At 41.5% G+C, this 144179-nt stretch overlaps 1 protein-coding gene and 5 non-coding genes across 18 annotated transcripts; 3 read left to right on the forward strand and 3 right to left on the reverse strand.

Moving 5' to 3' along the window:
• Positions 1-4205: 4205 nt before the first annotated feature.
• Ralgapb (Ral GTPase activating protein non-catalytic subunit beta) lies at positions 4206-96792 on the reverse strand. Of its 13 annotated transcripts, none has more exons than XM_041670036.1 (32): positions 96540-96792; positions 84308-84523; positions 80494-80696; positions 75142-75305; positions 72904-73090; positions 70364-70495; positions 66792-66970; positions 65124-65272; positions 64796-65012; positions 62706-62741; positions 61293-61494; positions 58943-59110; positions 58383-58497; positions 57601-57748; positions 55892-55956; positions 54691-54820; positions 53653-53661; positions 52869-52990; positions 48794-48976; positions 46342-46493; positions 40726-40913; positions 38843-38949; positions 33370-33522; positions 32339-32548; positions 27181-27339; positions 23811-23976; positions 22375-22497; positions 16238-16374; positions 7465-7573; positions 6727-6805; positions 5580-5728; positions 4206-4952 (listed from the first exon to the last, which is right to left on the reverse strand). In XM_041670036.1, exons 2-32 carry the CDS (start codon positions 84491-84493, stop codon positions 4759-4761), a joined length of 4521 nt encoding a protein of 1506 aa, XP_041525970.1. In that variant the 5' UTR covers positions 84494-84523; positions 96540-96792; the 3' UTR covers positions 4206-4758. The 13 variants fall into 13 exon arrangements, with proteins under 13 accessions (XP_041525970.1, XP_041525966.1, XP_041525967.1 ...); XM_041670032.1 differs by having other exon boundaries at positions 38822-38949; XM_041670033.1 differs by having other exon boundaries at positions 52869-53002.
• A 17970-nt stretch (positions 96793-114762) lies between these two features.
• Positions 114763-114896, reverse strand: LOC121460583. Its single transcript, XR_005976075.1, has one exon. It is a non-coding gene; the product is annotated as a small nucleolar RNA SNORA71 (small nucleolar RNA).
• A 745-nt stretch (positions 114897-115641) lies between these two features.
• On the reverse strand, positions 115642-115774 carry LOC121460582. Its single transcript, XR_005976074.1, has one exon. It is a non-coding gene; the product is annotated as a small nucleolar RNA SNORA71 (small nucleolar RNA).
• Positions 115775-131140: 15366 nt separating this feature from the next.
• Positions 131141-131271, forward strand: LOC121460579. Its single transcript, XR_005976071.1, has one exon. It is a non-coding gene; the product is annotated as a small nucleolar RNA SNORA71 (small nucleolar RNA).
• Positions 131272-132831: 1560 nt separating this feature from the next.
• Positions 132832-132962, forward strand: LOC121460581. Its single transcript, XR_005976073.1, has one exon. It is a non-coding gene; the product is annotated as a small nucleolar RNA SNORA71 (small nucleolar RNA).
• A 4680-nt stretch (positions 132963-137642) lies between these two features.
• Positions 137643-137773, forward strand: LOC121460580. The gene has a single exon (XR_005976072.1). It is a non-coding gene; the product is annotated as a small nucleolar RNA SNORA71 (small nucleolar RNA).
• The last annotated feature ends 6406 nt before the right edge of the window (positions 137774-144179 follow it).

The following is a 144179-nucleotide window of genomic DNA, read 5'->3' on the forward strand; positions in this document are numbered from 1 at the left end:
ATTATTTTGAAGCTTCCTCTACTTACCTTTATTAGTTTTAGCAAGGGACTTCTAAAAACTTGCCCTCTTGTCTCGGTGGGGCAAGACAACACCTATCATCCTTCCCACCTGGCCTGGACTTACACTTGTGGCAGGAAGTGGGCATTGGGAGTCAGGGGTTGTCTGTAATAAACTGGCCTGTGCAGTCTCCAAAAGATGAGTGGGGCTGGGAGGTACGTTAAACGTGCCATTTCCTAGGCTCACCCTCCTTCATTGAGGCTGCACCCCTGTGGTTGAGTCATGACTGGGCGGGAGGCAGGCATGATGTGGGAGAACACAGCATCTCATAGTGGAAGAGCACAGGTTGAAGTCAGGGTCGTCCTAGACTGGGAAGCTGATACATCAAAATTGGGTTAGAGGGCAAGTCATGGAGGAGGATGCCAGTCTATAGAGAGGGGGAACCAGGCCAGGCTGAGTAGACCCACAGGAGTCTTGGTAAACAGGATTCAAATGTGTACCTAAGAACACGGCAGGCTGTGGACAAGGCAGGCCCAGAGGCCAGAAAAGGAGCAGTCGGGCTGGGCCGGGTCAGTGTGTCAGAGAGCTGAGCTACAGAGGTGGAAAAACTTGAATGCTTATATTTTTGGCTAGCTATGAAACTTTCGCAAAATGGGCCACTGAAGTCAGCTTCTTCTGCCAATTGGCCCAGTTGTAGGTCCTGTGCTGGCAGGTAGAGCTGGATAAGAAAAAGGGAGAAGGCGGCTCTGGGTCCCAGGCAGCTCACATGCAGCAGGACCTCCCAGCCCCACTCATGTGCTCTGTGGAGTTGGTGCCAGGCTGGAGGGGTGGCTCCGGGTGCAGGCAGGCATATTAACAGCTCTCACTTATGTGTCCAAGATTCGCCAGCCCATCACCTATGACCCAGGCTCATGGCCCCAACATGTTTCTTATAAAGTCCTCTGAGCCAACCAGTACAAAGGGGCAGTGAGGGCATAGGTGACCTCTGTGCCCTCCCCATCTGGGAATGTCCTTACTTTTCTCTACAGGCAGAAAACCCCAGGACTCACTCATCCCCCAACTTCCAGCCTTTGTATCTTAATTCTACACACTCCTGCCAGCATTAGAAGGGCATGTCCTTTTCTCTTAAAATTAGCCTAATTTTGAGTATTTCAGGAAAACTAAAAAACCTAGAGTGAAAACCTAGATTAGCTAAAACTGAGCAGACCCTCCTGGAGAGAGTGACGTAAGAATGACCAAGCAGGAGCCAGCCCCATGGCCTACAACCAAAAGGACACACCAAGTTATTAGATAAGAAGCTCCTTAAAATTTAATTGACTGCGTGTATTACATTCAATATCCCGTGGGTTTCTTGTGGACGGAGGACAGGCATAAATACGAACCTCTGCACCTTCTTCCCAGGCTAGCGCAGATCCAACACAGGCAGCGAGGGACACAGGCACACCTTCATATTTACATCTCCTTTACTTTACAGATCAGTGGCAGAAATATTTACAGAAAATACAATAGGAAAAAGATCCCATCTTGGCAATATACCGAAATTCATACAAACTGTAAATATGGTTTCGAGCAAATAATGATACTTAGATTTTAGCCACAACTGCCAAGCCCTTCAGAGGAAGATGCATTGGTCACTGTGGGGACAAAGAACTTGATTTGCTTCAACAAATAGGTATTGGGCGCCTACCATATGCAAGGCACTGTGGAATCCCAAATTACACATTTCCTCTCATCACTAAAAAACTTGTCTGAAGAACAAGGGTGGCTGTTCTGAGAAAACACTATGCAGTGCCTGGCTCTGCCAGCAGTGACACAAATGACTCCACTGCCAGGCGGACCCCTCAGGAAGAGGGGATGTCAGGGAGTGCTGAGAACAGACCAGCGGGTGCCAATGGTCACCGTTAACACCAAAGATCCGGCCTGAACAGCCTTTACATGCTAATGGACAACTGACGCCAGGAGAGTGTCAAATGTCCTCTAGGACAGTTGTCACCACCTGCCCAGCTCTGCCCAAGGCTGACTCTGTGGGGAAGTTCCACACCCTGGAAAACTCATCACTGGAGAGGTCACCCTGCAGAACCTGATTCTCCCCTAATGCAGACAGGGAGCCGTTCTTCCAGGCTGTCCTACTACCTGTGAGCCAGACACCGACAGGGCCAGCCAAAGTGTAGGTGTTTTTATGGGTGAGCCCCATGATGGAGCTACCCTAAGATCGGGGAGCTGAAGAGGGAGATGCTCATATACACATGTGCATGGCACATGCATCTGTATGGCTGGGAAGGCTGCCCTACCACTGGAGTTCTTTCTTTTCAAGGAGCCAAAGGCCAGGAGGTCTTAAGAGGAAACTCTAGACAAATGGGAAAGGTGGTAGCAAGGTTTGAAGAGGTTAAAAGCCCCGTCTCCTGTGCTCCCAGGCAAAGGAGCAATCCCCTACTCCCGCCCCCAGTTTCAGAAGTGAACAGGAGGGGGCTGCCAGCCTAAATACCCTTAGTAAATGTTCCTCTTTGAGAGTGCCTAGGCATCCAAGTACAGCAACCGAACAGTTTAAACCACAGTCCAGATTGGTTCCAGTGTTTCTTCAAAGTTTCTGAGCCTGTGTGGGCAAATTTATCAAGTGAACTTCTAAGATTATTGTAAGTACTAAGTATGTTCCTCTGACAAGATTCTGTTCAAAGTGATCTCAGCGCAGGCAGGAGGGTGAACTCAATGAGCAGGATTCCAAACCACACTCTGAGCCCCAAGGCTCTTATCACACCCTCTGGTAGGTAGATGGTGTGTGGAGCAGAAGGACCCAGTGAGGGGGCGCATCCCAAGTTCTGTTGGCTGTACACACTAGGGCTTCCCTCCCTTCTTGGGGAATCACCATGTACCCCAGATGTCAAACTACATCTGCCATTATTGTTCTCTCACCAAAGTTATCAAAATTATAAAGAGTTAGAAATTAGAGCCAACCGAAGGGGAAGGGCCAGAAAGCCCACCCCCCACATAAATCCCATACGTCACCCTTCTGGTATTATTTAAACAATCCCCAGAGTAGGAAAGAAGTACATCTTTATCAGTTATCTGTAGCCTCTGGAATGTTCTAAGTTGCACATGTATGTACACCTCACATAGAACATAAAATGAAGTGTCAGTCTGGAAGGATCTTAAAGGTTGTTCAATTTCACCTCTTCTTGCTGAATTACTAGAATACTTTTAGGGAAAACCTCACTACTAATTTTTAACATTCCTTACCCCATGGTATCACCTGAAGACATTAGATTATTGCCTGGCTTTAAAAAAAAAAAATCAAAGACAGAACACTATGCCTTGAATGGAAACTAGACTCACAGTGGGAAGGAAGAGGATGACACCAAGGACAAGGAAGATTGGAGGAGGGGGGGGGCCTGTACCTGAGTAGAGAAAAAAAAAGGGGGGGTTGTGGCAAACTTCAGCCTACGGGATGCTATACCCATGGTTCTTGCTCAGGGACCGCAGAAGACATACTTCTAGAATGGAGGCACCTGCACAGAGGAGCAGGTATAACACTGCCCCTAAACCAAACAGTAGACCCTGATCTGCAGATTTTAATGACAACGGGGGAACAGCCCTGTTAATCTCTGATTATTCCTCTTTGGACTATATATGTCACTTGTTTTCTAAGACAAATAACCTTACTGAAGGAGTAAGAACATAAAAATTGGAATATAGTGAACACTGTAACAGGAGTCCTAAAACAGTTTGGTTCTGGCCACCTCCTATGCTTAGTCCCTTGCAGAAAAACAACAGTCAAGTGACTGAAATATTCCAGAGTCCTGGCAGGGACTTGTACCTTCAGCTGGCTAAGACCAGGAAACATAACAGCAGCTGCCACCTATGGAGATGACACCGATTCTGCAGATGGTGAAGCAGCTGCTCTCTAAAGAGCTGAGAGTGGGACACTTCCTCCTGAACCACAAATAGAACCCTCCAAGAACTACTGCAGCTTGCTGCTTGGTCCTGAAATAATTTTCAGCCTGTTGTGAACTCCCATTATTGGTATTTAATCAAGAAACCATGTCTACCCTATCATCAGGCCATCGAACTGAACAGTAATGGAGAAAGGAGGCATCGTTGCTCACTCACAGCCATTAGAGTACACAGCTGTGCCTCCATGCCATCTGTCTGCTAAGAAGCTGAGGCCATATGACAGATCTCCACAGCAGAGAGAGGGACAACTTGCTTAAACATGGAGAAAAAAATAGGAAATATTTTAATGTCAGACTCATCTGAGTAAAACCCTTTATGTTTCACCTGTCAGTATGACAGGTAACAAATAGATCGAAACATGAGCACAAAGCTGCTACCTCCTCCTTCACGGTGTCAACTTGAGCCTTAAAAAGTTCTGGAAGGTTCTGAGACTGATTTTAATTTTGAATACACCCTCCTAAAAAGCGAGGTATAAACTATCTTCAGCTCCTACCTTGCAAGCCTGTTGACACTACCAATGCATGTATTTAACTGATGCATAAAAGCCTTTATCCTTAAAAGGCTTATATTTACTAAAATTGTCACTTTAAAAGAAAGTTTATGGCTAAAATGCTTGTTGTCCTTTTCAGCAGGAGTGTGACTGTGTGAGGTCCATCATCAGAAAGCAGGCAGTCCTCGAGCCAGAGGCTTCACATCGTGGTTCTGGTGATTCAACAGTGAGTTCTTGGGAGTGATTCGCTTGGGTTTTTCAGGACTGTCTTGCTCTGATGTCAGAGCCCATTCTGCAGTCCACTGCCCTGGGCAGACTGTGCTCTAAGAGCTGCAGTTCTGGAGCCCAACCTCCTGGAAAAGGGCAGTATAAAACTCTGGCTCCAACTGCTTATTCCGGTATCTGTTGACAATGTCAGTGATTTTCTGTTTCCGACGGACATGTGGTGGACTGTAGGAATCACTCTCCAGTCTCTTTCTTCTACAAATATTTATTACAGTCTGCCGCACCAGAAAGCCTTGAAGACAGGTGAGAATAACTGTCAGTAAGCTGTCAGGTGAGCTATGTTCAGGGGACCCATTTTCTCAACTCTGGAACTCTTTCACTGCAATCCCATGGTTTCCCACCTCAGAGACAAACACAGCACCAAGATGAAACTGCTGAGAGACATTTGCTCAGGACAGAGTCAAAGCCTGCTCTTCCACAGCCCATCTTCTCTGTTTTCCTCTTTAGTTAGGTAGTTAATTCATTCAGTTAGTGAAGGCCTTTTTATATTACCAGATTAAAGCTTAAACAGCAGCATTTTCTATATGCAGCGACTATTAAGACCATCTCCTTACTTGTGTTTATGAAAGTGTTAAAGAAGGCAAACAGCGATACAGTTGCTGGCATCCTATGGTACAATAACCTCCAACCCACAGCCATACATGGGGCCTATCTAAATTCAGTGGGACACACACCATAAAATGTTGACAGGGCCTCAGTAGAACAAAGAGGAATGAGGCAATGTACTGTGAAGTGAAAAGGAACTAAAATTCATTAAATACATCTATGAAATTATCAAAAAAAAATAAGAATAAAATTTAAAGGTGAAGGAAAACAAAGAAAGTCAGGACTGCTGTCCTTCAGGACACGCAGCACTTACCCAGGGCTCGCCGGCTGACTATCATCCCATCAACAAGGGGGATGACCATGTTAAATTTTCCAGTGGCTCCTTGGATTTTTATCCGGAACAATCCAGTGTTTAAAGGGTGGATGAAGATTACTGGGACTTCTTTTTCAAGAGTTGTAGATCTTAGAAAAGATAAGTCCTGTTAGTTCAGACACAAGAATCTTTTCTATGAGGTTTAAGAACACGTATCAGGGCCTGGGACCTGTTGTCAGCATGGCTGCGACAGTGTCAAGACAGAGCCCAGAGTACAAGCAGTAACAGCAAAAGCCCAATATGGGAATTATATATATACATACGTATAAGTTACGCATATAAAGATAAATTCTTCTACATAATAGAATTTATCTGAAGAACATAAAATAAAGTCAGAGATTAAATATGGAAACAGGAAGGTTTTTGGTGGAAAAATACAAAATTTCATTTATGCAGAACAAGTAAGTCCTAGAAGTTAAGTGTTCATTATACTGAGTAAGGCTGTAATACTGCATTACATTATTAAAAGTCTAAGAGGGCAAAGCAAATAGTAATAGTAATAATAATAATAATAACAAATGGTCTCAAAAAACAAAAAAATAATAAATTATAGGTACTGTGAGTGGTATGAGACTTCTAGAGGTGATAATGTATGTTTACAGGATATAGTGGTGATGGTTTCATATGTAAAATATACCTCCAAATTTAAGACTGAACACGCCAAATATGCACAACTTTTTGTATAACAATTGTATTTCAATAAGTTAAGTTTTTAATTTTGTTTTTTCCTGAGCATTTCACATGCTGGCTTTTTCCCTCTTCAGAGCTCCTGGGAAGACTGGGAAACCAAAGAACAGCTTACAGCTGTATCTCCTAGTCTATCACATATTTAAACATGGAAAAAGGGGCCACATAAATGCCATCTTGCCAGCCCTTTCTTTGATTCTTTAAAATTTTTATTTTTTTTAAATTTGTATCTTCTGCAAAAACAAATGTTCTTAACCACCAAGCCATCTCTCCAGGTCCTGATTCTTTCCTTATTTGCCTTTAACCACTGTTTGATTATAATTCTTTATTCTTTTATTAAGTGTAACCAACAGATACAAACAGACATGCTGATGAACTCAAGCAAAGAAGAGGACAATACCTCAGAGAAGTGCTACTGTTAGCGGTAGTTTCCACACCAGTGCTGATCTCTGTCATCAGATCTGACAGGGGAAAGTTTTCTAGAAAACAACAACATTACAGTTACCACCGCCTGATTTTCCCGAATTCATTTCCTAACCTCTTCACAGGCAGCAACAAGTACCATCTGTGCTGCACCACAGTGTGGAACCCTAATGACTCCCCACAGAAAAACAAGCTGTCTTTCACAATGTTTGGCCAAGTGCACCGAAAGCAGAGGGCTTTCAGAGAATGTGGCCTGTGGCTGTGAGGGCGTGCTCAGAAGTAGAATGACACTTTCCTATAAACCCTGAGCTGGACAGGGTGCTAAGCTAAGCATGCATTTCTGATGCTCTTGAGTCAAACGAAAATCCTAAGAAAGTTATCCATGGCAGAACTTTTAAAGACAAAGGAAGCAATTATATAAAAACGAGACCACCTGTGCACATGGAAAGATGGCCCAGAGCTCCTGGGAAGGCTGGGAACACTAACTAGGAAACAAATAAAACAGTTAATGACTTTGTATCTACTAATCTATCAAATATTCATAACTAGAAAAGAAGGGTCACAAGTATTCAAGGTTTCTTGAAATGGGTAGAGAAGCTGGAATACAAACCCAGGTTTATGAACTGCAAGTCTCTGTACCCGCCCTTTTCAGACATTTGGTAGGTCACTGGCAACTTAATCGTTCTTAGAGAAAACCTTTTTCCTCATACAGTACCTATATCATCGTAGCGTTCCACCCAGACTACAGACACTCTTGTCTCAGGTCCAAGGGGAGGCACAGGGCGACCCTGAGGCAGCTTCTTCATTCTGGAACTGGGACTAAGCTATATGACAGGAAAGGAGAAAGACGTTTTTTGTTTTGTTTTGTTTTCTGAGACAGGGTATCTGTGTGTAGCCCTAGCTGTCCTGGAACTAGCTCTTGTAGACCACGCCAGCCTAGAACTCACAGGGATCTGCCTGCCTCTGCCTCTCTAGTGCTGGGATTAAAGGTGTGTGTCACCACTGTCCAGCATGATACAACTTTTAAGTATCAAGCGAATACTTAACAATTACAATTTGCATAAAAAGTAATAAAATTTGCATGTCATGTTTTAACTGAATCTACCTCTGTTGTGACCAGAAAGCTGTATGCTTCCCAGGTAAAGAAATACAACTGTTTTGTCTGGTCTCTAAAATGCAACATCAGAAAGTTATTTCTAGTTCTGAGATGAAATGTTCCAGTAGCAATCTATACCTGATTTTCCTCATATTGTCTTTGAGGCAAGCTCATGCACATTTGCCTTTTCTGCCACTCAACTGGCTTATTTTTAGTGAACTACTTTTGGTTATGTGTCAATATATTAAGGTGCATTTATTATTAAGCATGATGTTCTAAAGTATATAATGTTTCTACTTTCTTTTTATATATCTGTACATAATTTTATGTAACTATACAAAATCTAACTCACAAAAAAGAACATCTATTTTTCTGAGGCTGTCTTAATTCTTAGATGCATCTGTTTTCTTTTTAAAGATTTATTAATGTATCTGTGTGTCTGTGTATGTGGGTGCCCAAGGACGACAGCAGAGGGCACTAGATTCCCTGGAGCTGTGGTGATAGCACCCAACATGGATGCTGAAAACCAGTCGGTCCTCTGCAAGAGCAGTAGTTGCTTTTAATCACTGAGCCATCTCTTCATAATGAAGGAGTTCAGATCTTGTCATAAGGCTTTTCTAAATCTATTGAGATGATCATCTGATTTCTACTCTTTAGAAAAGGTTTACATAGTGTATTATTACATTTATTGATTTTTGTATGTAGAACTATAGCTAAATCTCTAGAATAAAGATAACTTGATCAAAGCCAATGATCTTTTCAATGCGATCTTGATTTGGGAATGCAAATATTTTGTTGAGAATTTTTGCAGCTATGTAGCTTGTAGCTTGGTCTATCTTCCTTTTGTTGTGTCTGTATGTCTGTATCTTGTTCTGGTATCAGAATACTGGTTTCAGAAAAGAAACCAGTTCTGGAGTGTTCTGTGCTTCCTGTTGTTAACAGCCTGAGAAACACTGGTGTTAGTCCTTTACAAGTCAGCAGATTCAGCAGTGAAGCTAATCCAGGACGGCTCTCTTTTAGGAAAGATTTCTTTTTTAAGTCCTTTAACAACATTGCTTGTTATAAATCTGTTAAAATAACCTCACCTTGATTTAATTTTGGTATGCCCTATGTACCTAGAAAGTGTCCATGGTTTTTTTTTTTTTTTTTTTTGGTTTTCTGTGTAATACACGTTTTTAAGGCATGTCCTGATCATTTTCTGAATTTCACTGTTATCTGTAAGAACCAGTTACTTCACTTAGGTTTCTAGTTTTAGTCATTTATGATTTCTCTTCTTTCTTCTTTCTTTCTGTTTTTCCAGACAGGGTTTCTCTGTGTAACAGCCCTAGAAGTCCTGGAACTCGCTTTGCAGACCAGGCTGGCCTCAAACTCAAGAGACCCACTTGCAGACCCAGTGCTGGGATTAAAGGCATGCGCCACCACACCTGCCTTTTTCTCTTTCCATCAGCTAGGCTGAATGAAGGTTTGTCCATCTTGTGAAAGAACCAGCTCTTTGCTGCAGTGATTCTTTGTTTCTCTGATTCCATTTCACTAATTTTTGCCCTGATCTTAATTTTTTTTCTGTCTAGTGATTGTAGATTTGGTCTGTTCTTATTTTTCTAAGATCTTAAGGTGAACTGTTAGTTTATCTGAAATAGTTGTTTCTTATATGTGTGGGCACTTACAGCTATAATCTTCCTCTTAGGCTTGCTTTCATTGTACCCCACATTTTTGGTATTTGTGTTTCCATTTTTGTGATACTAGAGATTTTTGTATTTCCTAATTTCTTTAGTGACTTTCTCATTAGTCAGGCATTTTGTTTGCCATTAGTATTTATACTTGTTAAAGTATATCCTATTGGATGATTTGTTTATTTATTTTTTGTTAGGATAACCTGTCCAAATGATAAATATTGGATACTTTTACTATGATAGGGTTAATGTGTGAATTTACATTTAGTAGTATTTGCTTTATGAAACCGTGTATACGCCTTTTCAATGTATGTTTTAAAATTAGAACGTCCCATTAATGGACTGTTCCTTTGAAGAGTATGTAGGAACTCTTCTGACTAGTTTTGGTTTCAAGTATATTTTTACCAGATTCAGGAAAACAAAGGCTTGTTTGCTTGTTACATTTTAATGGACTACCTTTCTCCATCCTTTAATCCTAAGGAAGTTAGTTTTTTTTATGGTGTCTTTTGTGGTGTGTTTCTTGGTGGCAACAAATCCCTCTTTAAAATTCAAACTGTTGTCTGTGTTTTGATTGTGGAGAAATGAGACCATAATACTATTAAAAGTATTATTAAGAGGACAGTATTAATTCCTCTCATTTTGTTGGTCTTAGAATGCTGTTTTCCTATTTCTCTCTTGCTTAACTGGTCGCTCTGATACCCTTGTGGATGTATTTTCTAAACACGGACCAGTGATGTACTCAGCACTCTTGCCACCACTTTGTCCACGGAGCCACCTCCCCAGCCCAGTTTGTTTCGTCTGTTCTGTATATTTAGTGATGTAAACACACTGTGATGTGGGAGGTTCATTTTCTAGTCTACTCTCATATTCTACATGCTTCCTGTATCTGGGCTGGCATCTCTTTCCCTAGTTTTGGGAAACATTATGATTGTACTGAAATGGTTTCTATGTCTTTAGAACGAAATTCTCCTTCTGTGTACTGAAATGGTTTCTATGTCTTTAGAACGAAATTCTCCTTCTGTGTACTGAAATGGTTTCTATGTCTTTAGAATGAAATTCTCCTTCTCTCTGCCCATGATTCTTATTAAATCTGATCTTTTCAATCACATACATCTTCAAAGTACTGCATTTATTTTCTTACTAATTTAATCTTTGTCAATGTTCGGTGTCCCAATTTCTCCATCTTGTTTTCAAACTCTGATGTTCTCTTTGAATACTTCTGTTCATAATGCTTTTCATGAGCTTTCTATTCATCTTACTGTGGTTTTCATTTCCAGTATTTCAATGGTTTTCGTTTAATATTTCTCTTTATTGAATTCTCTTTCATAACCTGAATTGACTGTGTTAATTAAAAACATTTATTTTTTATGACCATGGTACAGCATGTATATTGAGGTCAGAGGACAGCTTGTGAATGTTAGTTCTCTTCCCACACTATGTAAGTCACAGAGATCAAACTCAGGTTGTCAGGTGTGATGACAAGTAGTCTTACCAGTGCCAGTCCATGGGCTCCTCTATCAGCTTTCTCATTCAGTCAGCTGGGTTTTTTTATTTTGTTTTGTTTTTCTTAGACTTCATTCAGGAATTTGTGTATTCTTTAATTTACCCCCCACCCCCACCCCTGAGACAGGGTCTCATTTTAGTCCTGGCAGGCTATAAACTACAGAGATCTGCCTTCTCTGCCTCCCAAGTGCTAAGATAAAGGGATGTACTGTCACACCTAGTCCATTTTTAAACATACTTAGTCATTCTTTGAGTTCTTTAGGATTTCATGTGATTCCCTTTTACTGTAGGCTATTACTGAGGGATCAGTAATTTTTTTTTCTTCTTTTCAAGACAAAAGTCTCACTGTACCCTAGTTGGCCTTGAACTCATAGAGATCTGCTTGCCAGTGCTGAGATTAAAAGTATGTGCCACCTTGACCAGCGTGGATTAGTGATTTTTCGTTTTCTCTTTTACCCTCAAGACAGGGTTTCTCTGTTTAGTCATAGCTCTCCTGGAATTCAATCTGGAGACCAGGCTGGCCTCAAATACACAGATCCACTGCCTCTGTCACCTGAATGCTTGGATTAAGGCCTGCACCACCACTGCCCAGTTTGGATTAGTGATATTTAGAAGTGATATTGTGTTGGTTTTCCACGTTACTTGTGTTTTTGTACTGGGACTTGCACAGTTTAAGCTACTAGTTGAATTTATTTTTAGTTTTATCTTTTAGAAAGCATTGCTATTCTTTCTGAGGAAGTGTTTTCAGGGGAGGCTAGAGACAGGAGATGTGGTTTTCCTTTGCTTGACTGGTGATCAAGCACAAGCCCAGCAATCTTTTGGAATTAGAATGCTACCTGTTGCTGGGGTTTTTGTTTGTTTGTTATTGCAAATACAACCAAGGGGCTACGTAGAGATGTTTGGCTCGTGGCACTTGAAGCTCTTGTAGAGGTTCTGGATTTGATTCCTACCACCTACATGGTATCTCACAACCATCTGTAATGCCAATTCCAGAGTCTGACACTTTCTTCAGGGCTCCATGGGCACCAGGCATGCACATGGTGCACATACATACACACAAGCAAAATACTCATATACAGAAAATAAGTCTTAAAAACAACAAAAAAGGAAATAAGTCTTAGAAACAACAACAAAAAAGGAATTCAATCAAAACATGTAGGACATTCCCAGAGACCCTGTGAAGATGGCTAGTCAATGTTCTTTGGGGGAAAAACATTAAAGAAAGAACAGAGTACAAAAAAGAGAAATATTGCCGGGCGGTGGTGGCGCATGCCTTTAATCCCAGCACTCGGGAGGCAGAGGCAGGCGGATCTCTGTGAGTTCGAGACCAGCCTGGTCTACAGAGCTAGTTCCAGGACAGGTTCCAAAGCCACAGAGAAACTCTGTCTCGAAAAACCAAAAAAAAAAAAAAAAAAAAAAAAAAGAGAAATATTTTATACAGAACAAGAAGAGAGCAGGATGGAGTTCGCCTGCTAAAATGACAGACAACACTGAAAGAGGAAAACCTGTACAGAGGAGACAGCTGGAGAGGGTACAGAGTATGAAAGTAACTGGCTTATCATTTTTATCTATTTTTGACACAAGGTCTCATGTAACCCACAATGGCCTTAGACTTACTATGTAGCTGAGGTTGGCCCTGAAATCGTGATCTTCTGCTTTTACCACTTGAATACAAGAATTACAGGTATGTTTAATGATGCCTGGCTCACCCAATCAGCTTGAAGTTTTTCTGCAAGGTTAGCAGACTATGTGAACACCCTTTAGCACACTGGCACTCTAAACCATACCACTTGCAGGACACACATAAAACTGTTTGTGCTAATAACCTCATCAGAGCTTTTATGTGCAGGAGAGAGAATTCCATAGTTAAATTTAATCTTAAAACTAAAACTGCTTTATTAGGATAGAAACAGGTATATCAAATATATTACCAAATGACCAGAGTCCATGACAAGCCCCCAGATTCTTCTTTTTTTTAAACATAAATGGTTTTAATTTTATTTATTATGTATACAATATTCTGTCTGTGTGTATGCCTGAAGGTCAGAAGAGGGCACCAGACCTCATTACAGATGGTTGTGAGCCACCAGGTGGTTGCTAGGAATTGAACTCAGGCCCTTCGGGCTACCTCTGAGCTGTAGCCCACACTGATATGTCTTCTGTGTTTAGGTCAGGTTTCTGTAGATCACCTACTTTTTGACTCCTTAAAGTAATCTTAATTACATCCCCAAACTCCCTTTGCCATAAATCATACACAATCATTGGGTATGTTAAGAAAAATCTTCTCTGCCAGCACACCGAAATCCAATCAGGCCAAATCAAACTGAATTAAAATGTCCATGTTTCAATAATACAGCTCTCTCGGGTGGACAAGCTCATGGCAGGGGAGACAGAATATGATGTTAAATTGGGAGCGTCACCCCAACCCCTGGCATCCATCCCAGCCTCCAGCCTGGGACTACAAATCCCAGCATGCCAAGTCCTGACCCCTCCCACAGGGTATTTAAGTGGGCGCCCAGAAGAGGAACATGTGGTCCCAAGTTTTGCATGTGTTCCCTGGTTTTCTGTCTTCCTGCCATGCTCTTGGCCACCCAAGAGTACTGCATTTATTAAAACATGGGCGTTTTAATTTAGTTTAATCTGTTTTGAATGGATTTCTGTGCGCCAGCGGAGAGGATTTTTCTTAACAGGGTACATATCATATCCACAGGTTTTTATCATAACAGATGAGAAAGACACAGAGCAAGGATCACCGGGTGTCATCTTCAAACCTTAGTCAACACAATGGCATTCTTTACTGCAGTCCTGCTAAACTCACTTAGATTCCAATGGAGAGTCCTTAAGGTTTCCTGTACATGGTCAAGCCATGGGCAAATAACAGTTTTATTCTTTGCTTTCTGCATTTTGTCTTAATTCTCTGTTAGATTTCTACTTCTCCACCTGCAGACAGGATGCTAGCTGTTGTTAAGTCAATGTGCTTTATTATGTTAAAGAGGCTCACTTCTGTTCAGGGTGCTGAGACTGTCTCCTCACTGGCAACTGTTAAACAGGTTTTTTGGTTTATTTTCTAATCTGAAAAGAATACATGATAAAAAGCAAGATGCTTTAAGAGGGTTAGGGCAAGCAGCCACTGAAGTCTGCATTCTCTATTTCTTTCAAACTGTTCTATGAGGCCTCTTAACCTCTTGAAGTTTAAAATCAGTCTATTATTAGGAGCCATATAACTTGATACTTTTACTAAATAATTTTAATAATGGAGACCTTTCTTAAGCATGTATCTATGCTAAAAATAGAAAAAGGGGAAATGATGGATAAGGATCATCTGTCTATCTGTTGCTTTCATTGGTTAATTCATAAAGAAAGCTGCTTGGCCTGATAGGGCAGAATTTAAATAGGTGGAGTAGACCGAACAGAATGCTGGAAAGAAGGGAAGTGAGCCAGTCATCATAGTTCTCCTCTCCAAGATGGATGCAGGTTAAGAATATTCCAGGTAAGACACCACCTTGTGGTGCTACACTCATGAGAAATGGGTTAATCAAGATGTGAGAGTTAGCCAGTAAGAGGCTAGAGCTCATGGGCCAAGCAATGTTTAAAAGAAGACAATTTGTATGTTGTTATTTCAGATATAAAGCTAGCCATGCTGGAGCCAGGGCCGCAGCCCACCACTCCCACCATCAACAGTTATACCTAGTGATGCAGCTGTGGCAGGAGAAGAAGTTTAAGGCTTGCCTAGGCTACAAAATGTGTTCCAGGTCATCTGGGGCAACTTAGTAGATCCTGTCTCAAAATAAAAATAAGAAGACTAGGGAATATCTGGCTGCATGTGTGAGTCTTAAGCTTAACCCCAGTACTGAGGGCAGAGGAGCGGGGGAGTCATAATTTCAACTTTGGAATGAACCAAACTAAAATCCTATTTATTCCTGAATTTATATTCAGGAATGACTTTAGTCAGATTTACACTTCATCTTTTTTATTATTTGTTTGAAATCAATCAGCCTGATCATGTGTTTCTGTTACCACTTAAGTCATTTTTCAATAAAGATTAAGGGGTAAACACAGATAAAGAAATAAAATTGGCTGATAAGTATAAAAGCAAAAGATTTTCGTATGCAGTAGCAGTTGTGTGTCATACTCAACTGATTTAGTTATAAACAGTAGCCCCCACGCCACCTTTATCCATGGGGATACATTCAAAGACTCTCCATGGGTTCTTGAAACTAGTTACTACCCAATCCTATCCATAGTCTTTTCTAGTGTACAACTACACACACACACACACACACACACACACACACACACACACACACACACACACACAGGGAGAGAGAGAGAGAGAGAGAGAGAGAGAGAGAGAAACACCCTTGAAGTAAATGTAACAACAGCAATAAAACAGAACAAATAAAGTGTATTTCAATAAAAGCCTATGTGACTTTGGTCTCTCTTTCCTTCATGAAAGCTTACCATGCTATAAGCATTCCTCTTCCTGCAATGATACAAGGTGATGCAATGCCCACATTAGCCACAGTAAAACACTGTGACAAAATGCTAGGCATTGTTAACTTTACATAAGCATTGCAGTATAACATTCCATTACACCAAACCAAAACTAAAGTAACAGATGAGGGCAGAGGTGGGGAAGTATAAAGATGCTGAACAAAGGATGATTAGCATCCTAGGTTGGAAGAAACAGGATTTTGTAAGATTTCACCAAGTTATTCGGAATACTACATTATTTTAAACTTACAAATTGTTTATTTCTGCAATTTTCCTTTAAATATTTTTAGACTATAGTTGAGCATGGGTCATAAAATGGCTGAAAGCAAAGCAACAGACAAAGGAGAACTGCAGTCCTTAGAGTCTGCAAATGCTACGGCTTTGCAGTCAGTTCTTAGCTGGATCGTGTGAGGACAAAAGCTACACACAGCTCCTGCTGTAATGCTTAGTGGATATCGAAAGCCTCAGCTGAAACAGGAGTGAGTGAGAGAACTGACCATTGAAGCAGAATGTCAAAAACAAGAAAAATGTTGTCTTAGGGCCAAGCAATTATTATAGATTAGAAAAATGAAAAATTCAAGAATTCATTTTAAAATACTTCAGTTAATAAATCAGTAGTCTTGCTATACCTACTACATTACAAAAAATGAGAAATTTTCAGACTTGGTTCTATAATTACTGCCACTTCACCACAAAATTTTGGGTGAATCAATAAAACAACTTACCCTCTGTGAGGAATTAAGATTGTCTGTGTGATTGGGGACCAGCTCAAGTGTCAGGGGTGGCTGCTTCAGAATTCCAGGCATAAGATCCATATTTGAGTCACTATCTTGGTCTGAGATATTACTTTCCAAAGAATCGGCTGCAAGACAAGAAAAAAATTATATTTGCTACTTCTCTGGAGCAGAAGTTTAATTATGTTAAGTGGTCTAACTACCCTGAGTAACTGAAGACCAAGCACTGCTTCCACAGCAAGTCTTGGCAGACATTCTATGAAGGAGCAGGTGACCTTAGAGTAGGGTGTGCTAGTCATAGAAGCCTTTGCAGCACACTCTTCTTTGCACTTATAATACTTGAAAAAAGGTAAAACTTGGGACTGAAGAGACAGCTCAGCAGTTAAAAGCAATGGCTACCCTTGCAAAAGAATGGGGTTTGGTTCCCAGCACCTACAAGGTATTGACAACCATCTGTAACTCCAGTTCCAAGGGATCCCTGGTCTCTTCTAGCTGTCATGAGCACAAAAGACAAGCATGTAGTGCACATTAATACACGCAACTAAAACATTCATACACATAAAAGAAATATTTTAATATTTAATAACCACATAAAGCCCATTCTTGGCTGAATCTGGTTTGTGCACTATAGTTTGTCATCTCCTGCTGTCTACAGGATAACTAAGACGAGAAAATTATGAAATCAAAGCTGTTATTCTCTTAATTATTTATATATCAATCAAAAGTACCATCCTAAGTAGACACTGAGACACCTGAAAGCTACTAAGAACCTAGTCTGAATTTAAAGTACAATATGGTGGGAGATTAAAAACAAAACAAATCTGGTAGTAGTAAAAAAACAAAAGAAATGAACAAAACCCCCAGGAAAATAGAGATATTCTATTTTATGCAAACAGATGTTTTGCCTGCATATATGTATATGTACTACATGTATGCTTGGTGTCCAAGGAAGTCAGAAGAGGGCATTGGATTCCCTGGAACTGGAGTTACAGATGGTTGTAGGCTACCACACAGGTACAGGAAATCAAACCCAGACCATCTGAAAGAGCAACAAACACTCCAAATCAGAGCCTTCTTTCTTGTCCCGGAATATGAATATCACCAGAAGCTGAGTAACAGCACAGAAATGGCAAGTGGCATTAGGCATATATCATGATTGTAGGCTAAGAACCAATTGTAGGAAGCCACAGTGTGAGTGAAGAAGGCTCTAGGTCTGGGAAGACTTGCTGGTGCAGGCTGTTCAACCAAAATAACCAGACAGGTACTTTACTCATAAGACAGCTAGGCCTCAACCGCTGGAATAAGATGGAAGGCAGATAAATACTATGATTCTGATCCTGGAAGGCCCACTCTACTAGGGACAAAAATGATAGAATATGAAACAGATGGGAGCCTACAGTGAGAAATCAAGGTCAAGTACAAAGGTAGGGAAGCTACTAAGCTAGACACCGCAAAAGTACTTTGGAGAACACATTTTTTTTTTTTTTTTTTGGTTTTTTGAGACAGGGTTTCTCTGTAGCTTTTGGTTCCTGTCCTGGAACTAGCTCTTGTAGACCAGGCTGGCCTCGAACTCACAGAGATCCGCCTGCCTCTGCCTCCCGAATGCTGGGACTAAAGGCGTGTGCCACCACTGCCCGGCTGCAAAAGTACTTTGGAAATGAGACTAGCAAGTGAGATGGATCATAGTTCACACTTCAAATGGTCTCAATGGAGAAGGTGACATTTTCTACTTACTGTCTAGCGGGACAAGAAGAAATGTGCTTAATTTACAAAAAAAACAATATTTTTTTTCAAATTTATTTTAAATTTATGTATCTGTGTATATACCCATGAAAGCCAGAAAAAGCTGTAGAATCTAGAATTGTAGTTACATGAGTGCTGGGAACTGAACTCGGGTCTTTGGGAAGAGCAAGTGCTCTTAAAAGCTGAGCCCTCTCTCCAGGCCCACACTGTAGTGATAGTTTGTGTTTTAACAAATAAACTTGCCTGAAGATCAGATTGCAGAGCTGAACTACTAGAGATCAGGCCATTATGGCTCACACCTTTAATTCCAGTACTTGGGGGTCCCATGCTTTTAATCCCAGAACAAGGGAGTAGAGACAGGAAGGAATATGGCTGGGCAGAGAGAGGAATATAAGGTGGGAGGAGACAGGAGCTCAGATGCAGTCTGATGTTTGGTAGAGATGGATATTGTCTGAGGCAACAGTCTGAAGCAGTCCATCAGAGGACGCAGCCTGAGGACAGGATCGCCCTTTTGGACTGAGAATTTGGGAGAGGTAAAAACACTCTCTCTAACACCTGGGCTGCACTGGTCTCTGATCTATCAGCTTTCACCCTCTAGTATCTGACTCTGGGTCTTATTATTTTCTTTTTCTTTTGGTTTTTCGAGACAGGGTTTCTCTGTAGCTTTTGGAGCCTGTCCTGGAACTAGCTCTTGTAGACCAGGCTGACCTCGAACTCACAGAGATCCGCCTGTCTCTGCCTCCTGAGTGCACTACCACTGCCTGGCTCTGGGTTTTATTATTAAGAACAATTAGAATTCATGCTACACCACACAATATTTTAAGCAAAATAAACCTGTGAGTTTAGATTGAGAAAGAGTAATCATACTTGATCCATAAGAACAGTATGCCATCTTTTCTAGGCTGCTCATGGTTTTTTCCTTAATGTCCAAAGATCAGCATGATGTCATCATGATAAATTTACATAGGGTTCCAAATAAAAGCTCTCACATGGGAATCAAGAGCAAGGTAGGCTTCACTCATAATTTGCGAAAGGAGTAACCAAAGCAGAAAGCAAAGTCTGTACATACACACTGGTTAAGTTAGATGAAAGACAAAACTAAGGTTGACGTGGGATTGTACTTAAAGAATATCTGATACCTATCATTAGATGAATGCATAAAGAAAAATGAAATTATGTCGCATATAGAAAATTAGATGGAATTGGAGATCATGGAGTTCAGTGAAATGACTCTGAAAAACAAAAACAAAAGTCTCATTTTCTCCTATGACAAAATGACATCTAGACATACATAAAATCTCTGACATAAAGAAGGGAGAGGAATAGGCTGATGCGAGAAGGGAACAAGAGTGTAATGGAGTGGAGGAGACAGAGCATGTTTTTTTTCTTATGCTGAATTTCAACTTAACTATGCATATATGGGGAATATGGTAGGGAAATATACACATACAGCACAACATATTCATGAAAATATCATAGCAAAAGAAATTAAGTTATCCTAATTAATTATGCCCTACTATGTTTTCAATATGAAATGGCCTTCACAGTCTCATGCATGGAACACATCTTTAGCTGGTGGCACTATTCTGGGAGACTGTGAAACCTTTATGGGATGAGGCCTGGCTGAGGAGACAAGGTCATTGGGAGAGGGACTTTGAAGTACCTAATGTCTGGGTTCTGACCCTGCTATCTGCTTCCTGGTCTGCTATGCTGAGGAGTCTTTGCTATATGCTCCCATGTCCATAGAGTAAGTGAGCCATTGTGTCATGCCATTATCATTATGTAGATGAGAACCTCTGAATCATCAACTAAAAGTAAAGCCTTCCCCCTCATTCCTGTAGGATATCTCTGTCACCAACACTGTCTAGGTTAGCTTTCCTGTCAACACGTCTGGGAAGAGAACTTCAAACGATCAATTGCCTTGATTAGACTGGCCTATGGGCATATCTTTAGGGTATTTTTTTTTAATTGCTAATTGCTACAGGAAGGTTCAACCCACTGTGGATGTGGCACCTCTCCAAATGTGGCGCTAAGCCATGTAACAAAAGTAGCTGAGCCTGGGACAGAGCCAGTACGCTGCATCACTATGTGGTTTCTGCTTTAAGCACTGATTCCAGGTTCCTGCTTGAGCTTCTGCCCTGACTTTCCTTGATGATGGACTCTTAAAGGTTAAAGACGTAATAAACCTTTCCCTCCCCATCTTTGTTTTGGTGTCATGTCATAGCAATGGAAAGCAAACTAGGTCAAACAAAACTATCACAGAAAAAAAAAAAACTATCACAGAAAACTGGTAGCAAAGAAGTAGAGCAGCTTATGTGACCAAACTTGACCATGTGGTTCCTAGGCCTTAAGAACTGATAATGCAGAGGGAAATATTAGGAGATGCAGGCTAAATAAGCTCTAGAATGTTCTAAGCAGAGCTTAATGGTCAGTTCTGGTAGGATCAGAAATGCCAACAGAGATTAAGACAGTAAAGACTGTTCACTGAGATTTAGAACAAGGATTCTACTAGGGACTGATTAAAGGCCATTCATGTTACATTTTGGCAAAAAGCAACAAAACAAAACAAAACCTGTCTACATTCTATCCATGTCTTGAAAAACTCAATAATAATGAACTAATTTATTGGCAGACACAACTGAAGACAGCACAGCATCCAGTGGCATCAGGCTTACTGCTGGCTGCTTCTAGCTAGATTACATGGGAACTGAGAGCAAAAGTGGGGGCAAGATTTGGACATGGTAAATTTAGCCAGGAAAGGAGTATGATTGTAATGAAACTCATAGACAAAGTGAGGAGAATAGCACCACTAAAAAGAAGCTGTGCACTTTGTGTGGGAACAACAGGAGAAAGGTACTGTGAGGACACTCCAGGAAGGAGTTAGACCCTACCCAGTGTGGGCTCCAGTATATGAAACGGAAAGCTCATCTGGAACATATTTTGTTTGAAAAGAGTACTGCTGGATGTCTGGCTGGAAAAGGGCCAGCTAAAGAATTTTTTCTCCACCCCAAGCACCTGGTCTTCCAGAGAGCACTGTAGCCACATCCCAAGAGGGCCTGACTGCTGCTCAAGTTGGCAGCTAAATTTAACATCATTCCCATGGTGCTGGTTTTCAAGCACAAAGAATGCAAGAGTTGCTGGGCGGTGGTGGCGCACGCCTTTAATCCCAGTGCTCAGGAGGGAGAAGCAGGCAGATCTCTGTGAGTTTGAGGCCAGCCTAGGCTATAGAGCAAGTTCCAGGACAGGGTCCAAAGCTACAGAGAGATACTGTCTCAAAAGATTTGTGGAGTCATGGAGGCTTTGTCAAGTCTTTGAGATGTGCCTGTGAGGCCAGGCAGTAGTGTATCATGGGGTAAGAAACCCTGCAAAAAGTTCTAAAGCAGGCTGTGACCAAAGTTACAACGGAGATTACAGGATGTCAGGCACAAGGGAGGTTTTGTCAAGAAAAGCTACAGGTGGGTAGTCAGACTAAGAGGGACTTGACAATGTTCTACAACTGCCAAGGACATAGGGGCAGGGATGGTCAAGTCTTATGAGTTCATATAACATAACAATGTTCTCAAACTGCCAGACACATAGTTACATGATTTAGTATTTAGACTTCTGGGATTTGGTCCTGAGTCAGCCCCATCTTTCTTGGCTATTTTCTTACTCCCTAGTTTTGGAAAAGGAATGTTTTACTCTATGTCACTCTATATCAGATGTATGTAACTTTTTATTTAACAAGGGCTTGCAGCTGAGCGCTACCAAGGGTCTGAGAAGCGATTTGGAATTTTCAAATGGTGTGGAAAATGTTAGTACTGTGGCAACTCTTAAGAGCTGGACTGAAACATTGTGCATCAAGCTAGAGACAGAGTAGCAAAGTAGAATCTGAAATATTGCTAATAGGTTCCTATTTTAAGTCCTTTCCTTTCCAGTTATTGGTGCTATTTTGGGAGACTGCAGAACCTTTAGGAAGTGGTACTCAGCCAGCAGAAGCAGGTAATTGGGAAGGAGTCTTTGAGGTTATAGCCTGGCTGCTGGTTTTGGCCCTGGTCCCTGCTTCTTAGTATGCCGTAATGTAAGAAGTTGTCCATGCTCCCACTGCCATGGAATAAGCCATTCCACCATGTCTTTTCCATCATGATAGCCTGAATGTTTCAGTCTGGTTCTTACATTACCTCTGTCAGGTACTGGTCATCGTACCAGAAAAGTAACTAACATACTAGAGAATGTTATGAGATGATAGCTCTCATACTTGTATATAATCTAGTTATAATATCCTTGCTTAGAAGCTAAAGAATGCCTTAATTTTGATGACTTCAAAAATCTCCAATGCATAACACACCAAATAGTGAATATACAAACAGATCTCAAAATAGCTCTATGCAAAAACATGTTCTTACTTAAGGACTCCACAGGAGAAGGAACCACGAAAGCTATTTCCGTCAGTGCATCAGCATAATACAGGACCTTCTTCTGCCCATTGAAAATGCTAGCTCCAACATCTTCAGAGGAAGTTACTTCATCTGGGAATAAGGAACAATGTATCAGTACTTAAAGCTGGGCACCTTCACCTCCTGTTCATGAATTCCAGTCACTTTATAAAGCAATGGCAGTTTCAAGGAGAACCAACACACAGGAAGTTTAGAAGTATCTGCTCTATACCAGAATGAGTTCCAACAGTCTGAACTAGTCTAAGTCTCAGTTACAATGAATATATAATAATCAATATGACATAGTGTCAGGACCTTCACAGGAAGATGGCACAGATTTCAGGAAAGGAATATATGAAACATGCTTGCTTTTCCAATCACAAAACTAAGATTTCACCTAACATATTAGGATACTTAATGCTGGTAAAGATGTGGTAAGCAAGAACTTTAGAGCATAAGTTGACACACTTTTTCTACAAAGGATCAAACAGTGAATATTTGATGCAGGGAATATATCTCTGCTACAACCATCCTATCACTGTAGGACCAGAGCAGTCATATACAGCTCACAAAGGGGAGTATGGTTAAGTTCCAATAACATTCTAGTTACAAAACTAGGTCCAGGCCACAGCTGAAACTCTCGGGAGCACTCTGCATCTACTCTGGTTATTGCTCCAGAAGCTACTCTGCCTGACCCTACTTTGGAGCAGACCCGCAGCTATAGTGTAGGTGGGACTGACTCTAAATACATTAAATTTCTCTACCGAGTCGGGCTTAGGGAGAAAAAAAGACTCCAGCTCAGCTATGTTCCTTTCCAGGCTACGGTGGTGTATGCATGTAAAGTCTGATACTGCCTTTCTTTAGCTTCATAGAAGACAAGTAGGGATTAAGAAAAAATCCAGAGAACAGATCTAAAGGAAAATGGAAAATTACAAATAGAATGAGTGCTTTTGTGCTGATAATTACATAAAACACTTAAACAATCTGGAATTTCTTGGTCCCCTGGAAATGATCTTCAAAGTTTAAGCCAGGGTCAATGAGACTGGTTTAGTGGGTAAAAGTCTATCAAACATTCTTTTTTTTCCCAGGACAGGGAGGCACAGGCTGACTGACCTCTGTGAGTTCTAGGATAGCCTGGTATATACACAGGGAATGTGTCTTTCCCTCTCAAAAAAAAAAAAAAATCCCCAGAATTGTGCCCATGAATGGAATGTCCTTACCCAACCCTCCTACACAAAACAGATAACTTTAAAAAAAGAAAATATACAAACTAAATGTGACCTTCTGAAGACTAGAACTGAGGAAAGGAGACTTTTCCATGATGTAAACTATTTAAAAGGCTAAAGGATTCATGGGAAAGGGGAGGGAGGAACAAACCAGAGACAGCAGCTATTTACGAGCTTTACCTTGTTCAGACCCTTCACCATCATCGCAACTATTAATTGACCAACTGGTGGACACGTGTCCCGTCCAACCAGGATGCCTGCCCACATCTACTGACCAGCCAAGGGAGAGCAAAAATTCTAGGAAATGTGGCTGAACATTTCTGGAAGACTCCACGTTCTTTAAAATCTGAAATACACAGAAAGCGTAAGTTATGAAGGGAATACAAGGGTATATTGAAATAAACACACGCGAAAACTAATGAGCTTTGACACTTTTGACAAATCAAGGCCCAGTTCAGAGTGAATTTGGAAATATATGACCACAGTGAAAATGTGTGTTCTGGACTGATGTAAAGAAGGAAAAATACGGCTGGAGAGATGGCTCAGTGGTTAAGAGCATTGCCTGCTCTTCCAAAGGTCCTGAGTTCAATTCCCGGCAACCACATGGTGGCTCACAACCATCTGTAAAGAGGTCTGGTTCCCTTTTCTGGCTGCAGACATGCACACAGACAGAATATTGTATACATAATAAATAAATAAATGTTTAAAAAAAAAAGAAGGAAAAATACAAGCCTGCATGCATTCATGGCTGGTTCCTGAGTATGGGTGAGATGTGGCCAGCCCCTTGTAGCTTTCAACTTCCCTGACACAATGGACCTGGACTATGAGCTAAATAAGCCCTTCTTCTTAAGTTGTTTCTGTTAGAGTATTTTATCACAGTAAATGAAAAAGAAACTAAGACACAGTGAATAGAACAATGCTGCGATTAGAGCCGAAGACGCTGCTCACTGGTCTGAAATACTGGGCAGCTGCCACAACAAAGAAACAGCTGCTCTTATGCTCTCAGGTCTAAAGATAGGAAAATAAGGAATTCCTTTCCAAAGTAAAAGTGAAAAAGCAGAGGAGAATATGCCAAACCATTTGGAGAATTTTCTAAAAGTAAGACTCCCTTAGCTTGCCTCAGGCCTACAATGTTAGCAAAAACAAGATACTAAAATTGCCATATTTTTAAGGGCTCCTCTCATATGACTGAAGCAGCTCATCCATAAATCTCTAGTCACTTATACAATGCTAACTGATGGCAATACCCTGCTCTCATGCCTGGTAAAGAAAAACGGGGTGGGGGTGGGGGAGGAGTTACAGTCATTACTTCTAAGTCTATTTGTTTTATTTACCCATAGCTCTCTCAAATTCTTTTTTTAGTATTTATTTACTTAATACTGTGTGAGAGAAAGCCAGAGAACAAAAAAGAGAAAGTGCAAGAGTGTGCAAATTGCCATAGCAGGCATGTGGAAGTGTCAAAACACAATTATGGAAATCATTTTCTCCTTCGTGTAGGTCTAGGAATCCACCTGAGCCCACTAGACTAGGTTAGCTCCTCTATCCATGGAGCATCTCACCTGCCCTTCCTTTGGTGTTAGGAAACAGGGTTTCACTATATAACCCCAGCTCTCTTTGAAGCTTTGATCTTACACTGTAGCCTGACTAGGTGTGAAGTCTATAAATAAATAAATAACATGTGAAATTTTAGTCAAGAAATAAGTGATTCAAATACATCTTGCAGCTCACCTGCTAGCAGCCAGAAAATAATCTCCACTGGCTAGGAAGAGAAAGGATTCAGGTATTCTTAAGAAGTCTCCAGAAATCTTTACAGCTCCCAGAAGCCGAAGGAAACTAAATGGATTAGGAAGTGCCTCAGGGCCTGTGTCTTTTATGGTAAGAGAAAAACTGCCCCATACTGTTGGGAAATATTATTTTAAGGTGTGTTGCTTTTGTTTATGCTGCATTTGTTTAACTATATGAAGCTGTGATTCTTTGCCTGTCTAAAACACCTTATGGGCTAATAAAGAGCTGAACAGCCAATCACAAGGCAGGAGCAAGGATAGGCGGGGCTGGAAGGCAGAGAATAAATAAAAGGAGAACCAAAGAAGAGGGGAAGCAAGAGAAGAAAGAAGGGGAGGAAGACAATAGGAGCCAGCCACTCAGAAAGCCATGGAAAAAGAAGTAAAGAAAGGTATACAAAAAAAGAGAAAGGTAAAAATCCTGAGGCAAAAGGTAGATGGAACAATTTAAGAAAAGCTGTCAAGAAACAGGTCAAGCTAAGGCTGGGCATTCATAATTAAGAATAAACCTCTGTGTGTGATTTATTTGGGAGCTGGGTAGTAGGCCCCTCAAAAAGCCGGAAGAGTAAATCATCACACAACACTATACTTTCATGTGAGCATCACTCTAGTCTTACTAATCCAGTTTACTGGGGTTCTAACAAACTAACACAAAGTCTCATTGCTGGCTGCCACCATTCTCTCTTCTCAAAAGCTCCAAGCATACTACTGGTACCATGATGAATCTCATAAAGATGTATACACTCTTTACCTCTGGAGAATCTATGCTTTGGTCAGTGTATACTTAGAAATTGCTGTAATAGCCTTGTCTCAGAACCTTAAAATCAGATTGGGTCTCTCAGGCTCCTGAGGCAGAATTTAACACCTCTATTAACATGCTAAACTATGAGTGCTACTTCTGTGGCTGCCTTCCCTTAGATAAGTCTATGGCCTTCTAGATCTTGTTTACCTGTAACCCTGGAGCCTACCAGAAAGGACAAACTTAATCAGTGTATGCTGAGTCAGAAACATGAATGAAAACTTTCTCAAAACTCGCTAATTAGCAGCTCACTAATGCACAATTTGAGACAGTGCTTCCTATGGAAACATTCTGTTAGGTTGGTAAATTTCTACAGGTGTGGTGTCTTAATTTAATGACAAGTTAATGATCCTGCAATTCCAATCATGGTCACAGCACCCAAACATCTTCCTTTGACCCTCTTCTAGTCACAGCTACCGTCTAGCCCATGTTTCAATACTTGCTTCCAACAGAAACTTCAGATTCCATGAAATTTCTCTCAGCTCTCCATTCCCACCTACATTATACATCCCTTCACCTTCCTAGTCTTTCCTGTTACCCATATCCAACTGTGAGTCACTTTATCACAGTCTATGCTTTACCTCAGCTGAAATGGCTTAGTGTGAGATTACCTGTAAGGAGAAAGCATGCTCGCTCCTACCTGGCATGAGCCCCAGGGAAGATAGCCAGGAAGAGTTTAAGACTGCAGTCCTCTGAAGCTTCAGGCCTAGCTCTGGCTCCCTGTGGCTAACCTTCAGGAACCTTTAGTTTCCTTTGCCTGTGAGTATGAATTCCTTAAGAAAAAAGAACCCACACTATGCTTCTTGAGGATGGAAAGGCTCAGGACACCAGGCTTCAGGGTCATGAGCACTCAGTTTCTAAATGAAACAAGTCATAAGCACAGAACACAAAATCCTCATGTCAAGTACAAACAGTTGACATAAAGTCCTGTGTGTTTATAACACAAAAGAGGGTAAATTCAGAATCTTACCTCTTGGTTTGTTTTCTGACCTGGTTTCATGTAGAAAATAAAAACTGTGTCAAAAGGACGACATGGCAAGAGATCCAGATACCCAATGTCATCAAAAAACCCAGGGATGGTAGAATCGAGAGCAACAAGGTGAGGAGGTAGACGACTATTTGCGGGTTCCTGTCCAATGAGAGAGGAGCAATTGTTACCACAGCATTACTCCAATCATGATGCAGCATTTACAGTTTGGTGGTGTCATCCATTCTAGTACAGTGTCTCAGTACAGCTTGGCAGCCAGGGTAGCCTCCACCTCACTATGTAGTCTTGGCTGCCCTTGAACTTGTACTCTTTCTAGTTCAGCCTGTCAAGTACTAGGATTACAGACGTTTGTCACCACAACCACTTTTTCTTATTTTAGTAAAAATTAAATGAAAAATTATAATGTAGCAGAAACAAATACAACCATGATCCTAAAGAAACTGCTTAATGTGTTTATGCTTCGTTATTTTTATCTGCTTCAGACAACTGAGGTTACAGTGTATATATAATTTGGGAGCTTATTTTCTCTAGAATATAATGCTTTATAAAATGTAAAAAAAATTGAGATTTAATTTTATTTTACATGTGTCATTTTGCCTGCATGTACGTATGTGCACTACATGTGTGCCTGTTGCCCATGGAGGCCAGAAGAGGACATAGAATACTCTGGGACTGGAGTTACGGATGGTTGTTAGTAGCCATGTGGGTGTTGGGCATTCGCATCTATGTCATCTAGAACAGCCTGTGCTCTTAAAAGCTGAGTCATCTCTCCAGCCCATGTAGAACTTTTTTTTTTAAATATTTATTTATTTAGTATACAATATTCTGTCTGTGTGCATGTCTGCAGGCCAGAAGAGGGCACCAGACCTCTTTACAGATGGTTGTGAGCCACCATGTGGTTGCCAGGAATTGAACTCAGGACCTTTGAAAGAGCAGGCAATGCTCTTAACCACTGAGCCATCTCTCCAGCCCCCCATGTAGAACTTTTTAAAATGTATTTTAAAAACTCATCCACTGCTCATACAGATGCAATAGTACAGTTACTTTGGAAGATAAGTGACAGTTTCTTGCCAACTTACTGTCTTAAATACAATGTAGCAATTGCATAGTTTGCTATTTTTCCCCAATGAGAGGAAAAATATAACCACAGAAAATGATGGACATAAATTTTATAGCTGTTTCATTCATAACTGCCAACATGTACAAGCAGCCAAGATGTTTTTCAATAGGTGAATAGATAAACTGCTTATTAGTAAAAATGAATGACATAAAATCCTAAAAAGACATGGAAGAATTTTAAATGCATTGTTGCTAAGTGGAAAAATAACAGTGTGAGACTACATTGTACATGATTCCAACCATATGCCATTCTGGAACAGGCAAAACACAGAAAATATCACAGAGACCAGTGTGTACAGGGATCTGTGGTGGCAGTGGGAGACCAGTGTGTACAGGGATCTGTGGTGGCAGTGGGGACTCTGCACATGGGAGCATCCATTTGCCCATACATGCATATACACACAAAACCCATAATATTTTTGAAGTACTGCAAAGAGGAGCACAGGTTATAACAATTTGTCAAAACCTATTGACCTATACAATACTGAACTCTAATGTAAATTAGAGACTTCAGTTTGTAACCCATGACTACATGCTCATCTACTTAGCAAACACATCAATGCAAGTGTTAACATAGCAAACTCTGGGAGCAGGTGTAAAGGAGACTTCTACACTTATTGCTTGGCTGTTCTAGAAGCCTAAAAGTTCTTGAAAAATACAAAATCCATTAGCTTTTAAAATTCATTTTTGTTTCATTTTTTCTTCTAATCTCTTATCATCTTTGATCTTGCCGAGCAAAATTTTAACAAAAGAAGGTTTTGACCATAGTGATTTTGTTATTTTTAGGAAAGTCACTCCCAGGGGTGATAAGAACTACTTTTTTTTCACACAGCAGGGATTCTGAGCTTGATCAGTTAATTTGATACTTAAAATTCCCACTAAGGGTTGGGAAACACACTGACCATAGACATTATCTTCCTGATATAAACAGAAGAGAAGTCATATTAGAAGATCACAAACAGTTCCAGACTAATTCAAGGCAGATTTGGTTTCAATTTTTAGAGATGAGGTTTTGTGTATCCTTGCCTGATCTGGAACTCTTTTTTTTTTTCATTCAAGACAGGGTTTCTCTGTAGCTTTGGAGCCTGTCCTGGAACTAGCTCTTGTAGACCAGGTTGGCCTCGAACTCACAGAGATCCACCTGCCTCTTCTGGAACTCTTTTATGTAGATCAGGCTGGCCTCAATCTCAGAGATCTACCGACCTCTGCTTCCCAAATGCTAGGATTAAAGAATATGCTCAGATTTTTGCAACTCAATGATTTTTCTTGAAATATAGTCAGACCTCCCAGTTTTCCTCTTTTACCCTGAAGTTGTGGATGAGGAACCGTGGGTGTTGGCATGCTGTAGACGCCATGTGAGCAGTCTTCACATATTTTTGTTTTTCTGTTTTGTTTCTTGTAGCTCCTCTACAAAATTTTGTTTGTGTGTGTGTGTGTTTTAAGGTAAATGTATTTCAAGTTAGTGTTTCAGCTGCACGTGGAGTATTTTCACATTCCTTGGGTTGTGTGTATGTTTAATTGTTTATTTTTGAAACAGGATCTCACTATGTAGCCTTAGTTAGCCTGGAACTCAACTATGTAGACCAAGTTGGCCACAAACTCAAAGACATCTACCTGCCTCTGTCTCCAGAGTGCTGGGATTAAAAGTGTACAATGCCACACCTAATTTCACACTGCAATTAATTTTTTTTTTATTTTGTAAAGTATATGCATACATCTTTGTCAAGGTCAGAGGAGAACTTCCGGGAGTCAGCTCTCTACCACCCCTGTGGGATCCAGGATCAAACTCTGTAAAGGTCTTTTCACTGCACTAAGACATCAACAGTTTCATCACGGTGTACTTTGAGGTAGATTTTACAAACAGCCATTAACTTCTCAATGCAATTATTTTAAATATCTTATTGTTGGTTACCTAGTTAAGAAGTCATATTTCCTTCAAACAATTTCCTTTACAATGAAATATCTTATGTAGTTTATTTCCATTTTTACTTCATTTTCTCATTTTAGTGTAAGATGTGGCCACAGGGGGAAATTTTCCTCAACATTTTTTTTATTAACAATTAAGGGCAAAAGTTAAACTCACTGTCTAAAAATTTGTTATATATTGCCATATGGTCAAGGTACAAATTACCTGATTTTTACAAAAGGTGCTTCTAACCTGTTAGAGGGACTGACACTTTAAAGACCTTTAAGGTATGAACCCATACTATGCATAAATTTGGGGATATTTTTAAGATCAGATCAATATTGTTCTACAAAATCTTGATTTACTTTATTGTTTGATGGAGTCACTAACATTTCTCAATAATCAATTCTCCTTACATTCTTTGACAAAAAAGAGAATACTTAACATACTGACTCAGAATTCAGCTAGTATTCTCTATTCAATACTTTTATTACATATATTCATAAAATTGGCTAGAAGTTGCTTTTTAAAGTACATAATATCTTATTAAATTATTAGAGAGATGCTAAAGCTCATAAAAATAAACTTGTAACTTGCTAACTTTTTCTAAACTCTGGTAAAAAATTTTTAAATGAACATTATTTTCTTGATCTTAGCCAAAAGACTGAAAACATTATTTTCTTAAAACCTTAAATATTGGGGCTGGAGAGATGGCTCAGTGGTTAAGAGCACTGCCTGCTCTTCCAAAGGTCCTGAGTTCAATTCCCGGCAACCACATGGTGGCTCACAATCATCTGTAATGAGGTCTGGTGCCCTCTCTGGCCTGCAGACATACACACAGACAGAATATTGTATACATAACAAATAAATAAATATATTTTAAAAAAACTTAAATATTAAGTATGGTCTAGAACAACTAGTTTCAGGACAGGCTCCAAAGCTACAGAGAAACCCTGTCTCAAAAAAAACCAAAAAGAATAAAAAAATTCTAAAATATTACCATGAATAGAAAAACTACACTCTTAGAAACAAGGCTATTAAAGGATTTAATAATTTTCATCCCAAATATTTGATTTACTGCTTCTACTATGGTAATTTACTCCACTAGGAATATCACTAATCATTTGTAGGCAGGATTTTTGTTTTGTGCCTTCCTTATTTACTTCTGTATCTACTATTTTCCACTATTTATTTGGCAAGAGTGTCTCACTATGAACTGGTTTGAAACACACTTTGTAGACCAGGCTAGACTCTAATTAAGAGATCTAGCTACCTGCTTCTGCCTCTCAAGCACTAGGATTAAAGCTGTGTGCCATCATTCCTGGTTCTTTCCTTTTCAATTTTAAAAGGTTTTGTGTTAACATTACATATCTCAAATTATTTTCTACAGTATAAAATATATTCTCTCTACATACTGAAATTCCAATAGAATAGTAATGTCTTTCTGCTTTCCTACAAAAACAAACAAACAAATAAATGACCGATCTATGGCCAGGTCAGTTGCATAATTGTTCAGGCAAGTTATCTACCTAACTACCTATTTAGCTATCTACAATACGAGGGTATATTGCCTCAGGCCTTTTTTTTTCTTTTAAAGCAGGCTCTCACTATGCGGCCCAGGCTGGTCTTGAACTTTGTCTCCATATTATAAGCACGAGCCACAATGATTAGCTAGTCTTACCAACTATACGACATAAGAATATGGCTTGTGTTACAATAGTACAGAATTGGGGCTGAGGATGTAACTTACTGGCAGGGTGCTTGCCTAGCATGTGCATGGCCCTGTATTCACTCAGAACTATAAACCAAGACCAAACATATAAATTAATAGAATAAAATTTTAGAGTACTACAGAATTAACTTCATTCTTTTACAGAGTGACATGAAAAAGCCAGTTCAGATCTGAACTCATCACTGGAGTAACCCCTTCACAGGTGCACTTTCCTGGCGTCCACACTGAACACAGCTGCAGCACAGGACTCTGCTGATTCGCATGCAGAGTATACAAGCTGGGGTTTTGTTCACTTGTTTTAAACCTTTCTTCATTTTGATAAAAATCATCAGCTGGTGATTACTTTATGAATATATTTATTCATAGAAGTTCCTAAAAATTACCTTCAATGCTTCTAAGGACAAAAATCCAAAATGAGAAAGGAAAAGACGGGCTGTTTGGAATTCCTGAGCAGGAGGAGGAGGCTTACAATCCGTAACAGGGTCAGGAAAGCTTCTCTTCTGCAATTCTCCCTCGCTCTGCTGTTCCAGGTGTATTTCATAAGCGATCTGCTGGGCCATACCACTCCTTAATTTTTCATGCCTCTCTTCTAACTGAAATAAGTCAGATATTTTTAAAACATTTTCTTAAAATGAAGTAAGCTTCTTTTAATTTTAAAACAAAAATAAAGCAACAAAGAAAATGATAAGTTTTGTTGATCAATATTGTTTCAATTAGATACAAAGCACAGGATTAAACAAACATGGTTCAAAGTTAGACTTATATCCAAAAATTCTTCCCTAGGGCCTAACCAATTGTTTCGTCCTCTCCTGGCTATAAAGAACACTATTATCTCTGCTCTTGGAGGGGCAGAGCTGTTTTCTCACTGGACCCCCCCAGATGATTATCTTTACTCTACAGTATCTATCCTTGTGTTTTAAAATACTTACCTATATGGATTCCTTACCTTTTGATCAATCCTACTTTAAAGTTTTACCTCCTCATGTGTGAAAATACTTCCAAACAAACTGGCTTAATTATACAACCACCTCAATCTTAATTACTTAAACCATGCTCCCGAGCCCCCGATGTGAGACACTTTCAAGGATTTTCTCTCCAATCCCAACCCCACTTCCTGTACTATCCAAATATCTGCCTTTGCTACCAGAGTTTGGTCATGTTATCATACTACTGAAATCTACTGCAAACATCCCAGGCAGCCAAGGATCCTGTCTCTAAAAGATGTTTAGTTCTTACCAACTGGTCCAAATCTACACATCCATCTTCTGTCATGTCAAATCTCTGAATTTCTGCAAAAATGCAAGTCATCTTCTGCCTCTCCTCCCTAACACTAAATGTTATACCTGACCACATATACCATCTAAAAATGTTTCCATTTATCCTTTTAGGAAAAGCTAACAGTAACTTGTCTTACTTCTTCAGTGACAATTTCATGTAAATCTGGAATGCTCAAATCTGCTTTTACAAAAGGAATCTTGTCCACCTCTTCAGGAAATGGTCGATGTTTCACAGAATATTTAAATCCAACATCATTTTTAGGAACTGGCCGAGGTTCTGGCACAAAAAGCTGTCAAAATAACACAAATGACATTATAGGTATTACACATCATCCAGCAACTACCTCCATGATGTGTCTTCAGCCATGTCCCTGGTCTACTTTAATGCTTCTATTTTCCTAGGCATGCACATCACCAACACTCAGCAAGAATCTGCACATGCTGTACATGTGGTGCAAATAGGAAAGCTATATACTTTTATATACTTTTTTATATACAGTGTGCTCAAAACTGTATAGTGTGCTCAGTTTCATTATTCTAAATATGTTTGTCAACTTATAGATTTCATGACTAATAAATAGCTTTGGACCTCTACTGCTCAGTCATCCACATTCAATTCTAAGTTAATGATTAAGGGAGTTTAGAGTTTTAAGACTCAAATTTCCAGCCAAGTGTGGTGGTACAAACCTTTAATCCCAGCACTTGGGAGGCAAAGGCAGGCAGTTCTCTGTGAGTTCCAGGCCAGCCTGCTCTACAGAGCAAGTTCCAGGACAGCAAGGGCTACACAGGGAAACCCTGTCAGAAAGAAAGCAAGAGAGAAAGAAAGAAAAGAAAGAAAAAGAAAGAGAAAAAAAGAACTCAAACTTGAAAATGTGCACTGCCCTAGGTTGTATCCTCAATGCAAAACAAAATGAAGACAAAAACAAAAAACAAAAAAAAACAAAGATCCAGACTTCCTTTTTTTCCTAAGAGCTCTCCAGTCACTTCACAAAATAAAATGTAAGTTCAGCTCCCCAGGCATCTCTAGAAAGTGTTCAATCAGAACCTTAGCTAAATTTACTATTACTAGAGCATGGGCCCTCGCTTGTACACGGCATACTTGGACCTTCAGTGAATTCGGTGCCTTTCCTATTCTGCTCCCTCTGAGTCTTACAGAGTCACTGATGGAATACAATTGGCTCAGTTCATTAACAGACTCAGGGGTTAAATTTGGAGAGATCCAAATGCTGGGGAAAAGAAAACTCTTAGAAAGTAATAATTTAAAAAGCAGTAAACTTTATACAGAAAGAAAAGTGAACGAAATTCAGTAAATCATGAACTATCAAACTATGGCTAGCTCTTGCTGAAAAGTAACTACAAGGGATTTAACATTTCTTTATCTGAACTTTCCAACAAGTAGAAAATAGCCATTTAATTTTAAATACTAAAAAATATTGCAGTAAACTGTATAGCATATTAGCAATTATACAGAATGAATCACACAAAACAATGTGAAACTAAGTCCTACATGCCAGACCTCTCAAAGGCCTATGCAAACGTCTCCCATATGCAGTATGTGTCTGACTTTTAAAGCTGCATAGAAGTGAGTTCGAGGCCAGTCTGGTCTACAAGAGCTAGTTCCAGGACAGGAACCAAAAGCTACGGAGAAACCCTGTCTCGAAAAATCCAAAAAAAAAGTAAATAAATAAATAAAAAATGAAGCTACATAGAAGTATGCCTGGGACCACTGATGGAGGAAGGTAATTGGCTAATAAAGGCACTGCCCTGGCCCATTTTATTGGTTAGAGGATAGGTGGGAGGAGTAAACAGAACAAAATGCTGGGAGGAAGAGGAAGTGAGCTCAGAGACTCCACAGCTCTGCTCTCCTCCTGGGAGAAGACGCCTGAGAGAGACGCCATGCTCCCAGCTCCTGGGCAGACACACGCCATGAAGCAAGCCGCCAGGTTAGACATGCTGAACCTTTCCCGGTAAGACCGGTGCTCACCAATTATTAGAGATGGGTTGATCGGGATAACAGAATTAGCCAGTAAGGGCTAGGGCTAAAGGGCCAAGCAGTGTTTAAAAGAATACAGTGTCCGTGTAATTATTTCGGGGCATAAGCTAGCCGAGCAGGCGGCTGGGGTGCTGGGGACGAAGCCCCGCCGCCCTTATTACTACAGATGGCGCCCCACGTGATGGACTAAATCCACTTAAAAAACCTGAGAAGACTTAAAAATAAGGGAGAGAGAGTTTAACACAGATTTTTGCTGTTTGTTGGTGGCGTGCTGTAGAGAGATTTCCTGATTCGGCAACAGTAGCAAAAAAAAAAAAAACAAAAAACAAAAAAAAAACGCTGTGTCATTTTAAAGTGCGACTTCCTGGGGCTGTGCTGCCATTGTGATCTCTGTCTGGCTCCTGCGGGAAACAGAGCTTTTGAATAGAGCATTTGGAGTAAAGTGCTATGATTTGTTTGATGGCAACTAGACTCGGGTTGTGTTCTCGGGTCTACTCTGCTTGCCAGAGGCAAGCAAGCGCCTCATCTAAGAGAGGCTTCCTGACTCAGCTTTAGCTGCAAAGCCTGCAGCTCATTAAGAGGTCCTGCCACGAAACACTTAAACGGTGTTGACGAAAAGCTGAACGCATGCTTTTCGGTTTTCAGCCTTAGCAGGAAAAAAGCTGCGCCGTTTAAAAATGCTGGCTTTCTGGGCCATCCTGCCAGGGCAAACTCTGACTGTTTGAGGCAGGAGGGCCGGCTACCAAGAGAGGACATGAGTGTTGTCTGTTGTAGCTCACTTGCTGGCAGGGACCTTGAAATGCCATACAGTTGTTGCAGTAAACATGGCTACAGCCTGTATATCAGCCATGAGGCTGGAAAGCTAAGGAATGGGCTGGATCCAGCAGGCAAAGCCACGCCTTTAATCCTACTGATATTGCTTGGTAAATTAAAGACTCGTTTGGTCAGAAAAAGATATACAGTAAAGAGAGATTCAAAGACAAAGAAAATTTCTAAATGGTTTGAAGTGTGTTAAAAATATATGCAGACTAAAATTTAAAGTTCTTAAAAGTAACAAAAAAAAAAAAAAGGAAGAGAGTTGTTGTGTGTGGTAGCACACGCCTTTAATCCCAGTGCCTAGAAGGCAGAGGCAAACAGATCTCTGTGAGTTCAAGGTGTAGTAGCATACACCTTTAATCCCTAATGCCTGGGAGGCAGAGACAGGCTGATCTCTGAGAGTTCAAAGACAGCCTGGTCTACAGAGTTACTTCAGGTCAAAGATACAGAGAACCTATCTCAAAAAGCAAAAAGTTAAAAGTAAAAATAAACAAAATAGAGGTTAAAACAAAGCTGTACAAAGATGGAAAATAGACAGAGAATCTTGATACTGTATGCTATTATGTTCTCTTTGAATTATTTGAATGCTGAGGAAGGAGTAACAGCTGCTAAAAGATATTTATTTATAAATACTGCTGAACTAATCCAACATAGATATTATGAATTTGGATCTAAGGATATGATACTTTGGAAAGGAGTTTCTTATTTTGTTTTCACAGAGGATGAGATGCTGTTCATTTCTTCTATTCTGATTTGGTATGATGGACCACGCCCTCCTGAAGGGTTGCAGTGAACATCTTCAGAAAATTGCTTCGCTCAACTGCCAACTGAGATGAAACTAGCACACAGGTTATACCATGAAAGACCTAATTAACGACGCCCCCATTCAGCAGGAAGCAGTTTGGAGAGAAATAACTGCGCCCATATTCCCAAATAATGTTTATAAATGTTCTTTTACATTTAAAGGGGGGATATGATATAGGTATGAATAATTTGCATTAGTATAGATTTTGCTTTATTGATAGAGATTTAAGGTCAATTTTGTTATATGTATAAGTGTTTCTGATTTTGATTAAGGTATTGTGATTGTGTAGTTCATTTAAATATGTACTGTATAATTAAGAAATATAGGTTGTTAATGGATAATCATCGATAATAGTAAAGCTTGTAGTCATGTTAGTTAATATTTTCTAGATGTGCGTAGATATATTTTAGATAGACATTCTTCATGTCTTTCAAAGATTACAGAATAGGACTTTTCATGACAATGAGACACTCTGCTCCTGACAGCACCAATCTACTTCAAGAGGAAGATGGGCATCGAAGAGGCTCGTTATGGAGTTTGATAGCCATTTGGGCAAGAAACTGCTCTTGCCTGGACTATTGCATAAACTGGACACAGAGAACCCGCAGAGAGAGGACTACTGAACTTGCCTAAGGTGAGATGATCTTTCGGAGTTCCTGATTCATGAAAGAGTCTGCAAGACATTCTGCAGGACACAACAGATAGTGACTGAACTGACTTTGAATTTTCCTGCTTTATGGAAATGTCTGCTGGATACCATGGGTCTGAAGGCTGAAGATGGATGCCCCAACGGTACAGAGGAACTTTGGGTGACTGTCCAGGCAGCGAGATGTCTCTATCATTTCTAGAGTTTTAAAAGTTGCTTTTTTCCTGTTTGCTTATGTAGTATTGTATCTTTCTGGAGTCTTTGATGGAGTTAAAAAATAGTTGGTTATAGTTATAGTTTTCCTTAGTTATGATAAAGATTATTGTAACTTTTACTTGATAACTGTTTTGTTATATGTAATTTTGCTATGTGAAAGTTAAAGCTTTTTTTTGGTTTAAACCGAAAAAGGGGAAATGATGGAGGAAGGTAATTGGCTAATAAAGGCACTGCCCTGGCCCATTTTATTGGTTAGAGGATAGGTGGGAGGAGTAAACAGAACAAAATGCTGGGAGGAAGAGGAAGTGAGCTCAGAGACTCCACAGCTCTGCTCTCCTCCTGGGAGAAGACGCCTGAGAGAGACGCCATGCTCCCAGCTCCTGGGCAGACACACGCCATGAAGCAAGCCGCCAGGTTAGACATGCTGAACCTTTCCCGGTAAGACCGGTGCTCACCAATTATTAGAGATGGGTTGATCGGGATAACAGAATTAGCCAGTAAGGGCTAGGGCTAAAGGGCCAAGCAGTGTTTAAAAGAATACAGTGTCCGTGTAATTATTTCGGGACATAAGCTAGCTGGGCAGGCGGCTGGGGTGTTGGGGATGCAGCCCCGCCGCTGCCCTTATTACTTCAGACCACTGTTTAGAATAGTAGTCCTTATTCCTAATTGAGTATCAGCATCACTGGAAAAACTTTTGAAAACTACCCTTGCTTTATAGACACCTGTAACAAGTTCAATAGACCCAGAATTCTAAGTTCCTAAGATGATTCTTTTTTTTTTTTAATATTTATTTATTATGTACACAGTGTTCAGCCTCCATGCCTGCAGACCAGAAGAGGGCACCAGATCTCATTACAGATGGTTATGAGCCACCATGTGGTTGCTGGGAATTGAACTCAGGACCTCCGGTAGAGCAGTCAGTGCTCTTAACCTCTGAGCCATCTCTCCAGCCCTCCTAAGATGATTCTTAAGTAAATTCATTGACAGAGGACCTTGCCAGGGATCAGAAACATATAACCTGTGACTTTCTGTTGGAATGTTATTTAGCCTTTAAATCACACACGGACACACACGCGCACAATCATATGCACCCATATATATGTACTCACTCACACACTGTAACTTCTGATGTACCTTCTGATTTGCTTTTGCTCCTCTGGGTAAAAGGCAAAGCTGCTGAGCCCAAGCAAGTCTTCCCGACATTCCCCGGACCAGCACAGTGACAGAGGGGAAAAAATCGTCTAGAATAAAATTGATATAAAAAAAACTTTTACTTCAGATAACAACCATATAATATACAACCTGCTATCACCTGCAGATCCCTTCAGATCAAAGCCCTAGCACAGTGCCTCCTAAATGGCAAAGCCATGGCTAAGCACCATGACTACCACCCCACTCTGGACCAACTCTAGTTTGACTCTCCTAACATCCTCACATTCCTCTACACGTATGTTTTGATGAAATGGTATCTATCATGGCAAACACTCTTAAACTTCCAGTGCTGAAGACAACTTTTATGAAAGAAAACAGGCTGGCTATCTATAGTGTTGACAGACATTTGCTCTTAGAGATCAGGGTCCTGCTACTGTAGGCAGACACTGTTTCCTCCCAGCAGAAGTTCAGGGACATGTCAAAGTTCAGGATCCATTTTATTCCCTTTCATTGTCTCAGTTATGAGAATCAAAAGTGGTTCAAACTCTCTCATTTCTTCTGTTATTAACTATTTCAATAAACAATCTTAATTGTATAAAAATTGTTAATTTTTTTAATTTTATTTTTTTTGTAGACTACCTGTGCAGTAAAGTTACTTGGAATAAGAGTAAGGCAAGCCTAAAAAACCTTGCAAGAGAACCCGGAAGCTTAAAGGGGACACTAAGATTCTGCAGGCTGTTCAGCAAATGACTTAGGGGTAGGAGGATGGTAAAATAATGAAAAGTAGGCAGCAAGGAGAGAAAGCCAGGCAAGCCTTAGCTCTGGGGTAAAGAAGGCAGAGTTGACCAATGATGAATAGTGCCATTCTATTTCATACAAATGTCACTAAACTTAACTATGCTACGATGGAAATAGTGTCCTTCTATTGCAACCAGGGCTAGGTTTCTCATCTTGTAGAATTATGACATCCTGCTTATAGTCAACAGAAGCTGTACAGGACTCAAAGACTCCGCTTACCTTTGCATGTGTCTTTAGTCACTGAGGAAGTCCTACTGTGGTGGGACAACAACAGAAAATAGTATTGTTTGGATAACCTGAATTTGAATCCTAGTTATATACTTCTCAAGTTACCCTAAGTAAATCACGCACCCTCTGTGAGCCTCATAACTGTGGGATAGTGCATGTTTTGTCAATAAACAGTCACTGAAGTTTTTTCACCAGATCACATCTACATGCTTAAGGATGAACACTATGGTGCAAGGAGGGAAGTGGGAAGGGGAAGCAAATTTTTGAACTGCCAAAGGGGATATCAGACCAGGTAGAAAGAAAATGCAACAAATCAACATAAGAAATTAATAAGGCCTTGCATTTAGATGTACTGGGAGGAATACAGAGGAAAGATCCAAGAGTCACTGGGGTAGTAGAGACATTGAGACTAATTATGTAAGGAAGTGACAGGAGGAGGAAACAAAGATGACTATCTCAAATTTCTAGCCTGTGTGGGCAGTAGTAACCAAAACAGAACAAGTATGGGTGAAGGGAAAGGGAGTAGAGGGGCAGGATCCAAGGTTCACAAGGAAAGAAAGACCGACAATGACTTTTATATATAGTAAATATAAAATATCTCTCTAACGTAAACTTTACATTAAAGTTTGAGACACTTTTTCAAGCATACATAAATAATCTTTAAACATTTCTACTTTATTGACACATTCTATTTTCTGACCTCTGTTTCTCCAGTGGTTTATCTTATACCTCCAAGTCTTTCTGATAAATAGTTACTTGGAATTCAGACTGTGCTTGCCTGGGAAAACTGAGAACACGTTGTTTGAGCAGTAGAGAAAGCTAAGAGTGCTACAACTTACTCTGCTCATTTCCAAGCGGTTGCTCCAGCATTGCCAGGATGACACTGTTATCCAAGACAAAGTACCGGAAGCTATGCTTGTTTATGGTTGGCAGCCTGGAGTATTTGATGAGAGTGGTCTCATTCACCAGACTACAAGGAGAGGCAGGACCACTGGGTGAAGGAAACGCGCCAAGCAACTGCATGATACTACGGAGAATGGAATAAAGAACAATTAATTCCTAAAGAAAATTCTAACTTGACCTTTTCAATCTATATATCCTTCTGCTCCTCTGAATTAACTGGACACAGTTATGCTTCCTCTTCACAGGTCAGATTTACTCTTTGCAGCAAAAAATACCCTGACATGCTGGGTAGAATCTGTACCCCAAGAATGAAAGGTCTTCTCCCAGATGTTGTGGGTGTTGACGTCCACACCCAGACGCAGAGTAACAATAGCCACAGCTTTCAACTGACCTACGAATTGCCCTCAGCCATGGACGCCTCACTGGGGGCCACTGCTTCTTTCAGGACTAGACCACATTCAACTACTAGTTAGTGCAAGGTTCCTAGGTACCAGTCCCCCTCCCCCAGCTGGAAAGAACACTCAAGGTCAAGTCAGCTTGAGCATTTTGTTGCAACTGCCTCTACTGTCCAGCACTTTTGTTCTTCTGCCTGCCCAGTCCTGCTTTATCCCATATTGCAAGCAAATTTCTCTCTTTTACCCAGGGAATATGATGGACTACAGTTCCAAATCAGGAAACTCCTAAATATACATTTAAAATTCTGCTTGTGTGCTCCAGGTTTCTGGATTATGACAGCCAAGTATCTTAGGCTAAGAAAAGGATAAAAAGATCAGCCAGATCCCATCACTTTTCAGAAAAGGAAATGTAAAACTCCAAAGAGCTAAGTGATTATTAAGAGGCCAAAAATCCCAGGACCTGCTGACTACTTCCTGCATATCCTGGAATACATATATCCTCATTTCAAGTAAGGAGTCTGAGGCACTAAGAGTTAAATCTCAAACTGTCATAAATAAATCTATGACACAAAATGCTTTATCAAGCAGAGTTCCACTGATCAAGACTTACCATTCAGAAACGTTTGTATGTATACACTTAATGTACACATAGAGAGAGGGGGAATAAAAATTTTTGCATACAAGCAATGAAATAAGTACCATCATTATTTCCATTTTTATTACCATTTATTATTCATTTATAATACACTGACGCTCAAAGGAAAAGCATTCTGTATTTAAACAGATTTTTACCATGTAGTATCAATGTGGCCTTTCATATGCATCCCATACAGAAAACTACTCAACACCTTTGTGTATGTGTACACATATGAATGTGTGTTGCATGTGTGTTATATGCATACATGGGAGTTGTATATGTGGAGGAAATGAAGAGTCCTGTTCTATCATTTCCTACCTTAATCCCTTAAGACTGTGTCTCTTAATAACTATGGAACTAGGCTGGCAGCCAATAAGTCCCAGTGATCTTCCTGTCGCCGACTTCCCTTTCAGCACTGATATCACAGGAATGCACACAGCCCTGTCTAGTTTTTCACATGGGTACTGGAGATCTGAACCCAGGAACTCAGGCTTGTTCAGCAAACGCTCTTACTCACTGAGCCATCTCCACAATCCTTAACACCATTTATCAATCAATCTTCAGCTTGGACACCTTGGCCTCAGCTAAGATCTCTGATGATGGAAGGCACTGTTTTCTAGCAGATGTCTTCCTTGCAATTTTCACTCCTCCTAGGATGACTGCTACAATTCAAGGAATGAGGGAACTCAGTAAGTTTAGGACTCTAATGACTGTGGAAAACAGGAGTCATCCAGGAGACTAGTACTAAGAAAATACAGCTTTGGCTTTCTCCAGCAGAACAGAGACAGATGTCACAAAGCCCACAGACCAGGTGAGCTTGTCATGTTCCATGGAAGATCTATGATGTATCAAACAGGCCTTTGGAAGAGGTTATGCAGCTTAGATGAAATCATTACCAGCCTCATCACATTCTTCTTTTCCTGGTAGTGACTAGACTGGAATGTTGAGTAAACATTTTTGAAATTATGACAAGTACTTGACTGTGTCATAATAAACCTGTAGATAAAGTTTAAACATCGTTGTGAACCTCCAGAGAGTCTCTGCTGATATGTTCTGAGGTTCAACCTCTGCTTTCTATAAGCAGTGTTCAGACAACAACACACAAAACAAACTCATAATATTTGTTCATGCCTGTATGCTAATACCTAGAAAGCTGAGGCAGGAGGATTGACATGAATTTGAGGCCAGCCTGGGCTTTAAAAAGTTGAGAATCTGCCTCAAAAACAAACAAGAACCAGGAAGATGGCTCAGTGGGCAGAGACTATTATTATCAATTCCAACAAGCAGAGTTGGAGTCCCTGGAACTCACATGAAATGGATTTGAAAAGATTCTCAAAAGTTGTCTCTGACATCCATATGCCCATGCATACATATGAATACATGCTTTGTTTTTAAAAAGAGCAGAGTGTGGTAGTGCACACATTTAATCCCAGCACTTGGGAGGCAGAGGCAAAAGGATCTCTGAGAATTCAAGGGCAGCCTGGTCTACACAGTGAGTTCTAGGACAGCCAGAAAGAACTGCATAGTGAGACCCTGTCGTGGAGGAGGGGAAAAGCAAAATAATTAAAGAAAACAAAAACCTATAAAAGACTAGAACTTAATCTGCAGATATCATATATCAGAATAAGAGTTAGGTTTTAAAAAGACTAGAGATAATGTGGAATATTTACAAAAAGAAATTTCAACACTGTGCAAATAAGCACAGGATGAGAACAACAGATGAAAAGGAAACATGAAAAGGCAAGAGTCCAGTTAACTCAATGTGACTCTCCAGTGAGCAAAGTCTTCTTGCTGTCTCCCAATAAAGGTTGATGAAACACACTGTTCTATAGAGTCTGAAGACATTTGGATCCCATATAGTACACTGTACTCAGTGATCCTCCTGTGAGAGATACATGGTCAAAGCTATACAGCTGGGTAACAGGATGATAAAGGTACTCAAATGCATGTAATACCAAAACCATGTGAAGGCAGTAGCAGAAAGGAACCAGAGCAACATAAACACTGTCTTTGTATACTGCTCCTGCCTGGAGAAAGAATTACTACCAAAAGTCTGAATAAGAACCAATGAGAACAAGTTAACATAAGAGATTTTAGTTTGATATAGAACATCAAGCTTTTAATAATTAAAATAAATCTTAGGGGCTAGACTCTAAACCCAAATTAAATGCTAAGCATTTAGTAAATATGCCTTAAGCAAAAGAACCACTGAAATGACTTCTAAGAGCACAAATTCTGAATTTATACTTTTAATATGCCAACGTTATGTTATCAAAGACAGATGGGCATGTACCAAAAAAACTTGGTATGACTGTAACAGTATGGAACTCCACCTTATGTGAGACAGGCAGACAATGAGTGTGGAGGTAATGAAAACCACTGTCCTTCAAAAATCAGAATAATAAAAAGGTTTGTACAAGTAGCTAGTAGTGAGCATTGAACAGTAGGTAATGTTTGAAATACAGGAGAGATGCATAAGCAGGTATAAACATGCCCAGTTCACCACTTTAAGTAGTCCAACTATGGCAAGGGAGTGTTAGGGAGCAGTGGTGGGAGAAATCAAGCCACCTCCCTGACCCTCCACTAGAATTCAGACATGTTAGGAAACCAGAGATCTACTTGAGGTTTTTAACCACTCAAGCAGTAGGATGAAATAGTGTTGAAGAAGAGTTTAGCCACAGAGTACAAGACAAACAGGAAGAGTTAGACTGGAAACAGAAATCATGCAAGAAGTGAAGTGACCTAGTACAGAATACTATCTCAGGCTTCTGGGGACGGTGAGAGACCTTACAAAGAAAGTCTGCTCAACTTAGTTGCTGGACTCATGAGGAATGACAGAGACATAAATCCGGGGTTGGGGGACTGAAAACAATGGTGGCAGCTGGGCATAGTGGCAAATGCACTTGGGAGGCAGAGGCAGAAGGATCTCTGTGAGTTTGAGGCCAGCCTGGTCTACAGAGTGAGTTCCAGGACAGCCAAATATAGTGAAACCCTGCCTCAAAAAAAGTCAAAACAGAACAACCAATGGTGATGCTGACAAAAAAGCAGCAACTGTGAGAGAATAGAAAACTGACTGGGAACATTCTCCACCATGATGGAACACTGCACTGCTGAGGAGTGGAAACTAAAGACATTGTGGTGAACTGGCTAATAGAGACAAGACAGCAAAAAAATGAAGACCGGGCTATTCAGACAACTATAGGCTGAAGGAAAAAGACCCCAGGCACACAGGCAGCCCCCAGCGGCAACTATACTCTCACAGAGACAACAGGCTGAAGTGGAACAGGTTTCCTGCAGCACAAAGAACTCAAGAACTCTTAGTGAGCAAAGATTCTCTCTGCTTATCTCTCAGCCTTCTTCCTCTTCCTGACACATTATCAAGTCCCGATGCTGTGGAACTTTAAGGCTCCCCGTCCAGGTGTGACAAAAGCACATACTGTCATCACCAATTTTCTAGCTATTAGTTAAACCTCAACAAATGTATTCAAAGTCTAGCTGTTATCATAGAGCACAGCTCTAAACAAAAGCAAGCATACTGAGAATTATGACTGAAGCTCAAGAACAACAGAAACAAATCCAACTAATCTGAATATAACCCAAAGGACACTGCACTCACAAAGGATGTCAGGATCTTAGGCAGAGCTGATTTACACACAATCTTCCAGCCAGCCCTTACTAACCTGACACTCTTCCTTCCTTTAGTTCTGTTTTCCTAGGTTTTTGTTCATACTCCTTGCATGAGCCATATCTTTACATATTCTAGGAAACAATGCAATCTCTACTTATGCAGACTATTCAATCTACAGATGCACCCAAATCCAGTCCTCTTTCCCGTCCCCCCATCCACCAAGTACAAAGGACTTTCTCAGCTCTTTCTGCCACTCTTTCAAAGAAACAACCTCTTGTTTCCATGTGGCAAACATTCTTAATTGCCTGCAATGCTGCTCACAGCTCAAACATTACCCATCCTCTCAGTCTCCATCAATGAAGTTCCATAACTCACTCACCTACTCCCAGTTGTAACTCTTCTTTTGGGGTACTTACTATCCACCAATATTGAAAGACTTTGTACCAGATAGTACTCATTAGGTAACTGAATCTGATTTATCTGCATGATTCTATTACCAAGCTCTTAACAGGGAGTTTAAAAAAAAATCTTAGCTGCAATAGAACATGAAAGATGTAGAAGAGACCAGCACTGGGTAGCAGATCTGATGCTGTGTCACATCTCCTCTCTAGGTTAAACCATCAAAGGAGATGAAGTAGCTCTAAGATAATTCCTAGCTCAAATATGAGTTGACTGAGTTATCAGTTACTATGGAAATGCAAAGATCCCAAATTTCTGGTTTCTTGTTGATCTAAGAATAAATACAAAAAGGGTATTCCCTTTCCATTTTGTGTCTGGAGATGCAGTACCCTACAGGGACTGAGTTACTCCGTGCTGAACAAGGAAGACAGAGCAGCACAGAACACTGCTGCCCTGTCTGTTACAGCTCAGTCTTCAGCAGCTGCTTCCATACCATGTTAAAGTGGCTTCTGCAGCATCCTTTACCCTCATGGACGCAGGGTTTGGCTCCTTATCGCCTTTGTACTTGACCTCTTGCTCACTGTTTTTGGACTTGCTTCCTGAGATACCCAGTTCTACAATCTCCAATACTTCCTTAAGGCAATCCTAGAAGTAGGAAAAGACAATGATTTTTTAAAAATATTTTTCAAACACATTTATTTATTTAAGAGACGGTGTATGTGTGTTTGTGTACAAATCAAGGGCAGAGAACAATTTTTGAGAGCTGGCTTTCTCCTTGCACCATATAAAACTCAATGATCAAAATCAAGTCATCAGACTTGGGGGCAAGCACTCTTACCTAGTGAGCCATCTCACAACCTCAGGTTGGTTAAGAGAAGACAAGGAAACCATAACAATGGTTATGTTTTAGGGTAATGTTCCAGTTGCTAATGCTCTTTAACAGATATGTTTGCATCATAATAAAATAAATTTATACTTCCATTAAGTTTCTCTTAAAAGAACTAAATTTGTATGTTCAGAAGAAGACTAAAGATAGGTTTTAATTTTATAAATTACAGAGCTCACAAAATTGTCAAGGAATGAGTAAAATAGATTCCGAAGAAAATTCTGCCAAACCCAGATGGTAAACATACCAAAGAGGTTAATTATTCTTTTTTTTTTTTTTTTTTGGTTTTTTGAGACAGGGTTTCTTTGTGGCTTTGGAGCCTGTCCTGGAACTAGCTCTGTAGACCAGGCTGGTCTCGAACTCACAGAGATCCACCTTCCTCTGCCTCCCGAGTGCTGGGATTAAAGGCATGGGCCACCATCGCCAGGCTAATTATTCATTTTTTGAGGCAGGATCTCACTATGGAGTTCAGGCTGACCTCAAACTCACTATGTAGCCCAAGCTGACCCTGAACCCAGGACCTCTGCTTCTTAAGTGCTAGGATTACAGGCAGTTGTTATCATCCCCAACATCAATGACTAACATTTTAAAATAATTTCTATTTAAAACTGTTTTGTATAACAGAGTTTCACGTAGCCCAGGCTGGCCTCTAACTCATTACATAGCCAGAGTTGACCTTGACCTTCTGATCCTTCTTCTACCTGCCAAGTACCTGGAACTACAAATAGGCACCACCACAGCTGGTTAATGTAGTGCTAGGGATCAAGCTGAGTGCTTCAAAAATGCTAAGCAAGCATTGTATTAAACTTGGCTACAAGTCTAGTATAATTTTTGACATCATAACTTTGAAAGCTGTGATGAAAATAACTCATATTTTATCAACAAAATTACTTACAAAGATCTCTTCCTTTCTAAATATCAGTGATCTTGGGAAGCTCTCATGTCACTGAGCTTATTATGCCTGCTTCCCTCTAAGGTACAGTGGGGAAAAAAAGACTAGATATCTGTGCCCATTTAAAATTGCAGAAATCTGTGAGAAATATGATGTTTCAATAAAAGTAACTTGTACAGCCAAACTGTGCCCTAGCTTTGTAGTTTCACAATTAAGTGCCCGTCTTTGATAATAGGAAAACAAATAGCTTTAATAGCTATCTCCAGTCTTCCATCCTATTAAAAAAAAAAGTACTTTTCCAGATACAGCAGTTGCATATATGAGCCCATAGCGACTGTGAAAGCATACAAAAGGCTTGAGTTTGCTCAACCAAAATTTCAGCACAAAGATGGTAGAAATAGGCAGAAATTATTATCACTAGCTGGGGAACTATAAGCATATGTGATCATATATGATAGCTGCTAGGAGAGACAGAATCAACTTTCTTCAATGACAGGATCAGTGGTAGGCTGACCACACTCCAGGGCAGACCCATTACCAATAGTAGCTAGGAAACACAAACTGAACTCAATAGATGAGAAAAAAAAAATCTCAAAATTGGGTGGGAAGTGAGGGTAGGTCTTGGTAAAAGAAGATGATATGTTGAAAATACAGTTTGAATTTTTACTATAATTAATGAGAATATCATTTTTTATAAAAGAAAAATTAGGCAAGATCTTCTCTTTCAGAAAGAATTTTTCTGAGCCAGGCGGTAGTGGCGCACACCTTTAATCCCAGCACTGGCCGACTGCACTGGTATACAATGTAACTACACACAGAACTGATGGCATGCTTCCAGAGGCAGAGGCAGGCGGATCTCTGGGAGTCCAAGGCCAGCCTGGTCTACAAGAGCTAGTTCCAGGACTGGCACCAAAGCTACAGAGAAACCCTGTCTCGAAAAACCAAAAAAAAAAAAAAAAAGAATTTTTCTGTGGAATTATTGGAAACAAATCTAAGCACAATGACAGTTTATAAATTATGCTCAAAAGATAAGTGTCCTACTGAAATCAAACAAGTACATTCAAAGTATATGACACTGTATTTAAATTCAGATATTCTCTTTTAAAAGGTATTTTCCCAACAAACAGTTTTATTCCTACTTTGTGTTTCAAGACTGAATAAGCTCACCTTTTCATCCAGCATATCAGGGTGCTCTGTCAGCCAGACACAGAGACACTGAAATGCTGCCACTATCATGGAGTGCAGATCCCGGGAGTGAAGAGGAGCTGGCCGACTGCACTGGTATACAATGTAACTGCACACAGAACTGATGGCACGCTTCCGGTCTCCCAAGTCAACCATCACCTTCACCTAAGCATGTCCATTTAAGGAACAAAATCAGTTAGTCAGGAGCCACTACACCAAGCATTTGCCCTGCAACTGAGCCTATCTGATAATGTGATACACAGAGGCCTTGTTTTAAAATATTATTTATATACAGGAACAGAATATTACAGATATACTATAAAAAAAAGTGACATTCTCAAACCCTAAGACAGTACTTTAACATGGTTGTTTACACCTTAAAACTCAAAGCTCTTGAGTGCACTTATGCATATTGTAAAATGTGTAGGAATGGCCAGCAATGGAATATGTGTGTGCTTTTAAAGTCCCTAACCCAACCTCATAGTGATGGTTTTTGCTCTCCACAAAGTCTAGTGAAATGGCTTAGCAGTTCAATTACGAATTACAGTAAGCTACATGATCAAAATATGTAACAACCTGGTCTAGAAAAGCTAGTTCCAGAACAGGAACCAAAAGCTACGCAGAAACCCTGTCTCGAAAATCAAAAAAAAAAAAAAAAAAAACACAAAATATGTAACCTAAAAAAAAACCATCACTACAATCAGAAAATGAATATAAACATCACCCCCAAATGTCCTCATGCACCTCTGTAAGCTTTTTCCCATGCCTCTTGTCCCCCTCTGTGAGGTACTGCTTATCTGTTATTATTATAGATCAGACTACAGTATCTACTTTGGGGAAAGGTATTTAACATAATTAATTACTTCCAGATGTATCTACTTTTCGTAATGCTTCTTTTTATTGAGTATATTCCAGTGTATGAATACAGCACAATTTGTCTACCCAGTAACCTGTTAATAGACATCTAGGTTATTTCCATCCCATGGATATTACAAATATAGTTGCTATGAAGATCCATGTCATTGACTGGATGCATGTTCTCTTATATACTGGGACTGGAATAAGAGGGTCATAAGATACATGTTTTATTAAATTTTTAAGGATCTGCCAAACTGTTTTCCAAAATGGTTATTACAGTTAACATTCTCATTCACAGTTTCCTTATATCCTCATCATTTAGTATGGTCAATCTTTTTAAGTTTAGCCTCCTTCCCTTTCTTCCTTCCTTCCTTCCTTCCTTCCTTCCTTTTTCTCTTTCTCTCTTTCTTGTGTATGAAGAGGCCACAGAAGAACTGCTGGGTGCCTTTCCTATCACAGTGGTTCTCAACCTTCCTAATGCTGCAACCCTTTAATACAGTTCCTCATGTGGTGGTAATCCTCAACCATAAAATTATTTTTGCTACTACTTCATAACTGTAATTTTGATATGGTTATAAATAGTAATGTAAATATGTGTGTTTTCCAATGGTCTTAGGAAACCCCTGTGAAAGGTCATTCAACCCCCAAAGGGGTCTCAACCCACAGCTCTGTCACTTTCTACATTATTCCCTTGAGAAGGGGTCTCTCATACAACCTAAAGTTTCCTGTTTCAGCTATGCTGACAGGCTAGAAAACTCCTGGGATCTATTTCTACCTGAGGTCCATGTGGTCATTTCAAGCTTTTTAAATAGGTGCTGGGGACATGAATTTAGGTCCTCATGCTTGCATAGCAAGCACTCTTACCCTAAGCTATTCTCCTAGTCCTCAATTTTAGCCATCCTACTGAGCATGTAATAGTATTTCATTTCCCTAACAACTAGTGATATTGAGGTAGGAAAACTCACCTTAAAGGAGAGTGGCACTATTCCCTGGGTTTGGGTCCTGGACTGCATAAAAAGGAGGAAGCCAGCTGAGCACAAGCATTCATCTGCTCTCTTCTTCCTGACTGCAGACTCAACGTGACTAGCTGCTTCAAGCTCCTGCCACCTTGACATCCCCGCCATAATGGACTGTACCCTTGCACTGTGAGCCAAAATAAACCCTTCCATCCTTAAGTTGCTTTCGTCAGGGATTTTGTCACAGCATGAGACAAGTAACTAATACATTTTTACATTTCAGTTTACAATCAATTTTTAGCTGATTTTTGTACCTACCATATACAAAACAGGTATGAAACCAAGTTTTCTACCATTAGCACTGGTCAAAAACACTAACCTTTCTCCTTAGAGTTATCTTTGCACCTTTGTTAAAAACCAGACAGCCACACGGGCGTGATCATGAAGTCTCAATTATAGACCACTAATCTATTCATTCAATCCTGCTCTAACACAAGACTGTTTTAATCAATTGTATCTTTACAGAGAGTTATGGAATCAGGTAATATTAACCCATTATATATGATGACACAGGTCCAGAACAGAGCTCCATACAAGCTAAACACATCTTGAACTAAAAGCAGACCACAGTCATAGGGAGCAGCACCTTGCTCTCTGTGTGGTCCACCATTTCTCATGAATGGCTATCCTAATGTTTAAATCAGCAACTGCTCCACATATATCTATTCATTTGGGAATTTCTTTTTTTTTAAGATTTATCTATTAATTATATATACAGTATTCTGTCTGCATGTCTGCTGCAGAACAGAAGAGGGCACCAGATCTCATGAGAAATGGTTGTGAGCCACCATGTGGTTACTGGAAATTGAACTCAGGACCTCTGGAAGAGCAGTCAGTGCTCTTAACCTGAGCCATCTCTCCAGCCCCTCATTTGGGGATTTCTCAGTTAAATTCCAAGTAATGTTGAGAACATACTAAGTTTTCTTGTCTATTTTGTCTCTCAAAATTTGTAAGACAACTTTAAAGTAAAGGTCTAAACTTCATCTCAGACACTACCACTCTGTGATGAGTATTACTACATGACCACAATATATTTTATACTTTCATCTCATCTGATCCTCCTCACAACACCAAGTGGTATTTGAAAAATAATCTTTTCCATTTCAATAATAAAAAAATACTCAGATGCTAGTGAGGATGTGGAAAAAACTGGAATCCTTGCATGTTGCTGGAAGGAATGAAAAAGGACTCGGGAGCCGTGGAAAAACTATTTGCAGCTCTTCAAAAGTTAAACAGAATTTTCACAACCCTAAGAATTTCACTCCTTAGTGAACTGAAAACTGATATTCCAAACAAATACATGTTCCCATACATCCACAGCAGCTCTACTAGTAAAGTCTAAAGACGGAAACAGTCTAAATACCTCTCAGTTGATGAGCAGGCAAACAAAGAGTAATAATTACATTCAGCATGGTGCTGTGCAATCATAAAAAAGGCCCGACCCAAAAAAATTACTTCTCAAGTGAGAAAAACAGGCACTCTTGAAATGACACACATTACATGATTTTCCTACTGATCCCTTTCTGTGAATGGTCCTGATTAGGTAGAGCCAAAGAAGCAAAATGAAGACGAATGGCTGTCAGAGGTGGTGGCTGGGAAAGTGAACAAGAAAGCAACTGTTTTGGGGCTTAGGGATTTCCCTCCAGGATGACAAAAACACTTAGAAATATCAGTTCACTGCAAATGTACTGACAGGACTGAATCACTTGCTTTAAAATGGCTAGTTTTATGTTACATGAATTTCAGGGAGAGAGCAAGAAAGAGAGACTGAGGTTTAAGAGCAAGTGAACCCCATTTCTAAGGTTCCACAAAACTTAAATAACTGAGAGAAAATTGAATATATAGTCAATATTTGCTTAATACTGATAACAGAAAATAGTAATCACAGAAATATTTTATAATAAATGTTCTTTATAAAAGCAATAAATATACTATTATGTGTAAATAGTCACCAGTATTAAAATGTTTTCTATACCTTAACAGAAATATTCATATCCTTTGCACCTATTTTTCATTTTGCAAAATTCACTTGGAGGTTCAATTTTGTATATTCTGGATGTAAAATATGCACATGTACTGACAACCCTAAAATACCTACACAAAGGGGTGGATGTCAAAATACAGGAAAAAAAAAAAAAGGCATGACGCAAGTGTGCTGGACTGAAATAAGGGACAGTCCTCACCTTTGCCAAGCCAGAGAGGAGCTCCAGAGCCGCCAGGGATATGCTCATGTCTTGCCGCCACTGGGAGTTGAGTCTTTGGGTGACGAGATGAATGCTGCGAATCAGGAGCCCAGCAGCTGAATCTGTATTAAGAGCTAGGATATAACCCAATGCCACATCCACAGGGAGGGAAAACAACTAAGCATTAGTAACAGAAGCACAGCATTCCACCAGGCACAGACCACAGCAGCCACAGTGAGCACAATGGGCACCCACACAGAGCTATGCTCCCCGCCCACCGGCCTGAGCACCAGGCCTGACTGATGGTGTATGAGGCACATATGGGGCTGGGCCACACTCTGACAAAGAACACTATGGACTTGGCAATTTCAGTACCATCCTTATAAGGAAAAATAGTGTCTTAAATTTTTAAATAAATAACTTGTAGAATTTAATTTTCAAAAAGAACAATGAAAAGGCAACCAAATATTTCCTTAGAATTTTACAGAGGCAAGAATTCAACTGATAGCCTCCTCAGATGCTAGGAATTACCTTAAAGCATCTCCTACAATGACAAGGCTTAAACCAGTAAAACCACATGCAATGCCTCTTCAAACCCATATTTACATTCACCTCTTTACCACTATTTTAATACCTTTAAAAAGTTAAATGACCAAGTCACTGTTTTAACTTGGACTTCGATTTTAATTTAAAGTAGCTATTACTCATTAAAGAGTGAATTCCAAGAAATTAAACTAAGATAAATTAAACTGTAATTAAAAAGGAAGCTTTAGGGGCATTATACCTGTGGATCCTATCAGAAAGAGGGCAGTGACAACAGAAAAAGGAATGATCATTAAAGAGAGACAGTCATGCGACACTAACACAAATCTGGATTTTTTTTAGTAAAAGATATGACATAACAAGCAGAGCTCACTAACACCAGCTGAAAATGCTAGAACAAACAATCAGTTCAAACACTTATATACAACACATGCGGTAACGCAAAATTATCTTTCATTTTAAAATGTCTTAGAAAGTACAAGAAACAGTTCAACCTGGAGAATACCTAAATCTACATAAGGGGTAACCATTTAAATATACTATCTACATAATGACTATGTATTTGACATGCAAACGGGTAATGTGTCATACATTCAATTATGAAAGCATGCCTCATGCATATGGCTCATGGACTCTCCAGATGATTAAAAGTCAAGCTCACATCTAGGGAATTAGATATTCTAATCTCAAGGAATAAACAACGATTCAATCACTATCAGCATCTGTACATAAAACATAAAGTGCTCACACTAAGTTCATAAAATAACTACTCAGTGTAAACGACATCACTGAACAGGATGTTTTCCTGGCAAGTGTTTATTTAGCAGGGCAGAAAATGACTCTTTATTCTTGTAACTGAAGAACCTAATGAGACAGAATAGCTAGGTAAGTTTTAACATGGAGACACACACCTCTCTAGGTCTCCTCTAATACAACCTCCATCACTTCTCTCAACTGAGATTATGGGGCTCACCATCCATCTCTGCCATTATTCTCAGAGCTCTGAGGCAAGGCCCACATCTTATGTGAGCCTGTACCATCAGCGCCTAGTACAAAACCCAAACACCTCCTGAGCTCTCATCATAAACATCTGAAGAGCTAACAAACTCCAAAACCAGCTACAAGAAGTCATAAAAATACTTTTCCTTAGTTTTTTTAAACAAACATCTTCTGTCAATTATACCTAAGTACATAAAATTTTTATTTTTGTTTTAGATTCTTGAAAAGTTTTAGTTTTGCTTACGTGTAAATGCTAACAGACCATTTAAACACAGCTTACCGTAATCCCTTAGGAGAGCTTGAGCAGGTCTCTCACTGTCAGGCGTTGTAGGTTCTGTGCTTCCTCCACTTGCTGAACTAATGCCACTATTGGTACGACTATGACTCTTCAGGTTGTTTTCTCCACCACCCTAGTCAAACGAAAATGAGGCAAAATGAACAGTTCACAAGTATAAAAAGGTTTTTTTTTTTTATATTAAAACTTTGTTAGAGCCAGGTATTGATGGTAAATGCCTTTAAACCCAGCACTTGGGAAGCAGAGACAGGCAGATCTTTAGATCTTGAAAAACCAAAACAAACAAAATTGTTAAGAGCTGGGGCTATGGTTCAGGAGTACTGCACTTGCCTCATATACATAAGGCCCTGGGTTCATACCCAGTAATGCAAACATAACAGGTTAACTAGCACAAGGTGATACATAGATAAACAGACAAGGGATTAGAATCACTGTGGTATTGTTGTTCTGATGTTATCTGTTAAAAGGGTATACAGGGTTTGATAGCTACAGGTATCCAGACTGGGGTTCCCCATGCTGTTCTTCAAAGGGCCACCCTCAGAACCCTTTACATACAGTTGACTAGCTAATGCCTCTTGAGTCATTAAGAAAAATACTTTAAGTGACTCTGGAGCAAAACCTCAGAACAGGAATATAATCTTCAAATACAATATGGGGCTGGGAGATGATCTCAGTCACTAACGTGTTTACCACCCAAGCAAGAGGACATGAGTTTGATCCACAAAACCTACTTTTAAAAAAATGCCAGAGGGAGGGAAGGACAAGGGAGTAAGTGGGTAAGAACACTTGCTACAGAAGCATGAAAACCTCAGGTCAAATCTCCAGCACCTATGTAAAAAGTTGGTCACAGCCACCCACATGCCTATAATGACAGCACTGGGAAGGGTGGAAACAAGAGCATCACTGGGCTTGGTGGTGGCCAGTTTAGCTTCATGGTCATCAAAAGACACTCTTTCAAGGGAAAAGGGCAATTGTGCAGAATACCTGACATCCTCCATGCTCACACCCACCCATATCCCATTTTCACTCACACACACACACACACACACACACACACACACACACTCAAACATATAAGCACACACACATACAAGCATACCCTAGGTTCAATTCCAGCACTACTAACTATGGTTTATACAAAATCAGAGGCAGATTTTTTCTATGACAGATTATGTAAGCTTCTTACCATCTCCATTTGGCAACCAATGGCTTCTAAAAGTGCAGAATCCTGAACAATATTTAACATTGCTCCTGCAATAGCAAAACAAAGGAGTTTACATGGCATACAATTACAGTTACAATGGCTCAGTCAGAATAAGAGAATAACCCTAGCACTCGGAAGCCTGAGGCAGGAAGGAAGGCTGCTATGAGCTGAAGTCACTTGGGCTATACAAGACCCTGTGTCTCCCCTCCCCTCCCTCTAAAAAAAGAAAAGAAAAAAGAGAAATTTTGGTAAAGTATTTCTGAAATTCTCTGAAGATTATGAATAAATATATTGTTTTAAAAAATAATGCTTTATAAATCCCAAAATTCTGATATGCCTGCCAAGATTTTATTTTTTATTTGGGGAAGGGGGTTGCACACATATGCATGCCACAGTATGTGGTGTTATCTTGTTTGTAGTCTAACAAAGCTTGCCTGAAGATCAGAGGGCAGAGCTAGCCACTAGTTAACCATAGAGGTCTGGAGGTCTGTACGGACAGATAGAAAATGAGAAACATATAAGGCGGGAGGAGACATGAGGTTGGCCTTTTCTGGGCCAGGAGTTAGCAAGGAAAGAACTGGCTGTGGCTCGCTCCTTTCTCTGATCTTTCAGCATTTGCCCCGATATCTGGCTCTGGGTTTTTATTAAAAAGACCAATTAGAACTCATGCAACGACAGTGTATGTAGATGTTAGATGACAACTTTCAGGAATCAATTCTCTCTTTCCAAGGTAGGATCCAGGAATGAAACTCAGGTCATTAGTTTTGTAAGACAAGTACTTTTAGCCCAATGAGCCATTTTCTGACCAACTCCAAAGCACACGGGACTAAACTATTTACATTCTTTTATTTCTAACAATGCCATCCATGTTGAACATTATTTTGTTTCCTCTCTCTCTCTGGTTTAAAATATCTTTTTAACATGTAACATTCACATGCACTTCCTAAGTACAGAATTCCCATAGCCCACTTCTCTTGCTTCCAGCTTTGTTCCTTGGCTTTTTTATGTTTCTACAGCCATGTCAACAGTAATGTGAGAATGTGTTATCACTTGTTCCTTCAGCTCCTTGTCAAATTAAACAAGTTTACCTTCTCATTGTCTAGCATACCAGACTTCCTAAGTACTCACCCCAACTACTGGAAGGAAAAAAGAAAGAAAGGGAAGAAAGTTAGGACAAAGAAGAGGGGGAGCGCAGACAAGACAATTAAATGCTTTCTGTCCCTCATCTCATCTCTTCAAATCTTTTTTTAATTGTTTACTACATTTATTTATTTACTTACATATTTGTTTGGGGAGAGAAGGGCTATGTGCAGACCATGGTACGGTGTGGAGGTCAAAGAACAGCTAAAAAGAACTAGGTTCGGGAAATGGGAGGAGGAGAGGAGGTGGAAATTTTTAATTAAAAATAAATAAATAAATGGGAAAAAAAAAGAATTAGGTTCTCCTCTCACCATGTGGAACCTGGAGATCAAACTCGGGTCTGTGAGACTTGGTGGCAAGCATCTTTTAAGCACTGAGCTATCTTGCCAGATCCCTTCTGATTCAGAATAATAAGAGCTGTATCAGGCTTAAGCTCCTCTCACCTGTCTCCCCAGCATACCTTTGGTCACTCGTACCTGGGTTTCATGTGCCAAAAATAAAATAAAATAAAGCAAACAAACAAACAAACAAAAAACTATCTGAACACAAACCTAGTATCATTTGGGTGTTGTTAGGGTCCGTTTCCGTTTGCAAGGCACCGATTAGTATATTCACAAGTCTCAACTTTAGGGACAGAAAAGTTATTGGTTTATCATAAGAAGAGCTGTCATCATTACTAAACTTCCCTTCTAGAACCACCTGGAGAAAAACAAAAACAAATATTTCACGTCACTTATTGTATATGATACCCATTTAGAAACAGCAAGAGGAGAGAGAAGGGGAATAGGCTAATGATCCAGGATTCCAGGCTAATCCCAGCTCCCATTCGACACATGTAATCAGATGCCATTAGCCTATAAACACATGACTAGTAAGTCAAGGCATATTAGCACTTTTTAAAAGAAGAAGAAATACCTAAATTAGAAAAACCTCATTAATCTATTAGAAATATGTATTTATCCATTAGAAACATGTATTTTAAAATGTTTATTTATCTACTGTTGAGACAGGATCTCACTGTATAGCCCTGGTTGGCCTCAAACTCACAAAGCTCCATATGCCTCTGCCTACAAGTGCTAGGATTAAAGGCCAGTATGAGCATGCAGGACTACAAAGTCACTTTTCTAAAGCTCCCATTCCACTTTGTTAGAAGTGCAATTTGACTTAAATTAGCATACAAAAACAAAATATAGAATAAAAAATGTTAATGATGGTTGGCAGGATGTTGAGACAGAAGGATTTCAAGTTTGCAACCAAACTGGGCTACATAGCAAGACCTTGCACCATGAAGAAAAAAAAAAGGAGGGGAGTGGAATATTTAAAGAAACATTACCTCAGATCTGACTGTGCCAAAATGATGAGGGAGGGGCAACAAAGAAAGCAGGATATTAATGGAGGATCTTCTCAATTCTGTTGGATTTACATAGCTTTTGAATTTTGAGAGTTCTCTGCCAAAAAATAAAAAGTTATTAGTATGTTTCAGCTAAAGAGCATTTTTACCTACTGCCAAATATTTACTATACCATTTTTTCCACAACCCAATCATTGTATTTATGAGAACATCTACGTTACACTATTACTTGTATATATGAGAACATCTATGTTACACTATTACTGAATTAAGCTAGAGTTTGACTGAAACCGTAAGGCCTACATTTTAAAAGTAGGATCTCAGGCTGGGTTTTTTCTGACCCATCTAGACCAAGCCAAAAAAAAATCCAGTAAGCCCGTGCACATATCAGACTGAAGGCATCTGGGATTGAGATGCTCTTTACTCAATTTAATGTAGCCTGGGTCCCACTGGACTGTGAAAACAACTAAATAGAGTAAATTAGCAAACACGAGAAGTACCAAACTAGACAACTGACACAGTAGTAAAAAATGACAGCTTACCTGTCAGGCAAAATGGTTTCAAGAGCTGAAATAAAGTAAGGAACCACAACATCAATCCCTTTCAAGTCACAGCAGAACAAAGGAGGGGAGTTTAGAATAACGCTGGCCAAGACAGGATGGCACACATAATCATTTATCTGCAAACCTTGAATTAAAAGCATGTAAAATCTAGGAAAGCAAGAAAAAAATTTTAAACAAGCTGTTGATCAAATATTTCCAGAATTACTATTTTCTACATAGTTATCTGAAAAGCCTTTGTCCACTCTTCACTCTAGTTTATAGACTTTCAAGGTACTACTAGGATTCAACAATTCAGAATCATAAGATCTGTATCTATTATACGTTTTTAAAGTTTTAAATTTTTGTAAATCAAATTACAGGTGCCTACAAAAGAGGTACTAATAACAAAACAAATGCCTGGGTACTTATCAATTAATTGGTGGAATCAATTAATTGAATTCTAAAGCAATAAACTGTTGTTGCATTCACATTCCCAGGAAACAGGTGAGTTTGTACCATTTTCCTTCCTCCATTGCTTCTGAGGGGTTAGTGAGAGGAAGGAAGGAAGCCCACTAAACTCTGCATTCATCATAACATGAAAATTGTGCAAAGAGTCCTTTGAGGAATCTACCTGAATATATTGTCCTTTTCCTACCACCCCCAACTGCACCACTAAGCAACCAAGCCACTAAGCATTTAACTGCACTGCCATACTCTTCTTATCACTAGACACTTCTTTCTTCTCTGCAAAACTCTTTGGAAACAATCTTCTCATTCACTGATGCGTTTCAACTCATTTCAATCTACCTTGTGTGCATAGAACTCAACTAAAAACAGGCACTTAATATGCAGTTCTTGATAAATATCCCACAAGCCCTTGAAATGCAAGGCTGAAACTTAAATACATCATTTGTCTTCTCACAAACCTGCTGAGTTAGTCTCCTGACCTCTCACCCAGTCTTCTGAACTAGACAGAAAGCTCATGTTCATAGCTTTCTCTCTTATTGCTACTGATATAATTTGAGATATCTCTCCAGCTCTCACAGCTTTATGTAGCTAGAGCAGAGACAGACACCTAATTGATCGGATCTTTCCCAAGAATCTCCTGTTATTTCAGAGATGTTTACTGATCCCACTAGTCTTCTAGACTAAGGCTATGACAACTAGGAACTTAGAAGCACACTGCAGTATAACAAAAATGATCTACAGAGAAAAATGAAGCAGTTTTAGGAGACAAGCAGCACAGGAAGGAGAGTTGCTCTGGTCCCTGAACACTTTCCAGCCCCTGGTTCTTACTTTTTATATTCCTCGCTGTACTGCTTGACCTTAGATTCTGTTAAGTATCCCTAGCATCTTTTTAATCTATTCACTGACTTAAAGCAGATTTAAAGATAAGAGCTCATGGTTAAGGCCAGTACACACTATGTTTTTCTGTGCCTAATGCTTGAGACTTGGATTCCTCTGCTGGGAGTCAATTTACCTAATCTTTCCTGAGCACCTAGCAATACAGGTATCTCAATGTTCTACTTGATTGTAATTTTACTTAAGCAGCTGTGTGAATAAGTAGTGGAGAAGAGCAAAAGAGAATAAAAAATTATAAATTTAGAAAGAGTAACAAAATTTGAAGTGCCATAGTGAGAGAAATAAGAGAGTCAAATGCTACAAAGCAGGAGCTGAGTTGAATAATCAACTCAGAGAGAGGAAGCAGAGGCCAAAGATGCCTAGGTTCTGGCCTGAACAGCTAAACTGATGGCAGAACCATCCACAGGTGAAGACCAGAGTTTTGGAAATGATAATCCTACCCAACCTCCCAATAGTTTAAACACTATCCATCCTTTCTAAATTCAGTACAAACATCTAATAATATGCCAGAACTCTTTACTGAGTCCTCTAGACTAAGTATGAGCTGCTGTTTCTTCCAAACACTTAAAACCATTTATCTGTGTCTCCTGCCAACTTCTGGTTCCTACTGAACCACTGCTATTTTTGCACGAACCTATTCACCATAGTCACTAAACTCCTTTGAGTAAAGATTCACAGCTGACTTATTTCTGGACTGTATACAGAACCTAATGTTGTGCCAAAAAAATCTATTAACAAACTGTTACTTCCAAAATCTCTCCAGAATTTATAATGATAGAATAAATAATAGCTCTAGAACAGAACCTTAGAAATCTTTACCAAATCTGATGAGGAGGGTAAAATGGAAGAACAAGCAAGTTTCAATTACATAAAGACACTGGGAAGTATTTCAGACCAAGAATAGCTTATTGATTTAGCCTACCAAGCCATGCCACAATAGTGTTTCACCATCAAATGATACAAATGCGAAAATAAAAAATTCTAAAACCTGGATAAATAAGCTGGCAGAATCTCTTCTCCAGTCTTCTTGCTACAAAAAATTCTACATAATGTCCCACAAGCCTCAGCTCTTCCTGCTTCATAGTTATCAGGAAAGTCACTTGCATCAAACACAGGATTGGAAACCATGGTGTCTGTGGACATTTGGGACCCTTTTCGTCGAAACTCCATGCTAGCTTGTGTTGCAATGGCTGGGGAGAGAAAAGGAGCATTTTATTACTTTTGTCAAAATGCCAAATAGGCTCATGGGACCCTGGACACAAAGATCAAATACTGGTGTCATTACATAACTACTTTAATAGAATCCAATAATGCTTTTGTTTAGCAACTATGTCTTAATTTATTTTTTAAAAAGGGCTCTCTGATATCTTCTTTGAAATGGGTAACAATTTACAATAGCATTGTCAACTTAACAGATTCTACAAAAAGAATTTTTTCACTGAATTTCTAGTCAGAAGATTATAATTGTATACATCTGCATACAGATATATACAGAATTTGCCTTTTCTATTATTTATTTTCTGGTTTTTCCTCCTTCTATAGAATGATCTTAACCATTAAGAAGAGTAGCAATTACAATTTATACAATTAACTCAAATGGACAAAGCAATTAAGAGGGCAAATATATGCCAGTTTGAATACGGCAGAGTAAGGATGAGAACTGAGTAAAGGAGGAAGAGAGGGCATTCCCACCACCCACCCAGCTCCAAAACACACACCAAAGAGCTGCCCAACCAAGCAAATGAGAATGAATTTTAACAACCACAGACAGCAGCAAACTTGAGGTTGATAAATCAGAAAACTGGGTTGGTAAGGAGGATTATCATGGTCATTCGTTGTCACCAAAACAGAAGCCCTTCGAAAGTTGCTTTTAACAAAAGATTTCATAGCACACAGATCACTCTGAAATCTTTTATTACTCTACATAAAATGTTTAAATTGTTTTGTAATGATAGGAGGCTTAATAGATGCAGAGTCAAGCATAAATCTTTATGCAACTTCCCATGAGCCATTTTAGTCCTGAATAAGCTATCCAGCAATAATACATTTGGAAAACACTACATGCAGAATGCATACAAATCAAACACTAAATCTGTATAAAAATAAGCTTAAAGCTTAAAAAAAAAGAAAAAGAAAAAGAAAAGAATAAAAGCCAAAACACAGTTAGTGCAAAGTCCTGGAATTCATGACATGACCAGACTAGTATACAGAAATAATGGGATTGATTCAGGCAGATTAATTTGCTTTTGCCAACAATCTTCCCCATTCAAAACACAGAAAAAATATTTTTCTTCCCAAGTGCAAAAACTACAATAGACAATGACAATCAAAAATTTTAATGGAATTATGGAAAAATAAAAACATGACTGCAATTAAGGAGAAGCTTCTGGTTCCTACTTACAAGATTTATAAGAAAGAAGAATTTGGATAAAAGATGCTGCAAGATAATAGAAATAAATGGAAACAAATCAAAGGACGGCAGTAATTATAAAATACTTTAAAGATGGTGAAATTTTACAATAAATTAAGAAGCTTTTTAGCTTTTTAAAAGTTAGATTTAAAGTTTTATGATACCACAAGCTAATTCAAAAACATAGGAAATTGTGCATTCAGGTCCAAAATTATGATTTTGTATCATGCAAAACAATGAACAAAGAAAATTACATAGCTACAAAGAATTGAGGTTTTGAACTGCCCATAACGTGCATTAAAATTTTTAGTTTATTAACCCTTCCCAGCTCAATGTTACTTTTACAAAGCACAGTGCATCAGGTAAATTGAAAGCTAACAAGTTCAAAGAAGCAAATACTTGAGTTAAAGGTGAACTGCATGGCAGAATTCCTTGATGACAGCCAGTACATAGAAAACACACAATACCCCAACCCCTCTACCTCCCATCCAAGACTTCAAGACTGGTACCCAAGAGCACTCTAAATCCACTTTAACTATTTGGACACCTCAAATGTCCTGGATAATGTAACACCCTTTAGCATCTCTGGACATAGTCAGGAAGAAGGTTCAGAATGGTGGGAAAGTGAGATGTTGCTCACTTGTCATTTGAATTCTGGTTCTATCTTCTAGTGCAGTGAGCAAACCAAGTTGTAACAAACTCTCCAGAGACAGAAAGCTCTAGATTCTCATTATACTAGCCTTCCAGAAAGCAGCAGATTGAGCCATGCTAGATTCAGAGATTGCAAGGCCAACAGCTCCACACTCAACAGCTAGGTAATGTTGTAAGAACTATAACTTACCAAAATAAATAAATAAAAGGCTGACTCACTCTGGACAATACCATATAAACTGATAAACATTGTTCAGAAAATTTAAAATACATAGCACATAAATAATGAAAATATACCCATGAGTGGTTTTTAAAAACTCGTCATTTAATCAAGCTCATGAATGTGGAAATGGTAAAATATAAAGTGACTGAATTTGAACAAAATCAAGCAAAAGAATCTCTAACTCACTCATGCAGCCTCACATCTCATAACATCTTCATACTTAAAACCTTTCTAAATTATTTAAAAGATTCATAAGAACATCCAAAATAATTACACTGATAGAATATTCACAGGCATAAACCTAGCTGTAGATGAATTTCTGAGAAAAAAAACAGAGACCCTTATGAACACTGTTAATTTTATCCCTGAATTCAACAGTCTCCCTAGAGAATAATACTATCAGAAATCTTTTTACCTCAATCTGTCTCCGACCCCTATAGGAAAGTATATTTTTAGAAAACAACTAATACACTCATTATTGTATAAACATGGGACCTGGCACATGCTAACAGCTGCACAATAAATGCCAGCCATTATTATTATTCAACTGTGCAAGACAGATGATAACCATTCAAAACATTCTGCCCGGCCTCACCATCCATCTGGCATTCGCTCCTAGCATAATAGTAAGATGACAAAATACGTCCAATTTCATTTAGACAATTTCATTCTACAGTAAATCTAATGAAGATACTGAAGTTGATTTATTAATACTCTACAAATCTTACAGGGTTAACAGAGCAGATTATGTTTTCACTAGACTAAAACCTGAGAGGTTAGAGACTACCACGAAGAAAACAGAAAATTCCTGATATTAACATGTAATGATGATTAAATGGCTGTGAAAAATCTAAGAATACATTTCAATGAGTAAAATATTTGTTTAAATATCTATTATTATCCTGGCTGACATGAAGAGAATTTCCAGGTCACCTACAAAAAGGAATTTGATTCAACAAAAAGTGATTAACCTGAAGTGTCCCTAATAAAACCAGACAAAGGGCCAAACTTCATAAAGTATACAAAAAAGACAGATAGGAAAGGTTCCCAAGTTTCTATTAGTTCAGCTGGAAGGGGTTAAGCACAATATATTGCTTGGTGAGAAACAGGATGCTTTTCAAGAGCCATATTAATCTTGCAGGTAGGAAAGACTAAAGAGAAAGAAACAGAAAGGGAATGATGACTATAAGTTTCTGGGCATATTTACCAGTCATGCTGCTGTCTCTGTTTATTCCATTATGGAGTTTGCAGTGAACAAATGCTGCATCAAATAACCACGATCCAAAGAGATTTAAGATGCTGTTAACCTTTGGTCTGCGAGGGGCAGGCAGCGGCCTGGGTTCTGAACTAGTCTGATTTGGACTTGACAGAGGAGAAGTGGAGGATGCCTGGTGCTGGACTTTCGAGGTGTGAACAGTAGTAACCTACCAGAAAAATACAAGTTAAGTGTCTACAGTCATGAAAAATTGGAGAAAGTGGCAAGGCTTGTAAAAGTTAACCTTCATAAAGCAAACAACAATGTTGAACGTTCTTACCGCGGTTGTCTTCATGGTGGCCTTATTCACAGTCACAGCCCGGTGCCTCCGGTTATGTGGTGGTGTGGTATTCACAGCAGTGCTCTGAGGCATACTTAATCTATTCACGGGTGTTGGGGGAGCACTGTCTGATCTCGGTCGAGAAATGCCTTTAAAAAAATAATAATAATAAAAGAAAGGTTTTGCCTTTGCTTTTAAGAAAAATGGATCTGCCTCCCAAGGTCCACATATCTTTTCTTCTTAATAAGAGAACCCTATTTCAGTTGAACAAGGAAGCCAGAAGAAATGGCTACAGTTTTAAGCTTCCCTTACCATAAGATGTGGCCATGTTTAAGCTTAGAAATAAGTGACTATTTGATACATCTCCCAGGCAATGTTACAAAAGACAAGCAGGCTCCCCTCTCCTTCCTGACTCCTGGGCTGCTGGGCTCCTCATACTTGAAGGCCTATGAGGACATACACAACAAAATGGACACCGGCCCCACAGAAAGTACTACAGCAAACACACTGCCTGGCCTGCTTCATACTTACGAAAACAACCTTAGGTGTCAAACACAGACAGCATAGGCTCTTATGTGCCAGCAATCTAATCAGAACAAGCCTATTAACTATGTTTTTTCTATTTTTAAAAATTTTAATAAATTTTATTACTTAAAAAATGGCAAAAAAAAAAAAAAACACACACCTTGGAGTGGTGATGGCACACATTTTTAAACCCAGCCTTAGGGAGGCAGAGGCAAGCGGATCTCTGTGAGTTCAAGGCCAGCCTGGTCTACAGAAGGAGTTCCAGGACAGCTAGGACTACTAGAGAAACCCTGTCTCAAAAAACCAACCAAACAAGCAAATTAAACAGAATTAACCTGCAACCAAAGTCTGCACATCTCACTAACCATCCAGCCATTCTGTGCACTCAGTCTAGAGCCTCTCACTGCATTTTACATTTTCACTATCAAAATAAGTGCATATTTTTATGCACTTACCACCAAAAAACAAAGATTTCATGACAGAGGAAAAAACCTCTAAACTGTGTGATACGTTTAACATATACACATACCAACCATTTTAGAAAATAACAACTATTAATATCACTCTTTTTCAACAGATTAAAAATACACAAAAGGGCCAGGCGGTGGTGCGCACGCCCTTAATCCTAGAGGTAGGCAGATCTCTGTGAGTTCGAGGCCAGCCTGATCTACAAGAGTTAGTTCCAGGATAGGCTCCAAAGCTATAGAGAAACCCTGTTCCGAAAAAAAAACAAACAAAACACACACACACACATAAAAAGATACAAGATTTGCGCATCTTACCTATGACAAACTAAAACACTGGTTCACAAAAGGTACAGAGTACCAATGAAAACAGTCAATTTAAATGATTTTTGTGGGCAACGCATGGAATGAGTTTTGCAATCTATAATCTGTTTTGTACATTTTTGGGTCTTTTCTCCACCTTTCTACTAAGCTACTGTCTTTCCATGGCATTTTTTGATTTAGATAAAGACAATAGCATTCCAGCTATCACAATTCGCTGCAAACATTTTTTCCTAGATCATTATTTGCCAGTAAGTTTGTTCCTCTTTCTTCGGGCTTTCCTGAGAGCTTCCAGCATTAAACTGTAGACATTTACACACAGCTCTTCAAACATCTAAGAAATATACACAAAATTCACCTAAAAATGCATCCACCAGACAGCTGATTCCACGCATGGCACGAAAGAATATCTGAGGCAGATGTTTAAGGCAGGGGTACTGGCTCAGCTCCTGTGGCATTCCGCTCACACTCAGGAATTGCTCCTGAAACTTGGGGGTTGAGCTTATAATGGCTGGATTACTCAGATCCACAGGATTACTACAGAAAAGAAGAAAGAATTCGTTACATACTTAGAAATGTCTATAGCAATAAAAATGCATGCAATCTAATTTAAGAATTAGAACTATCACCCAGACATGCTAGCACACACCTTTAATCCCATCACTTGAGAGACAGGGACACACAGATCTCTGTGAGTTTGGAGCCAGCCTGATCTGTATAATGAGTTAATTCCAGGACAGCCAGGACTATAGAGAGAGAGGCTGTCTCAAAAACAAAAAAACAAAACAACAAGAAAAGAAAGAACAGGACAATTTATGCTTGTGTGTGGTGAAGATGAAACTGACTATTTGATGAGATCGGAACTAAAACATGAATGTTTCTCCATAGGCTTGCGGATTTTCTTTGTTCATTTATTTTTTTAATAATGTTTTTATTAATCTTTGAGAATTTAATAAGATGCTTTTGTTTATTTGTTGTTGAGACAGGGTCTCATTATGTATCGCTGGCTACACAGACCATGCTGGCCTTGAATTTACAGGTCCAGTTCTGTCTGCTGCCCAGCCTCTGCCTTCCTGTTCCTTCCTCTAAGTGCGGGTGCTGGGTTTAAAGGTGCTCTTTTTAACATATTCTCTTCACAGAATGAAAATCAAAGTAAAGCCAGAAAGTTTTAACTTTTTAGAATATTTTTTTCTGCTGGATGGTGGTGGTGCACACCTTTAATCCGAACACGGGCGTGTGTGTGTGTGTGTGTGTGTGTGTGTGTGTGTGTGCGCGCGCGCGCGCGTGCAGGTAGATATCTGTGAGTTCAAGGCCAATCTGATCTCCATAGCGAATTCCAGGGCAGTTCGGGCCACTACACAGAGAAACCCTGTCTCTGAAGAAAAAGAAAAGAAACAGAATATTTTTTTCTGATATTTGGAACTAAATAACAGGAAACTAAAGTCAACAAGAATTTCATAAAGAAAATTTTAATATAAACATCTGTCTGCATGTTTGGATGTACCAAGTGCAAGTGAGAATAACATGAGTAAAGTCAACAGGAACTGTGTTGTTTCCCAGGAAAAAGGTGAAGCTACCGTACTAAACAAGAACAGGTTATACTCCACAATACATGCAGCACTCTTCCCAGGAAATCTGCCAATGGACAGAGTGGCCCCTCCTGAGGAATCCTCATAGCCACCCACAGCACACTTAAACAGAGACATAAAAGTTATCCAAAGGGAGTTCATCCAAGGGTTTGTGAGAAACCCAAGACCACTTTAGCCTAATTAACAAAAGTAATTTGGTCTAGTGCACCTCTTTTTGAAAGTCTGAGCAAAAGGAACACCCCAGTAACCTAAAAGAGCTAGAACTGGAGCCACACAGTGTTCATAGTCATTTATACCATTGAATCACATACTCCTGAAAGGCAGGAGGAGTTAGAAACTGGGGAAACAGTCTACCAGAGATAGCATGTACATACTAGAGAAGTAAGAAAACTGAGAAAGAAAAGTATGAGTCTTCTTGATTAAAGAATAACATAGCCTTCCCCAGCTGCTTCTGAGAGTTTAATGAGGGCTCTCCATGGATTCACAGTAACCTCCCTCCCATTTGCTATCCAGATTTCTACTATTTATAAGGATACAAACCCTAACTAAAACATCAGACATCAGTATTATCCCAAGAACAATGCCAAAGATTAATATACCAATTAGGAATGAAGAAATTAAAAAATATGCAACAATTTTTTAATTAAAAGAAATTTTTTATTGGAAACAGGGTCTTTTGGGTTTTTTTACCCTTTTTTGTTTTGTTTTCTCGAGACAGGGTTTCTCTGTGTAACAGCCCTAGCAGTCCTGGAACTCACTCTGTAGACCAGGCTGGCCTCAAACTCACAGAGATCCACCTGCCTCTGCCTCCTAGGTGCTGGGATTAAAGGCATGTGTCACCACCGCCCAGCTTGGAATCAGGGTCTTACTATTAAATTATAGACTAGTGTGAAACTCACTTAATCTCCTATACTGGCTTCAAACTTGTGATGCTCCTGCCTCATATAAGGCTATAGCAACATAAAATAGGCTAGCTTCCCACTATCTTAGCAATACTTACAAATAATGGGATAAGAAATATGCAAATTTTGTGAATAATATACTTCTGTTAGCTATGTAAGATTCTTAAGAGGACTGCAAAGTTGTAACTAGAGTCTGGTAAGAGTTCTCAAGAATTTACTTAGGTATGAAATAGGGGTAAACACTCACTGACACAAAACAGTTTAATCGATGACGCTGATCCAGAGACTACACCCTAGAATTCATAATCCCCAAAAGTCAATGGCTAAAGGGATTGAGCATAGTGGCTTAACCCCAGTACTCAGAAAGCTAAGGTAAGGAAAGTAAGTTCAAGGCCAGCCTGAGCTACACAGCAAGGCCCAGCCTCAAAACAATAAATAAAGAAGGAAAGTATGTCTAAGTGGTAGACTAGATACTTAGTATGTGCAAACCCTAGTGCAATTCCTAGCACCAAATAAACAAAATGTTTAAAAAGAGGCTGGAGAGATGCTTAATGGTCAAGAGTGTATACTGCTCTTCCAGAAGACTGGAGTTTGGTTCCCAGCATCCGCATTGTGACTCACAACCTCCCATAACTCTATTTCTGTGGATATGATGCTTTCTTTTGGCATTTGAGAGTACCCAAATACACAGCATACACTCATATAGAGATACACACACATAAATATAAATAAAATTTTTTTAAAAAAAAATTAAAAGTGAATCCTAGATATATCTAAAATTTTTATTCTATTGAGCCAATGAGATGATTGTGGGCTAAAGCACTTGCCTACACTGGATGATGCAACCATGATAACTTAATTTCAATCCACAGGATCCACTTAAAGTAAGAGAACCAACTTTACAAGATTGGCTTTGGGGCTTCACACATGTTCCATGGCACATGTATCTGCATTCACACACACATCTTAATACACACACAATAAATAAATGTCATTTTTAAAAAAGAAATCACAGGAGAGGAGGGAGATTTACTCTTCTGTGAAACTTAAGGTCTACTTTTCAGTGAAATTTTAAACGAGGCTGCAAGAGGAGGGCACTGAGATCAAGACTGATGAACCAGTACTGACAGAGAGGAACATGGTGAAGTCTCTAAAGGTCTGACAAAGTCCTGGGAAAGACATCATCATCTAAGATACAACAAAACAAGTTTCTAGAGAGGGTTCCAGTAATAGCTGAGGGCAACCCAACCACACAGAAATGGAGAGCAGGAGATACACAATGCAGACATGCATCACAACGCAGACATGTATACTGTTCAGTTCAGCTCCATCCAATGGACTACACTTAGCACTCACATGACACATTCCAAAAGAAGCAGTGTGGCTCTTGCCCTAAAGCACTTACTGGGTAATGAACACATGAAACAACATGACAATACCTTAACATGTGCAAAAATCGAAACCATGTTTGTGCAACACACTCATTGTCCATTTCTGGAGGGATCAGATTGGCATCTTCATCAGGAACTTTAAATGGAGGAAATGAAGGGCCGTATGTAAAGCGAAGCAATCTGGAAAATAAAGCCACACACCACTTTCAGGATTTTGTTTTGGTGAAGTCTCTAAAGATTTGACAACAATACCTTTTGATAGTATTGAGGATTGAACCTAGCTCAAACATTCCAGTCAAGCACTCTAACACCGAGCTATTTTAATTTAATCTAATCCCAACCCACTTTAATATTTTGAGACAAGACCTCACAAAATTGCAGAAGTTGGCCATGAATTTCTGATCCTACCGTTTCTTCCTGATGAACAAAGGTTATAGTCCTGTACCATCAGGTTCTTCTACCAAATCCATTATTAGCAAGATTAAACATACATTCAACCAATACATGAGAAAATAGATTAAAGATACCTCAGCTACATGAAAACCCTGATTTGTAAAAATTATAAACTGCAAGGGATTTCCAGCTTTTAATTTATTAAACTTTATTTTATGTGCATTGGTATAATTGGTGTCAGGTTCTCTAGAACTGGATTTATAGACAGTTGTGAACTGCCATGTGGGTGCTGAGAATCAAACCTGGGTCTTCTGGAAAAGCAGTTAAGTCTTCTTAACTGCTGAGCCATCTCACCAGCCCTGATTTAAGCCAGGCGGTGGTGGCGCACGCCTTTAATCCCAGCACAGGAGGCAGAGACAGGCGGATCTTTGTGAGTGCGAGGCCAGCCTGGTCTACAAGAGCTAGTTCCAGGACAGGCTCCAAAGCTACAGAGAAACCCTGTCTCAAAAAACAAAAACAAAAAAAAGATGATTTAAACTTTTATCTGAAATACTCACACTATTTAACTTATTATTTATATTACTTGCAAATAATAAATTATGTATTTTTGTTATTGTACCTATATAATTACATCATTAAACATAGAAGTAGTATATAGATTATTTTTTTCCTGTTGTTTTGTTAGGAGAGTTGTGGGTTTTGTGTTGGTTTTGAGACAGGGTCTTACTATGTAGCTCTGGTTGATACGGAACTCAATATGGAGACCAGGCTGGACTCAAACTCAAGAGATCTGCGGGCTCCTTCCTCCTGAATGCTAGGATTAAAGGTGTATGCTACCACACCAATTTCTATTATTTTTTAAAAACTGATATCACTTTAAATCCTTCAATACAACTAAGGTATAATTCATTCACAACTTTACCTGAAGTTCAGAATTTAGTATTTATATGTTTAGACTATAGCACATTTTTATGAAGTAACATAAAAGTTAACTGAATTCAACAACTTAATCATTTACTTAATAGTCTATATGTACTAGGACTTTTCAAAGCCATTTGACTCAATTACTCTGTATCTAAGGATTTTATTTTAATAAAACATCAAAATATATATAAAGTATTCCTTCAATAAAATTTCTAAAGTAAAAAACATCAGAACAGCATATTTATAAAAATATGAAATTATTAAACTATGTAAACTATAAAGCTAACTAAAAATACAACCTCAAAAATTATTTACAAATAACTACAGGTAATTAAAATTACTTGAATCAGACATCAAATGAAAAACACAGGTAACAATAATACTATCTCAAATTGGGTTTTTGTTTTGTTTTTAATCATTTGTTTTTACTTTATGTGCATTGGTGTTTTCCCTACATGTATGTCTGTGTGAGGGTGTTGGATCCCTTGGGACTGGAGTTACAGACAATTGTAGTCTGCCACGTGGGTGTTGGGGATTCAACCCAGCCCTTTGCAAGAGCAGCCAATGCTTTTAACTACTGAGCTATCTTTCCAGCCCTGTTCTGTTTTTAATAAAAGGGAATTAAATGGAGAAAGTAAATTTAAAACACAGTTCTGTATATTTAAAAACATTTTTAAGGGCTGGAGAGATGGCTCAGTGGTTAAGAGTATTGTCTGCTCTTCCAAAGGTCCTGAGTTCAATTCCCAGCAACCACATGGTGGCTCACAACCATCTGTAATGAGGTCTGGTGCCCTCTTCTGGCCTGCAGGCATACATGCAGACAGAATATTGTATGCATAATAAATAAATATTTTAAAAAAATAAATAAAAACATTTTTAAGTGAGGGGATGTTTCTTTCACTCTACATTTTCCAGTTTTTCTATTATCAGCACATATAGGCTTTTGCATCAAAACTCATTAAAAGAAGACACAGTATTAGCCATCACCATGACATACCATGATGAGGGGATCAGAGGACAGCTCTGGAATCTGTTCTCTTCTTTCACCTTTACATGGGTTGTGGGGATTAAACTCAGGTTGTGAGGCATACACGACAAGTGCCTCTACCATGAGCCATCTCCCTGATTTCTTTCTTTTATATTGGCTCAGTCTATAAAGTACAATAATGATGGGTCCAGGTTTTTCAAAATACATTCCATGAACCCCATAAGACACAGAACCATAGAAGAATTGCCCCAAGGTCAGAAGGATGAGGAAGAAAATGACCTACCTGGAAGTAAGTGCACAGATGACCTTGCTCCACTGCTCCACCACAGCTGGGTGGTGCCTCCAGTTAGCCACCATCTCCTTGGCTGTCTTCCAATAAGGAGGTGTTGGGAAGCACCGGGTGCAAGCTAATAACCAAACTTCAAAAAGAACACCAATCAACTTCTCTGCTAGATTCTCAGCAATGCCACCTGGCCAATGAAAAGAAACATAACTTTGGTATACTTATTTTTAATGCGACTCATTCATTATACGGGAAAACTGATCAAAACTTAAATAGCTGTAATGTTAATATCAAGTTTCTGAATAACTAAATGGAGAAGCTTAGAAGCAAGCTCCTATGAAGGAATCACAGAGAATACCAATGACTACTTTTTGAGAATTTTCAAATTGCCCTGCTAGTTTTTAGTGCAGATCTTAAGGTTCCAGCTAGGGGAAGACAAAAGAAAGGAAAAGATGAATGCTAACAATGAGTGACCACTACAAGTCGCCTTTCATGCCAAGCACTTCACACATGACCACGTAATCTCTCATTTGTTTCTTCAGGACAGGTATTCGTAAATACCTATTAGCTTTTTGTTTAAAAACACAGTCCTGTAATGTAACTCAAGTTAACCTGGAACTTAACTATGTAGCAAAGGATAACCCTGAACTTCCAATCTTTCTGCTTCCATCTTTCCAGTACTGGGATTATATATCTGAGACACCTTTCGGTATGTCCCCACTCCATTCAGCTAATAAAAAAGGAATCAGAACAAATACCAAGGTCTTCCTGACTCCAAAGTTTGCAACAAAATGCTCCAGGTGCTTTAAGTTGCCCCTGACTGGAGAGCAACAAAAGGAAAGCTAAGCTATGGCACCAGACAAGGGCAAACCTTAAACAGAACCCAGAGCTGTCCTTCTAGTCAAAGTCTGAAACCAGAAAGGGAGGTGGACTTTACTTTGCACAGCTCAAGAAAGTAAAGTTAGGACTAGAAGAAAAAGTAATTAAAAGGTGCATACCAAACAAGCAAAAACCAAAGTTCCAATAATAAAGAACCCAAGGAGGAAGAAAGTTGCCTGACTCACACTTCTGAGATCAGTCACTGGCATGGGGAACCAATAGCGGAGAGCCAATGAAACAGTGCTGTGACTGGGAAGCTACTGTCCAAATGAGATAGTATTCCTATCGTGGGTCCTTTCCCACACTATAATTCCATGATTCCTTTTAAACATTTCCTTGGTCACTGCATTTATCTGACAACACAAGCATGCTAACTTATGTTAGTAGAGAGAATATCAAGAGAATTAGAACAACAGAACCTGGAACTCAAATATCAACTTATAGTTTATGCATAGTGTTTTAATATGCAAAGGAGGGCTTCTGAAATGCTGCAAAAGTAAATAAAACTAGAGGCTTTTAATGGCCAGCTAATAAAGGTCATACTTCCAAAGCAAACACCTTAAGATTTTGAAGGTTTTATTTGCCAAACAAGATGTTTTGTGGGCTGGAGGTAGAGCTCAGTCATAGTGGTTAAGTGTTTGGCATGGGCAAGGCCTTGGGCCATTTCTTTAAGTACCTCAGGGTGAAAAAACAAGATATTTCACTATCATCACCATCAAGTTTTTATACTTTACTTTGATAACAACTTTTTCATCTAGTACATTATCTATAGATCCTAATTTAGCATTTTCTGTTTCCTATAAAGGTTCTATACTACACAGAACAAGCTATTATTCCTATCCTTCTCCAACATGTTTAATTACAAGTCCTTCTCTACATTAGCAAAATACAACACTGAAGGTAAAATAACTTAGACACATACTAACTTTTTTGTTTTGTTTTTTGAGACAGGCTGTCCTGGAACTCACTCTGTAGACCTGGCTGGCCTTGAGCCCAGAGATCCACCTGCCTCTGCCTCCTGAGTGCTGCGATTAAAGGTACGTGTCACCACTGCCTCACTTTTTTCGTTTTTAAGGCAGGGTCTCACTATGTCACCCTAGCTGGCCTGGAACTCACTATGTAGATCACGATGGTCTTGAACTCACAGATCCATCTACCTCTGCCTCCTGAGCTCTGGGATTAAAGGCATGTGACACTACAGCCAGCCCACATTGTGTCTTTCCAGTATAAATTGGTAACTTGGTTTGTCAATAGTTTTACCAAAATTTAAAAATTCCACTGAGTCTATCACTCACTAAGTTTAAATGAGAACTATATTTGGAGTTAAAAAATATAAGGGGAAAAAGTTCATTAACAAACCTTGAACAGTTGGTGGGGCCAGAAGTATGTCATTAATTTGCAGAAGAAACAACAGTAAGACTTCCCAGGTTTCTCGAGCCATGATGGATGACTCACGGGCCAGTTTCTGAATGGCTCTCAGAACCTGTAAGCATAGTCGGATCTGACTGGAGCCCTGTTCCTGTCTGAAGAAGACAGACAGATATCACTGACAGGCCTGGAAGAGAGACAGCAACAGCCAAAGAACAGGAACTTACTGACGCAGAACAGTGGTCCAATGACATTGCCTAAACATCAGTGGACAGGGCTAAGCACAACTCTCCTCAGTTACAGCTAGTTTTCCCCACTGCTCACGTCAGCACCCTGGGAGCTCCACCTACCTCTCCTGTGAGAAATTAGCTTCTGTGAGAAAAGAGAAAAACTAGAATGTACACTTCACCTCTGGATTTTCTTTCTGAAATGTGTCTGGCACATAATAGCAGATATTTAACTAATTTCTGCTAGATGAGTACATAGAGCAGAAAAGTCCTTATATTCTTTTTCAATTTTCTGAAAAACACATTCACAAGAATTCTTCAAGTGTTTACAGTTTTCACAATTACTCTAAAGCTGATATCTGTTATAAGGCTCAAGGGCATGTCCAAAATTGACAAGACATGTCAGCATTTCCTCAGAGAAGAGCACTTGCTACTACTGCTCTAATAAAAACACAGGCATTCCAAAGGGATCCAAGGGTTCCTCAAACAATAGGTACAAAATTCTCTTTAGTCTGTAGGACATTTTTGCTCAAGAAAAGACTTGCTGGGTGAAGTGGGGGCACATGTCTCTAATATCAGCACTAGGGAGGCAGAGGCAAGTGGATCTCTATGAGTTCAAGGCCAGCCTGGTCTACAGAGTGAATTCCAGGACAGCCAGAGCTATATAGTTAAGACCATGTCTTGAAAGACAGAGAGGGGATGGGGGGAAACAACTGTTCCATAAAATAGGTAGAAGAGAAGCTAGAGAATCCAGGGCCTAGTAGCCCTTGCCTCAATTTCTAAGATGTCCCACCTGAGAATTTCAAGAATGGCTTTAATTACTGATGAGCTGGCATCCCGCTTTCTCATGATAAACTCAACACAATACTGATATAAACTCTAAAGTCAAGTTTCTATAAATTGTGACTTAACGCAAAAAGCTGGAGTGTCCTAAAAGAATGTCAGCAGATCATCTACTCCTAAAACTCCCACTCCTTAAGCCTTAGCCATGACCCAGAAAACTGGATCCTACCTTAAAGTTGCAGACAAATGATACATCTAAATAACTAAATGTTCCCTAAAGAAGTCAAAGCTGGACCAGAGAGATGGCTCAATAGGCATGATCATTCACTGTACAATCATAAAAGGACCTAAGTTCAAACCCTAAGGACTTAAGTTTGAATCCTTAGCACCCACAAAGAAAGCTGGGCATGGCTGTGTATACCTGTAACCCCAATACTATATAGGGTGAAGACAGTGGATTCTGGAAGCCAGGCAACTTAGCTGAAATAGCAAGTTTCTGGTTCACAAAAGTCCCTGTCTCAGGGGAATAAGGCAAAGTAATAAAGGAAGACACCCAATTTCCTCCTCTGACCTCTGGAGGTGGGTGCACTCACATTTATGCATGCATCAAACATATGGAGAGGCAGGTGTCCATTCCATTCCACATTCATCTAAAGGTGAAACTAGTCCACAAATCACCATACAGAACTTGACTACACCTGCCTTTGTAACACTATTTTTTATTTACTTACTTATTTTTATGCAGGCATTCTGCCTGTTTGTGTACCAAGTATTTACATTGCCCACAGAGCCAGAAGAATGCATTAGATACTCTGGATGAGAGTTACAGATGGTTGTGAGTCACCATGTGGAGGTGCTAGGATCAAACCCAGGTCTTCTAGAAGAGCAGTCAGTGTACTTAACTGCTGAGCCATCTCCCAAGCACCTTTGTAAGTAAAGTTCTTGTTTCTTAATTTAATAGTCTATGACCACAGAGTTGAGGAGTTACACCACCATATGGCCTGTAATATAGGAAACTTTCACTAGCTAGCTTTTTACAAAAACAAAATTATGGATCACTGCTTTAAGAGACATGTACACATGGATGAAGGACTACATTTCTTATAGTGCAGTATAGCTAAGCAATTAAAACTACAATCAATTTGAAGAGATAGTATATTCTTCACTCAATTATGAAAAAAATACCAGACAAAAATACAAAAGAGAAAGTCACATTAACTTAATCTCTAGCAAAAGGTTAAGGCAGTTTCCTCCATTTTGAGTCAGTTTATATAAAAAGAACTAAGTCAGCTCTGATAACAATTTGATGAACTATCTATTAAATTTTTTAAACTGAAACTTCTAGCAGTTGAAGATTATATCAGAAGTTCCAATATACAGCACTGAAAACATTCACCTAATCTTCATATACTATCACTGGCCAAGAGAACTCTATTACTTAAATCAGTGCCTTTCAGAATTCACTGACCTGTATGCACACACACTCCTGAGGAACAAATAGTAAAAAAATTTATAGTCATACTTTTCAAGAGGGAAAAGTAAAAACAAAAGCACAATTTATCCAAACGCCATTACTGTTTTTCAGCAATACAAACCCAGAATTAAAAGATGGTAAAGTGAAAGAGATGAGAGAGACATAGGGACTAACTTTCAAACAGGATCATTTCATACATACAGTGAAAAATACTGTAAATCAATTCTGATGGGATGTCAAAAAAAGATCTGTATCTTTTTAGAGGAGCCTGTTTAGCTGGAAATAAACATTTCCTGTTGTTTCCATTTAAGGTCAATGAATACAAGCAACAAACATTTAATCCATATTTAAACCCAGCACTGCATTATATTTAGTGTAGATGCCCCCCAAATACAGAAGGCCAGCTGAGTTCCTGTCTTCAAGTTGGTTAGATGGAAAACAAAACAAGTTAAAGGATATGGAAAAAACAATGAGCGATAAGAGAGTAAGATGGGAAATACCAAGCGAATTCCAAGGAGGTGTGACCACAGAGGGGTTGTGTGATCATGTAAGGATTCTAAGACAGAATTGACCGGAAACCACGAAGAGTGAGTTAGACAAGCAATAGACAAGGGAGAAAGAAAATGACAGGAGGACGGGTGAAGACAGGAAAGAGCTTTGAGGGCACTTAGGGGAATGTTTACAAGTCTGACTACAAAGTAAGACTCATACAAAATCAGCTGTGGCTAGTCTAGTTAGGGCCAGAAGGCCCTAGATGGCACTTTTTATGGGGGAGTTTATATCTGACCCACAGAACAGAGTTCTAACAGACTTCTCTTTTTCAATTTGGATTTTCTAAAACAAAAACTTCCTTCTAAATTTACAAAGCTAAAAAATTTAAATTTAAAGAGCTGGTTTTTGAGTAATTCAAAGTCCTTCAGACAGACTGAAAGCGCTAGCAAAAACTTTTCCAAAAGGAGATGAGCCCCACAGCCTCTTTGACAAGCACAAAACAGCCGAAAACACTCATGAACTGGTGGGAAACTACTGCTTTCATTTTATTATTATTTTTACACACATATTTCTGTATTTCTCAAAGATCTGCCATAGGTTATACACATTTCTCAGTGACACTAAGGATGGAACCCACAGCTCTTGGGTATGCAGGTAAATAGTCTGACTGAGCTGTAGCTTTAGCCTCAGAATGTAATATTCTTTTGTTATTTGTTTTTGCTTTTTAAAACCGGTCTCTCTATTAGCCCTGGCAATCCTGGAACTCACTCTACAGAACAGGCTTGCCTCCAGCTCACAGAGATCCACTTGATTCTGCCTTATGAATTTTGGGATTAAATGCAGGAGTCACCACACAGGGTTGGAATGTAACATTCTTAACAATTAGGAAAAAAAATCAAGTAAGATAAATAACTTGCATTTTGGCATTTAACACCTTTGCCTCAGAAGATGGAGAAGAAATTAATAACAAACTTTCAAGGGTAATCTTTTTGTTTATCATAAATATCTGTAAATTCCAGTTTGCTAACCAAATGTTAGGGCACACAGGTTTAATCCCAGCACTTGGGAGATGTAGGCCTGCAGTCTCTATGAGTTCAAGGTCAGCTTGACCTACTTAGTGAGTTTCAGGCCAAGGATATACAGTAAAACTTAATCTCAAAAAAATATCCAACTTCTTTATTTCTTTTTTCTTTTTAGTTAGCTCGCTTATTTAAAGGAGATTTTAAACTTTATTTCAAACTTTTAATTTCAAAATTTTACACTTGTATATATGTGGGGTGGGGGTGGATATTTACATGCATGTCACTCATGTGAAAGTCGGGGGACAACTGGCAGCAGTCAGTTTTCTCCTTCTTCCAAGTAGACTCCAAGAATTGAACTCAGGTCATCAGGCTTGGTGACAAGCATCTTTACCCACTGACCTATCTCATCAGTCTTTTTTGGTTTCTTTAAGACAGTATCCCATGATGTAGTTCAGGTTGGTGGTATTCAACTACTTCTGTAGACAAGGCTATCTTCAACTCCTGATCTTGACTCCACCTCTAAAGTGCTGGGATTATAGGCATGAGCCACCATGCCTGGCCTGTTTGCTTAATTCTATGCTTTCATACACTACAGGGTTATTTAAGGGAAGAACAGTTGCTTTGGTTGTATGTGGAAACAAGAATTATGATATAACAAAAATCTGCACAAGTTGGGTGTATTTTTAAATATTTAATTGGTGTGCATGTGTATGCATATATACCGTGAAGTACACGTGAAGGTCAGAGGACATCCACAAGTGTCCTTCTCTCCTTCCACCATATGGGTCCCAGAGATCAAACTCTGATCACTGGGCTTAGTGGCCAGCACCTTTAACCTTAACCACTGAGTCATTACGCGAGTCCCCCCACAACCCCCAAAAAAAAGTTTAACAAGGGACAGAAATATGTCACCATCACCATATTTTAATATCCAACATCTAGAGTTCACTAACAAGGCCAAAAAGTATTTAAAATAAAAATACATCTATTAAAAATTGTGGTAAATCCAAGAGTGGTAGAACACACCTATAATCTCAGAACTCAAAAGACTAAGACAGGAGGATTATAAATTTGGCTCAATATGGACTACATAGAACGTTCAAGACCAGTCTGGGCTACACAATGAGACGTCATCTCAAAAAAAAAAAAAAAAAAAAAAAAAAAAAGCAAAAACCTCCTGTGAAACATTATGTAACCCTATCTACTTTAGTCATATTAACCGAATCCATAAGTGAATGAGTAAAGTTCAAAGGACGAACAATAAAATCAGCATCTATATTTAATAAAGTAACATTTACAAATACTTTATTATTATCTTAGTAATGACCATATAGGTATAACTTACCTTGGTACAAAAAGATTTTGTAGGTGCTTTAATATACTTTGAACATATAGATTAGGCTCTTTACTAACTGGTAATGGAATAGAATCTTTAGGCAATACCAAAGCCATAATCCAATCTGTATATACATCAACACAATATTTTACAGTCTCTCCATCCAATGGTAGGGTCAATCCATAGCAAATTACTTCCATAGTCCATTTTACCTAAGCAAAGGAAAACATTCACAAAGAATATAGATCTTTATATGTATTTCACTAGATTAGTTTAAAATATAACATCTCCTAGTACCCAGATGCTTTAAGTTGAAAATACAGTCATCTCAACAAATACATCAAATTTATTCTAGACACGTACTTTCTATGTATTAGACATATTCATGTCATACTTTTCAAGCAAATTTCAGGAGAAAGTAAATTCATTATTTTTAAATATTAAGCCTATACACGCTTTTACCCTTTTGATATCATTACCATTCACTCTATGAAATGATCTTTTCAATTTTCTACAGATACTGGGAATAGAATAGAAAATGTAGAATTTGCTCGATTTGCATATGTAAATATGTATCATTTAAAAAATCAAATATATAAATTTAATAACATTTCATCCTCAGATTATGCAATAGGAACAAATGACAGGAAGGAAGATGAATCATTCAACTTATTATACAACTTGTTTTCTCTGTCAAAAAAACACTAAAATGGACAGGTAAGCACACACACAGGTAAAGAGGGATTGAATGGGTAAGGTCTTAACCAGGCATCTAGCTGTACGTACTTAAACTGACCACCTGAAACACTTACTTGTTTGTGCTGTGAATAATAAGATGCTAAGAGAAAGAAAAAAATCTCCCAATTTGGAAAAAAAAATGAAATTATATTCTTAGATACCAAAGCCTAGAAAATTTAAGTGAATTCCAGACAAAAATCTGGGACAAATACTAAGTAGATGATCAGTAAACACTTAACAAAAAGGATGCATGATCACTGAGAACCAGCCTGCTCAAAAAGACCCAGATAAACTTCACTAAGCCTTACTTTGAAGAGAGCAACAACTACACAGTCTTTGCAGTTAAAAACAGTATCTTCATAAATGTCACCACCACAATAACCTTGGCTTAACAGGGTAAACGGGCCTCATTTCACATATCAAAAAAATAAAATTTAGGATGTTTAAATAATTGAGCACACCACTGGTTTACAAATAGTGAAGCTGAAGAAAACCCTTATCTTCAATAAGAAACATAAACCTAGTTTTCAAACCACCAGTTTTGAAGTGTTTCACCAATCCACTAGCGAATGTTTCTGGAATAGGGGTATCCTATGGGTTATAGAATGGCCAGATTTATAAGCAATCAAAATACTATACAAGACAGTATCAGGATAGTGGTTCTGAAATTTTGGGGGGGAAATGAGGCCACTAGCTTACCAAAGGCTATACCAAGTTCCAGTTGTGGTTGCTGTGTGGGGAACTAGAAGTGTGAGCCTTTTCTACTTTGTCTGAAGGTCAAGGAGTTTGAGTTTATTTTTACTCTTTCAAAGTTGTTGACAACAGGTGTGGCTACAAAACGAGACGTCCTGACCCAGGGTGTGGTTACTTGTGTTTTGGACGTTAAGGTGGTTCATACAAATGGATCTGTTCCACTCTGACCAAAGGTCAGAGAATTCAAGCACACTCCTGTGCTCCTTCATTTAAAATAGGAGGCTTGACAGAGGGAGTGGCCACCTACAGGGTACGTGGTCTAGAGTATATCCTACCCAAACACCAAATGCTTTACTCAGGAAATAATGGCTTGATGTCTCAAGTATTGAAACAAATAACTGTTCTGGTTGTCCTTTGTGTCATGTTAAAGCAGTCTTTTGCCTTCTCCCCCCCTTTTGTATTGGGGTATAAAAGCATATGAAAATTAAACTCAGAACTCAGAACTATCCTATTCAGTACTATCCTATGTCTCTGTTCCTCCCACCTAGTATTTCTAATCCTCATACCCCTACCCTGGAATGTATAATCCCACCGTGGCCGGACCACGACAAAAGTCACCACAAAAGGTGATTTATGACACTGCTGCTGTTTTGTGGTGCTAGGGATTAAACCCAGGGTCCAAAGCACAGCAGGGAAGCACTCTACTCACGAGCTACACCACCAGCCTATCTTGTCAAAATTCTTATTTAGGGGGCTGGAGAGATGGCTCAGTGGTTAAGAGCATTGCCTGCTCTTCCAAAGGTCCTGAGTTCAATTCCCAGCAACCACATGGTGGCTCACAACCATCTGTAATGAGATCTGGTGCCCTCTTCTGGCCTGCAGACATACACACAGAGAGAATATTGTATATATAACAAATAAATAAATAAATATTTTAAAAAAAATTTAAAAAAAATCTTATTTAGGTGGTTGATGCTGCATGGGAGGCAGAGGCAAGTGGATCTTTGCAAGTCAAGTCCAGTCTGGTCTACAAAGTGAATTTTAGGCTAGCCAAGAACATACAGTGAAACTTTGTCACAAAAAAAGGGCGGGGGGAGGGGTCATGAGAACAGACCGAAAAAGCCTGTATAAGCTCTACATAATCCTTCTTAGGACCGAGTTCTAAACTTTCAGAGAATCACACCATTCTCAGGGTTCCTTTTAAACTTCCCACTGAGGTTTAATGTCATCTTAGTGCCCTGACACCATGAACAGAAAACTATCTCCCTGACAAGGTATCCCAAGATCCCTTTGGACAGCAAGTTTAGGAATAGCAATTCCAAACCCAGTTCCAACTACCTGGTCTTCTGCAGCACTTGAACCCTGAAGTCAGGCTAAAACAGTCAGAGTGAGGGACACAGGAGAGCTCAATCTCAGAACATATGTGTAGCCAGAAAATCTGACCTAAGTGAGGCTTTCAGTCAGTGGCTACTTATAAACAGAGAGGGGAACTATGCTGACTAGTTTTATATCAACTTGACACAAGCTATATAGTGTGTCATATTCACAGAGGGAACCTTGGTTGAGAAATGTTTCCATAAGTCTGGGCTGTAAGCAAGCCTGTGGAACATTTTCTTAATTTGTGATTGATAGGAGAGGGCCCACCTCTGGGGGTGGTGCCACCCCTAGGCTGGTGGTCCCAGGTTCTGTAGAAAAGTATGCTGAGTAAGCCATGATGAGCAAGTCAGTGAGCAGCATTCCTCCAGGTTCCTGCCCTGTTTGAGTTCCAGCCTTGGTTTTCCTCAATGGACTGTGGCTCTGGATATGCAGGCCAAATAAACTCTTTCTTCTTCAAGTTGTTTTTGGCCATGTGTTTCATCACAACAAGAATATCCCTAACTAGAACAGGAACTTCCAAACAGAAACAAAAATCTGAAGACTGAGCCTAGGGCTTAAGAGTCTGACACATGACTCTCTGTCTTGACCACTTAGCTCAAATGGAGAACTAGGTGTGGCTAGTGTGAAACATCAGCAGCAAAAAGGTAAAAGCCCTTCTTTATATATCTCTCATAGGCCCCAAGTCCCAGCATGCAACTCAAATGAGATAAAAACTAGAACTCACTATATCAGGCAGCAATCCATTAAAAAGTCAGCATGGTAATAGTGCATACTGCTCCTGCAGAAGACCCAAGTTTGATACCCATCAACCAGGCCCTATGCTCACAACTGCCCCTAACTCCAGCTGCAAAAGGATCCAACAACACTAACTTCCACAGGCACAGACTTACATACGTATACAAAATTAACAATAATAAAACCATTGCTAACTATTTTTAAAAGGTCAACACTAAATAAAATTTTTAATGAACAATTCATATTTTCATACAATAGAATGAAATAAAGAAACACTTACTTCTTTGTCAGTTTTTAACAAACTCTCACTACCAGACACTGAAGAGGTACCTAATGCCTGCCCAAGAGGACGGACCACTGCATTCGCCACCTCTCGCCCAACACTCTCTGGATAGCTGTGTAGCACACTGGTATGGCCTTGATCATTCTGAATCACCAAATGCAGTGACCGCCACTCAGAGTACATTGTGCCGCTAAAGTACTATCCAAATGGCACCTGAAAAGACAAAATGGACATGCATGTCAAATTATGCTTATTGCTAATATAAAAAAAAAGTAAAAAATTTATATAAGGCACATAATAAAATGGGCTGCAACACATTAATTCTAAAAAATAAACTGTTTTGGAAAAAGAAAAACTGTATCTAGAGAGGCTGAAGAGATGGCTCAGAGGTTAGGAGTGCTTTCTACTCTTCCAGAGAACCTGAGTTCAATCTGCAGCACCTGCATCAGTGGTTCCCTTCCCATAGCTTCAGTTTAAGGGAATCCAATGCCCTCTTCTGGTCTCTACAAGCACCTGCATTCCCGTGTACATACCCCCACACAGATACACACAAGCACGAAGAAGTAAATATAAATATAAATAAATTGTAAAGCATTATCTAAGTGTTTTGAGCTATTGTGAGATCAGGTGACAAGATGGACCCTGAGAGGTAGTTGAATGAGCACCTAGACAACAGAGTTCCTCTGCTTCTGAGTGAATTCAAGGCCAGCCTAGGCAGTTTAGTAAGACCTGTCTCAAAAAACATTAAGTAAAAGGAGAGATTGAGAATATACACCAATGACAGAATACTTGCCTCAAATGCTAATGCCCTAGATTCAAAACATTAGTATTAGAAAGAAAAAACAAAACAAAAAGCCCTCAAAAGCCCTGAAGCAACCCTGAAGAAGAGGCCATTGTACAAAGAAATGCAAAGATGAGATCCAAAAGCCCCCATAACCAAGGACTTCTCCCCTTCAACAGTCCTAAAACAGAAAACAAATGGGAGATGGAGTGACCTAAGGGGCTAAGGGAGGTTTATGAGTACACACAACACAGCCTCTTAGGTTTTCCTTCGGAGGTATGCTCATCTGGAATTTACCTCTAGGAATAATGCAAGAAAGATTGTCTTTCAGATATGCAGTTGGGTGTGATACCATCCTTGGTGTCACCCATCCCCTCTGCCTCTTACAATCTTCCCACCTCCTCTTCTGCAGAGCTCCTTGAGCCTTGAGGGGAGGGGTTTGATGAAGACATCCCATTTTGAACTGAGTACTCCAAAGACTCACTCTCTACACACTGTGCAGTTGTGGGTCTCTATCTCCAGCAGACAGCTAGTAAAGGAAGAATCCGTTTTCTCCAATGCAGTCTCACTGGGTATACAAACTACCCATGTCCAAAGTAAAAACAAAGCCAATGTTTGTGTGAACTGTTTTTTGTCTCATATTGCTTTGTCTGGGTTTTTTTTTTTAATCTTACTTGTCTTTTGCTTGTATAATACAATTTTGGATTTTGTGTTTTTATGGGTTTCATTTGTGTGTCTGTGTGTTTCTTATTTTCTCATTTTGTTCTGAGGTTTTTGTTTTTTTTTTTTTTTTAATTCTGGTTTGTCCCCACCTCCACCCATTTTTTGTTTGTTTTGTTTTGTTTTTCAAGACAGGGTCTCTCTGTGTAGCTCTGACTGTCCCCAGAAACCCATAGACCAGGCTGCCCTTGAACTCACACAGACCCACCTGCCTCTGCCTCCCCAGAGATGATTAAAAGCACGTGCTGCCACCACCTGGTTTGTTTCCCTTTTTTATTTGCCTGTTTTCTAAAGAGAGAGAAAAAAAGGTGCAGAGTTGGATGGGTTGGAAGACAAGGAGGATCTGGGAGGAGATGTTGGAGGGGAAAACATGATCAGAATATAGTGTATGAATTTTCAATAAAAAATACATTCTTATTTCATTAAATTGAACTAACTTTTTTATCATGTACTATGCTAAAGACATGCTTTAATTTCAGTAGCTTTACAGGGTATTTTTAAATTGTAAAGAAAATCTCCCCATCATTCATTTTAAAAAATTTATTGGCTATTCTAGGCATTTGTCCTTTTATGTAAAATGTATGAGTTTTTTTCTAATTAAAAAAAGAGTATGACTAAAACTTGCTAGAAATCTAATTGAAATTGCCTACACACTATGCTAGGGATCAAACCCAGAACTTTGCACGTTAGACAAATCTTCTACCACTGAGCCACAACTTGAAATTGCTCATATCATTTTGTTTACTAGTGTCCCACAATCCCTGCCTCCATGCTGTAGCTTCAAGGGACTATTGATCACTGCCTGAGCCCACCAATTCTACCATACTCTGTAGAACTTTTTTCGTACTTCTAATGACTGACAATTTTGACCCACCTTATGAAATTTTATCCTTCAAAGTCCAGCTCAGATACCATCCTTTTGCTAAAACTTTTACTCCTAAAACCAGCTTCTTCCCATTCTGAGTGCCTATTAGTCTGTTTATAGAGCTTCACATTCAATTACTGTGTATAGGTTCTCCACCAAGACAACTTCAGTCTTCAGTAAAAACCTCAACTCCTAACATACAATGGATATTAGATATTTGAGAATGTCAAGGTTTGCTTTACTAGTGGGGAAAGAAAGAAGTCAGTAAGTATTCCATCTATTTTACTAAAGTATGGCCAAAGGTTTTTTTTTTTAATTTTCACTTATTTATATTTCATGTTTGAGTGCTCTGTATGTACACCTGCATGCCAGAAGAGGACATCAGATCCTATTATAGATGGCTGTGAGCCACCATGTGGTTGCTGGGAATTGAACTCAGTACTTCTGGAAGGGCAGCCAGTGCTCTTAACCACTGAGCCATCTCTCTAGTCCCCAAAAATTTTATACTATCATATACAAGAGTAAAAATGTTTGCAAGCTAAATTACTAGTAAAACTATGTCAGTCTCCAATATAAAAAAAATAGTTAAAATTTAAATTATTATTATAAATTATTATTAGAAGAAACAAAATTTTAAGAAGGCAACTTTTTTTTTAAAAAAAAGTTACACTTGCTATCAAATCCCACATACAAATAAGAATTATCATGTAAAGCCAGGCGATGGTGGCACACGCCTTTAATCCCAGCACTCGGGAGGCAGAGGCAGGCGGATCTCTGTGAGTTCGAGACCAGCCTGGTCTACAGAGCTAGTTCCAGGACAGGCTCCAAAGCCACAGAGAAACCCTGTCTCGAAAAAAAAAAAAAAAAGAATTATCATGTATACTTTGGATGAAAAATGCAGTACCCTGAGCCTTAACTTTTTTTTTAATATTTATTTATTTATTATGTATACAATATTCTGTCTGTATGCCTGAAGGCCAGTTGAGGGCGCCAGACGTCTTTTACAGATGGTTGTGAGCCACCATGTGGTTGCTGGGAATTGAACTCAGGACCTTTGGAAGAACAGGCAATGCTCTTAACCACTGAGCCATCTCTCCAGCCCCCCTGAGCTTTAACTTTAAAAATTATGATTCAGTAGGTTTTAGGCTAGAGCATGGGGACTTATTATTATTATTATTGATTTTTATTTTACATGCATGGTTGTTTTGCCTACATGTCTGACTGTGCACCTAGTGCATGCAATACCCTTAGAGGTCAAACGGGGGTGTCAGGTTCTCTGGAGCTGGAATTACAAATGGTTACTAGCAATTATGTGGCGTTAGGAACTGAACCCAGGTCCTCTACAAAAGAAACAAGTGCTCTTAATCTGAGCCATCTCTCTCATCCCTAAAAAGTTACTTGCCCCCTGTGTCTGAGCACCTTTGGTAAGTCCCAGTCTTTGGAGGCCCCATCCCTGTGCCCGCCAAACCTTGACTCCTCTCCAGAGGAGGGTCAAGACAGCCCGCCAAAATCTTGACCACTCCCCAGTCTATTTAAACTGCTCCCTGGGAAAGTCTCCTGGTGGTGGTGGTGGTGGTGGTGGTGGTGGTGGTGGTGGTGGGTGTCTGTCCCTGTGGTCCCTTCCCAGTTCCCCCTCGGGGCCACCCAAGAGCACAGGAATTCCATTAAACCAGGGTATTTTTTAATTTGGCTTGTTGTGATTTGGCTTGATTGGTATTTTTGCATCAGCAGAGAGCTCATGTTAGGAAAATTCCTAACACCCTTATCTGTAATATTCTCCCACGAGGAAGAATAGCCTGTTTCACTGGTATTATAAGAATTAAAGAATCACATACATGTTATACTTGGGACTTGCCCTAGGTAATAGTTGTTATCATAATATGATAGCTATTCAGTGGAGAATGCTACATATTATGATAACAACTAGGTAAACATGTATAACTCCAGATTAGAAATTAGAAGGATAAATGAAGGTAGTACTATTAGTACAATTTGATGCAATAAATTTATACTAATATTCATGTCAGAGAATTGATAAAAATGTCAGCATCCTGATTACTTGTGACCATTCAGTCATTGGAAATCACCAAGCTAGTAACCATCTATTACATACAATGAACAGTGTTAACACCATTGAAATGACTAAGAGATGTGGTTCCTGTTTTCAATTAGGTTACAGTTTAGCACACAACAACTATGATGCAAATTGGAACATTTAGGATGATAAATGCAAAAATTATAAGCAACTACAGAAATTCAGGGGAAAGCTTACTTTTGATTCAAGAGTGAATGAAAACAGGGTAGGTTAGGGGTAAAAGAAGGCTATGGGGCATATAAATTGGACACTGGTTATAAGAAAATTGGATGGATAGGAATGAGGGTAAGAAAGGGCAACCATAAAAGAAGACATAAAAACAGGGAGCAGAGGATAATGGTAAACACCTGTAATTCCAACACTAGAAAGGCCAAGGCAAAGATTGCAAGTTCAAAGCTATCATAGGCTACACAGTAAGATTCTTCTGTTAAAAACAAAAAAGTAAACAGATCTGGAGAAGTGGCTTAACAGTTAAAAACAGAGGGCATGAGTTCAAACCCCCAACACCCGCATCAGGCAGGTCACAACTGCCTGTATCTCAAGTTCCAAGAATATGATACGCTTTCTTGCCCTCCCTGGGTACCTGCACACCTATGGCATATACATACACAGAAAGACACAGAACAGATACACAGACAGAGACTGTCATACAAACACGCGCATGCACACACACACACACACACACACACACACACAGAGACACACACTTTTCTAATGTTTTAAAACAAATTCACATCAGGGACAAGATGCGCGGAGTGAAAGGAGTTCTGTTGTAGAAGGTAACAGGATTTTTTGTTTTTGTTTTTGAGACAGGGTTTCTCTGTGTATCCCTGGCTGTCCTGAAAACTCACTCTGTAATGAGTAGTAGCCTCAAACTCAAACTGCCTCTGCTTCATGAGTACTAAGATTAAAGGTATGTGCTATCATCACCTGCCAAGATTTTTTTTTTTTTTTGAGTGACCGACATGGTGGTGGTGCATGCCTTTAATCTCAGCAGTAGGGAGGAGGAGACCGGACCATCTTTCTAAGTTCAGGCCAGCCTGGTCTACATAACGAGTTCCAATCTTGAAGTGAGACCTTGCCTCAAAAAAAATTTTTAAAGGAAGCAATGCCTAATTTTGAAGGACTTTGAAAGCTAGGATTAGAGATTTATAATTAAGTAAAAACTGGAGGTAAGGACTGTGTGGATGACTCAGCAAGGCACTTCCTATGAAGACTGAGCAAGTTCAATACATAGGATACACACAGTGAAAGGAAAGAACAGACTCCTGCAAATTGTCCTCTAACTAAATAGGCACAATGGCACACACTCACTCAATTAAAAACAAAAGACTGGGGTCAAACTATGTCCACATGAACTAAAACTTTCCAATAAGAGAAAAGCGCAAGCACATCCAACTGCAGACATGGGATGCAGACAACCCAGAAGCCAGCCTCCAAGGAAGATATTCCCTAATGGCCCAATTCATCAACCTCTTCTGCAAGCACACCACCAGTCAGTCATTCATGTAGTGTTCTAGAACAACTCTACAAACCTCTCAGAACCATGGGATGTACACAGGGACCAGTCATCTAGGAAGCAGTCAATGAATCTACTTGCTTAATACCAATATAGTGATATTCCAGGGGTTCGGAGTGTGTGTTCAAGCCTGTCATGTCCCTTTACACAGAATTATACATGATTAGAGTGTACAACTGTGGGGAGTTATACTGGTGGACTAAAGGGCATTAAGTGGCCCAAAAGTCTACAACCTGCTCCCTTCTCAAACTCCCTCCTATCCAGTTAAGTTTACTTAACCACAGGAATGATGCAACAGGACCTGAACTTCCACAAAGTAATTTGATGGAAATGTCCAAGATAGGAAGGAGATGAGCAAACTCCAATGTCACTAATGCACTGGACAAGACAGTCAGTCACTGTAGCTTATGAGAGAATGAACGTAACTGAAGGCAGATGACAAGTCTCCTCCTATAGGCTATCTGCTATCAACCTCAGCTGCTAGCAGAGCTGTCTCCACCTTTCAGTGCTGTAGAAGCAAACACTATGGGAAGAAGATAAAGTGCACTTTCGGACCCCTAGCTTCCTTCTCAACTCCACATGGACCCTTTTCCAAGTATCTTCTCTGAAAGTTGTCATCGTATGACTCTGTGCTGCTTCCCAGCTTATAGCTTATAAACACTCCACAGCAACAATGCAAGTCCAGTCTAAATTACAATAACCAAAACAATCAATACAGTGGTGACCCACAAAGACCACAAGCTAATATTAGTCACACCAACTGACTTAAGCAATAGTCACCACATGTACCTATACAGCAAACACAGTGAGTACCACAATAATAAACTATTCCCAAGGGGCTTCAAGTCAAACTATAAAGACCAATTGTTTGGGCTGGAGAGATGGCTCAGAGGTTAAGAGCATTGCCTGCTTTTCCAAAGGTCCTGAGTTCAATTCCCAGCAACCACATGGTTGCTCACAACCATCTGTAATGGGGTCTGGTGCCCTCTTTCGGCCTGCAGGCATACACACAGACAGAATATTGTATACATAATAAATAAATAAACAAACAAACAAACAGACCAATTGTTTGCAAACTTTCTGAAGTAAATCTAGCCATGAGTTATGTTACCTGTATGCATCAGGTTGTCCTAGAATTTAGGTGTGCATATATAAATAGAACGCAATGGCTGCCCAAGACAAAGTTTTATAATGATGAAGACAGAAATTAATGAAACATCAGCATACAATAGCATTTAATATGATCAATGATGTGATCGGCTGTAAGGCGGCAGGTTAGAACTACCAGAGATCTTGACTTGATAATAATGTGCCTTGTGTAACTGTAATTGACCAATTTCCCAGAACTTCCACATTACTTCATTTTATTACAACAACTACCCTAGAAGCTTAAGTTAGAAAGAAGACTCACCAGCCATTCGGGAAGCAGACAAAGACAGACTATGACTTGCTCAGAGTCACATCAAGTAACTTCAATGTTGGGACAAGAAAATGTACCCCTTGCATCAAGGTCCAACACTTCTGACTCTGTGCCTCACCTTATGACCTTGGACAAGTCACTCTACATTCACTCTTCAGTCTCCTGTCTCTAAAACAGTGCCTATCGAAAGTGACTAGAGAGAGAGAGCGAATAGGGCAGTCTAAGTTAACACACTTCAGGACATACGAATAAAGGTATATGTTAAGATATGCCTGTTTCTCTGGAGAAAAACAGGGTACAGGGATGGTACCAGTGTGCTGAGCAAATAAAATGTTACCGGACAGAAGGATCACTTTTGTTAATTCTCTTGTAGTCTCAATGACTCCACAAGGCAAACATCCATTAAGCCGCAACAAAAAAAAAAAAAAAAAAAAGGAATGGACTCACCTATGCACCAGACTGTAACTGGTATGGATCCTATCAAGCACCTGAATTACAAGAGAGAGACAGGTTCTGCCTGCATTTCTTCACAAAGATGAAAACAGATGCGTTTTGCTAGTCTATGAAAGAAAATGTGAATACACTGCCTGCTCCCAGTCAGCAACATCATAACTATCATCTATCTCTAGCCTGATATTCCCAGTATCATATCTACTGGCATGGGTAACTATAAATTTAGAACTCAGTTCTTTAATTGCATTAAAAGTGTTTAGTAGGCACACAAAACTAGTAAACAATGCACTAGACTGATCAGACATGACAGATAATCCTATTTCACAGGGCTGCTTAAGATACTATACTTTTATTTTATCACAATTCTAGAACTTCTTAAGAACAGAAACTATGTCTTATATTCAGTATCTCCAGTTTATATAACAAAATGAGTATCACACACCAAACATTCACTACATACAGTTCTAACTGGTTAACTTAAAATACAGAAGATAACTCTACCCACTTTTCCCATCCCCAATTTTCTCTCATAGGAGGAACATCTCACATGAGGGACAGCAGGGATGAAGTGGAACAGGACACTGAGGCCCATTTTTCAGTCCTGGGTGTACCAGATCACCATGTAGCTTGAAGCACAGTAATTCGTCTATAAAAAGTTAAACTTAACTATGTAGACACTAATTTTAAAACTCCATCTTGGGAGAGGGAGGTGAAACAGATTTTCACTCTATAACCCAGACTGGTCTCAAAGTTGACCCAATCCTCCTGCCTTAGCTGAGATTACAGTTGTGAGCAAAACATCCAGTTTAAAACTATTTTACACTGCCAGGTGGTGGTGGCACATGCCTTTAATCCCAGGACTTGGGAGGCAGAGGCAGGTAGACCTCTGTGAGTTCCAGGCCAGCCAGGACTGTTTCACAGAGAAACCCTGGGGGGTGGGGGAACCTATCTTATACCATAATAAATCATTCATTCAGTCTAAAAGACCTTTGTATGTGTCAAGAACACACTGATAGGTACCTCAAATTAGAATTCTTGCCAAAGTCATAGATTATTGTGATTAGAGCTACTTTTGGCCTCTAACTGAGCATGGGAATGGCTTCATCCATACACCGAAAGACAACTAAAGAATTAAACCTTAAGTTTAAAAAAACTGAGTTTCTTCCAAGTGCCAAGACCAGAACTGGATACTCTGTCCATATCTGATCAGAGAAACAAGGGCAAGTTTCTTGAGCAGCTGAATTTAACACCTTTTATCCCATCACCTTCTACATGAGCCTCAGCCTAAAAACCAAGTAAAGAGTACATAAGTGAGACAAGAAACTTCTTCCCCTAATAATATTATATTGTAAAAAAATTATTTAATAAAATATGCATTTTTATTCAACCTATATACTTCACATTTAACTGGGGGAAAAATCTCACCTAGGCATTGCTGGTACAGACCTACAATCCCAGATATTCAGGAAGTTGAGCCAGAAGGATCTAAGTTCCAGACCTGCTTGGGATACAGACTAATTTCAAGGTCAACCCAGGTAGCTTGGTATGACCTTGCTTCAAAGTAAAAAATATAGCCAGGTATGGTGGCAAATGCTTTTAATCCCTTGGGAAGCAAAGCAAGACAACTCTCAGGATAACATGGTCTACATAGCCATTTCTAGGTCAGTCGGGGCTACATAGTGGAACCCTATTCAAAAAAAAGCACATATATGTGTGTGTAATGGAGATATAGTAGTATGTATCTCTGTAATATGTACACACACACATATACATGGACTGGAAACAGTAGTAGCACATTTGGGTTCGACCCCTAGTACCGACATAAAGTGTGTGGGTGAATCTTCATTGTCAACAACCCTCTTCATAATGACCTTCCTATAACACTTAACCTCCTTACTTTTATAAATTTTATATGGCTTCAAGAGTAACCAAGAACAAGGGGCTGATGAGTTGACTCAGTGGTTAAGAGCACTTACTGGCTGCTCTTAAAGAGGACCCAGATTCAATTCCCAGCAACCACATGGAAGCTCACAACTCTCCCTAACTTTAGTTTCAGAGGATCTGACACCCTCCTCTGGCCTCTGCCAGCACCAAGCATCCAACTGATACACATACATTTTGCATCCATACATATAACAATTTTAAAAGGGGGACAGAAACAGACACAATGTGAATGATTGCCTTGACTTCCTTTAAAGTTGGTAAGCATGTGCAGCAATGGCAGTTCAAACATTATGTAATAAAACTACAAGTTTGTCAGTGCGATATTAAGGTTTTATTTACTCTGTCTCCCATAGAATGTGATGAACTATAACTGAGAGTTATCCCATCTGCTTGTGTTTATACATACTCACAAGGCCATAGCTTTTAGCCGACACTTTTTCAGATGATAAGGAAGGAATACACACAAAACCTTAGGGGCAATAAAATGTCTCCCCCTATAGAAACGACTGTCTGAGATGAAGTTAACATTAAAACCCAACCAATGTTTTTGTGTGTTAATTGGTTGGGTGGGTTTTTCTGAGGCAGGTATCTGTATGTAACTATGGCTTGTCCTGGCACTCGCTGTGCAGAACAGGATAGCCTGGAACTCATAGAGATCCACCTGCTTCTGCCTCCTCAGTGCTGGGATTAACAGTGTGTGCTACCTCACCCAGGTAAACTAACCAATGTTGTTGGAACAGTTACACATAGTGCCTTGCCATGGATAAGAATTCAACATTTTATTCATCTGCTGAATAAATGAATAAGCAACTAGAGTATTCCTGAGGACAAAAGGACAAAACTCCAATGCTAAGAACATCATATACCTTTTACAAAAATAGAAACAGATGTCTCTGTACCATGAGGTTTATCTGTCACATAAAGGGACTAAAACATAGTCACAAAAATGTTGCCAGTCTCTATGTCAAAGTACTCCAAATAGTGACCAAGAAAACATGGCCCATGCCTGAAAGCCCAAAGTGTCAAAGAGCTAGAGCTACAATACTATAACACACACACACACACACACACACACACACACACACACACACACGGTAAGCTACACTATGATAGTACCAAAGGCGGATAGGAAAAATGAAGGTGGGCAGGGCAGGGGTTAGGGGAGGGGCATAATGTTGAGAGCTAGGCAGCAGACAGAAATGATTGTGTGAGAGAAAGTGTATGTGTTTGGGTCGAGAGCTGAGAAAGCACTATCTTGAGAAAAGAACGGTAGGGCAAAAGTCCCGAGGCAAGGGAAACCCTAACCACGAGGGCTGTATATCAAGGAAAATTGCAAACCAAAAGTTTTGCAAGAGATGTATACAGTTTTCAAAAGCTCAGCTAAGAATTCATAACTACTTCTCACCCTCAGGAAGACCTACCTACCAAAGACATGGTAGTCAGTGGACCTCAGGAAAAGCTCTCTTGCGGCATACAGCTACCATCCTAGCACTCAGGAGGCCGGGGCAGAAAAACGGAGTTCCAGCAATAGAACGAGGGCACACTAGGGGGAGGGGAGTGACACTATGCGTCTCTGCCAGGGGAATCTACACTTTTAACAAGCATCCTCCTGCACAGCTAAACCGGAGAGACACTCACGGACCTCTGGAGTGAAGATTACCTCCGTTCACAGTTACCAAACCTTACAACACCCCGGAACCACTAGGGGATCTCCAGAAAGATACTGCTATTTGGCTCCCCCCTCCCAGGCATAGTGGTTTAATTAGTTTGGGGTGCTGTGGTACCTGGAATCTTTTCAAAACTCTCAAGTAGGTTTTTACCGTGCATCGAAGTTGGAGCTCCTATGACCTAATTGTTAAGAACCTGAACTGGACTGTCAAGGCTGCTTGAGTTCAAATTGCCCCAGCTATATGACCTTGGGCACCGAAGGCGCCCGATCGCTCTGGGCCTCGACTGCCTGGTCGAGAGAATGGGGTAACAGTCCTGCCATGCAGAGTGGTGAAGTTCCCTGTCTAGCCTGGGCCTGGCAGACAGCAAGCGCTTGCTAAGGGTGGCTGTTTACTCTCCCCACGCGTCACCGTGCCCCCGGCAGCAGCATCCTCACCGGACGGCAGCAACTCCACCAGCCCTGCGGTGGACCGCATTCTCCTCCGAGTTGCCGCCGCCACTCCAGACCCGCCCCCGTCCCCAGGCTGCCAGGGGCGCGCGCGGCCAGTCCGACCCTCCAAGGTTCGCTCACAGCCGGCAGAAGCCGCGGGCCAGGACTGCGCTCCCGCGCCCGGTGCGTCCGCTTCAGAATTCAGAAATGAGCTTGCCGAGGCCCGGCCAGGAGAGCAACGGAGGGCAAGAGGGCCCCCGCCTCAGTGACCGCCGGAGGAAAAAAAAAAAAAACAGCGAGAGGGGAGGGTCCGGCCGTGCCGGCCGCCGCGTACCTGAGGCGACGGGCGGGGCCCGCATCGCTGGGCGGGCGCACCGCGGGCCGCACTCGGCCTGCCGCCTCACGCGACCCGCGCCATCGGGCCCGCGTTGCCACCGCCCAGGCCGGCCCTCCTCCGGCGGTCGGTCCGTCCACCCGTCGGTGACTCTCACAGGGCGCCCGGGGGACGACGAAGACCGGTCTCTCGGCCGGCCGGCTGGGCTCCCTTCAAGCAACTTCCGACTGCCAGGGGCGGTGGCGTCAAATAATTCCCCAGCCGGAGGGACTACTGCGCCTGCGCGGCGCGCCTGACTTCGGAGGGAACCGAAGGGCGGCGTCAAATAAATCTCGAGACCAGGAGCCGGAAGCTGCGCGTGCGCAGCCGTCCCAGAGGGCTGCGCGAAGCGCGACTACACACCCCCTCCCTTGCGGGCTCCAGTGGAGAGGGAGGAGTGAAGTGACGGGGCAGTTACTTCATCGCGGTGCGGGCTCAGGAGGCAGCCCGGCTTACGGTTGTTCTCAGTGCGGAAGAGTCAGGATCTTCTCTGCGAAAAGCCGGCTGCCATTCAGGCTCAAGGAATATCTCGCAGGCCAGCACTGTAGCTCTTCCTTTGCTCAGCCCCTTATTACATGGGCGAGCAATGCCCTCGCCAGGCCTGGTGTGCTTAATGTTAAAAGGATGAATCAGACTTAAGATTCAGCACCTGTCATCAGCGAGTTGCATCCGATCTAGCAGATAAGATATTAATAGCGAGAGGTACAAGTTTTAGCACCTGCACTGTGCCGGACGTTTTGCGACCAGTACCACTTTCAGTAATTTGGCTTCAAATCCCACGAAGAAAGTAACAGCGTTAGAAAGGTACTCCCCATGTCAGGCTGGAAGGAAAGAGGGAGGGTGACGTCTACATGGAGGGCCTGTGGTGTTGGTTGTTTTGCTCCTACTCTTTTGGCTTTTTGGGGGGGGCTGCCACCCAGTTCCCAAATAAATCACACACAGAGGCTTATTCTTAGTTATGAACGCCCCGCCTTAGCTTGGCTCGTTTCTTACCAGCTTTTCTTAAATTATCCCGACTATCTTTCGCCTCTGGGCTTTTCCCTTTTTTCACTTCTGTTTATCTTACCGTCACTCTTACTCCGTGGCTGGCTGTGTGCCTGGGTGGCTGACCCCTGACTTTCTCCTCCCTTTGTTCTCTCACTGCTCCTTGTCGTCCAAGATTCTCCTATTTATCCTCTCTGCCTTCCAGCCTCTATCTATCCTTACTCCTGCCTTGCTGTTGGCCATAGCGCTTTACCAGACCATCGGGTCTTTTAGGCGGGCAAAGAATCAGCTTCACAGAGTTAAACAAATGCAGCATGAACAAATGTCACACACCTTACAATAATATTCCCCAACAGACCTGCCCTTGTGACTGAGGTGGGAGAGTCAGTATGTCAGGTTGTGCAAAGGGCACATGTTTGTGTGGAAAGAGCAGAGAAATTAGTGACTCTCACCCTGGACCACAGTAGGAGTGAAGAAGAAACCAGTTCCCTTGTGGAAGAGATAAAACAAGAATTTCTTCAAGACCACAAGCCCCACCTACCCCCAGGAAAGTAGCTAAAGGGAGGAAGAGAGGAACGGTGGGTAAGAATGTGCCAGTACAGTGTGTAGATGAAACAATATAGTTTAATTAATCATAGTTTTGACAAATGCTTTAAGAAAGTCAGTCAGGCAGTGGTAGCACACGCCTTTAATCCCAGTGCTCGGAAAGTAGACATGCAGATCTCTGTTAGTTCGATGCCAGCCTGGCCCATACTGCGGGTCCAGGACAGGCTCCAAAGCTACAGAGAAACCCTGTCTCAAAAAACGTAAAAAAAAGAAACTCAATCATTCCTCCAAGCGTCTTTCTTTCCCTTTTTTACACTACAGAGGCCAAAAAGCAAATACCCCTTGCCCGTTGACAGAGTGTAGCAGTGTCCTAACCCCTAAAGCATAAACCAAAGTTCCAAGAGAGACCTGGGCTATACAGGAAGTCCTAGAGAAAACTGTGTCCTTCAACTTTCCCCTACTTCATGATTGGAACCATGATATCAAACAATACCAGGAGATGTAGCGGTCATTTTGAGACCTCGAGAAAGACTTTACTAAGAAGTATAAAATGAGGCAAGGAAGCCTGCTTTTTTAAGATATACTGAGGTAGATGCACAGCCCCTGTACTGCCTTTCTGCCTTAAGGAGGGAGTGGTGGATCTGATTTAGACCTCTCGCGACCACATTCCAAACACTGTGATTATTGGACATCTAGAGTAAATCAGTTATGAATGATAGATTTGAAGAGCAACAGGTGATAGGAGTTGGAAAAGTGACAGACACAGAGGACTTGAAACCTTTTTAAAGTTCATGGGATGTAGCTTAATAGGTAGAGTGCTTGCTTGGCATGCATGAGGTCCTGGGTTTGCTTCTCAGCACTGCACAAACCAGACATGGTAGCATAGTCATCTTTTAACTTGTCACACAGAGTATGTTAGGCCAGCTTGGGCTACATGAAATCACGTCTCAAAAAGAAAAGAATACTTGGGAAAGCGAAGATAACCTCTGCCTCTCCACCTTGAGACTTTAATTCATGGACAACATTGTTCCTTAAAGGAAAACCATTTGGGAGGGGTGTTTCCATTACTTTAGGGAAAAGAAGTTATGTTCCATTCTGACTTGAGGCACCTAGACGTTTTTATCATTTTTATTTCACAAAAGAAAATAATGTAAAAGAGAAGTAAAGCAAATAGAAGTTTTAAAACTCATAACTACCCAGCTACAAATTAGCTTGTTGCTTTTTCTGGTCATTTTCATACATATATCTATAACTGCACTTGCCACAGTGGATACAGATTTGAACTCAATAACATGTAATTTATATCGTATTTTGATATTCTTTTTGACTGACACCTAGTAATTGTACATGGTACACATATTTATGAGGTCCAGTGTGACATTTCATTGTGTACATGTATTCATATAAACAACTGGTAATGAACAGATAGGATGCCTTAATTTAGAATCTTGTTGCGGTAGTAAAATACCAGCAAACAGCTTAGAGGAGCAAGGGTTTCTTTTCTTCACAATTCCACGTTACCGTCCATCATTTGTGGGGAAGCTGAGGCAGCAGGAACTTGAAGCAGCTAGTCACACCAACTGTCAAGAACAGAGAGAGAGAGAGAGAGGGGCTGAAGAGATGGCTCAGTGGTTAAGAGCACTGACTGCTTTTCCAGAGGACCCGGGTTCAATTCCCAGCACCCACATGGCAGCTCATAACTGTCAGAAGATCCAGTTCCAGGGGATCTGACACCTTCACACCAATGCACATAAAATAAAGTTAAATAAACCATATATATATATATATATATATATATATATATATATATAAAAGAACAGAGAGAGAACGAATGCACGCATGTTTATGATCAGCCCAGTTCACTCTTACACAGCCCAGGACCCAAGCCTGAGAGAATGGTGCTACCCACAGCGGGCTGGGCCCTCCTCTCCCATATCAATTAAATGTCAATAGGATCCTCCACAGGACAATCTGATCTGGACGATCTGTCTTTTGCTGAGACTTTTCTCAGGTGATTCTGGATTGTAGCAAGTCGACAATGAAAACTGACCATCACAGGGGGTAATTAGCGTATCTATTATCAGATATACAGTAGTGTGTGTGTGTGTGTGTGTGTGTGTTGGGAGCATTAAGTTTCTCTTCACTAGGTATTTTGAAGTATTTCACTAACTATTATCAACCATGGTCATCCCACTATGCAAAGTAGAACATAAGTTGCTCCTACCCAGCTGCATCTCGGTACCATTAGTTGCCCTTCCCATGTACCCTCTACTTTGAGATTAACTTCCTAGCTGCCATGTGTATATAAGGATGTGCAGTGTTTGCCTTTCTGTGCCTGTCTTATTTTTCTTCTCATAACGACATCCAATTCTTCCACCCACGTTGTTGTAAAGGGTGGAATGTCATTCTCTTTACGGTTGTTTGCTATTCCATTGGGTATTGTACTGGCTGGATTTGTGTGTCAGCTTGTCACAAGCTAGAGTCATCAGAGAAGTAGTCTCAGTTGAGGAAATGCCTCCAATAGAGAGCCTAACTAAGACCGGTCTGCATGCTACACTTTCTTGACTCATTCGTGCATCAGTAGACACTGAGGCTGGTTCCATATCTTGGCTGCTGTGAACGGTGATACCATAACATGCGAGTGTAAGTGTCCCTTTAACATTCTGATTTCAATTCCTTTAAATATGTTCTCTCCCAGCAGGAGGGTGGTTAGATCAGATTTTTTTATGTTGTTTTACAGGAACTTTCCACAATATCTGCAGTAATTTACATTTCCTCATATCCTCATACAGTGTATGAGAGTTGCCTTTCTCTCTGTCCCATCAGCACTACCTTTACTCTTTTTAATTTTTAAAATGTTTTATTTTGTGTGTATGGATGTTTTGCTTGCATGTATGTCTGTGTACCACTTTTGTGACTGGTGCCCACGGAGGCCAGAACAGGGTGGATCACAACTGTCAGAGGTAGTTCAGGCAGTTATGAGCCACCACATAGGTTCTAGGACTCAAACCCTGTCTCCTATAAAAGCAGGCAGTACTCAACTAATGAACCATCTCTCCAGCCCTACCTTTAATCTCTTTTATAATAGCCATTCTAGCAGGGCGGTGGTGGCCCACGCCTTTAATCCCAGCACTCGGGAGGCAGAGGCAGGTGGATCTCTGTGAGTTCGAGGCCAGCCTGGTCTACAAGAGCTAGTTCCAGGACAGGAACCAAAAGCTGTGGAGAAACCCTGTCTCGAAAAATCAAAAAAAAAAAAAATAGCCATTCTAAATTGGATAAGATGACATCTTCCTATGGTTCCTGTGTAGTTCTTGACAGTTCCCCAATTAATCTTTCTTTCATAGACTTTTTTGTTAGCCATTTGGCTAGTGTTTTCTGAAAAATGTCTACCTATGACATTTGCCCATTTTAAAATCAAATTAATTGCTTTTTTACTATTGAATTGGGTTTCTTACATAGTCTACAGATTAACCCTCTTTCCTGGATGAATAGTTTGCAAATCTTTCTCCCCCTCCCACAGGTGGTCACATCTCTGTTTCATTTGCTCTGCAGGAGAGTTGTAATTTAATGCAATTCAATTGACAATTTTTTTTTTGCTTTTTGTTTTTGTTTTTGAAAAACAAAAAAACTCTTCCTAAACCAAAGCTCAGATCATTTCACACGTGTTTTCTTTCAGTAGTTTGATTGTATTTAAGCCTTTGATCCATTTTAAGTTTTAGGGTTTTTGTTTGGTTGGTTGAGTTTTGTTTTGTTGTTGTTGTTTAGATTTTTTTCTTTTATATGTATGAGTGTTTTTACTATATGTATGTTTGTGCTCCATGTGCATTCCTGTGACTGGAGAGACCAGAAGAGAGTTGCTGTGGGATAATGTTCTTGTACACTGTAAAGATTTGTCACACATGTTGGTTTATTATAACGCTGAATGGCCAGTAAGCCAGTAGGCAGGAAATATAGGCAGGGCAGCCAGACTAGGAGAATTCTGGGAAGATGAAAGGCAGAAATATGTTGCGGGAGGTCCTCCCACTCCTCCAGCCTATCACCGCTGAGGTACCAGCCCATTGGGGCGTGGTTTCTCTCCCTTTAAAAAAGCGGCCACTTCCCTCTCCTCTCTCTCTTCACTTCCTGCTCCGCCGGCGTAGAGGGCTGTTGCCTGGGACAGTGATCTGTAAGTTTTTTCCCCTTTAAATAAATACCACCCTAATAATCATAACCCCGAATTGGTGTGGCATTGTTTGTGACTTACGCCTTCATTTTGGCGCCCAACGTGGGGCTCGAACCCACGACCCTGAGATTAAGAGTCTCATGCTCTACCGACTGAGTTAGCCGGTACATACAGTCATAAGTCTGATGCAGAGGAAGCAAGAAGTGAATGCCTTGCTGAGAAAAGGTACCAAGCCACGTGGCTAAACATAGATAAGAATTATTGATTAATTTAAGTTATAAGAGCTAGTTAATAATAAGCCTGAGCTAAGAGGCCAAACAGTGTGTAATTAATACAAGTCTCTGTGTATTTATTTGGAACTGAATGACGGCAGGACCAGATGGGACAGAAACTTCTCTCTCCTGGAAGTGGGGTTACAGATGCTGTGAGCTGTAACTCATGCGGTTGCTGGGGACCAAACCTAAATCCTCTACAAGAGTAATAAGTGTTCTTCTTAACTGCTGAGCCATCTCTCTAGTCTCTTAAGCTATTTTTTATATAGTGAGAGATGGAAGTTTAGTTTCTTTCTTCTACATATTAATATCCATATTTCTTGCAGTTTTTAAAAACAGGATGCTGTTATGATCCCAGACTGGCCTCCAGTCCATGGCGATCCTGATACACTCTCCCAGTTTAAAGGTTATAGGCATGTGTCACCATGCCTAGCTCCTGAGCCTTGGTCTGAAAGGACTTTTCCTTTCTGCCTTCATCAAAATTCAGTTAGCTGGGGGATGAAGAGATGGATCAGTAGTTAAACATATATATTGTTCTTCCAGAGGACCTAGGTTCATTTCTCAGTACCCACATAGCAACTCACAACCTTATGTAACCCCAGTTCCAGAGAATCCAACCCTCCCTTCTCACCACCAGGCATGATACATGCATACAGTGCTCACATGCATGCATGCAAGGAAAACATACACATAAAATCTTTTTTTAATCAGTTGGCTGTAATTCTGTGCATTTATATCTGGATTATCTGTTCTGTCCCACTGTCTTTGTGTCTATTTTATGCCAGAACCTGATTTGGTTACTATTACTTTGTAAGACATATATTGTCTGTCTTTGGTTTTTCGAGACAGGGTTTCTCTGTGAAACAGCCCTGGATGTCCTGGAACTCACTTTGTAGATCAGGCTGGACTTGAACTCACAGAGATCTGGCCACCTCTGCCCCTCGAATGCTGGGATTAAAGGCGTGTGCCACCACCACCCAGCAATTTTTAGTATATTTAAAGCATGGTCTTCTACAGGAATGCTGCTTGCTTTTCTTTTTTTTTCTCACCTAAATGTTTTAACCAAAAATTATATCAATATAACAATTCAAATAGACACCACTACTTAATGACCTTAAAATATGGCTTTTAAGGATAAAGACTTGCTATGTAGCTGAGAAGGTAAAGTTTAGTGTCAAAGGTTGATGTAAGTTTAGAGTCAAGTGAATTGTTCTGTAAGTGGTGATTTTTTTTGTATACTTTTTTTTTGTGAGGGCTTCACTTAAAGCAACGTAAAACACACACACACACACATGCACACATCTTCCTTGAGGGAAAATTAAAGATTAAATATCTGAACACTTTGAAACATGAGGACAGCAAACATATAATAAACTAACAGACACAGGAGCTGCTGGGCAGAGTAAGACACTGTTTTCTTCGTTCACAGTCTGATTCTCATTTGCTCCACAGCGCAATCACTACCTGGAAGTGCAGAATAACTGTATTTACATAGAACCATTTATATATAAATTGTATTTATATATAACATATATATATGTTAAAATGTCACTTTGTATAGTGTTTGAAAGGTATCATCCTGGAAAAAAGGAAGGACCAATGGTTTGAGCTCTCAGGACAGAATGTTGTCCAGAGATGGCCATCAATCAATGGTATCACCCATCCTACAGGTTTCATTATACTGTAACTGATGCTTCTCCCACTGAGAGGCAAATCAGGGTTTCAGCTCTCTTTGGGTCTGGCTGAACTCATTCCAACCCATAGGGCAGGATTGATGCTATCAAAAAGAATCAGGTGACTTTGTGCAGCCAGTTACTCATCTAGCAAGGGTACCTGAAGTTTTTCCATGTTGTTCATCGGTCTTGTTAGCCAGCATTTTATACCTTAAAATTTTCCCAGTCACGTGATTGGACTAGCCAGGGCCATGAATGCCAGATTGTAGAATAAATAATTGGACCCCAGACCAAGTTCACCCCCTGTGGGTTCCAACTGCCATGTTTTCCTCTTCAGAGTACTCATGTATACAGTGAATTTCTCTGGATGTGATGACTGACTGACACTCACATTTGTCTCAGGAGGAGTTCAAGGCTCTGTGCTACAAATGGTCCTTCTTGAACTTTTTGGGGAGGATGGTCCCGGCCTTGGCTTTTACCTCTGAACACAGTTCAAATTCATGACTTCAGTCGGGTGGTGGTGCCATATGACTTTGACTCCAGCACTCAGGAGGCAAAGGCAGGCAGGTTTCTTTTGAGTTCAAGGCCAGCCTGGTCCACAGCGTGAGTTCCAGAACAGCCAGGGCTGTTATTCAGAGAAACCCTGTCTTGGGGGAAAAAATTCATCAATACCCCTGGCCTGTTGCAGCCCAGATGGTGTGCCCCGGGCATCCTTGGTTGGCAAAGCACAACTCTTACGTTTGTCTGTCCTTCCAGAACAGCAAGCCTATCACTCTCTCAGTCTGTTCTGGCTGCTGTGTCAAAACACAATGGACTGGGTACCTTATTTCTCAAAGTTCTGGAAGCCCAGAGTCCAAGTTCAAGGAGATAGCCAACTGAATTCCTGGTGAGGGGCCTGTTCCTGGTTTGCCTTCCTGCCTTCTGAGCTTGGTAGAGGGAGGAAACTCTGGTGTCTCTCTCAGGAAGACGCAAAAGCCATCATTAGAGCCACACCCTCAGGGCCTAATTGGAACTTAATTACCTTCTGGGGTGGCTAGTGTTGTCAGCTTAATAGGATCTAGAATCACCTGGGAAATAGGCCTCATAGGTCAATTGATGTGGGAAGAGCCATCTTAATTGTGGGAAGGACTGATGTGGGGTTCCCTTCTGAATGCTGTGAATACAATTGATGAATAAAGAAGCTGTATTGGGCCTGGCAGGAAAAACTAAACTGAATGCTGAGAGGAAGAAGGCAGAGTCAGGAGAAGCCATGTAGCTCTGCCAGAGACAGATGCCGGATGGAACCTTGCCCTATAAGCCACAGCCACATGGCAATAAACAGATTAATAGAAATGGGTTAAATTAAGATGTAAGAGCTAGCCAATAAGAAACTAGAGCTAATAGGCCAAGTGGTGATTTAATTAATACAATTTCTATGTGGTTATTTCAGGGCTGAACAGCCGGGAACAAACAAGCAGCCTCCTACAACACAGGACCATTCCCTGGGCGGAGATTGTAGACTGTAGAAATGGAGAAAGCAAGCTGAGCAGCATGCGTCTGCCCCTTCCTGTTTGTTGACTACAGATGCAGCATGACCAGCTCTCTAGCTTCTCCCCTGTAACCTGGACAGTGAGTCAGAACATCTCCATCTCCCTTTGTCATATTATTTTATCACAGTCACAGGAAAAGAAGCAGATGCCTTCCAAGGCCCTGCTTCCTAATACAGTCACAATGGGGCCCAGGGTGTCAACATACACATCAGAGGCCATACATGTCCAGCCCATAATGCTTACCTTAGTTACTGTTCTATGGCTGTAAAGAGAACATGACCATGACCAAGGCAACTCTTATAAAAGAAAGCATTTGACTGAGACCTTGCTTACAGTTTTAGAGGTTAGTCCATTATCATCATGGACAGAAGCAGACATGCATGGTGCTAGAGCATCCTGATTCACAGGCAGAAGAGAGAGAATGCCTAGCAAGGACTTTTGAAACCTCAAACTCCACTTCCAATGGCATCTTGTCCAACAAGGCCACACCTCTTGGTTCTTCCCAAACAGTTCCACTAACTGGGGAGCAAGTATTCAAACATGAGCCCATGGCACTCATTTTCATTTAAACCAACACAATTGCTGTGAAATAATCCTGAACACTGTGAAAATGTGTTGCTCTCATTGTTAATAAAGAACTGACTGGCCTGTAGCCAGGCAGGGCAGTCAAATTGAGACTGCTGGGAGAAAGAAAGGCAGAGTCAATGGAGTCGCCAGAAGACATGGAGGGAGCAAGACATGTTGGAGGACAGGTAAAGCCACAAGTCACATGGCAATACATAGATTAATAGAAATGGGTTAATTTAAGTTATAAGAGACAGTTATTAATAAGTCTGAGCTATCGGCTGAGCATTTATAATTGATATTAAGTCTCTTGTGGTTGTTTGGGAGCTACTGTTGGGACACAGAAAAACCCCACCTGCACACACTTGGAAACCTTTTCAAGATTTCACAGCACTAAAGTACACCTCCCACAGCTGTACTCCAAATGTCTTCAAATGACAAAAAGACATTTCTCAATGACCTTGATGCATGAGGAAAAGACGGGTGTGTTTATTTTGTAAATCTTGAGCTTATGAGGGACTGTCTCTGCTCATACCTTCCCTGCTGTGCTGCCTACTGGTGGCAGCAGATGGAGGCAGAGACAAAATCAACACTTAAAGCGAACACCTGAAATGCCCGCTTCACAACACCTCATGCTTGGAGGCTGTGGGCCTACAATGGCCTGTGTGTGTGTATAAATTGTGTGTGTGTTTGTGCAGTATCTGTGTACCTGTGTGAAAGTGTGCATGCACATACATGTGGAGGCCAGAGATTGACATCTGATGTCTTCCTCCATCACCCTCCACCTTAGTCTTTGAAACAAGGTTTCTCACTGGACCTGAATCTTATAGATTCAGTGAGAATCCACCAGTCCCAATGCCTGCACCCTGCTACACCAGTATGTTGTGTGTGTTTTTTTTAATGTGGATACTGTAAATTCAAGCCCAGGTCTCATGCTTGCTCAGCAGGTACCTTACACACTGAGCCACCTCTCCATCCCTCTAAGCTGCATTTTTAATGCCTGCAGATGTGTTTATTGGTCAGTGAGTACCATGGCAGCAGTCTGAGCAGCTAGAAGGACCAGCAAAGTGCCTCAAATTTCAGGTTCCCATGGAAATCTAGCACCCAGTGGGCAGGCATGCCCCTGCCTCTTGTGACCAGTTCTGGATACTGCACACACCAAGAAAGCCAGTACTGGCTGAGACACTCGCTGGGCACGGAGTGGGTCTCTGTTTCTCTAAGCCTTGACTTCCATCTTGTGAAAGGTGGTCAGTTAAATCTGCCTCACGGAGTTGTGAGGATTAAATGAGGTAATTACATGTATTAGCTAATACCATGTGTGGCATTCGGTGCAAGTTCAACCAGTCAACAGTGATGACTAACAACTAGATGCCTGCAGATGAGCAGACCAGAAGGGACGTGATGTCACCTTAACAGAGGAGGATACTGTGGGGGCATTTTTGTATTTCTTATTCCTTTTATCTCATCAGACAAAAACAGCTGACATTTATTGAGCACTGAGCACGAGGTGGGTACTCCGTCATGTATTTAACACGTGTCATCCCATTCAGCCCTTGCTATTTAAGGCAAGTGCTAACTTGTGGTCAGCTTTTATTGGCAAAAATTGAGGTTCAGAAGGTGCCCCAGGTCCCACAGCAATTAAATGACTACATTAGAACTTGACATGCCAGTATGTTCTCACTAGCTGGCTTCTAGACAAAGGCTGGACCAGGAATCCTGGAGACGTGGTAGGTGTTAACTCGGAGGCAGAGGGAACTGCACGAACTATTTCTGTTACATGCTGTCAAGGCCACCTACAGAATTATGCCTCATTCTTTTGTGTTTATGGAACCCTCCAGGTGTTAGGCATTCTGCTGATATGTTTGGGAGTAATGAACAGAGACTCACTCTTCCCTCTAGTAATTGGAATAGTGGTGACCAAATGGAAAGAAAAGAGACAGGAATCTTGATCACATGACTACACTTTAAAAAAAATCAGAGATGACTGCACCTCTGGGCCTCATGGGTTGAAATTATAATTTTTGTAAAGATTTACTTTTCATTTTATGTATATGAATGTTTTGCCTCCAGGTACATAAGTACCATGTCCGTGCCTGGTGCCCGTAGAGGTCAGGAGAGGGCACTGGATCCCCTGAGACTGAAGTCACAGGCAATTATGAGCTGCCACATGGGTGCTGGAATTTGAACCAGGTCCTCTGCAACAGCAACAAGCGCTCTTAACCACTGAGCCACCTCTGCAGCCCCTGGAATTACAATTTTACATGGTAAGCTAATTAAAATTACTGCATAAATGTGATTTGGAAACTGGGCCATCATCTTCTGCCTGTAAGACTCTGAGACACTGCTCTCACCCGGAGCAAGATTTCAGTGCTCTGCTCTCCCGGGTGCCGCTGTGGAGGCCTAGTTTCTTTCTCTTCTATTTCTCTACCTGCAGCCCATCACTCAGACTCTTGACACAGTGATGCTCCCCAGGAGGGAATCTGTAGTCTTGTTCATCTTTGTCATTAGTACTCAACAAAGGTCATAGCTTCGGTCTATCAATGGCTGTCCTTGGGTGACTGTGTTTCCCAGGTCTACTGCTAAGGTCAGATTAAGGAGAGGTGGAGTTGGCAGGTGTAGAGCCTGGTCACAAGGTATGCCCAGCCTGGTGCTGACTGCAAACCCTGGTCAGACCCAGCTGTCACCTTTACCTTAATGGCTGGCAGAAATAAATAACCAGGAACAGCCCCTATCACCTTCCAAGATCACACTAGGTCTGGTATCCGTAAGGAGAGCTCCTCTCCATCCTGGTCTACACTGTGATGATGCTTAAATGGGCTACAGAGGTGAGAAAATCATTTACACCCATCCCGACACCCAGGTGACTTTCAGTCTACTCGGTGTAAAATGCCACTCCTCCAGACTTCCTAGTCCACCTCCCTGCTTCCTAACTTCTCCCTGGCCTTTCTCCAGCACACCATATTAGTCCTTTAGTCAAGGGCATGGCCCTGTCCCATGCAAGGTCAGTCCTAGGAAAGAGAAATCTGCCCTTTGGATTGTTTGCTCTGTGAAGTCATAGAACTGCCTGCGTGAATAGTATGGGATGTGACCCAGGGGTGGGGGGTGCCCTTCCTGGAGGAGGTGACACTGCTAAGCCAGCTGCCCAGTGGAGGACACAGTGAAAGAACACATTAACTAGACACAGCTGGAGGCTGGGGTGCTCATGGGAGTTTACTGCACAAGGAGAAGGGGGAGGGGCTGGCTTGGGAAGGCAAGAACAAGCGGGCAGCACACTTCAAAATGTATTAATTAAGGTGGGGAAGAGGATGGTGGCACATGGCACAGAAAACTTCAGGGTATGGATCTAAAATAAAACCTCACCCATACATAGGCAAGAAGGCAGATGGATTTAATACGACCAGCAGATGGTGCTGGTTCAACGTTAGTAAGCAATACATCAGATATTCTTTTTCATCTTCATACAATTAAAATTTCCACTATCAGAACCTTCTAAAGAGCACAGATATTACGTTAAAGTCTGTATTATTACATTTGGATTAATCAGTTAGATTAGTCCAACCGAAATATCCCCCATGCATGTGACTAGATAATTGTATACTCTCTTTTGTCCAGACAACTGGTGCCAAGGGATAAAAACAGTTTTTAGCATAGCAAAACAACATCATATTCTCTCTCCTTACAGGGGTGTCTTTTAGTCCCCCTGACAAAAGGTATTTGGATTCTGCACTGGCAAGCTGAGAATTAACAGGTAATATATAGTCAGTAAATGTAACAGCATTGTTTTGGGGGTCAGTAGTATTATGTCCTTATTGTTTCCCCAAAGTCTTGGCTTGACAAGTTAAAGTCTTGATGTCTGCCCCAAGTTATTGGCTTCCTCTTCCTCTTGGGACGTCTCCTTTTGATGGCTTTGTCATCTATCTGTAGGCACTTGGTTTGTCTGGTGTCTCCAGGATGCTGTCCTTGTTGGATATGTCAGGGCAGGAGCCATCTGGGACTTCATTTCTCTTCTGTAAGATATAAGCCTTGCCTCGATGTTAAAACATCGGGCCCTTTCTAGTGGTTAGTTAGATCTTGCTTTTTAACATATACTTTAGGTTGTGTCTCCTTTAGGGCAAAATGCTCGTCAGAAGCAGAAAAAGCATTATCTTTTAAAGTGAGAAAAAGGAAAGTTAGTATAGCTAAATGTAGCATAGTTTGTGGGGATTTAAATTGGTGTATCATTATTTGATAGTGTTGTTTTACAATAGTTTGACCCTGACAATTGTAAGGAATTACAGTAACACGATTAATATTCCATACCTTGCAAAAATTTTTAAAGTGCTTGCTAGTACAAGCAGGTTCATTATCAGTTGCAATGGGAGTCCTAGGAAGGAAATGTATAAGGAACTATTTGATAAAATCAAGCTCTAGATATGACACCAGGAATTTTCCTGGAGCCCTCAGGACCCCGTGTCCTGCCTGGAGCTGTGCTGTGCAGCTGACTAATCAGCAGGAGGCACTGTGCGTGCCTTTGGTGCACACCAAGCACAAGGCCTCTGCGCACCCGACAGAGAAGGCTACAGACAGACAGCCCTAGTTCTAGACATCAAGCTGACGTGAGAAGTACTCACTACTAATCAGTTTTAGAATACTGTATGAAATAAGCCTGCAATAGAGGATAGGCGTGCATGAGCCTCCTCTAACTTCCTCCCTCGTCAAGAGTCTGATCATTGATGTCAGACTCAGGGAAACACAAAACCAAAACATAAGTAGAACTTACTTAATTCGCAATGGTTATTAACTTTTAAAGATTTAAACCAGGGCTGGAGAGATGGCTCAGCGGTTGAGAGCACTGCCTGCTCTTCCAAAGGTCCTGAGTTCAGTTCCCAGCAACCACATGGTTGCTCACAACCATCTGTGATGAGATCTGGTGCCTTCTTCTGGCCTGTAGACAGAATACTGAGAATACTGTATACATAATAAATAAATAAATCTTTAAAAAAAATAAAATAAAGATTTAAACCTAAGGCTATTTATGTAAGATTTGGGAATCTTTAAAATTTAGGGCAATTTTAATTTTGAGTTCAAGAAGACTCTCCTATTAGGTTAATAGTATATTCAGAAGTACTGAGAAACAATCACAGAAAATCCTGAAGGAAAAAACAATTGTGCTTTCCCATGCGAGCATGAAAGAAGATGTCTAGCTGGTACTGTAAACAAAACAAAAATGTGTACACCAGTTCCACGGAGGAAGAACCTTCCAGAAGGTACTAGTTCTTTCTACATTTAACAGGTTCTTAGTCTTTACCAAAAATAATTTTAGGCAAAAACTTTAAAATAATCTAACTCATACTGATTACATTTCTGGTTTAACTCCTTCTGCCTTCCAAAGAAATTTGAGAAATATGCAATTATCTTTTCAGTCCTTGGCCACCATATTATCCAGAAGAAATACTCTAAAACATTTTCTTTATTCCAATTTGCCCCCCTTTTTTTCCCTTAAATTCATGTGAAGCTTGTTCACATTGTTATTCATAAATTTTTGTTATGTTGTATAAAAATGTAAATTTTAAAAAATGAAATTTTAGAATTCATAAATACCAAGGAACCTGGGTGGTATTTGGTCTCTCAGTGCCTGAAAGGCCTGAAGTGAGAAAGTCTCCATTTTTTCTGTGAAGACGAGATAAAATTCCTTATTTTGCAAGACTGAGAGCGTGTGGCTGGATGGATGCGACACATGATGTGACAGCAACATGAACATGAACATGCCCTGACCTGGTGACCTCCAGGAGCAGTGGAGTCCACTTGGCCTGCAGAGGAAACAAAAATTCTTTTTTCAATGATCCTCCCGAGTCCGAGCAATACAGTACTGTGCTCCAGCTTGGAAAATAATTGGCACGGGAATTTTATCTCCTCTTTCATGGGCCCTTTTTACATTAGCTCCTATGCATTTCCAGTTGTCTTTTTTTTTTTCTTTTTGCTTTTTCAAGACAGAGTTGTTGTCCTGGGACTTTCTCTGTAGACCCCCACCTCATGGTTGCAGTTCCAATGTTCTTGGTCAGGAAGCCACGGACTGAATTTTACAGACATCACATTACAGAGCTATTGCTCTCAATATTTTCTTCCTTTGGGTCTTAAACAAACATTATCAGTAACTGTATAGAATGCTTTATCTCAGAGGGCTGAGAAGAACCCAAGCTTATTTTACTCTCTTACTTACAGTTGTAATCTCTTGGTGACAGGACCGAACTCCGACCCGAGTCTATTAAAAGAAAAATCTTACCTTCTCTAAGAGTTGAGTCCCTCACATTGGTCGCCAGTTGTGCCCATGCCACTGCCACCACCACCAGTACCACCCCTACGAGCACTACCGCCATCGGCACCACTAACACTAGTACTACCCAAGCGGGCACGGCCACTACTACCACCTCCACGAGCACCACCACCATAGGTACCACCGCATTAGCCCCACTGCCACCCGAGTAATGATCTTTTTTTGCCAGATGAGGGAAAAGGGCAAGTCTAGTTCAACATGACTCAATAGCCAGTGTTGGTTCAAACTTTTATTTTATTTTGCTTTGTTTTATTTTCGAGACAGGGTTTCTCTGTGTAATCTTGGCTGTCCTGGACTCACTCTGTAGACCAGGCTGGCCTCTAACTCAAAGATCCGCCTGCCTCTGCCTCCCAAGCGCTGGGATTAAAGGCGTGCGCCACCACTGCCCGGCTAAGTGTTGGTTCAAACTTCAAGAGTATAATTCACCAGCATAATTTGGTGAAACAATGTTCTGGTGATAATTAACACACTCCTGTGTGCCCAATACATCAAAACAATACATGTGACATCTCCATAAAGATGGGTTCTATAGATTGAGTACACATGACAGCTTTTAAAAAAATTTTTTATTTATTTTTGGTTTTTCAAGGCAGGAATTTCTCTGTGTAGCCTTGGCTGTCCTGGACTCACTCTGTAGACCAGGCTAGCCTCGAACTCAGAGATCCATCTGCCTCTGCCATACAAGACCTGTGGAATAAAAGGCATGTACCACCACCACCCATCTGATTGATTATGTGTGACATCTTAAGTCTGGGGGAGGATCTGGCACGGTCTTGGTCAAAAAGATAGCACGAAGGTCAGTAGAATATTAAGCACTTCCACTCCCAGCCTTCTGGGTGGAAAACAGTTATATGTCTCTTCCTTTGAAGAGACAACACTGCGTGCTTAATATTCCTTTTTTTCCCTGGTGCTCACCTGTGAGAACAAGGACCTTGGTGCCACATGGCATTCTGTGGTTCTAAGGGGAGTTACAAAACCAGCTTAAGGGTCTCTCTGACTTTGGTCCCCAAGTCTCCAGAGTCAAGGCTCTTCCCTCTGCATACTCACCAAATAAAAGGGTGTTCCTCGATGATGAGCCGATGGCAGCAAGGTCTGGAGGCACGTTGTGTGGCAGGAACCTAGCTCTCCGTGCTATGTGGCACCCACAGACACCACCACAATAGCCTAAGGCAGAAAGTCAGGCAAAGCCAGCAGCTTATAATTTCCACTTCAAAATGCATCTCCCGACCCAGTTACCTGACTGTAGCTCACCTGGATGAGACTCCTGCCGTTGATCATGGTGAAACAGTTAGGGCCACGTTCCCTACACTGTCTTCCTATTTTGGTCTTTCCACACGGATGCCGGTAAGAATGCTCCTAATTAATGAGAGATAAAGAGTCACCATGAAAACAAGTCCTGTTTGTCTAAAACAGCTCTCCACAGGACAACTGAGCAGTCATATAAATGGCAAAGACACGGCTCAGAGGTTCACTCTCAGGGCTCCTCCCACCAAGGTCCCTCCTTCCAGCAGTCTTCCCTATATGCTATTATTAATGGCCTGTATCTCAATCTCAAAGCCCATCCCTCTTATGCTCCCTCCTTAGTCCACTGAATCACATTTCTTCAAAGGCACACCAACTCCAGAAGATCACTTCTGCCGGGCATGGTTGGGCACACCTTTAATTCTAGCACTCTATAGGTGGAGGCAGGAGAATCTCTGTGAGTTCAAGGCCAGCCTGGGCTATAAAGTAGGATACAGTACTATAAAGAGAGACCCTCTCAAAAAAAAAGAGAAAAATGTAGCATCTCTAGGAAAACCTTGTCGCGGTGGGTACATATCACCCACCTACACATATGTGTAATCTACCCTGGCCTTTCTAGACTCTAAAATATCAAAACCTTGCTCTCTGATAGCAGGGAGAGAAGCTGAGAAAGGCTAAGCCAAAATATCTCCTATAAAGGCATGGTGGCACACGCCTTTTTTAATCCTTGCACTTGGGAGACAGAGGCAGCCAAGCCAGAGCTACATAGTAGGGCCCTGTCTCAAAATGAACAAACAAAACAAAAAGAACATAAACAAGATGTCTCCCATCACTGACTTTTACACAGTAGCCCATGTCCTTCGGGGAGGATGAACTGGCGGGTGAGGGGGAAGCAGGAGTGTGAGAAGACGCCAGCATTTGAGAGGGACAGGACAGGACCTTTCAAACACGGGAAATGGCTTTTAGAAGCTCCGCTCCCTGCATTGTGGAGGACCAGAGCACAGACATTCTGTGGCCGCTTCTAAATGCTGGGAACTAGTAGGACTTGGGACAGACATATGTGCTCAAGTAGAACAAAAGTCACCTACCATCCTTCTTCTCTCTTTTTTTCAAATACTGGCAATGAAGTTCTGAGTTGGTCTTTGACTGAGAGTGACAGACCCAGTTTTCCATGTCTAGTGTACCCTTATATGATCCCTCAAAGCCCTTGGCAAACTGCATGGCACTGTATCAGAGGCAAGGGACCAACACTGCAGAGAATGAACTGGACAAGAGAACTACCTCGAGTACAGGTGGGTCTAGAATGCTCCTAACAGCTCCCATGATGCTTCTGTGGAGAGTGGCTTCACCTAAAAACAACATGACGCTGATAAGCACCAGGCTTGCCATTGCTTGCAGCAGGGCATGGCAGGTATGGGGAAACGGGTTGGCACAGGAGTCCCCAGACAGTAAGCATCCCGAAACTGTTGGCTCTCATTTCCAGAACAAACCCATTGTTTCCTCTGACTCCTTCAATGCACATTGTGTATGGTCTATGGCAGGGCAGCCACCACCAATTACATCACTGACCTGAGTGACCCCCCCCCAACAGGACACAATGATGCAAGCAGTGGGTGTGTGGCAGTGTGCCACTGTGGACTGGCAACGACCTTGCTGCCCATCTAGGAGACCTTAAAACCCAGGGCAGAAAGCAAAAGTCCCAGTGACAGCAATGATGTGCCTGTGGGGTAGCTCCAATGGCCTAGGGGCCCAAGTGTATGTAGAGTTGAGAAATCACATACAGGAAAGCCCCCAGCACTGGAAGGCATGGTGTGGACCTTCCCAACACAGGACCATTTTTTCCACATTTCCTCTGCCTGCACTACCAATGACCAGGGCATGGGCTCCCCCTGATCACTTACAAACGCAGGAGCAGAGAGGGCAGAGGGCTTGCTGTCAAATGCAAATGTCTAGCCCTGTTTGAGTCCCTGTCCTGGCTTCCTTCAGTGATGTGAAGTATGAGTCAAACACTACCCTTTCCTTCCCAAGCTGCTTTGAGATCAGCCAGTTCAGCTGGGTATACGGACTGAGGAGGTACATCTAATCCTATAAAAATTCCTTCCACACGGCCAACAAGTGAAACAGAAGGAAGACACACAGCAAGATTTCTTAGGTTGTGGAACTTGGGGGGGGGGGGTCTCCTGACACTAAGGAAAACAGCCTAGTTGTTCTGCTTTCTGGAGTATAAGACATTGCCCTGTCTAGTTTCATGTCAACTTGACACAAAATAGAGTTATCTGAAAGGAGAGACCCTCAACTGAGAAAATGCCTCCATAAGATCCAGCTGTAGGCAAGCCTCGAGGGCAGTTTCTTAATTAGCGATTGCTAGATGGAGAAGGACCCAAACCTTTGTGGGTGGGGCCATCCCTGGGCTGGTGGTCCTGGGTTCTGTAAGAAAGCAAGGGAGCAAGTCAGTAAGTAGCACCACTCCATGGCCTCTGCATCAGCTCCTGCCTCGAGGTTCTAGCCCTGTTTGAGTCCCTGTCCTGGCTTCCTTCGGTGATGTGAAGTATGAGTCAAACACTACCCTTTCCTTCCCATGCTGCTTTGTTCACAGTGTTTCATCACAGCAGTAAAAACCCTAACTAGGGCTGGAGAGATGGCTCAGAGGTTAAGAGCACTGGCTGCTCTTCCGGAGTTCAATTCGCAGCAGCGGCATGGTGACTCATAGTCATCTATGATGAGACCTGGTGCCCTCTTCTGGTGTGTAGGCAAGATATGATATACGTGTAAATAAATCGGAAGGAAGGAAGGAAGGAAAGAAGGAAGGAAGGAAGGAAGGAAGGAGAAGGAAAGAAGGAAACCCTAACTAAGGCCCAGCGGTGGTGGCGCATGCCTTTATTCACAGCAGTCTGGAGGCAGAGGCAGATGGATCTCTGTGAGTTCGAGGCCAGCCTAGTCAACAGAGCAAGTTCCAGGACTGGCACCATAGCTACTATAAAACCCTGACTCAAAAAAACAAAAAACAAAAACCAAAAAAAAAAAAAAAAAAAAGAAAGAAACCCTAACTAAGGCAGACCTGGGTACAGGGGGCTTTGATGCAGCATCCTTCCTGCTTCTGATTCAGACCTGCTGCTGCTAACCCACCAAAACAAGGGGGAATCACTGGAGACTCGGGGCTGAAGCAGGCTCAACAGGAATCAGATGTCCACCATTGCCCAAAAAGAGTAAAACTGGGGCACTGGATACAGTCACCTTCATCTTCTGTCCATTTACTTCTCAGGCTATCCCGTTCCTGGGAACCTGTGAGCATCCCTTGGGGACAGCCATCTTTTTTGTTTGTTTTATTAATTTTTTCATTTATTTTACATACAGACAACAGTTTCCTCTCCCCCCCTTCTCCTGTTGCCTCCCCCTCCTTCCACCCTTCTCCCTCCCCTGCAATCCACCCGCCCACTTCTCCTCCTCTGTTCAGAAAGGGGCAGAACCAAGTTCCTCCCCCTGCATCAAGGCTGGGTGAGGCATTCTGTGAGGAATGAGTTCCCAAAAGCCAGTTCAAGCACCAGGGACAGGTCCTGATGCCACTGCTTGGAGCCCACAGACAGACCAAGCTACACAACTGCGGGGGGTGTGGGGGTGTGACAGAGTCATCTTAAGTACAGACCTTACCATGGGAGCGCTGTGATGCAGCAGCTTCTTGGCTGGGTAGAGATGTCTCGTGGCCCCTCTGCACCAAGGTGTCAGTTCTGCGGTAAACAAGAGGCACCTTTAAATAAGCATCTAAATGTCACTGGTTAAATCGGTTCTGGGCAACACATGAAGAGGTCCCAGTGCAAGAGCCACATAAAATAGATAAAGGGAGACTGGATTATTTGTGACGCAACATTTTCTCCTGACGCAGTGACGCAGCATTTTCTGGTAACTCAGCATTGGGGGGAGGCGTTGGCAACATCACAGGAACAACAAATCATCTATGACAGAGCACTTTTCAGATCTTTTGTGCAAGCTCGGGTAAACTGAGGAGGTTCGAGAAGGTTCCTTTATCCTGTCTCCTGTCAAAGATCCTCAAATGAAAAAGGTTGGCCAACTTCAAAGATCTCAGCCCTGTGCAACCATCATTTCAGATAAGATCCTACCTGCCATCCAAAAGGAGACCAATTTAGGGTCAAAATGAGAAATCGGTTTCATTCAACACCACAGATAAGGCAGAGCTGCCATGTAACCAGGCACAAACTTGCCTTCGCAGCTTCCCTACCTGAGAAGGAATGAACTATATTCACGTAGGACCTGGGGTCTTTCTGGCCTGAGTCCAGACTCCCAAGGACTCCACCAGACTTTCCTGCACGGGGTCTTTGCTGGGCTGTCATCAGAACCTGCCTGAACTCCATACCACCCCTCTGCTGGTACCCACGGAAAGGCAATTAGGGGGCACTCTGGCTTCAAGGTGCACCCGCAGCACTTACCGGGACTCCTGCTTCCTGGACAGTGGCGCCCATCAGAGAGTGCGGAGAATAGGGGTGAGGGGCTGTCGCAGACCAGCTTCATCATCCTTCGTGGTGTCAAGAGGGCCTCTTAGCCAAGGCCCAGCAGGGAAGCAACCGCTGGGAATGGGTTTCGCGGCAAGACACCACACCGTTCGAGAGAGGCGTCCCAGGGTCTTGGGCGCATCAACTTGAAAGGATGCAGATCTGAACGCGGGTCAACAGTCCGAGGACCCTGTGTAGAAAAAGACAGGCGGCTTCATATGCCACATAAATTTGAGGCACCAGGGCTCAGCCCCCAACCCTCCCATCTCTTCCCAGGGGCGCTGACACCGCGTTCCCAGGTTGTCCCCCACGAAGGCTCCCTCCCCAGAGGTTGGGCCATCAGCCCCGGGAAACCGAGATCGCAACCCACCAAAGAACTCCTTCCGAATATCCCGGGAAGTTCACAGTCCGCAAGGGTGGGAGGTTCAAACTCTCACCCTAACCTCTGGGGTCCTGGGTTTCCCGAGTTTAGGAGACTGGAGGTCTTGGAGGCTGCCAAGAGCGCAGACCCGAGGTGACTTCACCTAGCGAGCTGAGACGTGAAATAAAAAGTGCGTGAGTGCCGCAGTGTAGGACTGCGCAGGACACTTCTCAACACCGCAGTGTCTACCCAGCTGCGACTGCGTGCGCTGCAGGCTCCAGCTGCACCAGTGCACAGCCAGCCTGTGCGCGTGGCTCTGCAGCGTCCCCTGCGGGAGTAGAACTGAAATGCTAACCCTCCCGCAAGGCTCTCCTTCCTTAGTCCTAGCTTCCATTCTACCAAACCGTTTATTCATCCATCCATGCATCCATTTTGCCAGTAAGTATGTGTGGAACGTCAGCTTCCTCTCATTTGTCATCCATCCTGTTGTCCCATCTGTCCTCTCATGCATTAAAATATCCATCCACTCACCCATGCATTGTGATTCATTCACCTAAGCATGCGTCTGTATGCCTGTCCATCTATCCATCTATCCATCCACTCATCTTTTCATTAACCTACCCATCTAACTTTGCACCCACCCAAAATATCTACCGAGGAACTACTTCGTATCAAGCGCTAGACTATGCTCTAGAAATAAAAGGTCTAAGACAGGCATGATCCCTAACTTGGTTACATTTTAATGGGCACGATAAACAAATAGGTCAGAAAATTAAAAATCATAAGCGCAGCTGGGCAGTGATGGTGCAGGCCTTTAATTCCAGCACTGGGGAGGCAGAGGCAGGTGGATCTCTGAGTTGGAGGCCAGCCTGTTCTTCAAAGAGAGCTCCAGGACAGCCAGGGCTGTTACACAGAGAAACCCTGTCTGGAAACATCAAACTGACACACACACACACACACACACACACACGTATAAGCACTACAAAGGAAATAGGCACAGCAGTAGGCAGGTTGTAACAGTGGTGACCTATTTATCCCTGGTGGACAGCAGGGCCTTCCCTGAAGAAAAAAAAAAGACATTTAATCTAAAGCCTGGCAGAAAATAAGTAATGCATCATGAACCATTAACTATGTTTTCTTCAGGAGAGTATTAAAAAGTGAAGTAAAGTGGAGACAAAATTCTTGCAAATAGGTCAACAATGTTTCTTGTTTTGTTTAGGTTTTCTTGATACAGGATCTCTAAACATCCCTGGCTGTCCTGGAACTCGCCCCTACCTCCTACCTCCTACCTCCTGAGTGCTGGGATAAAAGAAAGATGTGTGCCAACATACCTGGCTGTTTCTCGGGCTTTTTAAAAAGTTATGTTGATTTATGTATGTAAGTGTGTTTGTTTGGTGAGCATGTGTGTGCCATGGCGCACATCAGATACCAGAGAACAGCTTCCAAGAGTTGCTTCTCGGTTCTCTTTTTCTACTTGCAGCCTAGGATTTGGCCTCAGGTTGTCATTCTTGGTGGCAAGTAACCTTACTGGTCGAGCCATCTAGCCCAGTCTAGTCATGTTTTCCCAGGACTATACGATTGCGATGCCTATTCTCAATGAAACAAAGGACTACAACTAACAGCCAGTGCTTTGGGGCACACAAAATATTTCAGGCATTTTGACTCATTTAGTTATTAGGCCAGTATTCCGGACTGAATGAGCTCCCTCCCCTAAATCCATTTGGTAATCCTACCTCCTACTGTGTGGTTGCAGGATCTTTGGGGGGGGGGGTGATCAGGTTATGAGGGCGGGCCCCTTCTAAGGGTTCCCTGGAGTTTACTTCTTCCTTCTGCCACTTGGAGACAATATGGAAGGCAGCCATCAGTCTGTCAGACAGGGGTAGGGTGGGGGCAGGGAGCTTGCCAGACACCAAATCTACAAGAGCCAGGACCTCAGACTCGCATTGTGTCACTGTGACAAAATACTGAGGAAATCAACTTAAAAGAGGAGAGATTTGTCTTAGCTTTGTGGTTTCTGGGCCTGTAGTGAGGCAGACTGTGGAGTAGTCAAGGAGTATGTGATGTAAACAAAGATGCTCAGGGTGGCCAGAGAGCAAAAGAGAAATGCTCCCCCCCATGTGCCTCCAGTCACCTCTCCTCCTTCTACTAGGCTCTACCTACCAAGTCATTAGCACATGGCCTTTGGGGTCATTTCTATTCCAAAGCATAAAGTCTAGGCTCCAGGACCATAAGAGATAGATTCCTATTGTTTATCAGCAGCTTGCTTATAGTATTTTGCTATGCCAGCTCAAATGGACTCAGAACCCAATTCTATAAGCATCATTCCATTTGTTAAGATGATAAAAAAAAAAACTGGCATTGTTTGATGGACTTATCCCATGTCATATAGTTCACATATCAAGAATTGTGCATGCTCTAAGTGTCAACTGTTATGCCCAGTCCACGAAGTCCCCCCAAAACCAACAAGGAGACCGAGTCCCGTATGTAAAAGCAAAAAGCCTTTATTTTAAGCAAGTTTGCAAACTCAGTCTCTCTGTCTGTCCAACGTACTGGAATAATGGAGAGCCCCGAGCTCTGTTAGAGTTGGGTTTTATAGAAGTAAAGGTGGGGGTGAGGGATTTCTAGGGTTCAGGACCCCTGATTGGCTGACATTTGTCTAGGGGTATCCTGGTGAGTGTGTGCTGGCAGGTGATCTTATCTACAATGGTTGAAACATTGGAAATTTCCTTTGGTTGGTCTGTTCTTGGTGGTGCCTGGGTAATCTCAGTTTGTGGTCCTTCAGGCAACCAGGTATTACCTCAGGGTAAACTCATGCAATTCCAGCCTCAGAAGGTGGAGAAAGGGGGACCCTAGAGCAAGCTGGCTAGCAAGGCTAGCTGTATCTGTGAACTCAAGTTTTTATTGAGAGACCCTGCCTCAGTGAATAAAGTGGAAGAGCAGTCAGGGAGGATCCCCAGCACCAACCCTGGGCCTCCACATGCATGCACACACACATGCAAAAACATGCGTGCATACCATATGCACACACACATGCAAAAACATAATGCGTACCATACATACACATGCAAAAACATGCAGGTATGCCATACACACATGTAAAAACATGCAGGCATACCATACACACATGTAAAAACATGCAGGCATACCATACACACACATGCAAAAACATGCAGGCATACCACAGAGAGAAAGAGCAGAGACAGAGAATAAACAAGCCGAAAAGGAAGAACCTACAGGGCCTCTCTGCCCTTTGTGCCATATGAGACATTTAGCTCTGTTGCTGCATTTGGAAGTGGTCCCCAGCCACCTTTCACTTGGTTGTTGCAGGCAGAGGAACATGGAAAGTGTGCTCTGGGCTTCAAGAACCCTTGACCATTCCTGGGAACCTGGTGCTTTTCCTGTATATGACTTCCCACATGTTCAGATCTCAGGGATTACAGGCTGTGATTTCCTTGTGTGGCCTTTCTTTTCTTTTCTAAAATAAATGTCCAGATATTTTTAAAAGTTTTTTTTTTCTTTTTGTTTTTTTGAGACAGGGTTTCTCTGTGTAACAGCTCTGGCTGCCCTGAAACTTACTCTGTAGACCTCTGCCTCCCCAGTGCTAGGATTGAAGGTGTATGCATCACCACCCTGCTAAAGTCATTTTTAGTACTTGTAAGTATATGTATGTGTCTATGTGTGAGTGGGTATGTGCACATGAACCCAGGTCCTCTGGAAGGGCAGTGCATGTATTTAACCTTTGAGCCATCTTTCCAGCCCCTTGCTTGCTCTTTCTAAGTGATTTCTCAGCTAAAACCAGACTGTGTGAATCAAGGTTATTTGAACCCAAAATATGGTTAGCTATATTAACAATAAGGGATGACTAGGGAGCCCAGAGCGTGATCCTGCCTCATTAATCAGGAAGGTTGTAATGAACCAGAGTAGGACTGGGTGTGATGTTGGGCACACATGAGATGCTGGGAATCGCTCAGGACCGAGGGTGATGTCACTCTTTCTGTCTGCTCTCCGTCTCTAAATGTCCTGTTTGCTGCAGTGTTCAGGTCAGGTGGAGAAACCAGCTTCCTCTTGCTCCGTACACACCGGCTCTCCCTTGCTTTTTATTTACTCAACTATTTTCATTTGGCCCTGGTGATCGTTCCCCTGTTGCTTTTCCTTGTCTTCTCAGAGACCGCCTTACCAGTGTGGTACAAATTGTTCTGTTTCACTTTTTACTATTGACTGTCCTCGGTGATCAACCACCTGCGTCCCCTGGTGAGTCGGAGAGAAAGAGTCCAGGTGGTGGGAATGGGAGAGGTGCTTTAAGTTCCTGTGAGCTGCGGGGAGTCAACTTGGATCCACTCAAACAGCATTTCATCAGGTCCAAGCAGCACCTGATGGTTCTACAGAGCCTGGACAGTGAAGTGAAACAGCCAGATAATCCAGGATGTGGCCAGCACCCCAGCTTTCTTAGTCCCCCCAAAGATCGTGAGGCCCCAGGTCAGCATGAAGCAGTTGTCAGAACACAGCGTCCTCATCCGCGCCTCACCTGCTACCCCTTTCTAACTCCTCACGTTTTTATAATAAACATAAGGGAGGAATGGTAGTAGTCAGGCATCTGCACTGGCATGCCCTAGGGGTCCTGACAGGACATGTCCTCAGCTGCAGCCAGTGATGCCCACTTCTGTGGGATAAGTGAAGATCTTTTCCCGTTCTGTAGGCTGTCATTTTGTCTTGTTGACCGTGTTCTTTGCTTTACAGAAGCTTCTCAGTTTCAGGAGGTCCTATTTATTAATTGTCCTATTTATTAATCTCCCAGTGTCTGTGCTGCTGGGGTTATATTTAGGAAGTGGTCTCCTGTGCCAATGTGTTCAAGTGTACTTCTCACTTTCTCTTCTATAAGGTTCAGTGAGTGTGGCTGGCTTTATGTTGAGGTCTTTGATCCATTTGGACTTGAGTTTTGTGCATGGTGATAGATACGGGTCTGTTTTCATTTTTCTACATGTTGCTATCCAGTTATGCCAGCGCCACTTGTTAAATATGCTTTCGTTTTTCCATTTGATATTTTTTGCTTCTTTATCAAATATCAGGTGTTCAAAGATGTGTGGATTGATATCTGGGTCTTCTATTCAGTTCCATTGGTTTTCCTGTCTGTTCTTATGCCAATACCAGGCTGTTTTCAATACTGTAGCTCTGTAGTAGAGTTTGAAGTCAGGGATTGTGATGTTTCCAGAAGTTCTTTTATTGTACAGGATTGTTTTGGCTATCCTGGGTTTTTTGCTTTTCCATATGAAGTTGAGTACCGTTCTTTCGAGGTCTTTGAATTTTTTGCTGGAATTTTGCTGGGCATTGCATTGAATCTATCAAATAAACAAATCTTAAAAACAATCGAAAACAGTGTTTGACCTTTGCTTTTCCCCATCAAAATTAAGCCTTTGATAAAATGAACACACACCTTGAAAATATTTAACAAAACCATCTTAATGAAAAAAAGAGAAAATTTGAAAAAAGAATCCTTTAACTTTTTAAAACATGGGACCAGTAGTTAACATTTCTTCCAGAAAACATCTCCCAGGGTGCAATGGGGCAGACCTGTGAGCCCAGCACTGGTAAGCCTGAGGTTGGAGGATTGAAAGTGTGAGGCCAGCCTGGGCTACAAGGGAGTAGGGATATAGCTAAGTCTAGCCAGCTCAGGACCTTCTGTTCTTCAGCATGTAGCAAAACAAAGCCAAAGTCTACTTGACAGTATCTAGAATCACTTAGAGAATAAAAGGGGTTCTAGAGTGGATGAACTAAGTTAGAAAATCTCATTCAAAATGTAGGTAGCAGCATTCCATGGGTTCGAAGCTCAATTAAAAAGGAGAGAGAGAGAGAGGGCTGGAGAGATGGCTCAGTGGTTAAGAGCATTGCCTGCTCTTCCAAAGGTCCTGAGTTCAATTCCCAGCAACCACATGGTGGCTCCCAACGTAGGGAGGTCTGGCGCCCTCTTCTGGCCTTCAGGCATACAGACAGAATATTGTATACATAATAAATAAATAAATATTTTAAAAAAAAGGAGAGAGAGAGAGAGAGAGAAGCACCAGCATCATCTTTCTCCACTTCCTGATCTCAGATGCCTCACGTTTTGCCACCACAACGGACTGTAACCTTAAACTGTGAGCCCCCAAAAAGCTTCCCTTCATTAAGGGGTTTGTGCCAGGCATCTTGTTGCAGCAATAAGAGAAGCAACGAATACACTTCGGCTCAGAAGGTAACCAAACATTGAGCTCAGAATCCACCAAGTGAAGGCCTGCATTTCCCAGAGAGCTCGCCCACTGCATGTGCGTTCTCCTTCGTCTCCAGCAGCCCTGCACAGTCTCACTACCTCGGGCTTAATATTCTTCTGCTTTGCTTTATGAAGCAGGGGCGGGGGGGTCAGTCCCACAAACACACTATTAGGAGCTATTCTTAGGAGTCTTTATTAGAAGGACCTGCTGTTTTAAGCATCGGATGATGTACCATAGGGTCACTCTGCTGCACCAGAGGTGGCTTCCTGGGAAAGTGTGCCCCTCCAGTCATACATTTTTGTGGCATCAGCTCAGCATTTCTAGCACTTGTGCCTCCCAGTCACAGACTCTGATGCCAACAGTGTGCCCTGTGCACAGCCTGCACAACTGTATGTGCCAGCAGTCCCTGGAGCCCCTGGAGCAGTTTAGGGACCGCTGAGTGACCCTGGATGCCAGGCTGGCCAAGGCTCCCACCAGGTTTCAGCCTCCGATTTCAGGAGTCTGGGCTTATTCTTGCAGATAGACGCAGTAACAGATGAGCAGAAAAAAGCAGAGGAGGAGAATGGACAGGTACAGCATAGCACCCAGCAGGACAGCCATTTGTGCTCGGGGACAGGGCCTGCAGCTCTTCTTGCAGGCCTCAGTGAGCTTGTGGCTGATTTCCTGCCGTGATCCTAGGCATCTGGCAACCTTGACTTCTCCTCTTCTTCCTCCAGGGAGGAGCCCCAGGCCTCAGGAATCCAGCCATTGTGAGGTCACAAACTCTCAGAGGGTAGAATTTTGTTCTCCCAGCTCTAGTCAGACGCTATTAATAAAACCTGTATGTTGAAAGAAAGAATCCTGATATAGAATCATCTTTCTTTCTTTCTTTCTTTCTTTCTGCTTGGTAAGTGGACTTCCCTTTGCATCTAGAAAGTACTGGCCATGTCCTGTAACTCTTTTGATTCATTCTTGTTTTTGTTTTTGTTTTATTCATTCTTAAAAAATAAAAATTTTTACAAAAGCTGGGTGTGGCTGGGGGTACCACAATCCACACCTTCAATCCCAGCACTCAACAGATAAGGGCAGGTAGATCTTTGGCGGTTAGCTTGGTGTACATAGTGAGTTCCAGGCTTCCAAACACACAAGGGCTACATAGTGAGACCTGTCTAAATAAAAATTTTTAAAAGTTGGGTATGGTGGTGGTGGTGGTGGCTTGAAAGAAAATAGTGTCCAAAGGGTGTAGTGCTATTAGGTGGTGTTGGAGGAAGTGTGTCACTGTCGGGGTGGGTTGTTAGGTCTCCTATACTCAAGCTAAGCACAGTGTGGCACCCAGTCCACTTCCTGTTGTCTTCAGATCAAGATGTAGGACTCTCAGCTCCTTCTCCTGCACCATGTTTTCCAGCATGCCACCCACCACGAAGATAATGGTCTAAATCTCTGAACCATAAGCCAGCCCCAGTGAAATACTTTCTATTATAATAGTTGTCTTAGTCATGGTGTCTCCTCACAGCAATAGAAACCCTAAAACAGAGACCTATAGTCCCTGTATTCTGGATGCTGAGAGTTTGTGTCCAGCTTGTGTAACAGGACAAGGCGTTGTCTTGTAAGGCCTGGGGATTTAGCTCAGTGGCAGCAGGCCTTGTCAGTATGCACAAGACCTTCAACTTGATCTTTACTACAAAATATAGAATAAAATAAACCTTCAGTAACTGGAAATCAGAAGCAGAGTTTCTTTTCAGGTACTTTAATGCTTAGCCTAAGCTTGCTTTTTTTTTTTTTTTTTTTTTTTTTTTTTTTCCCTGAGACAGGGTTTCTCTGTGTAGCTTTGGAGCCTGTCCTGGAACTTGCTCTGTAGCCCAGGCTGGTCTTGAACTCCCAGAGATCCGCCTGTCTGTACCTCTCAAGTGATGGTATTAAAGGCACGCACCACCACTTTCCCTTTTTCTTTCCCTTTTTGACCCTTCTGGGGAAGAGCGGGGGAGGGGGGGGCTGCTCTGGGAGGGCAGCATGGTGCTGCAGGTGGGGAGAGGAGAGCACGGGGTGGGGGTTACAGTATTGAGTTCATAAGATACATCATGAGAATTCTATTTTTTGTCTTAAAAAAAGATTTCAAGTAATTTTTTGTGTATGAGCGTTTTGCCTGCATGTACCATATGTGTTTCACAGACACACAGTGTTAACAGTGGACAGAAGAGGGTATCAGATCCCCCTGAAACTGGCTTACAGACAGGAGCATTAAGGGCCTCAAAGTGAAGACTGAGAATTGAACCGAGGTCCTCTGCAAGCGCTTTTAGCTACTGAGCCACCTCTCCAGCCCTGACTATCTTTTGTCTTTTACAAGTACTCTTACGGGTGCTGGAGAGATGGTTCAGTGGTTAAGAGTACTGGCTGTTCTTACCAGCAACCACATGGTCGCTCACAATCATCTGTAAGGAGATCTGGTGCCCTCTTCTGGTCTGCAGGGATACATGCAGGCAGAACACTCTATACATAATAAATAAATAAATAAATAAATCTTTTTTTTTTTTTTAAAGTCACTCTTAGAAAACCTAAAATTAGGGCTGGGCATGGTGGCTCATTTCTTGGGGGGGGGGGGCGCAGAGGTGTGTCTGTAAGACTACCTTCCTCAGCATATCCCAGCAACCACATCCCACAGTTCCCTCCCATCACAGAGACCCACAATATCCAATCCCAGAACCCTGTGAGCATCTCCCAAGTATGGAATATGGCATCCACTCACCTCTTAGGACTCCCGTTCCCTCAAGGTTGACGGCAGAAGTTTGAATTTTCCCTTTCTCCTGACCTAGAGAGTCTCTGGAATCTTCCAATGGAGTTCCTCTTCAGACCCAAGGGCAGTGCTACCTAAGGCCAAGAGCCACATTTGACCTAGGATTCAGGCCAAATTTGAAAGTGGGGGTGGGGGGAGACTTAGAGGTGTGAGCCCCTTCCCTAGACGTCAGTCCGTCGTCTCTGCCGCGTGGTCGGGTCTCTTCTGGCTAAGGGAATCGCTCCATCTGCCTTTCTCTTGAGATTTTTAGGAAGACGTTTAGTAAAGCATTCATTCTTTTTTTATTTTTTTTAAAATATTTATTTATTTATTTTGTATACAATATTCTGTGTGTATGACTGCAGGCCAGAAGAGGGCACCAGGCCTCATTACAGATGGTTGTGAGCCACCATGTGGTTGCTGGGAATTGAACTCAGGACCTTTAGAAGAGCAGGCAATGCTCTTAACCTCTGAGCCATCTCTCCAGCCCCAAAGCATTCATTCTTTGTCCACTTCTCTGGGCTAATCTTCTCACCTCCACTTTCCAGTCTCAAACCCTTACTGACATCTCCCTGTGGTGGTTTTTGAAGAAACAGACTGTAACTCATCATTTGTTCCTTTGTGGCACCACTGATCCAGGTGTTATGGAATCAGTAGTGAATAAGATGAATCGGCTTCAGAACAAACAACAAAAAGAAAAAAAAAAGCGAAATGAAGGAAGGTTTCTTTGTAAACTCCGCCACTGCCAAAAATCAGCAACACGTCCAAGCTGTTGTTGGCCTTCTCTGCTCCAGGGGGCGCTGGAGTTCCCGCCGGTCGGGATTGCCGCTCTAGGCTGCAGCACTACCGCGGATGTACTTCCGCCGGCGCTCATCGTGAAGAGTGAAGCTTCCTGTCGCGTGGATGTGAGCCCTGTGTGGCCAGTGCCATCCACCGAAATCTACAGACATCTTGCGTACTCCCGGTCTCTCTGCACCTCTGCCCAGTGCAGGGTTCCAAGGTGAGTGCATCGGGGCGCGTGGGCAGCGCCGTTCCCTCCATTAGGGAAACTGTGGCCCGTGGGCCGATAGTGGACGGCGACTCTGGGTCTGGCGGAGGGCGCCCAGCACTGTGCTTTTCATGTCCCAGCCCTCCGCCGTGGAGTTGTGGTGTCTGAAGCACCGAAGTCATGTCTGTCGCCTCCGAAAATTGATCGTTGCTTACGACCTGTGGTCCTGTTTTTAGAATCATTCCAAGGCGAACTCGTGGACCAAGGTTTAAATTGAGGACGCTCCCAGGACCCCTGGCGCGGTGTCCGGATCCCCGTGCCCTATCTTCCGCTACAGCTCCTTCTCTTATGCTTTTCCTGCCAGGCGCATAGGCTGTGTAGCCCTCCTGGAGACCGATGGAAGCTCCCTGGGTCGACAGATTACAGCTTCTGCACCCCCTGGGGTCCCCTACTCTCTTCAACTCCCTGGTGGGTGCCCGTTGTCCCTGGAGAGGATGCTTGGGTAAGTGGTGATATTCCGGAGCAATGTGAAGCCTCCGCGTGGTCTTCCGGTGGGCACCAGCAACGGGATGGTGTGTGTGGAGTTCAGACGGCTTTTGAGAAAGGCCTGGCAAAGCCACTGTGCAGAGAGAAGCTTGGTGGGGGTCAGAAAGACCAAAGGCCGCATGGTTGATTTTTTTTTTTTTAATTTCGAGACAGGGTTTCTCTGTAGCTTTGGAGCCTGTCTTGGAACTAGCTCTTGTAGACGACCCTGGCTTCGAACTCGCAGAGATCCACCTGCCCCTGCCTCCCCAGTGCTGGGATTAAAGGCGTGAGCCACCACCACGCGGCTATGGTTGATCTTAACTTTCAAACCCAGGACAAACAGATGAGGTTCCCATTTAATATATCAAAGGAAACCTGTCCTCCATGTTTCTCCCAGCTTCCCTCAGACCCTGCCTGTTACACAGGGTGTGGCTGGCAAACACCACCCCTGTCCTGAACTCTCCAGTCCAGGGGCTGCGCCGCCGCAGCCGCACTTCCCTATATAATCCCTCGTGGCTGCTTACCTGGTTTCCCTTCCCTCTTCTCCTTTCCCCTTCTCCCTCCCACGTGGCCCAGCTTAGTCTGGTCATGTCCACTCTGGACATATCCCTGACTCTTAACTATGCTCTCCTGTACATTTATAATAAACTTTCTCCTCCTTCACCATATGTAGGAACAGCTTGTCTTTTACTTTGCTTCCCCCCCTCATTTAATTATTGAGCCACAGGCAGACAACATAATGGTGAGACTCTGGGGACAGTTCAGGTCCATGTTGCATAGTGGGGGTCCCTTATAGATTTCAAAGGAAATGGAGAGTGGTTTGGGAGGTCCTTCTATGTGTTGATTTTATTGGTTAATGAATAAAGAACTTTGAGCCTATGGCAAGGGCAGAACAGAACTAGGCAGGAAAAGCTAGACTGTATGCTGGGAGAAAGAAGGGCGGAGTCAGATGCCCTGGAGAGGCCAGTAAGCCACAGCCACGAGTTGATACACAGATTAATAGAAATGGGTTACATTGATATGTAAGAGTTAGCCAATAAAAAGCTAGAGCTAGTGGGCCAAGCAGTGATTTAAATAATGCCGTATCTGTTTTTATTTTGGTTCTAATCTAGCCGGGTGGCCGGAAACCAACGGGCAGCCTCTTCCTACAGGGAGAGTTCATGCTGCATGGTTTGCTGACTAGCAGCTTCTGTGTCTGGTGTTCTCTGTGCTTTGCAGGTAACTGGGTAATGTTCAGGTTGCTCACCTGGGCTTCTTGTTTGCAGAAATAACAGCTTGGGCACACAGCAGCCATAAGAGGTGTCTCCATCCTGCCAGACTGATGGACCATGTTGTTCCTTAGTGAGGATTGTCCCCAGGCATCTGGAGCTCGGTATCCCGCAAGAATATGTGCAGTTTCCCGGATTGCCTTTGGGAGTGTGTGAAGGTGAGGGAGGCTGAGTTCCTCAGATCCACATTTCCCCTCCTTGGGGGCTTTGAAGTATGCCTTCTTCTGACTGAACCCATCCTGTCCTTAGTGCCCCTGTCCCCACTTTACTTGGTGGGTGTCAGCAGGAAGGATCTCTTGGGTCATCTGCCCATATCTCAGTGACTGCTCTCTGCTAGCTTCTGGACCTTCTCTGGTCCTTGTTTTCTTTGTCTGAAAATTGGGGCCACTGGACAGGAGAGTTCTGTGACCTTCAGCTAGGACATGCTGGATCCACTGCAGTAGATAGAGGGCGCCAGTTAGACCCAGCCCAGGCTGCGGGTCCCAGCCAATCACCTCAGCTCTCCTTAAGGACCCACAACTGATCACTCTTTCCTCTCTATTGCAAATCTGGCTGTTGCTTGTCTGTCCATGTGTTTCCAGTTTAACCGTTTTCCAGCTTGGCCAGAGCCTTTCCTCAACTTTGCCACTGTTCTTTATGCCCTGTATTCGAAAGTGATCGTGGGCTGCCTGTGCCCTGGTCATTGATACTGCAGGGAGAGGATGCGGAAAGCCTTTCCCCGTGTTTGGAGGATCCACGCTGTCCTTGCCGAACCCTGGTGCTTTCCCACACCACTTCCTGCCTGTCACCCTGGCACTTTGGTAGGCAGCCATATGATCAACCTGGGGCTGGCCTCCAGGAGTGCATGGGCGGGCAGGGCATGGAGCTTAGGTGCTGCTCTCTTAATTCAGAAGCCTCCACACTCACTGTCTCCTCCTAGGACTCTTGAGACCGTGTAGAACTTGTTTCCTTGCTTGCTGTATTGTCAGTTGAGTCAGGGTTCTGACCGGAACAAATGAAAGGCAAAGAACAATCCCTCCTTGTAAGGCATTGTCGCCTGTAAACCGAGTAAGCAGCCTGCACGTGGAGTTCCCAGGGGAGGCAGATGGCTGTTCTCTTCTCCCACCCCCCACCACGCCTTGTGGCCTACTTTAGACCACTGCCTTGGGTAGCCACTTGGAAAGGGTTTTTCTTTGCACCCCCGTGGGAACAGGCAAGAAGGAGAGCTGGACAACACAGAATAACTGATGTGTCTGTGCTGCCCTTACAGCCAGGTCCGTGCCCTGTGCCACCAGAGGACAGCACCTGCCAGCAAACCATGGCCCTGATGCACCTTTGAGCGGCCTGCAGAGCAGAGCATCGGGCTTGTCTCCAGAGCCCTCCAGGTAAGATGTGAGTGAGACCCTTGTTGCTGCTCAAGTGATTGTAGCAGGTATTCAGAGACTCAGCACTGTGTTCAGAGAGGCCTGCTCGGGAGTTCAGTGCTTGAATCTAAAGCTGGCTCTGTCCAGCCTGGAGCTTCAGCCTTTGAGCCCTGGAGTTTGTAGTTTTCCCTGTTGCTTTAGTGGCTGCTTAGGGGAGGTGAAGATGAGAAGGGGGTTATGTGGATCCTCCCAAAACTTGGATTATACCTGTTATCCCCAGAGCCCTGCTAGGAGAGAGCTTAGGGCTTTTCCAGGGTTAGTCTGTTGTAAGGGGAAGGAAGAAGAACACTGAAGACACCTGTATATGCCATCATTCCACTCTGACCTTTCGCTTTGTCATTACAATAGCAGTGATTGGTCAGTGGTACAGTAAGAAGCTGACATAAGGGGAAAGGAAGGGCTGAGGGTGGTGTGGAGCCTCTGCACTGGCTTCCCTAGGCACTCTCCCTCAGCATTGGAGCAGAACCCACCTCTCCCCCAGTGACGGAAGTGCCCCCATCTGTGTGCACCCCCAAAGCTGTATCTCTGTGGCTGTGATTTTTTCTGGTTCTGGTCACCTAAACATTGACTCTTCAGTGTGACTAGAAATCAAACCTAACTGGTGGAAAACGGGCTCAGCCTAGACATACTGTCTGCCCTGAACCCTAACCTGTGATCAGCTGATACCTAGCTAGTCCCCAGACCCCATCAAGAGGCAATCTCCACTTGGCTTGGAAACCCAAAGTTTTTATGGACATGAGTTCACAGGACTGACTTCCAGCCCCAACAGGTTCTGGTAGTTTTGCCAGTTGAGTAGCCCTTGTCCTTGGCACGTTGATGCGCTTCCATGTGATTGACTTTAGTACAGCATCCGTGTGTTCACTGTGGCTTGAGTGTGTCCCTGGCATCAGTCTCTTGTCTTTCCTAGGTCTCCTTATGTCCTTCTGCCCCTGCATCCGAAAGTGATCTTGGCTGCCCGTGCCGTGGTCATTGGTAGTGCAGGGAGAGAATGCTGAAAGACATGTTCCTGGGTTTGGGGCGCCCATCCTGCCCCCCCCAAAGCCTAGAGCTTTCCTACACTCTGCAGCCTTGCAGCAGTATGTCCCTTTCTGAAAGCTGCACAAGTCAGTGCTGGGTCTTTGCAGCTTCATGTCCTGTTTCTAGAAACCTGTGAGGTGATAGGCCAGCACACATTTCCAGAGAGCCGCGTCTGAGGGCCTTGTGCCTCAAATAGGGGTCCTTGAGTGTGTGTTGAGAGGGGAGCTTCCTGGTACAGAGTGTGTGGGTCACTTCCTCACATTCGTGTGCCTTGAACTATGTATTGGCATCGCTTGTGAGCCACGGTTCTTAGCCAGTTTTCTTCTGCCGGTTGTGTAACCCTTTGGAACTTTCTTTAAAATGTATGGTTTGCAGACCAAAATACAACTTGCATTCTTTTTATTTATGTGTATGTGTGAATACACATATATTTATGCCACATGTGTGGCCGTGTAAAGGTTATTGGGGAATTAGAGTCTAAGGGTGAGTCCATGGCCATGCTAGAGCAGGAGCTGAGAACTGCTTGAGACACATCTCACAGCACAACTACCATGACACACCTCCTAATCCTTCCCAAACGGTTTTAACACTGGGACTGAATATTCAAATATATGAACTTATGGGGTCATTCTTATTCAAACCTGCACACACATCCAAACTGCTTCTCATCAAAACTAAAAGCAGTTAAACCAATTTCTTTATCAGAAGTTAATGTATTCTATATAGAGGAAGAAATAACTCAGAGAAATAAACTCAGAGCCTTTACCTGTGCTGGATGGGTACAGTCAGCAGGTGAAGTACTGAAATAAGGAGCTGGGATGTGTCTCAGTGGCAAAGCGCTGGTGCAGTGTGTTGTGAATTGAGTTCCCAGCATGGAGAAGAAAGGCTCTGGAAAGACGCTGTTGCAGCCTGCCCACCTCCAACCCTAGTCGTGTCTTGTGGCTTGTCTCTGTAGGATTGTCAGCTGATCTTTGCTGTCTATGTCAGCACTCCTCATGTTGCAAGAAGTGACTGGAACAGGGGCCTTGCCAGGTATGAATCTGAGATGCTTCAGGGGAGCAGCAGTTGTAGTATTAGCGGCGGCGGGGCCTCTTCCCCAGCACCCCAGCACCCCAGCCGCCCGCTCGGCTAGCTTATGCCCGAAATAACAACACACAAACTGTATTCATTTAAACACTGCTTGGCCCATTCTCTTCTAGGCTAATTCTCACATATTAATTTAGCCCATCTCTAATCATCTGTGTATGGCACCCCAAGGTGCGCTTACCAGGAAGATTCTAGCCTATGTCCATCCTGGGTCGGAGCTTCATCCCGGGAGCAGGGCATGGCGTCTCTCTCAGGCGTCTGTTCCCGAGAGGAGAGCTGTGAGTCTCTGACCTCACTTCCTCTTCCTCCCAGCATTTTGTTCTGTTTACTCCTCCCACCTATCCTCTAACCAATAAAATGGGCCAGGGCAGTGCCTTTATTAGCCAATGACCTTCCTCCATCATTTCCCCTTTTTCGTTTTAAACAAAAAAAAAAAGACTTTAACTTTAACATAGCAAAATTACATATAACAAAACAGTTATCAAGTAAAAGTTACAATAATCTTTATCATAACTAAGGAAAACTATAACTATAACTAACTATTCTTAACTCCATCAAAGACTCCAGAAAGATATATTACCTAAGTAAACAAGAACTAAGAAACTTCAAACTCTAGAAATGACAAAGACATCTCGCTGCCTGGACAGTCACCCAAAGTTCTTTTGTACCGTTGGGGCATCCATCTTCAGCCTTCAGGCCCATGGTATCCAGCAGACATTTCCATAAAGCAGGAAAATTCAAAGTCAGTTCAGTCACTATCTGTTGTGTCCTGCAGAATGTCTCGCAGACTCTTTCAAAATGAATCAGGAACCCCGAAAGATCATCTCACCTTAGGCAAGTTCAGTAGTCCTCTCTCTGCGGGTTCTCTGTGTCCAGTTTATGCAATAGTCCAGGCAAGAGCAGTTTCTTGCCCAAATGGCTATCAAACTCCATAACGAGCCTCTTCGATGCCCATCTTCCTCTTGAAGTACATTGGTGCTGCCAGGAGCAGAGTGTCTCATTGTCATGAAAAGTCCTCAGTTATTAAAACATTAAATGTCCTATTCTGTCATCTTTGAAAGACATGAAGAATGTCTATCTAAAATATATCTCTATATATCTAGAAAATCTAACTAACATGACTACAAGCTTTACTATTATCGATGACTATCCATTAACAACCTATATTTCTTAATTATACAGTACATATTTAAATGAACTACACAATCACAATACCTTAATCAAAATCAGAAACACTTATACCTATAACAAAATTGACCTTAAATCTCTATCAATAAAGCAAAATCTATACTAATTCATATCTATATCATATCCCCCTTTAAATGTAAAAGAACATTTATAAACATTTTTTGGGAATATGGGCGCAGTTATTTCTCTCCAAACTGCTTCCTGCTGAATGGGGGCGTCGTTAATTAGGTCTTTCATGGTATAACCTGTGTGCTAGTTTCATCTCAGTTGGCAGTTGAGCGAAGCAATTTTCTGAAGGTGTTCACACCAACCCTTCAGGAGGGCGTGGTCCATCATACCAAATCGGAATAGAAGAAATGAACAGCGTCTCATCCTCTGTGAAAACAAAATAAGAAACTCCTTTCCAAAGCATCATGTCCTTAGATCCAAATTTCAAAGTTAAGGCATTTTCAAAGTATCTATGTTGGATTAGTTCAGCAGCATTTATAAACAAATATCTTTTAGCATCTGTTGCTCCTTCCTCAGCATTTAAATAATTTAAAGAGAGCATAATAGCATACAGTATCAAAATTTTCTGTGTATTTTCCATCTTTGTACAGCTTTGTTTTAACCTCGATTTCGTTTATTTTTACTTTTAACTCTTTGCTTTTTGAGACAGGTTCTCTGTGTCTTTGACCTGAAGTAACTCTGTAGACCAGGCTGTCTTTGAACTCTCAGAGATCCGCCTGTCTCTGCCTCCCAGGCATTGGGATTAAAGGTGTAAGCTACTACACCTTGAACTCACAGAGGTCTGTTTGCCTCTGCCTTCTAGGCACTGGGATTAAAGGCGTGTGCTACCACACACAACTCTCTTTCTTTTTTTGTTTTTTACTTTAAGAACTACAACTTTTAGTCTGCATATATATTTAACACACTGTAAACCATTTAAAAATTTTCTTTGTCTTTGAATCTCTCTTTACTGTATATCTCTCTTTTTCTGACCACATGAATCTTTAATTTACCAAGCAATATCAGTAGGATTAAAGGCGTGGCTTTGCCAGCTGGATCCAGCCCATTCCTTAGCTTTCCAGCCTCATGGCTGAGGTACTGGCTGTAGCCAGCAAGCGAGCTTCAACAGCCTGTGCTTGCAAACCGCACAAACTGCCTGCGTAAAAGAGTCAGAGTTTGTCCTGGCAGGACAGCCCAGAAAGCCGGCATTTTTAAATGGCGCAGCTTTTTTCCTGCTATGGCTGAAAACCGAAAAGCATGTGATCAGCTTTTCGTCAACACCGTTTAAGTGTTTTGTGGCAGGACCTATTAATGAGCTGCAGCCTTTGCAGCTAAAGCTGAGTCAGGAAGCCTCTCTTAGATGAGGCGCTTGCTTGCCTCTAGCAAGCAGAGTAGAACCGAGAAATTGCTGCTACCAAGAAACCAGGCACAATGCTTTCATTTTGTTCAAGAATTACTTCCCAAGCTGTCTCAGGCTTTATGTGGAAGCAGTTGTCCACGTGGGCGCCATATGTAGTAATAGGGGGCGCGGGGCCTCTTCCCCAGCACCCCAGCACCCCAGCCGCCCGCTCGGCTAGCTTATGCCCGAAATAACAACACACAAACTGTATTCATTTAAACACTGCTTGGCCCATTCTCTTCTAGGCTAATTCTCACATATTAATTTAGCCCATCTCTAATCATCTGTGTATGGCACCCCAAGGTGCGCTTACCAGGAAGATTCTAGCCTATGTCCATCCTGGGTCGGAGCTTCATCCCGGGAGCAGGGCATGGCGTCTCTCTCAGGCGTCTGTTCCCGAGAGGAGAGCTGTGAGTCTCTGACCTCACTTCCTCTTCCTCCCAGCATTTTGTTCTGTTTACTCCTCCCACCTATCCTCTAACCAATAAAATGGGCCAGGGCAGTGCCTTTATTAGCCAATGACCTTCCTCCATCAAGCAGTGGTCCAGGAAATGCCTCAATCATGAGGAAAAGCAGAGGCTGCTCCCTATTGCTGCTTCCCCGCCCAGGCCAGCGGGGATATGCCTCCCCCCTGCCACCTCACTTCTATACATCTTCATGGTGTGAAATGGGAGCATAGGGAGCCACTCTGTGGTCACAGTTCATTCAGGGGGTGCAGGCAACTTTCTGTAAACTTGGGTGGGAAACTTGTTAGGAAGCAGTCACATCCCAGACTTCCTGACCTAGTGAGTTCTCAGAAGTACCCCCACGTGTGTCCATTGCTTCATTCTCTTTAGTAGGAGACCATTGAAGTAATGGTTCTCAGGTTGGTTCCTGAAGCAAGCACTGCCACCATCACCTTGGAGCACGTTAAGAGATCATATCTGGAGGCACCTTTTAGCAGGCTCTCCAGGGGATTCCTGCAGAGCTTGGGGAATTAGGAAGCTACTTCAGTCAGGGGCTGTTACTATGGTCACTGTGTCCTGGCCAGGTATCCTGACTTCGCCCTTTCCTAAGCTGCCCCTGTATTCGAAAGTGATCGTGGGCTGCCTGTGCCCTGGTCATTGATACTGCAGGGAGAGGATGCGGAAAGCCTTTCCCCGTGTTTGGAGGATCCACACTGTCCTTGCCGAACCCTGGTGCTTTTGAACAAATCTTACTTCTCCCAGCCTTTTATTCTCCTGCCTGTTGACGCCAGGCTTGCTGAGTGCCTTCTGCCAGTGCTGGGCAGTGTCCACAAAGGCTTATGGAAGGGAGTTAGAAGCGGGGCTCTACCTTGAGGGTTTTTATTCTGGCCCAGTTTTGTGAGTATCCTGTGAGCCCTGGCCACATCCTCTTCCATGGCTGCAGAAAGCCCTCCATGAGCCTGTGTGGTGGAAGGCTGGCGTGCCCACACTGCTGTGTTGAGAGATGGGTAAACATGGGCAGCGGGGCTCTGGCCCCTCTGAGCCTGTCTAGCCGTGACCTGCTTTCAGCCTTTAATTGGCTAACAGTGAGAGGCTCTCTGGTTATGTAGGTGGAGATCCAAAGCATTGTTCTCTTTTTTCTTTTAATTCTTTAGGTGTTTGTGGACCCCAGAGGACCAGGGAGTGGACAGGAGGACCACCACTCAGTGAAACTGGGAACTGCCTACTCAAAGCATCCTGAAACAGCCTTTTTTTAATTATGTTTTGCAATCGACTCAGGCATGGGAGACTCCAACATACACCTCAGAGGGCTATGTCCTGTCCCCGTGTCCATCTGCCGTGCCTGAATGACAAGAACTTTTCTGTTGAACTTGTTGCTTAACTTTCCTGTTACTCTTCCCCCGCCCTCACCACACATACATTGTACATTGTTCAATAAACCTTACAGATTGACTCGGCTTGCCTTTTAAATCCATGTCACCCCATGAGCTCACAGGGCTGGGTGTGGAAAAGGAGGGCTATAGGACAGCTTCTGTCTCTTGATGTGCCTTTCCTATTCTTAATGCACTCTGAGGCTTGGCCTCAGGGTGTTGGAAGTGGACAGACAGGAAGGACTAGTAAGTAGCCTTTGTGCCTTTGAGAGAGTTGAGGGGTTACTGAACAGTCAAGGTCAGGATTCTGGGAAGGTGCCTATGTCAGGGTGCTTTATGGCGTGTCAAGAAGGAAGGCTAGGGTATCTGAGTTCTAGGAGCAGTTGAGGAGCTTCCTAGGAAGTGAGACAAATCATTGCTAAAACTAAAAAAATTGGATGGTTAAGATAATTGGGCAGGATGCTAAAATATGAAAAGTGAAACTAGTAACCTGTTTTTGTTTTTTAGCAATTATAACAACTGCCTATGCAAACAGTTGTGGCTGAAAGACTCCTGATAGAAGTCTTGATGTGGGATTTCCCTCTGTTGTAAATATGCTTTATTGCCACTGGTTAATAAAGAAGCTGCTTTTGGTCAATGACTTAACAATATAGCCAGGCTAAAAAAGAGTAGGTGGAGTCAGACACCCACAGGACGATACCAGAAAATTACGAGCCTCGTAAAATATAAAGTAAAAATAGGTTAATCAAAGATGTAAGCGCTTGCCCCTCCCCCATCTTTGATAAAGTTTGGGAAGGCCCCATCTCATGCAAGTGTTATACAGATGAACACTGCCTCTCGCCATGACTTCATAAGAGAAACTACATTGTGTCTAAAAGACATATTTTTGTTAGATATCTCCCCATTTTCTAGCTCTTAGATCCTTTCTACCCACTTTTCCATAATACTCCCTGAACTTTGGAGGGTGTGGTGCAAATGGCCCATTTGGGCTCTAGTGAGCGCTCCATCACTTTTCCCACGCAATTGGTCAAGTGTCTGGATAAACCTCCACCACTGCACTCAGTTACTTTTCTGACGAAGACAGGACGGCACAAATCTATGGATATAAATATGAAAATTTCAAAGGCACATTTTAAGTATAAAAAACATGACCATTTTTAGCAATAGAAATAGGTCCCCTATTAGAACCTGTCACCTCTCCAGTCACAGATTCTTAGACAAGTTTATAATAAAGGACTCAGGTTCTTCCCTGAGGAGTAGGCTTAAAATCCAATTAGAAGTAATCGGCCATACCCATAACTGCTATGTCACTATTACATCCGTAGACAGAGCTTGCCTGACAAGTCATTGTGGTTTTGTAGGAGTCACAGCTGGGTGGGAATTTTGGTGGCTTTTTTTCCCCTTGCACAGTGCTTTCTCACACAAAACCAGCCAGTACAATTGACACTGCCAGTACTGTTCCAAGTTGATTTCTCTATGTCCACCAAATTGTGTAATGTCTTCAGCAAACAGATCTTAGCATAAAGTTTTCACAGGCAACTAAGTCCAAAGGCATTAGCCTGTATTCAGGATGCCTCTGGGATCTCCCTAATGAAAAACTCATAGTAAAATATCTCACAACTATCCCTGGGGTTTTCATTTAATTATTCATGGATCCTGAAAGGAGAATTATTCACCCATGGGGATCAACTCCATTCCAGTTCTCTTTATGTAGATGCATTTTTACTAGGATTATAGTTTGTTTCCATATGGCTCTCCAAGCAGCCTTAGTTTGGTTTACCCTTTCCACCTCCCACTCTCTACTCCTTTCCCCTCTTATCCTCTCTTTGTTTAGACCTTTCCCTCCACTTTCATGGCCAAGGCCTTTCCCCATCTTCCCTCTACAAGCACTCTATCATCCTGGTCTTTACTGGCTCTCAAAGTTAAACATGCTCATCTAAAAGCTCTATCTGGCTTCTGATTCTGAGGGACAGCATGTGGTATTTGCCTTTCTGGGCATGGTTACCTCATTCATTTTATTTATTTCCAAGCTCTATCCATTTTCCCGAAAATTTCCTGATTTCATTTTACATTACAGATGAATGCAATTCTGCCGTGTTATCCATCTGCATCATCCATTCATCCACTGATGGATATCTAGGCTGTCAGCATTGCCTCACTATTGTAAATAGAGCAGCAGTGAATACTGAACACTTCTTAAAGTATTTATTAGCAATTTTGTTTCTTCTTTTGAATGCTTTTGTTCAGTTCCATGGATGATTTTTATTTGATTGTTTGGTCTTAGTATTTAGGATTTTTTTTTCCTTTTTGTGTATTCTAAAAAGTAATCATTCCCCAGATCTATAGCTGGCAAAGTTTCTCTCCCAATTGTGGAATGCTTCATTTGATTGACAGTTTTCTCTGCTGTATGAAGCTTTTTAACTTGATGAGATCTTGCTTGCTGGTCATCTGCTTTATTTCCTAAACAACTGGAATTCTATTCAGAAAGTTCTTACTGTACGTTGGAGTGTACTCCCTAGTCTCAGTGTTTTATGTATAATGTTGAAATCCTAATTCATTTGGAATTTTCTATGAAAGGCAAGAAATAAGGATCAAGTTTCTTTTCTCTACATGTAGATATGCAGTGTTCCCAGTACCATTTGTTGAAGGGGCTGATGATGTTATTGTTAACTACCGTAATATGAAAACAGATAATCATTCTGAAAACAAATGAATACATTAGAAAATATAAAATTAAAAGTTCTGAATAAATACTTTCTGTCCTTATCTTAGACTCTGTTAAAATTCAGAATGATTAGAACCCTCGTCCTTATACTTTATGAAATATAATCAACATCAGACTGTAGATATAGCCCGAAAAATGAGCACACTTTTTATTTCTGCTAATGAGTTTCTATAAAAAATTTTGGTGGCTCATTCTATTTGTGACATGGGAACTATAGAGATAAATAACCCATAATGTGTATTAGCACAGAGAAAGAAAAATGCACAAATATATGACTGTAGTCAAATGTATCTACATGGGTGAGTAGACCCTTTGTCCCACAGAAAAAAATATTTTGACTATGTGCAGGATCAAGCTGAATATGAAACCACTAGGCACAGTTGGGATAATCTCACCACTAAATTCCAAATACTTCATCATCTAGGTTGCTATCATAAAATTCTATATTAGCTCCATATATCAGCAAAATCTCAATCCAGCTGCCATGTAGCACTTTAGCAATGAAAGGGCACCAGAGGTACAGCTTCAGTGGCCTACAACTACGGTTGCCCAGGGTTTTACAGTGAGTGCAAATGACTGCAGATCTGGGACCCCTAAATACACACAATACTCCGGACCTAAAGAGAAAATGTCTTGTTATTTTAGGCACTTACGATTGACTCCATAGTGTGTTTATTCTTGAGTAATGGTTAACCCTTGAGATGTTCAGCATTTCTTTGGTATTCCAAGATTGGAGACTACAGGTAGGGTTTCATCTTTCTTGGGATCCCTTGATATTTTTTTGACTCCAGTATAAGAGTAGGAAGCAAGGCAGAAGGCTTGAAAAGAGGAGAAAATCTGTGCCTTTCAGACCAGGATAGTATTGTTGGTAAGCATCCTGCTTTAGGAGTCCTTCATTAGTTATGTTTCACTTTTCAAGACTGACATGAGAGGAACCCTCCCAATTAGCAATCTGCTCTGAGTGTAACTTATGCAGCCAGTTAGAGAGATTATAAATGGAGTAATGACAAATTTAAACCATAAAAGTTTACATTCTTACTGGGAAAGTCAAATGCAGAGAGTATCAAATATGCTCTGCTGCCATAGTCCTGTTTACTTCTAACAAGCTCCTCTCTCGGAACAGCTCCTCCTTAGGGATGCCGTAGATCAGAGGACACTCTAGGTGCCTCAAAGATCTAAAAATTATCACCATTGGTTGAGTTACTCGTCACAGTCTTTGAGAAAATGCTTATTTTATGCTTGAATACCTCAGAGGAAAAAAGAGTCTGATTTCTTTCTTTGCAAAAATTGCATGAAAAAGTAATCTTTCTACACCTTTTTTCTTTAGCAACTCTCTGCTTTAAATTTCACCCCCACTGCTTTTAATAAAACCCAAAATATCTCTCCAAAGTGTTGGAGAGGGGGTTTAATTGCACATCTAAAGCAGAAAGGTTTCATGCATCCTTTCGATGAGACATAGAAGGAAGAAGCTACATGTCACTTTTGCCTTTCAAAAGCTCATCACCAATTAGTGCCTTTGTAGCCTAAACTGCCCATCAGAGAAAGAAAATGCCAAACAGTTCTCACTTCAGTCTTCAGAATGGTGCCCATTCGTCTCTGTATGTAGAACATAGAGTTTGGAAAACTCTGGTGTTGGTTTCAGAAGATGGTGGTGTTCTGGCTGGAAAGCTGAAGATGAAGGCTTTTTGGGAGATATGGTCATGGCTTCCCTAACTATGCTACATTAAATTTCATGAACAAGATTTATTAGGTAGCAGTTAGTCGAAATTCAATGAGATCAGTTGGAAAAACTCCTTTCAAACACAATGAGCTTGTATGTGTGTTCTACATCTTTGTGAATGTGAGTACATGTGCTGTGCATGTATGTATACTGGGTTGTGTGTGTGTAGTAACCAGCTTCCTAAGAAAATGCTGATAGTTAGTTTTTCCATGGGAAAGAGGACAAAACAATTGCTATGTTCATATGTGTATTTTAAAACCATATTTAGGATTACATATTCAACTCTAAGAGTCCTGTTCCTTTTATGCCCTCCTCCTATTTATTTTTTATTTACTAACAGAATATGTACATGCATTAGGGGCATTTGTCAAAATAAAGGCAGCTGGAAGTAACAGAGCTGAGCTTCGGATGAAAAGCTGGGTTTTAACAAGTGTTTGGGAGTTAAGGTGTTGGGAGCACCAAAATCCAGTCTTCAGAATAACAAGATCACTTCAGCATTTCTTGGAACAATTATTTTTTATTTTTATTTATTTTATTTTTTTGGGGGGGCGGTTTCGAGGCAGAGTTTCTCTGTAGCTTTGGTGCCTGTCCCGGAACTAGCTCTTGTAGACCAGGCTGGCCTCGAACTCCCAGAGATCCACCTTCCTCTGTCTCCCGAGTGCTGGGATTAAAGGCGTGCGCCACCACCGCCCAGCGAACAATTTTATTTATTTATTTATTTATTTATTTATTTATTTATTTATTATGTATACAATATTCTGTCTGTGTGCATGTCTGCAGGCCAGAAGAGGGCACCAGACCTCATTCCAGATGGTTGTGAGCCACCATGTGGTTGCCGGGAATTGAACTCAGGACCTTTGGAAGAGCAGACAATGCTCCTAACCACTGAGCCATCTCTCCAGCCCGAACAATTATTATTTTTTTTAATATTTATTTATTTATTATGTATACAATATTCTGTCTATATGCCTGAAGGCCAGATGAGGGCGCCAGACGTCTCTACAGATGGTTGTGAGCCACCATGTGGTTGCTGGGAATTGAACTCAGGACCTTTGGAAGAGCAGGCAATGCTCTTAACCACTGAGCCATCTCTCCAGCCCCCCCGAACAATTATTTTTTAAAGTAACAACTTCCTATTGTTATTTGTCAATGGAAACATGTGATGAAATTTTCTGAAAACACCAAGGAACAGACCTGATGACCTGTCTCATGGAGTTTTTCAGATTCGTGAGGGAGACACATTTGTCCACTATGAAGGCTTAGCTGGACCAGGAAGAATGTGGGTATAATTAGGGCTATAAAAGAGAAGCATATTACTTTTCTGACCTTGAAGGAC

Source organism: Microtus oregoni, unplaced genomic scaffold (genome assembly GCF_018167655.1).
Source record: "Microtus oregoni isolate MIOR12 unplaced genomic scaffold, Mior012 000020F_ref0000438, whole genome shotgun sequence".
Taxonomy (NCBI): Eukaryota; Metazoa; Chordata; class Mammalia; order Rodentia; family Cricetidae; genus Microtus; species Microtus oregoni.

What these genes read in the sequence shown, in the direction of transcription:
- Ralgapb (XM_041670029.1), bottom strand. Translation starts at nt 84,493, where the DNA reads ATGTACTCTGAGTGGCGGTCACTGCATTTGGTGATTCAGAATGATCAA. An exon ending in ATGAAATTGTCACTGAAGAA is followed by an intron (nt 32,549 to 33,369) that starts GTAAGACAAGTT and finishes GACTTATTTCAG; the next exon opens with TTAGAAGAGAGGCATGAAAA. An exon ending in GTCAGAAAACAAACCAAGAG is followed by an intron (nt 23,977 to 27,180) that starts GTAAGATTCTGA and finishes TGTGTATTTCAG; the next exon opens with ATTTTAAAGAACGTGGAGTC.